We start from the raw sequence: 121,896 nt of genomic DNA, 5'->3' as shown, positions 1-121,896 counted from the left end.
GAATTCTTCAGACAATACAGTCCTTCCTTATCAGTCGGCCTGATCAAGGACTGTGATCATTATGAAGCAGTCATGACTTTCAGTGGGTATCAACAATCTCCTCCGTCTCTCCCACAGCACACAACAGAGAGCCGAAGAACACAAATGGCTTTGTTGGACCAGGGAGATTGTGAACTGGGAACAGTGAGAGGCAGCAGTTTGGAATCCAATGAAACTGGTTGATTGTTCTGACATGACCTTCAGAAGATTCTCAGTCAGTCACTGGTCCTAACCAGACAGTCACACCCACTCTGCTACTTAGATAGATCTGATAATCCACTGACATCGTGTGTCCTAACCTGGGGTGGCTGCCTGGTGGTGGTTTGAGCAGATCAACTGTTCTCATAGCAATTGCAATGTACTGCATGAAATACTGTATGTGGTTTTGGGTCTGAGTTAGGGTCATTTAGGGTTATTTACAATTTATTTTACAAACTATCCTACCTTCTTACTGCCTGACCAGGAAAAACTCCAGGCACTAGGCTCAGCAAAACCTACATTTGGGTTAGTGAGGACAAACCGTCTGGATGGATAGAACCATTAGGAGTAGGCCAGTGACCAATATTCAAAAAAGGGCTTCATTTATAGAGATACTCCTACCCGAGGTAGAACAAAAGACAAAACATATTTTACTTAAAAAATGGTTAGATTGATAGATACAATAGGCGGAAATATCAACTAAGAATTTGTATGATGAATGTAAGCTTTACTTTTTGGTATCTGATTAATAGACAACTTGCTCTCATTCAGTGCTGTATGGTTCTGCCTGATATAAATACATACTGTACAGTTACACTTTTATTTTTTGTGGCTATTGTAATCTAATCGGCTGTAAGGACAACAAGTGGGCTAAGACAGTAAAAACTGTCATTTATTTTCAGTCAAAGGTTCCTCTGTGGATTTTATATGTTCAGCCTGCAATTATGTTAGGGGCCTACCCTAGATTTGACTCCAAATCCATTATGGCTCCCAAAATCCGAAATGGCTGCCACAATACCATTAAATGGTGGTTCAATCACCTGTATATGTTTTAAATTAAACATCTTTCAGATTTGTGTGTTGTACTTATGACCTGTACTCAACTATGTTGGGAATCCAATATGCCTGCCATAATTACACTCAAAAACCATTGTCTGGATACAGAAAAGGCAGCAGACTGCTTGGCATGGCAACACCAAATATTCCAAGTCACGAGCCTCTGAGTCAAAAGAGGCTCCAACGAAATGGAAGCGAACCCTGGACATCCTCACCCTAACTCTACAACTTGCCCCCACTGTGGAATAACTTGTGCCTCCGGGATTTAGGTCTTAAATTACCTCATTATTTACAAGTAAGATTTGATGAATTGCTTGTCCAATACAGTTCCCTTGATCCAACATGACCTTCTGCTGGTTCCCTGCATTTGTGATGGACATTGAGATGTTCCGGGGCACTTTTATGATCTTCCGGTTGAGCTGGGACATTGTTCAAAAAAGCATGTCCAACAACCTGTCTGTCTGCCCTGGAGTTGCCATATATGTTGACCTGCTGAAATTATGGTGTATGGGGTGGATACAACCATACATGATGACAAGCGGATCAGGTAGATGTTGACTACAATAAAACAACACAACCTGACACTCATTGACCAAAAATGACATCAACTTAGTGGGCCTTCATACTGTATGTCATAGGAATTGTGCCTATCTAATGTCAATGCAATCCTGAATCTCCCAGTCTGACCTGGAGTTGCTGTACATGTTGACATGGTGACATTATGGTCTATGGGGAAGATGCAACCACACATGACAAGCTCACCACATTGAACCAACACACCTCTCCAATGTCAATGCCATCCTGAATCTCCCAGAACTGTTCTGGATAGGCCCACTCCACCATCGGTCTACCCTCTGGCTGTTAGTAAAGACAGAGACACCATGGAACTGGACTGTTACATATCAGGAGGTAATTCAACAGCCAAAATGTCACCTGGAAAGTATTGGGCTTATCAGTTTGGTGTGCAATAGTAAAGCACTTTACTCCGTTACTCTCTGTCTGCGTCTGATTCCTGCACACACACCTAGTCCCGCGTGACAGCCCTTATACAGTGCCTTGCGAAAGTATTCGGCCCCCTTGAACTTTGCGACCTTTTGGCACATTTCAGGCTTCAAACATAAAGATATAAAACTGTATTTTTTTGTGAAGAATCAACAACAAGTGGGACACAATCATGAAGTGGAACGACATTTATTGGATATTTCAAACTTTTTTAACAAATCAAAAACTGAAAAATTGGGCGTGCAAAATTATTCAGCCCCTTCAGTGAGGATCTCTGAATGATCCAATGTTGACCTAAATGACTAATGATGATAAATACTATCCACCTGTGTGTAATCAAGTCTCCGTATAAATGCACCTGCACTGTGATAGTCTCAGAGGTCCGTTAAAAGCGTAGAGAGCATCATGAAGAACAAGGAACACACCAGGCAGGTCCGAGATACTGTTGTGAAGAAGTTTAAAGCCGGATTTGGATACAAAAAGATTTCCCAAGCTTTAAACATCCCAAGGAGCACTGTGCAAGCGATAATATTGAAATGGAAGGAGTATCAGACCACTGCAAATCTACCAAGACCTGGCCGTCCCTCTAAACTTTCAGCTCATACAAGGAGAAGACTGATCAGAGATGCAGCCAAGAGGCCCATGATCACTCTGGATGAACTGCAGAGATCTACAGCTGAGGTGGGAGACTCTGTCCATAGGACAACAATCAGTCGTATATTGCACACATCTGGCCTTTATGGAAGAGTGGCAAGAAGAAAGCCATTTCTTAAAGATATCCATAAAAAGTGTCGTTTAAAGTTTGCCACAAGCCACCTGGGAGACACACCAAACATGTGGAAGAAGGTGCTCTGGTCAGATGAAACCAAAATTGAACTTTTTGGCAACAATGCAAAACGTTATGTTTGGCGTAAAAGCAACACAGCTCATCACACTGAACACACCATCCCCACTGTCAAACATGGTGGTGGCAGCATCATGGTTTGGGCCTGCTTTTCTTCAGCATGGACAGGGAATATGGTTAAAATTGATGGGAAGATGGATGGAGCCAAATACAGGACCATTCTGGAAGAAAACCTGATGGAGTCTGCAAAAGACCTGAGACTGGGACAGAGATTTGTCTTCCAACAAGACAATGATCCAAAACATAAAGCAAAATCTACAATGGAATGGTTCAAAAATAAACATATCCAGGTGTTAGAATGGCCAAGTCAAAGTCCAGACCTGAATCCAATCGAGAATCTGTGGAAAGAACTGAAAACCGCTGTTCACAAATGCTCTCCATCCAACCTCACTGAGCTCGAGCTGTTTTGCAAGGAGGATTGGGAAAAAATGTCAGTCTCTCGATGTGCAAAACTGATAGAGACATACCCCAAGCGACTTACAGCTGTAATCGCAGCAAAAGGTGGCGCTACAAAGTATTAACTTAAGGGGGCTGAATAATTTTGCACGCCCAATTTTTCAGTTTTTGATTTGTTAAAAAAGTTTGAAATATCCAATAAATGTCGTTCCACTTCATGATTGTGTCCCACTTGTTGTTGATTCTTCACAAAAAAATACAGTTTTATATCTTTATGTTTGAAGCCTGAAATGTGGCAAAAGGTCGCAAAGTTCAAGGGGGCCGAATACTTTCGCAAGGCACTGTATGTACCTATTTTGCTACCACCCATGGCTGGCCAGCACATGTGACACCTGAACTCAATAGCATGTGAAGAATGAGCTCTAATGCTGTGGTGACTCATGCATTGGAATGGGAAATTGTTCAGTTATCCCATCAGCCCTATAAGGACATAATGCCATCTATGGCAAACAAGAGGCACCTTAGAATGGTCAAACTTAAACAAAGATTCTGTATGTGATCGTATATGGTGGCTGGGGATTGGCTGTAAAATAGTGGTCTTTGTGCACCATGCTTGATCAGTTACACCACCTCTGCAACCCCTTTACTTTCCATTGAAGCCCAGGGATAATCTTCAAATGTACTGTATATGTGTGTAGAGTCATAACCAACGCTTCGCAGTCATAGTCTATGACCTACACTCTATGTAAACTGAGGTCACCCTCGCAGGTTCTGTCACTCTCCTCATCTCCTGGTGGGCCTGTCCCAGACCATAATCCACTACTGGACTATCCTCAGCATCAGTCAGGATGAGATAACGATTAAGTTAGTCAATGGGTCTCATTGGCATGCAAGCTGCATCTGCCTGCACCAAACTGTTGTAGAAATGGAAACGGATTACCACACAGCCCTGAATACCATGCCAGTCATATATGAAGGATACTGCCCTTGTTGCTGCAACTTGCCCAGAATGACCAGTTATCTGTGAAACCTCATAATACAAAATCCTAATTTAGCTGCCTGCCTAAACAAATATGTGTGTGTCTTGGAAAACACAAACACATTGACAAGCTAGTTGGATTCAGCTGTATTGATTTACACAAAAAACAGTATTTATGTGCATGAGTGCTGTACACAATTCTGAAAAGAGACCTCATCTACAAAATTCATATTTAGCCGACGCTCTTATCCAGAGCGATTTACAGGAGCAATTAGGATTAAGTGCCTTACTCAAAGGTACTGTACATCAACAGATTTTTCACCTAGTCTGTTTGGCGTATCGAACCAGCAACCTTTCAGTTACTGGCCCAACACTCTTCACCGCTAGGCTACCTGCCACCATTGAATTTAACACCGTCAAATGGTATTATAGCAGCCGCATTGGATTTTGGACGCCATATTAGATTCAAGGCAAAATCCAGGGTGGCCCCGAAGATAATCTGTGGTGCCTCGATGACTAAATTGCAAGACTAGGGGCTAAAGATACAAAATCATTTGTAAAAATGTTTATTTTGATGTCTGAGCCCACTTGTTTTCCTTAAAGCCGATTACAATAGCCACAACATCAAAATAAAAGTGTAAATGTATGTATTTATATCAGCCAGGACCATACAGCACTGAATGAGAGCAAGTTGTGTATTAATCAGCTACCAAAAACTAAAGCTTACATGAATAGTTGATATTAGAGCCTTTTGTATCTTTGTTTACAGGTCTATATTTCCAAGATGCATTAAAATATGCTAATCCTGTTTAATTGTGTATGCAGGGCAGAAAACTGACTACTTGTATTCCAAATTTGAGCAATTTCAGAGCTTGCAATTTTGGGTTACATGAGGTTATGTGGCCCATCCCCCCTTAAGCAGGCATTATTCTGCACTTTTTGAATTTAGGGTGTGTGTCACAATATCTATCAATTTAACCACTTTTGGAGTAAAATATTTTTACACAACCATCCATTTCATAAATGGGAGACAGAAATGTGAGAAAACATGGTTGCGTTTTGTTCTACCTCTGGTAAGGGTATCTTTAAAGATGTGGAGGACTTGCCACTAGCCTATAGGTAAAGAAGAGAAAATAGAAGGAAAGCAATGCTGCTCCATGCTGGACAGTTATAGCATAAACCATGTCATTACTGTACTATGATTTTTTGTTTCCACAAGCAATTGAGTATATAATATATCATACACATTAGTTATTCAATTAATTCATTTGACCATCACAAGTCAATGGTAAAGGCAGTTAGTTATACAATTATATTTTTCTCTTGTTCTCCTATCCCTCCCAAAACACATACATACTTCGCTTTGGAAGAATAATTTGTTTCTCCACCTACAAACTGCATTGTAGTATTTCACCCAGTAGATGGCAGGACACCCAAGTGGCCATGTCAAATATAAGAATGGTATGATGTATGTTACCATAAATCATGATCAACCTTAATATTGCAATTAATCTATTTCAATGTATAATAACAGAACAGAAAATGTCCATTATTATCAGCAATGTCACTTAAACCAAGTTACACTTGACTGACACCTCATTGGTTCCAGCAATGAAACAGTGCGTCATTTTAAGACACTGTCCAGGGCTGAGGACAACGATGAATGAGCAGTGTCAGTGTCTTTGTATTGTGTCTGTGTTTACTTTTCACCTGCCAGTAAATCAATGAGACAAACTGCACATATTTATCATTGTCATAATCTTTGTGCATTCAGTCCCTCTGATGATGATGGATGATGTCACTTCAGTGTCATAGTAAACAGTAAAGCTGAGTGGTTTATTAAGAGAGGCAGGCTGAATGACATTACATATGACCTGAAATTGGCAGCTCTATTTTAAGGTCATTATGTGCAGCGTTTATCGTGAATGCAGTCACTGCTGACACAGGACCATTTTCTTAAAATTTCAATCATGCTGTAACGCTGAGCTTACGCGATACAGATTGAATAGAGCCCTATATTTTGGGTTCTGGTGGGGTACAACAGTTGAACGAAGCTCATGAGGCATTTATAAGTTATATTCTTCAATAATCAATGAGTATATATCATGAATTTGTAAGTACAAAAATGTATGTAGCAATTAAGGTATAGCTGTGATCACTGGCCTTGAATTTCAATAGCCGCCAGTCTTTAGGAGGGTCAGGAAACTGACATTCCTGTCTCATTCCTCCCAACACAACTTAATGTAGTCATTACATGTCACAGTGAAAGAGCTAGAGAGCATCTCTCTCAGGCCTAACGACAGTATGGATGTCTGAATACAGATTCAAAGAAGGCCTAAAACATGGGAAGCCTCACTAGAGGAAGGATATCCCATTCCCATCTCAGCCCAGAGAGGCGTCTTTACCCATTACCATTCAGAAACCAATCTGAATCAATTCCAAGTATCCTGGCCAGTAGGCTCTCTAGCATACAGTGCCTACTGGCTAAACACATTTCAAATATGACAGAGAGGGCATAATATGAGGTGCCTGCTTATGAGTCACTGGTGAATCTGTCCATCTTTCCAAATGAAGCTTGATCATGTAATTTCATGTACAAGCTGCTTTTATGAGTGAGCTTTAATTTACAACACTGAGGGCTCGATTCAATCCTTAGCACTGAAGATCAGCACTATAGCAATGTTCGCACAGTGGCGGAGACCGCATTCACGGTAAACAAAGTATATGTTGGGTCGATCAGAAATTACCTTTACATTTCAGTTGCGCTAAATCGCTGATCTTCCTCGATACGGATTGAATCGAGCCCTGAGTCTTTGCCCTGGATTGGATAGTTGCTTGCCGTTCTAGATAAGACATGTTCTGGCCATGTATAGCACATCGTAGAAAAGTAAATGGCTGAGGGGCACACGTGAGATAGCCACAGGTATTCCATGGGTAAACTTTTATTACCATCAAAGTCATGAACTCAGTCAACGAGTACAGTACAGAGCTTACACATGAGAAACAGTCAGAACCTACAGGTGACCACTGGTCCTGATGAACATTACATCAAAAACAACAGGTACATCAGAAAGTGCATGGAGAAATGAACAGATGTGGAACACTACATACAGTGGCACTGAAACAAAGCATTGCTTTAGATTGTGTAACAGTATTTATTTGTGGTCTTAAGAGGATGAATGACACAAAATGGTATATTCACACAACTTATTTCAGATATTCCTGTTAAGCTTTTCGTGGGAAATCTAATGTTTTGACAAAATAAAGACATTGTGTAATGCTATATCTCAATAATGTTTCTGAATATGCATATCAATCAATCAATACCTTTTCGTAGATAGAGATGTGAATAAACCATAGTCTGGGGAGCAATAACTTATCTCTGTTCCTTCAGAAAAGGAGCAAATTTGATTTGACTTCCTGCATTCTATTGAAAATAATAATAATAATGTTCTTAAATACATATTCCATAAAACTTAGTCCCTTGAAAGTAACCTGCAGAGGGACTCATAAAACACATGAATATACTGTGTATATTATAGCTACTGTGTACTGTTAATAAAACCACTGTCTAGCTGTGACAAGGAAGGATGAAGGCTGTATGGAGGATGGCACTGTAAATACAGTACAGAAAGAGGGGGGACCAAGTCAAGCATGACTAATATGATCTAGGCTCGGCCTTGTTTGACACTGGCCATGTGTTATTGACTGGCCATCTGGATAGGGTATCGACGGTTCTTACGGACTACAGGCTTTCAACTTACAGGTATGTACTGTACATGCACTCTATGGGGAACTGTACTCTATATAGGACACCAAGAGAATAATCACAGTTTCGGCAGCAAGTTGAATATTGCAAAATGTATGGCGATTACAGAGAAGTCTTGCATACCTTATTATCGACCATACTGAAGGGAGCCAGGCTATAAACCGACACCTATTCTGTTTCATAATATTGTTATGAATATCTTGAGAATAAGTAAACCTATGAATAAATAGATAAATAAATACACATGTTTGTAAATATTAAAGATGTTTTAACACAATTGCTCTTAATTCTTCTGTTTCCTTTAAGCAACATAAAACGTGTCACAAAGCTGGTGGGGGGCAGAAATGCCTTTTACAGTGGTGCTTTTACACAGAAATATGTATGTAACAGTTTTCCTTGTAGACTAAATTATAAATTATATTTCTTTATAAATACATCCCACGTATTAAGGATGTATAAGAATGAATAAGTCAGGTGAAGTGGTGAATCAGAAACAGAATGTAAAACACATTTTAAAGACATAGAAAAAGTGAATCTAGTCACATAGGATGGATATGTTAGGACAGAGGCCAATTGTGAAACTCATAAAGAGCTACAAAATACCTTCATGTTTCCAGTTTAAAGGTCAGTAGCAGGATTCGTATGTATTTTGTTTTAACCAAGTGCTTACAAATGTGAAATTAACAGCGAAAGTTAAGAATACATGCTGTTTTTGTTACTTCTACAAAGGTTTCTATATACAGAATCTTTACACTGACAGCCATGTGGTTCTTTCCTAAGCAGATGGGTGGTAATGGCGTGGATACTGACCTTCACTAACACTGGGCCTGCTGCATCCCCCAGTAAACCTACCGTACTGCAGCACAAACATAACTACTGATCAGTGTATACAAAAAATAACAAAGAGATCAATGGTCACCCCCCCCCCCCAAAAAAAAAAAAATCTATCATTGTTTAGAGGGGGGTGTGAAGGAGGAGTTTTACAGATCATTATGTCAAATCAACACTACAAGAGCAAAGCCAAGCTGTTCATTACCTTATTGACTGCCATGATAATGGAGTGGAATAATATGAGAGTAGGACGGGGGGAAAAGTTCCCAAACATGTTTCATTAAGAGGAAATCAAAGCAGGTTTGGCATAATTACATTACACTTTCATTACAAAAGGCAAAAGTCCAGAGGAAAATATGTAGCTGTTAGCTATAACGTAAACCTCCTTTCCCCCCCAAAAAACAACATAATATGGCATAATCTGGGCTGCATTAGACATAAAAAGCCCCTGTAAGGCCAGAGGGCTGTTTTAAAAAGACAGAATACATATAAAAATGTAGCCAGATAAATTCAACACTCAGGAAAGATAGCATACAGGCTCTGTGAGATGTTACTAACGCTGCAAGTGAGAGATAAGCAGAGTCAGTGTCACCATGCTAGCAGCTAATGTACAGTGTGCAGGAAGGAGGATCTCTGGGAGTGAAGGTGGCATAGGAGGGCGGTGGCTGTCTAAACCTGCTCATCCCCAGCTTCAGCAGCTGGTTGGAGGGGAGTTGGGGCCTCTCCGTTACACCGCGACAAAAGATCAACCTCCTCCGGGGCAGGGGCCTCCACTGGGGCCTCCGCTGAGCTGGCCTCCTCCTTAGGTGGAGCTGTGACTTCTGCTGCAGCCTGGGGAGTGACATCACATGCCACGGCCTCCATTTCAGCAGGGGGCTCTGTGACAGCAGCAGGCTCCCCCTCAGGAGCTGCAGCAGCGGGGGCTGCAGAGGGGTCACTGGGAGCCTGGGGGTCTGTTGGAGCTGGGGCTGGTTCTCCTGCTGCAGGGCTGGTTGCTACTGCTGGGCCGGGAGTCCCCGAGTCAACACCTTTATCTGGCGCTCTCAGTCGCTTCATCATGGTAGTGACCCGCACTGCTTTCTGTGGGAGGCAGTCGCAGTACACACTCAACTCAAGAGGCTTAGTTACTATATATTTTATATATTTTACAGAATATGTTTCGAATTCAAAAGCCTTGTACATTCACCAATCACGTATCCCATTTCAAATTCTCAAGGCCCATAAAACTTCTATAAAAAATGTGTGATAGATAGTTTCCTTCAATCTCTCCTTCAGTGATGACAAAATAGAACTGATAAAGAGGCTTACCTTCCACTTAGCTTTGGCAAAGTTCTTCTCTATCTGTGCACAGACATTATCCTTAATATTCTTATTTGAGGCTGCATTTCCAGAAATCCTGAGAAGATGAAGAGGGAAAAGGTAACTTCACTATAGGTTTCCACCCAACCGTTTTATGTGGGTATAGTACGTCGGATAAAAAATATCACAACAAGCCTGATGGAAACATCAAATTTGTTTCCAAATGTCGACAAAACAAAATACGCTAGACAAGGTGGGATCTTTATGTGTTGATAAAATTAATTATGTGCAAAATGGCAGTAAAACCCATTATACCGAAGTAAACTTGGAGTCACGGGATGAAATGTTTTGTGGTCCTCCCACTACCACTCAGGAAAGCATGCAGATTAAATAAATTATGACGAACTTCACAGGGTGGTGAACGTGCACCGTGATGAGCTTGATGCTCCTTTCCAATAAGGGTCTTATTCTGGTGACAAATCTCATCTTGTAAATAGCATAGTACATTTTCTACTTAAAAATTGCACCGTTGGTTAGAGCCTGTAAGTAAGCATTTCACTGTAATGTCTACACCTGTTGTATTTGGCGCACGTGACAAATAAACTTTGATTTGATTTGATACCCACACTGTATCTGCGAGCTGTTGGCTAGAGCAATTGTGCCAAGACCAGTAACCAGAGTGGGCACATTAGCTTTATAACAACTTTCATTGTGACAAAACCATTATTAGAGTTGAAAATGTGATGGAAATCCATGCAACTTGTCTTTTTTATTCCGTATATAGGAATTTAACTGCAAAAATAATTGTTATGCGCATTATGTCCTCATGCATAGCCTTTTATTTGATTTGATGGAAACATCTCTGGTGGGAGAAGACAAATGATGCGGATTATTGAATATTCACATGCAAATCTGAGGGAAACCAAGCTAGTGACAGCTCAGCAGATGTAGATGAGTATGACTAATGAAACAACATCTATAACAACTATGAATCATCATGGCTCCAACCAACATAATGACATTGTCAAATTTGACTCCTGGTCATTTAAGAACACACCCTTATCATGAACACATCCTACTCTAAATTCCTCTGGTTGTTATTCACTGTGGTCATCCAGTATATCTCCATAGTACTGTGGTCCTCCGGTATATCTCCGTAGTACTGTGGTCATCCAATATATCTCCATAGTACTGTGGTCATCCAGTATATCTCCGTAGTACTGTGGTCATCCAGTATATCTCCATAGTACTGTGGTCATCCAGTATATCTCCATAGTACTGTGGTCCTCCGGTATATCTCTGTAGTACTGTGGCCATCCAGTATATCTCCATAGTACTGTGGTCATCCAGTATATCTCCATAGTACTGTGGTCATCCAGTATATCTCCATAGTACTGTGTCATCCAGTATATCTCCATAGTCCTGTGGCCATCAGTGTATCTCCATAGTACTGTGGTCATCCATTATATCTCCATAGTACTGTGGTCATCCATTATATCGCCGTAGTACTGTGGTCATCCAGTATATCTCCATAGTCCTGTGGTCATCTGTATATCTCCACAGTACTGTCACGGCCGTGGAAAGAAGTGGACCAAAGTGCAGTGTGGTGAGCGTACATTTTCCTTTCATTTAAAGTGTCGCCAACAAAACAACAAACGAAGAAACAACCATGAAGCTTACAGGGCTATAGTGCCACTAACAAAAGTCAACTACATACACTGAAAGGAGGGAAAAAGGGCTACCTAAGTATGATTCCCAATCAGAGACAATGATAGACAGCTGTCCCTGATTGAGAACCATACCCGGCCAATACATAGAAATAAAGAAACATAGAAAACAAAACATAGAATGCCCACCCCACATCACACCCTGACCTAACCAAATAGAGAAATAAAACGTCTCTAAGGTCAGCAGGGCGTGACAATATCCCCCCCCCCCCCCCCCCCCAAAGGTGCGGACTCCGGCCGCAAAACCTGAACCTATAGGGGAGGGTCTGGGTGGGCCTCTATCCGCGTTGGCGGCTCTGGTGCGGGACGTAGACCCCGCTCCACCTCTGGTTCACCCCACTTTGGTGGCACCTCTGGTGCGGGGACCCTCATCGCTGACCCCGGACTGGGGAGCCTCTCTGCGGAACCCGAACTGGAGATCCTCGTTGTGGGCCCCGGACTGGGCACCCTCGTTGCGGGCCCCGGACTGATCACCCTCGCTTCAGGCCCCGGACTGAGGACCCTCGCTGCTGGCCCCGGACTGGGGACCCTCTCTGCGGGCCCCGAACTGGGGACCCTCGTTGCGGGCACGTTGTGGGCACTGGGGACCCTCGCTGCGGGCCCCGGACTGGGCACCCTCGTTGCGGGCCCCGGACTGGGCACCTCGTTGCGGGCCCCGGTCTGGGCACCCTCGTTGCGGGCCCCTGACTGATCACCCTCGCTGCGGGCGCCCGACTGGGCACCCTCGTTGCGGGCCCCGGACTGGGAACCCTCGCTGGAGGCTCCGGACTGGAGGCCGTCGCTGGAGGCTCCGGACTGAAGGCCGTCGCTGGAGGTTCCAGACTGGAGGCCTTCGCTGGAGGCTCCGGACTGGAAACCGTCTCTGGAGGCTCCGGACTGGAGTCCGTTGCTGGAGGCTCCGGACTGGAGGCCGTCGCTGGAGGCTCCAGACTGGAGGCCTTCGCTGGAGGCTCCGGACTGGAGGACGTTGCTGGAGGCTCTGGACTGGAGGCCTTCGCTGGAGGCTCCGGACTGGAGGCCTTCGCTGGAGGCTCCGGACTGGAAACCGTTGTTGGAGGCTCCGGTCTGGAGGCCGTAGCTGGAGGCTCCGGTCTGGAGGCCGTCGTTGGAGGCTTCGTGCCATGACTCCTCACTGGAGGCTTCGTGCCATGGATCATCACTGGAGGCTTCGTGCCATGGATCATCACTGGAGGCTTCTTGCCATGGATCATCACTGGAGGCTTCGTGCCGTGGATCATCACTGGAGGCTTCGTGCCGTGGATCATCACTGGAGGCTTCTTGCCATGGATCATCACTGGAGGCTTCGTGCCATGGATCATCACTGGGCTGGAGAGATACACAGGAGGCCTGGTCTTCTGTTATATCTCTAATAGTAGGCTACTGTGTTAATAATGTGTATTTTCCATACCACTCATGGTTGATGGCCTCCTGAGCAGTCAGTCTCTGATCCTGGTCTACCTCCATCATACGGGTTACCAGGCCTTTTGCTGAAACAAAATAAAGCATAATCTCAACAAACAGCAGTTACTATTCCTGATGGAATCAGAGAACAAAAATTATCATTTTTTACATGAAAAAGTGAACAGATGATATCCTCCCTTTTGAATTGCTGTTTACCCAGTAAACTGTCATTCACCCAGTCTCCTGTCACTTCATCTTAAATGTACCTGACTCTGAGATGTCGTCCCAGTATGGAGAGTCAAACTCATAGTCCCCAGCCAAGATCTTCCTGAACAGGTTCTTGTCGTGGTTTTCATAGTCGTCATCATCAGTTTCATCATAGAAAGGAGGGTTGCCTGAAAGCCTGAGGGCCACAAGACAAAATAAGCTCGTTATGAGCTTGTATTGTCATACCATGTGTATAAATGTCATGTAAAGATATGATTTATTGCAATACCCTATAAATAAGATTCCCTGACTAGTTTTGTGCATAGCATGTGGATTACATTGATAGGCTCTTTCAGTAAAGTATTCCTGTTGCCCTTCTGTATTATTTATAATCCCCAGTCCTCTGAGCAGACTCACAGCCAACCCCTCTTGCAGTAGTACAGTATATGGGACCCTATGCCGATAATTAAACCACTCACAGGATGTACATGATGACACCCAGGGCCCAGCAGTCCACTGGCATGCCGTATCTCTGTCTCCCAACCACCTCTGGTGCTGCAGGGACACAAACACAGTTAAGGGTTATTTATTGATGTTTCTCTGACAAATGCTTTTCTGCACTCCCATAAACTACTCCCCAAAATCAAATCTCAAAGATACCCTGCTCCTTCCCCAGTCCTGACCCAGGTACTAATCCCTCCCCCTCTCCTCCCCCAGTCCTTACCCAGGTACTAATCCCTTCCCCGCTCCTTCCCCAGTCCTTACCCAGGTACTAATCCCTTCCCCTTCCTCAGTCCTTACCCAGGTACTAATCCCTTCCCCTCTCCTCCCCCAGTCCTTACCCATGTACGAATCCCTTCCCCTCTTCTTCCTCAGTCCTTACCCAGGTACTAATCCCTTCCCCTCTCCTTCCTCAGTCCTTACCCAGGCACTAATCCCTTCCCCTCTCCTTCCTCAGTCCTGACCCAGGTACTAATCCCTTCCCCTGTCCTCCCCCAGTCTTTACCCAGGTGCTAATCCCTCCCCCTCTCCTCCTCCAGTCCTTACCCAGGTACTAATCCCTTCCCCTCTCCTTCCCAGTCCTTAACCAGGTACTAATCCCTCCCCCTCTCCTCCCCCAGTCCTTACCCAGGTACTAATCCCTTCCCCTCTCCTCCCACAGTCCTTACCCAGGTACTAATCCCTTCCCCTCTCCTTCCTCAATCCTTACCCTGGTACTAATCCCTTCCCCTCTCCTCCCCCAGTCCTTACCCAGGTACTAATCCCTCCCCCTCTCCTCCCCCAGTCCTTACCCAGGTACTAATCCCTCCCCCTCTCCTCCCCCAGTCCTTACCCAGGTACTAATCCCTTCCCCTCTCCTTCCTCAGTTCTTAACCAGGTACTAATCCCTTCCCCTCTCCTTCCTCAGTCCTTACCCAGGTACTAATCCCTTCCCCTCTCCTTCCTCAGTCCTTACCCAGGCACGAATCCCTTCCCCTCTCCTTCCTCAGTCCTTAACCAGGTACTAATCCCTCCCCCTCTCCTTCCCCAGTCCTTAACCAGGTACCAATTCCCTCCCCTCTCCCCCCCAGTCCTTAACCAGGTACTAATCCCTCCCCCTCTCCTCCCCAGTCCTTACCCAGGTACTAATCCCTTCCCCTCTCCTTCCTCAGTCCTTACCCAGGCACGAATCCCTTCCCCTCTCCTTCCTCAGTCCTTAACCAGGTACTAATCCCTCCCCCTCTCCTTCCCCAGTCCTTAACCAGGTACCAATTCCCTCCCCTCTCCCCCCCAGTCCTTACCCAGGTACTAATCCCTCCCCCTCTCCTCCCCCAGTCCTTACCCAGGTACTAATCCCTTCCCCTCTCCTTCCTCAGTTCTTAACCGGGTACTAATCCCTTCCCCCCTCCTTCCTCAGTCCTTACCCAGGTACTAATCCCTTCCCCTCTCCTTCCTCAGTCCTTACCCAGGCACGAATCCCTTCCCCTCTCCTTCCTCAGTCCTTAACCAGGTACTAATCCCTCCCCCTCTCCTTCCCCAGTCCTTAACCAGGTACCAATTCCCTCCCCTCTCCCCCCCAGTCCTTACCCAGGTACTAATCCCTCCCCCTCTCCTCCCCAGTCCTTACCCAGGTACTAATCCCTTCCCCTCTCCTTCCTCAGTCCTTACCCAGGTACTAATCCCTTCCCCTCTCCTTCCTCAGTCCTTACCCAGGTACTAATCCCTTTCCCTCTCCTTCCTCAGTCCTTACCCAGGTACTAATCCCTTCCCCTCTCCTTCCTCAGTCCTTACCCAGGCACTAATCCCTTCCCCTCTCCTCCCCCAGTCCTTACCCAGGTACTAATCCCTTCCCCGCTCCTTTCTCAGTCCTTCCCCAGGTACTAATCCCTTCCCCGCTCCTTCCCCAGTCCTTCCCCAGGTACTAATCCCTCCCCCAATCCTTCCCCAGTACTTCCCCAAGTACTAATCCCTCTCTCAATCCTTCCCCAGTCCTTACCCAAGTACTAATCCCTTCCCCAGTCCTTACCCAGGTACTCTGGGGTTCCACAAGGGTCTTTGATGAGCCCGGTCTCCAGCTTGGCCAGGTGGAAGTCACTGATTACTATTTTGGAATGCTTCAGGCGGTTAAAGTACACCAAGTTCTCCAGCTGAGAAAAGGAACATGACAACAGCTAAAGTTTGCCAAAGTTTTACTAAAGTAATCTCATTCAAACATATAGACTTAGAGCAGACTTCATCACTGTTTAATGTAGATATTGAAGCAGTCAAACACTTCAGTGTCACACAAGTGCCTAAAAATGACAGTCCAATTTTTTTTGTTCAAACAAAGCAAGACCACTGAATCAATCTTATCAAGAATATTTTTGCATAATAAATGTGCCTTTCAAAATGTATTTAAAAAAATTTTTCACCCATCTACACACAATACCCCATAATGACAAAGTGAAAACATGTTTTTAGAAATGTTTACATAAGTATTTGCAACCCTGAGACAATAATGTTATAATCACCTTTGGCAGTGATTACAGCTGTTAGTCTTTCTGGGTATTTCTCTAAGAGCTTTGCACACCTGGATTGTACAATATTTGCCCATTAATCTTTTCAGAATTCTTCCACCTCTGTAAAATTGGTTATTGCTAGACAACCATTATTAAGTCTTACCATAGATTTTCAAGCAGATTTATTAAGTCAAAACTGTAAGTCAGCCACTCAGGAACATTCCCAGTCTTCTTGTTAAGCATCTCCAGTGTAGATTTGGCATTCTTATTTAGATTATTGTCTTGCTGAAATCTGAATTAATCTCCCAGTGTCTGTTGAAAAGCAGACTGAACCAAGTTTTCCTCTTGGATTTTGCATGTGCATAGCTCCATTCCGTTTATTTTTTATCGCAAAAAACTCCCCAGTCCTTAACGATTACAGGCATACCCATCACATGATATAGCCACCACTATGCTTGAAGATAGTGGTACACAGTAATATGTTGTAATGGATTTGCCCCAAACATAACACTTTTTGTTCAGGACAAAAGTTAATTGCTTTGCCACATTTTGTGCAGTATTACTTTAGTGCCCTGTTGCAAACAAGATGCATATTTTGGAATGTTTTTATTCTGTACAGGATTCCTTCTTCTCACTGTTTCAATAAGGTAAGTATTGTGGAGTAACTACAATGTTGTTGATCCATCCTCAGTTTTCTCTTATCACAGCCATTAAACTCTGTAACTGTTTTAAAGTCACCATTAGCCTCATGGTGAAATCCCTGACCAGTTTCCTTCCTCTCCGGCAACTGAGTTAGGAAGGACGCCTGTATCTTTGTAGTGACTGGGTGTATTGATACACCATCTAAAGTGTAAGTAGTAACTTCACCATGTTCAAAGGGATATTCAATGTCTTTTGTTTTACCCATCTACCAATAGGTGCCCTTTGTGAGGCAATGAAAAACTTCCATGTGCTTTGTGGTTGAATCTGTGTTTGAAGTGCTCTGCTCGACAGAGGGAGCTTACAAATAATTGTACATTTGGGGTACAGAGATGAGGTAGAAATTAAAAAATCATGTTCAACAATATTATTGCCATAGATTGAGTCCATGCAACTTTTTATGTGACTTGTTAAGCACATTCTTACTCCTGAACTTACTTAGGATTGCCATAACAAAGGGGTTGAATACTTATTGACTCAATTCATTTCAGTGTTTGAGTTTTAATTTGTTTGTAAAACTTTCTTAAAACATAATTCCACTTTGACATTATGGGGTATTGTGTGTAGGCCAAAGGGAAATAAAAGTTAGTTTAGTCCATGTTAAACACAACAAAATGTGGAAAATGTCAAGGGGTGTGCATACTTTCTGAAGGCCCTGTATATAGTATATACAGTGAGCCTCAAAAATATTGGGACAGTGCATTTCTGTATTTGTTGTTTTGGCTCTGTACTCCAGCACTTTCTATTTGAAATTACACAATGATTGTGAGGTTAAAGCGCAGACTGTCAGCTTTAATTTGAGGGTATTTTCATCTATATTGGGAGAATCGTTTAGAAATTACAGCACCAAAAGTATTGGGACAAATTAATTTATGTGTATTAAAAAAGTCATTTTGATTGTTTCAAATCATTTTGTGCACAGTAGAAATGAATGATAAATAATGCATTGTGTCATTTTGGAGTAACTTGTATTGTAAATAAGAATATTATATGTTTCTAAACACTTCTACATTAATGTGGATGCTACCATGATTACAAATTATCCTGAATGAATCATGTTTAATGATGAGTGAGAAAGTTAGATGCACAAATATCATTAACCCCCCCCTCCAACCTACAGTAATTCAAGACGTCAATTACTTTTAAAGAACCTGTGGCATTTAAAAGAAGGACAACATTCAGGCATTTACATTATATTGGGGTCCTCCCCTTGACCATCAGAGGCCCCAGGGCTCAGTACCTTGAGGTTCCTGTGGACAATATTCAGGGAGTGAAGGTAGGCGACGGCCTCCAACACCTGACGGACCACATTACTGGTGTCGCGCTCGGAATAGTAGCCCTGGTCCAGGATCCAATCAAATACCTCTCTGCCTGTAGCACTGTGGGAAGAACATGAGCGGGATGAAGTATGGTGCTGACCTACTGACCTAGATGCTTTGAGCCTGACAATGTCTCTGGATCAAAGCATTCACAGATACTTTTCAAAAATACAACTCACACAGACACTTTGAACGTGTGGTTGAAAAATTGCATTACTATGCAATTACCATAGAAATTACAGCCTCGCCAAGGGCGAAGACTTTAAGAGTCAACAAAATCATGGAATCCACCAAACTTGCTTAATGTGATGATTTCATTCATTTCAACACTGGATTCTCCTCTGATTTCTGATAGTTTACCTTATGAGCAGAATTACAGACCCACAAATCAATGCAATCCTGGAGGAGATGAGTATCATATATTTAATGTTTCTATGGTAATGCAATAAATCCCCAAGAACACAGACTGATGAGAATATGGAGCAACCAGAAATGAATAATATCTGAATACCAAATGAAGGCTGCAGAAGGGGAGTTCAGAGCTGTGCTCATATCTACATGGCCTCCGGCTACTACAGTTCATTCCCCATGAGTGCATAATCAACACATAGACGCCTGCTGCTGCAAAGACAGGAGCGCAATCTCAACCAATCAGACGACTCAACTCACAGTTCAAGGAAGAGGAAATACTCTTTTCGGGTCTCATAGACCTCCACCAGCTGGAGAATATTGGGGTGCTTCACCCTGGATAGAGCAGGCAACAGGGGGAGAGAGGAGAGTCAAAAGGATTGTGAGGGGTGGAGAGAGATGGGGGTGCCGTCATTGAAACACATACAGTACAGTATATCAGTACATTAACACCCATGAATAACACACTCCAACAGTCAGCCATGCCGAGAGGAACGGCAACCATGTGCAGGAAAAAATGCATCAGTAAACAATCAATTTAATTAAAAAAGGACTGTGAGATCTGCATGCTTAAACATCTTCTTAATGGAGGAAAAATGTATACCCATAAATAATGTACTGTGCTTTAAGTATGAGTTGAATGTCTGTTTATTAGGGCATTACAGTACAAGTCAAAAGTTTAGACAAACCTACTCATTCAAGGGTTTTTCTTTATTTGACTATTTTCTACATCGTAGAATAAAAGTGAAGACATAAAAGCTATGAAATAACACATATGGAATCATGTAGTAATCAAAAAAGTATTAAAAACATAAATATATACTCCAAATTTTTTGATTCCTCAAAGTAGCCCCCCTTTGCCTTGATGACAGCATTGCACACTCTTGGCATTCTCTCAACCAGCTTCACCTGGAATGCTTTCCCAATAATCTTGAAGGAGTTCCCACATATGCTAAGCACTTGTTGGCTGCTTTTCCTTCACTCTGCGGTGCAACTGATTGTGGAGGCCAGGTCATCTGATCACTCTCCTTCTTGGTCAAATAGCCCTTACACAGCCTGGAGGTGTGTTTTGGGTCATCGTCATGTTAAAAAAACGAATTATAATCCCACTTAGAGCAAACTGGAAGGGATGACGTATCGCTACAGAACGCTGTGGTAGCAATACTGGTTAAGTGTGCCTTGAATTCTAAATAAATGCGTCTCACAAAGACATGGAGGTTGGAACCAAAAATCTCAAATTTGGAGTCATCAGACCAAAGGACAGATTTCTACTGTTCTAATGTCCATTACTTGTGTTTTTGTTCCAAGCAAGTCTCTTATTATTATTGGTGTCCTTTAGTAGTGGTTTCGTTGCAGCAATTTGACCATGTCCTGATTCACGCAGTCTCCTCTGAACAGTTGATTTTGAGATGTGTCTGTTAGTTGATCTACGTAAGTTGCAATCTGAGGTGCAGTTAATTGCCGATTTCTGAGGCTGGTAACTCTAATGAACTTATCCTCTGCAGCAGAGGTAACTCTGATTTTCCTTTCCTCTGGTGATCCTCATGAGAGCCAGTTTCATCATAGCGCTTGAAGGTTTTTGCGACTGCACTTGAAGAAACTTTAAAAGTTATTGAAATTTTACTGCTTGACTGACCTTCATGTCTTAAAGTAATGATGGACTGTCATTTCTCTTTGCCTATTTGAGCTGTTCTTGACATAATATGGACTTGGTCTTGTACCAAATCGTTCTATCTTCTGTATACCACCCCTACCTTGTCACAACACAACTGATCAAACGCATTAAGAAGGAAAGAAATTACACAAATACATTTTGAACAAGGCACACCTGTTAATTGAAATGCATTTCAGGTGACTACCTCATGAAGCTAGTTGAGAGAATGCCAAGAGTTTGCAAAGCTGTCAACAAGGCAAAGGGTGAATACTTTGAAGAATCTCAAAAATAAAATCTATTTTGATTTGTTTCACACTTTTTTGGTTAATTCATGATTCCATATGTGTTATTTCATAGTTGTTATGTCTTAATTATTATTCTACAATGTAAAAATACTCGTAATTCCAGAAAAACACTGGAATGAGTAGGTGTGTCCAAACCTTTGACTTGTACTGTACGTGCAAGGACGACTATGTGGCAGAACAGTATAGAGTGCTTGACTATGACCATGATAACGACTGCACAAGCTAAGAAACTTCAAGGTGAGTTTTGTCAGTGAGGCGATGACCAATGCAGAGTGTAACACTTAAGATGTTAGACAACATGGAAACCATTGGCCGTATGTGGTAGGTGTGCTGTTGGCTTTCAACGGTGCTTCAGGGGATTGGACCGACAGACTGGTATATTTTCCAGTCACTGAAAGTAATGGTCACCAACCACAAGAAAATAAATCAAATTCTCCTGTTCGAGAATTTGAAGAAAACAATTGAAATTGCAAGCCCGATGAAGGTCATGCTTTTGTGTATTGGGAGAAAAGACTCCACGGTATTAGATAACCCTTCAAGAAATGACACTTTCATCTTCCATTATGTACATTGGCTTTTTCATCTGTGTTCTTTGAGTTCCCTGCTGCCTGTAACAAATTGTTTGATAAGGCTCAGGTTATGCTAATGTTGGTTTTACTGGATAGGAATGTGATGAAAGAGAGGCTGCCACAGAATGAATAATAAGGAGCCTAATGGGAGAAAAATAGTTGGAGATAAACACCGTTGGAGAAAATAATGCTACCCAGTGTGATCATTCAGTGGGATGAAGTTTGCTTTCCTTTTTCATAAAAAATGCTACAGACATTTCTCTGTTCTTCGCTCTAATGGATGTCCACTGTGCGCATTCTGTCTTTCAGAAGATAAAGTGTATAGAAACGAAACATCGTATTCCTCATAGAGATTACACATCCACATAGCCTACAGGAATAGTACACCATTTGTTACAAAACTAAATTTGTTTACAGAGAATAGTTTTGTGAATGCAGACACAAAATGACCGATGGCAGAGGTTAAAGTTGATAAAAGCAACTCACATCTTTAAAATGAGGATCTCATTTTTTGCAGCCTTCCGAACTTTCCTCCCATCCTTTTTCAAGAACTTTTTACAAGTAAACATTTTCAGTGTGTTTTTGTCCTTGGCCCTGAAGATCTCACAGAACTCCTCCCTGAAAAGGAAATGCACAAAATCACACATTTATAAACATCCAAAGTAAACGTAAATGGGTTTCTAAATGAGTAAAGCCTTGATTATGATTGTATCATTATGGCTATGGGAACAGCCTTCCTATACATTGTAGGTGGACTTGAATAACACATTCGTCCTTTGATTTTTGATAGATTTTTTACTTAGTACATTTTCAAATAATCTGGTGCCATATCATACAAAGGAAAAACCCAGACTAAAGGGTTGATGGTGGGGTTCCTGTATTTCCAGTTTTTCAGTCTGGTGGACCACTAGCAGCATACTTACGATTTAACAATCTGTCCCAGGTCATATTTATCAGTCACCTCTGAGGGATTGTTGTAATCCTTCTTTTCCCCGAGCGTTAAACAGCCAAATGGCATGGCCACTCTTGCCCTGAGAGAGAGAGAGACCTGGAATCATGTAATGAATGTCACACACTATTTACCATGACTGTACATTATTACACACCACATCAAACAGCATCCCTAAAACATGAAACATGGCACCAGTGGCGAGAAAGAGGGACTGATAAACAGCCAACGCCAGCAGACAGTATTTACGACTGTTGAGACGATTATTTCACTTGGCTCCTGTAACAAGCCTTTGATAATCTTCTATCAACAAAACCACATTTTGATGAACTGCAGAGCGTGATGCAAGGAGCTGCTAGGCGACTCAACTTTAAAAGCAGCAGGCAACTGACTGACAGGGGGGTCCAAATGCTAACGGAGGCTGAGCAGGAGAATAGAAACTCTAATGCATTGTGCTCCATCAGCGAGGCTGCCAGCCTGCCACGGCAACAAGTGAAGTATTTCCAATCAGGGAAGAGGAGCGACCGATTATGAGCAGAACACCAGAGGACACTGAGAAAAATGAAAGTGCTTTATGGTTCCGCATGACATTTATGGACCTAATCGCAGTGCTGCTTCTACTTCTCTAAGAGCACTGAGTGAAACTGGAGAACAACCTATCAAAATGTACAGTATCCTAGAGGAGTTTATGGACAGCTTAATTGGCATGTTATTTTGTTATTTTGAGGGGGTATCGTATCGTCTCTTAATGAAGACAGGGCCATAGAGTTGTTTTGGAAGTCTGTTTTGGCAGTCATGAAAAGAAAGGAGTGTATTGACAAATGTTTGATTTTGGAGAGAATCTATCTGGATAAGTGAATGAGTTAATATACCTACTCATTCAAGGGTTATTCTTAATTTTTTCCTATTTTCTACATGGTAGAATAATAGTGTAGACATCAAAACTATGAAATAACACATGGAATCATGAATTAACCAAAAAAGTATTAAACAAATCAAAATAGATTTTATATTTGAGATTCTTCAAAGTAGCCATGTGTCGTGTAGTGCAGGCGAGGACAGTGTGTTGTGTAGCGCAGGCGAGGAGAGAGTTTGTGCCGTGTAGTGCGGGCGAGACAAAGCATTCACCTTTCCCTGATCCCTCCCTCCAATAGACAATGCAGCTTGGGAAAGAAATAGACTCCTGCTAGAGCATCATTCAAATTAAAGCAGAGCTGGTCTGGCAAGCCTCGCCATTAACAAACGCATCAGGAAAAAAAATATTTTACTAATGCACATACAAGACAATAAAAATTGAATTGTCTTTCCCCAAGTGGCTATAACACACACAGACAGACAGACAGACAGACAGACAGACAGACAGACAGACAGACAGACAGACAGACAGACAGACAGACAGACAGACAGACAGACAGAGACAGACAGACAGACAGACAGACAGACAGACAGACAGACAGACAGACAGACAGACAGACAGACAGACAGACAGACAGACAGAGACAGACAGACAGACAGACAGACAGACAGACAGACAGACAGACAGAGATAAAAGCCTTGCTATGGTTCTCTTTTTTAAAGCCCTGATGAGTTATATCGGATGCAGCCAGGGTAAAATGAATGTCCACTAAAGTAACAGATCTAAGCAAACAAACATGTATCCTAAAAGTGGAAGTGATTACAGATTAGGGCGATTGCAAAATTACGGACTTTACATTTGCATGTAAAATCACAACTTTAATGTCTCACAGAATGGACAAACAAAATATAAATTAAACTTTTGATGTGTGTGTCTACAGTACTCATTAGGGGGAATGTATCCCCAACAAATCTGACTTGTTAGACTTGGAGAAATGTAGCAAATAAGAAGTGTTATGAGGCGGCAGGGGCGGCAGGGTGGCCTAGTGGTTAGAGCGTTAGACTAGTAACCGGAAGGTTGCAAGTTCAAACCCCCAAGCTGACAAGGTACAAATCTGTTGTTCTGCCCCTGAACAAGGCAGTTGTTCCTAGGCTGTCATTGTAAATAAGAATTTGTTCTTAACTGACTTGCCTAGTTAAATAAAGGTAAAATAAAAAATTATGTTACATGAACTGGACAAGCTTTTTGGGGGGACTGAACATATTAGCAAAAGTTTGAGTTTGTAAGTCTTAAGTCAAAATACGCATTTTCATTTCAAAGGAAAGGCTTAGCTGAACAGAAAAATGATAATTTTGAAAATATTGTCTTTTCCATTATTACTTTAGAGGGGAAACACATCCATTATGGATGTTACACAATCCATTATGGATGTTACACACTCCATTATGGATGTTACAGAGTCTGAAAAAGACATTCAAATCTGAAAGATGTCTTGATCAAATTCCTAACACATCTATTGTCTTTTAGAATGTTTTTAAAATGTCAGCAAAAGGCATAGTACCTTAGGATTAGATAATTACAGGTAGCCTGAATAGTATACAAGGCTAGGAACCACACCCTTTATATACACTGAGTGTGCAAAACATTATGAACACCTGCTCTTTCCATGACATAGGTGAATCCAGGTGAACGCTACGATCCCTTATTGATGTCACTTGTTCAATCCACTTCAATCAGTGTAGATGAAGGGGATGAGACAGGTTAATGAAGGATTTGTAAGCCTTGAGACAATTGAAACCTGGATTGTGCCATTCAGAGGGCGAATGGAAGAAGCGTTGTGTTATGAGTTCACCCCGCTATCATCCAGAAGGCGAGGTCAGTACAGGTGCATCAAAGCAGGGACCGAGAGACTGAAAAACAGCTTCCATCTCAAGGCCATCAGACCACCACTAACATTGAGTGGCAGCTGCCAACACACTGACTCAACTCCAGCCACTTTAATAATGGGAATTGATGGAAATTGATGTAAAATATATCACTAGCCACTTTAAACAATGCTACTTAATATAATGTTTACATACCCTACATTACTCATCTCATATGTATGTGTATATACTGTACTCTATATCATCTACTGCATCTTTATGTAATACATGTATCACTAGCCACTTTAAACTATGCCACTTTGCTTACATACCCTACATTACTCATCTCATATGTATATACTGTACTCGATACCATCTACTGCATCTTGCCTATGCCGTTCTGTACCATCACTCATTCATATATCTTTATGTACATATTCTTTATCCCTTTATACTTGTGTGTATAAGGTAGTAGTTTTGGAATTGTTAGGTTAGATTACTCGTTGGTTATTACTGCATTGTCAGAACTAGAAGTACAAGCATTTCGCTACACTCGCATTAACATCTGCTAACCATGTGTATGTGACAAATACATTTGATTTGATAAGACAAAATATTTAAGTGCCTTGAACCAGGTATTGTAGAAGGTTCCAGATGCACCGGTTTGTGTCAAGAACTGCTACGCTGCTGGGGTTTTCATGCTCAACAGTTTCCCGTGTGTATCAAGAATGGTCCACCACCCAAAGGACATGCAGCCAATATTGGTGAAACTCAATATTAGGAAGGTGTTCGTAATGTTTTGAAGACTTTGTGTATATAAAAATGTACCTTTACCAATTGAATTAAGACACAAATATAAAACTTTTTTTGCACAACAATTTTTCTGAAATATTGTGACAAGATATGCAAATGTGCGTATACTACATGTGCGTATACTAGCAAACAATTTTTCTGGACACTGGAAAAGGTCTGAATATTCCTGGGGGACTTTCAATTGAAAAATACACTATAGGACTATTCACAGATTATTGAAAAACACATCTCATCTTTCTATCCAGAAATCAGTCATGTATGAGAAATGCCTTTCGGCATGCACTGTATATTCCAAGAGAATCTTAGCTAAAATACATCATTTTCAAGATATCAACAATGAATTGCTTCAGTAAAAGTCTGAAGAATACATCCCAAAAAATCACACAAATGGTGGTGAATAAACAAGCTTCTGAAGCCAAGATATTATACATCAATATCCATCACATCCACAAGCGTTATGAATGTTACGGATATCATAATGCTGAAAAAGGACACTGACAATGAAAGTAACAAAACCAATCATATACCATATAAAACCTTGATGAAAGTGAATGTTTTATAACAACTTTTGCCCCCCAAAATACGTTATGGATGATACATTACCTGTCCCAGTCCCTATCTTTACAAGACTGTAGAACACGCAAACAAAACTCAAGACAATTCAATTTGGTCTGTATTGCTACCCTGTAATCTCATCTTCATAAGTAACACTGGGGGACAGTTGTGAGTGGAAAAAAAGCTCTGTGAGCCCTTTCTAAAAGCCATGAAATACAGTGCCTTGCGAAAGTATTCGGCCCCCTTGAACTGTGCGACCTTTTGCCACATTTCAGGCTTCAAACATAAAGATATAAAACTGTATTTTTTTGTGAAGAATCAACAACAAGTGGGGCACAATCATGAAGTGGAACGACATTTATTGGATATTTCAAACTTTTTTAACAAATCAAAAACTGAAAAATTGGGCGTGCAAAATTATTCAGCCCCTTTACTTTCAGTGCAGCAAACTATCTCCAGAAGTTCAGTGAGGATCTCTGAATGATCCAATGTTGACCTAAATGACTAATGATGATAAATACAATCCACCTGTGTGTAATCAAGTCTCCGTATAAATGCACCTGCACTGTGATAGTCTCAGAGGTCCGTTAAAAGCGCAGAGAGCATCATGAAGAACAAGGAACACACCAGGCAGGTCCGAGATACTGTTGTGAAGAAGTTTAAAGCCGGATTTGGATACAAAAAGATTTCCCACGCTTTAAACATCCCAAGGAGCACTGTGCAAGCGATAATATTGAAATGGAAGGAGTATCAGACCACTGCAAATCTACCAAGACCTGGCCGTCCCTCTAAACTTTCAGCTCATACAAGGAGAAGACTGATCAGAGATGCAGCCAAGAGGCCCATGATCACTCTGGATGAACTGCAGAGATCTACAGCTGAGGTGGGAGACTCTGTCCATAGGACAACAATCAGTCGTTATTGCACAAATCTGGCCTTTATGGAAGAGTGGCAAGAAGAAAGCCATTTCTTAAAGATATCCATAAAAAGTGTTGATTAAAGTTTGCCACAAGCCACCTGGGAGACACACCAAACATGTGGAATAAGGTGCTCTGGTCAGATGAAACCAAAATTGAACTTTTTGGCAACAATGCAAAACGTTATGTTTGGCGTAAAAGCAACACAGCTGAACACACCATCCCCACTGTCAAACATGGTGGTGGCAGCATCATGGTTTGGACCTGCTTTTCTTCAGCAGAGACAGGGAAGATGGTTAAAATTGATGGGAAGATGGATGGAGCCAAATACAGGACCATTCTGGAAGAAAACCTGATGGAGTCTGCAAAAGACCTGAGACTGGGACGGAGATTTGTCTTCCAACAAGACAATGATCCAAAACATAAAGCAAAATCTACAATGGAATGGTTCAAAAATAAACATATCCAGGTGTTAGAATGGCCAAGTCAAAGTCCAGACCTGAATCCAATCGAGAATCTGTGGAAAGAACTGAAAACTGCTGTTCACAAATGCTCTCCATCCAACCTCACTGAGCTCGAGCTGTTTTTGCAAGGAGGAATGGGAAAAAATGTCAGTCTCTCGATGTGCAAAACTGATAGAGACAAGCCTGAAATGTGGCAAAAGGTCGCAAAGTTCAAGGGGGCCGAATACTTTCGCAAGGCACTGTATGATTGACTGAAAACCCTTTTTTGAGACTTGGCCACCTACCCTTTATTGGTCAAAATTCCTGCAATTTCCTATTTAAACTTTTCATACAAAGCCTGACCTCCAACATAAAGACTTTAAGGATAATTATGAACATGGTTTCAGACTCACTTTACTTGTGCATGCTCAGGTTGACTTACACAGAACCGCCGATTAGCTTTCTACTCTGGATGTCCATCACTGGATGTCCATCACTCATTTTGTGTAATATGTTACGAATTACAATTCATACTCTATCTTATAAATATGAAAACGTACAATATTTTACTAATTCGCAAAATGTACTGTATGTTACGAATTCTAGCTAGGTGGTTAACATTACTTTTACTATGTAACGTTTAGTCTATGAGACCAGGCTTGCAGAGGAACCACAGCTCTCTGATGACGGGGTTGGTTAGACTAGAGGCCTATTAGAAGAAACGTCCTCTCACTGTCAAGTGCGTTTAATATCAGCAAACTTAACATGTGTAAATATTTGAATTGACATAACAAGGTTCAACAACTGAGACATAAACTGAACAAGTTCAACAGACATGTGACAAACAGAAATGGAATAATGTGTCCCTGAACAAGGGGGGGGGGTCAAAATCAAAAGTAACAGTCAGAATCTGGTGTGGCCACCAGCTGCATTAAGTACTGCAGTGCATCTCATCCTTTATGGAATGCACCAGATTTGCCATTTCTTGATGTGAGATGTTACCCCACTCTTACACCAAGGCACCTGCAAGTTCCCAGACATTTCTGGGGGGAATGGCCCTAGCCCTCACCCTCCGATCCAACAGGTCCCAGCCGTTCTCAATTGGATTGAGATCTGGGCTCTTCGCTGGCCATGGCAGAACACAGATTCCTGTCTTGCAGGACATCACGCACAGAATTAGCAGTGTGGCTGTTGGCATTGTCATGCTGGAGGGTCATGTCAGGAGGACCTGCCTTACAACAGGCCAGAAGCCCTCAGTCCAACCTCTCTCAGCCTATTGCGGACAGTCTGAGCACTGATGGAGGGATTGTGCGTTCCTGGTGTAACTCGGGCAGTTGTTGTTGCCATCCTGTACCTGTCCCGCAGGTGTGATGTTCGGATGTACCGATCCTGTGCAGGTGTTGTTACACGTGGTCTGCCACTGCGAGGATGATCAGCTGTCCGTCCTGTCTCCCTGTAGCGCTGTCTTAGGCATCTCACAGTACAGACATTGCAATTTATTGCCCTGGCCACATTTGCAGTCCTCATGCCTCCTTGCAGCATGCCTAAGGCACGTTCATGCAGATGAGCAGGGACCCTTTCTTTTGGTGTTTTTCAGAGTCAGTAGAAAGGCCTCTTTAGAGTCCTAAGTTTTCATAACTGTGACCTTAATTGCCTACCATCTGTAAGCTGTTAGTGTCTTAACGACCGTTCCACAGGTGCATGTTCATTAATAGTTTATGGTTCATTGAACATGCATGGGAAACCGTATTTAAACCCTTTACAAGGAAGATCTGTGAAGTTATTTGGATTTTTACAAATTGTATTTTAAGTCCTGAGGAAGGGATGTTTCTTTTTTTGCTGAGTTTAGTATTTATTCTTAGATTCTCTGAAAAAAAAGGCTAAGAATTAACTTCAAGTACACACTTTAAACTGCTTATCGCATATAATTGATTCATTCACTTAGAGACCAGAGGCACAAGGCAGTGATATCAAGTATGCAATGACACAGTGTAATCACCATCCGCATATGTCGAGCAGTATCATCCTGTGTTTCTACTGTAATCTTCCAATGGGGTGAAGAGATTGTGTGAAATGCTTTACAGCATTCGGCAGTGTGACCCTCACACAGCCAGTAACCCTGTCAGGGGCGGCCTTCTATATCACTGATGATTTTCTGCAGACACAGCAATGAATTATGAGAAGGAAAATGGATAAGGACAAAGAGCCAGGATTGTTAGAAGCAGCTTACTTTTCCCGATGAGGCAAGGTGATGAACAAATTAGATTTCTCTCATGTCCATTGAAATTGATGTGAAACTCCCTTACCTCTTGTGTTGGGATAAAACTGGGATTAAGTTAAACACACCGATTAAACACTGCAGTAAAGGGGATTATTTTACCTGACGGTATGACGAATGCAATGGAAAAATGAGTGGTATCTGTCTGGGTTGGTAAGCTTTACCTACAGAAGAGAACTGTCATCCTGCCTAATCCCACCATGAAATGTCTCTGCTGAGACTTTGTTGTTTACTTTTCTTTCTTTCTCACTCTTTTTCTCGATATCATTTCTCTATGTCTCTAACTCTATATCTCTCTCTAATGCAATGGAGGAAGTGTGTGCAATTGTTGCATTGCTGTCTGAATGCACTCGCTCTCTTTTTTCTCCCTCTATACCTCTTTCTTGCACCATTCCAAAATAAACATCCCTAACATTAAATGATTTCATCCGTCCTGACTTCTGGGGATTGCTGCAGAGGTAGGATGGCTATGAATGTGTCTCTCCCACCCTGCAGTTAAGTGACCATGATACAGTCAATATGAAGCGGCAGGACAACAACTGTATTGCCTGAGGAAAGACTGGTGTCAGAAGGATGCTGATGTTCTAATGTTTGTCTTTTACTTCTTGCACTCCGATGAGAGAGAGGATCACTGAAAATAAAGGCATGTTATTACACCATTTCACTCAACCTAACGAAGACTTCAAAATATATGCTGTGCTGTTGAGGGTGACTTTGAAGAGGGATTGTTTTAGTGAGCAAACCTGACTTGTTTGTTCCAGTACTAGCAACTTGAAACACAAAGAAGATGGCAGAAAACATGCAAACAGGCAATAAGTACAGAGGAGTCTAGAGAAAATTGAAGAGATGTTACTGTATTGGCTTTTGGATTAACGAGCAATGTGTGATAATTGCAGGAAAATTGCCACTGTGGAGACAGGCTGGAGAATTGTGTGTTGTTTTCTCAGTGAGAGGCTAGGCAGTATGGAGGAGAGGACCAGTCTAGGGGCTGTTTGGCTGGTTAAGTGTGGGCTGAATGTCAGTGCTGTCAGAGGCAAAGCAGACCCAGCCAAAGGTCGCCCCCGGGAAACACTTTGAAATTAAATGCTGCAACTAGCCATAAAGAAGTAAACAAAAAGGGCATAATATTTTAAGACTCACATTTAAGGCATATTCTGGATTGACTCTTTATACTCCCTGAGATGTTTTGTGTGTTTAGTCACATTCCTTGTGGCTTGAGCAAGGCAGTTAACCCACTGTTCTCCAGGCCCCGAGGGGTTGGGTTAAACGCAGAAGACACATTTCAGTTGAATGCATTCATTTGTACAACTGACGAGGAATCCATCTTTCCTTTTCCCTTTCTCTTGAATTGCTACTAGCAAGAGTATGGCGACAAAACAACCAATTACAGAACTGTACACAATGTGGACAACATCCATACAGTATACTCTTTCAATACAGTATTATACTATTTCCATAGCCTATTTCTCTAACCATGTGTAACATATGAGGTAGGGGCCTCACCCACCTTCCCTGCAACCTTACTGAGTTAGAGAAAATCCGAACTGCAGGGGTTTCTTAATTAAACACCTTTAAATTCCTATCAGATGAAATGAAAGTTGCCCTGACATATGTGATAACACCAATGAATATGTTAAATCTAATGTATGTTTACAAAAGGCAATAAAAAAGTGAATTATTGCATTTGCAGCCATTAGGCTGTGAAGAGTAAAGCCGCCTTGCATGCAGATATGCTAATGAACGTTTCCCAGCAAGGTTGTATAACAGTAAAAAGTCCCATTAACGTCAAGGCTGTCTCCGATTCAAAGTGAACCTTTATGGATGAAAGGAGGAGAACAGAGGGCCAAAATAATTAATTAGCACTCAGCTTGTGTACAGTACAGTAGATGAGATATTGTGATTTTATAAGGCCAGTGCCTGGCATCCACTTCCCCATCGACAGAGGTCATTAGTCCAAATCTATCATGTAATTGTTCGCTAAATATTTTTTCATGAAATTGAGTATAACTAGAAAGAACACAAGGAAAGTAGTAAACTTTGAAGCCTTTATATGGGTAAGGGAGGAAACAAGCCCTTATATAAAGTGGGGTCCAACATTTTTGACACCCCTGATAAAGTTGAGTAAAAACTGTATTAAGTAAATAATTAAAGTACTAATCTACAGTACATTATGCTCCCCCAAAAAACGGAAATTATTTTATACTAAAACAGAGAAATAGATTTAGTTTAACAAGTAATACTTTCTTTCTCAAAAGGTTAGGGGTCTAAACACCCTTGTTTTTCAATACCTTTCAATACCTCATCTTGCAAGAATAACGGCAATGAGCTTTTTTCTAAAATGTTTTATGAGTTGGAGAACATATTGGGGGGAATCCTTCCAGTTCCTTGATATTCTTTGTCTGTGCTTATGGGCTGTCCTCTTCAATTCAAACCACAGGTTTTAATGGGTTTCAAGTCTGGAGACTGAGATGCCCTTACGAAAAATATTGCAGTCAGAGTGCAGTATATCTGCAGTACACTGCAGTATAACTGTAGTGAGTACAGTATAAATACAGTATGCTGCAAATACTGCGTCCAAAATAACATTTTGCAGTGTAACCCTTGAAAACAGGGATGTTAATCAAGTGCAGTATACAGTGCATTCGGAAAGTATTCAGACCACTTCCCTTTTTCTACATTTTATTACGTTACCGCCTTATTCTAAAATGGATCAAATAAAAAAAGTATTCTAATCAATCTAGACACAATACCCCATAATGACAAAGCGAAAACAGGTTTTTAGAAATGTTTGCTAATTTATTAAATATAAAAAACATAAATACAATTTTTTACATAAGTACTCAGACTCTTTGCTATGAGACTCGAATTTGAGCTCAGGTATATCCTGTTTCCATTGATCATCCTTGAGATGTTTCTACAACTTGATTGGAGTCCACCTGTGGTAAATTCAATTTATTGGACAATATTTGGAAAGGCACACACCTGTCTATATAAGTTCCCACAGATGACAGTTAAATAACGTGCCATAGAATTCTGCGGCAGCCCACCAGGTGTGCTGCAGTACGAAGCAACTTTTACAGGAAGAACCACTGTATCATTCTACTTGAAAGCAAGTCTAAGAAGCGGTAGATCTGTTCTATTGCGCCATTTCTACTCTTCCCGTTCTTAAGTTTTGTTTTTGCGTCTTTCACATCAGGTTTTGTACACCAGCTTCAAACAGCGGAAACAATATTTTTGGTTATGGAAAATATATTTCACAGCAGTTTTGATGGTACAATGATTCTCTACACTAGCTTATTTTGTCACAAACTGAAATTAAGCTTACTATTTGAGTTTTAGCAGAAAGGAAATGGCGGAGCTATTTCTGCATCGTGCAACTTGTATCGCAAACAGACCTTAAAAAAAATCCATGCTATTTCCCCGTAGAGTATGATGTCATACTCCTGAGGATGAGCTGGCCAATCAGCAGTCTACTTGCGTTAATATTTTTTATTACCAGTATACGCCCACATCATTCTGTAGTTGGGGTTAATGGAAAAGCTGCTTTAACATATTTAAGGACCACTATTTCACTCATATTGTAAATAATTATAGATCATATTTCATTCAAATTTGGAAACACTGGACAGTTATTTTAAGGTGAAATGGCTCATTTGAAATTTTGAAGAAAAATGTTCCTGCACCATCACGCAAGCTTTTATACTAATTAAAGTTACTTTGCAGCATATTACAGCATATTAGAATTGCTATTTCAAACGTTTCAGGCCAGGAAGGAATGTTGAGCTGAGAGAGAGAGAGAGGATTATAATGAGTAGAGAGGAGCGGGAGAACAACATCGGATTGGGAATAAACAGGGTGAAGGAAATAGGCATCAATCATCAGCGTTCATAAAAGAAGGAGGATTAGAATAAAGAAAGTGAGAGATGGAGAGGGGGACACAATCATATTAATTATTCACGCATGGCGGTCTCGTCTCCCTGGGCCTGTGTTGGTTCATGTTTCTTGTATCTGAGAATCAGTGTGTCCCGCGGCATTTGCTCAACAGTCGGCTCAGAGCATGAGAAGGCAGGCAGTTCTCTCTGTGTCACAATTACCATCCCCCTCTCTCTTATCAACTCCTAGCTCAGATTGTGCATCTCTATGCCCCCTGTCTGTGTCTGTCTGTACCCGAAACAGGCGGCCTCTCTGATGAATACATTACATACTTCCTTTGCGCACCAGATAGTGCCTGCCAAGACTCATTGGTGACTGACGGTTTTTCAAAGCAGCCAAACATACTTTATTTCCTGGAGCTGATTCAAGATCCATGGACCCTATGATCAGAGCTTTCCATGTACAGCTGCTTTGTATCTGGTCAGACCAGCATGTCACAACTCCACCGTAGTCATGCATTTTCACATATATGTATTTTTCCTCTCAATGATTCATAGAGAGTTCTATATCTGTGTGAATCATCTTCTTTTCTGTGAATCTTCAATTGCAGTCTCATTACAATTACAAAAAACAAAAACAACAAAAAAATAATATATATTGACTTTTCATATAGCAATTCCTCCTATACAGATGTAAGATCTTAAGTTGATCACCCTGTTGCATTAGTGTTAATTTTGGCATTCTTTTAATAAAATGTCATCTTGTTTTAGTCATTTTTAATAAAATATAATTAATCTCAAATTGTCATTATTTTAATTTGTCTAGTTAATGTCAAACTGATGAAAACATCACATTTTTATTGCCTCATTAAACTATAATAAATATAAATCATTGATTTCCATGATCACCTGATCCAGTATCTCAGAAACGGGCTTTTCACGCATGACAGTTCATCCAGTCAGCGGCAGTATGTGGGCAAAAACAACTCGTCAGAAATGTAAGAAAAATGGCAAAAATCGTGCAAGCCAACAGGAGGGCAACAAACAGACAAATAATGGCGCAGTACAACAGTCGATCCTTGTCACGGATGGGCTAATGCAGCAGACGACCACACTTGGTTCCACTCCTATCTGCCAAAAAATGACAAAGCGGCTTAATTGACAATTGAGGAATGGAAAAGCATTGCCTGGCCCGACGAATCTCGATTCCTGCTGCATCATGCTAATGGCAGAGTCCATTTCTGACACCTTGTAGAATCCACGAAATGAAGAATTCAGGTTGCTCTGAAGGTAAAGGGGGGTCCGACCAGATAAAAGATGGGTGTACCTCAAAAACTGGCCAATGAGTGTACATGGCCTTGTCCTACCAACATATTTTTCTGCATAACATCTTATTCTATTCGTGGATCGTGGACTTCAGGAAACAGCAGAGGGAGCACCCGCCTATCCACATCGACAGGACAGTAGTGGAGAAGGTGGAAAGTTTTAAGTTCCTCGGCATACACATCACGGACAAACTAAAATGGACCACCCACACAGACAGCGTGGTGAAGAAGGCGCAGCAACGCCTCTTCAACCTCAGGAGGCTGAAGAAATTGGGCTTTTCAACAAAAACACTCACAAACCTTTACAGATGCACAATCGAGAGCATCCTGTCGGGCTGTATCACCGCCTGGTACGGCAACTGCTCCGCCCACAACCGTAAGGCTCGCATCACAACGCATCACCGGGTGCACACTACCTGCCTTCCAGGACACCTACACCACCCGATGTCACAGGAAGGCCAAAAAGATCATCAAGGACAACAACCATCCGAGCCACTGCCTGTTCACCCCGCTATCATCCAGAAGGCGAGGTCAGTACAGGTGCATCAAAGCGGGGACCGAGAGACTGAAAAACAGCTTCTATCTCAAGGCCATCAGACTGTTAAACAGCCATCACTAACCTTGTGTGGCTGCTGCCAACATACTGACTCAACTCTAGCCACTTTAATAATGGAAAAATGTATGTAATAAATGTATCCCTAGCCACTTTAAACAATGCCACTTTATCTAATGTTTACATACCCTACATTACTCATTTCATATGTACAGTGCCTTGCGAAAGTATTCGGCCCCCTTGAACTTTGCGACCTTTTGCCACATTTCAGGCTTCAAACATAAAGATATAAAACTGTATTTTTTTGTGAAGAATCAACAACAAGTGGGACACAATCATGAAGTGGAACGACATTTATTGGATATTTCAAACTTTTTTAACAAATCAAAAACTGAAAAATTGGGCGTGCAAAATTATTCAGCCCCCTTAAGTTAATACTTTGTAGCGCCACCTTTTGCTGCGATTACAACTGTAAGTCGCTTGGGGTATGTCTCTATCAGTTTTGCACATCGAGAGACTGACATTTTTTCCCATTCCTCCTTGCAAAACAGCTCGAGCTCAGTGAGGTTGGATGGAGAGCATTTGTGAACAGCAGTTTTCAGTTCTTTCCACAGATTCTCGATTGGATTCAGGTCTGGACTTTGACTTGGCCATTCTAACACCTGGATATGTTTATTTTTGAACCATTCCATTGTAGATTTTGCTTTATGTTTTGGATCATTGTCTTGTTGGAAGGCAAATTTCCATCCCAGTCTCAGGTCTTTTGCAGACTCCATCAGGTTTTCTTCCAGAATGGTCCTGTATTTGGCTCCATCCATCTTCCCATCAATTTTAACCATCTTCCCTGTCCCTGCTGAAGAAAAGCAGGCCCAACCCATGATGCTGCCAACACCATGTTTGACAGTGGGGATGGTGTGTTCAGCTGTGTTGCTTTTACGCCAAACATAACATTTTGCATTGTTGCCAAAAAGTTCAATTTTGGTTTCATCTGACCAGAGCACCTTTTTCCACATGTTTGGTGTGTCTCCCAGGTGGCTTGTGGCAAACTTTAAACGACACTTTTTATGGATATCTTTAAGAAATGGCTTTCTTCTTGCCACTCTTCCATAAAGGCCAGATTTGTGCAATAACGACTGATTGTTGTCCTATGGACAGAGTCTCCCACCTCAGCTGTAGATCTCTGCAGTTCATCCAGAGTGATCATGGGCCTCTTGGCTGCATCTCTGATCAGTCTTCTCCTTGTATGAGCTGAAAGTTTAGAGGGACGGCCAGGTCTTGGTAGATTTGCAGTGGTCTGATACTCCTTCCATTTCAATATTATCACTTGCACAGTGCTCCTTGGGATGTTTAAAGCTTGGGAAATCTTTTTGTATCCAAATCCGGCTTTAAACTTCTTCACAACAGTATCTCGGACCTGCCTGGTGTGTTCCTTGTTCTTCATGATGCTCTCTGCGCTTTTAACGGACCTCTGAGACTATCACAGTGCAGGTGCATTTATACGGAGACTTGATTCATATATTTTTATGTACATATTCTTATTCATTCCTTTACACTTGTGTGTATAAGGTAGTTGTTGTGAAAATGTTAGGTTAGATTACTTGTTAGATATTACTGCATGGTCGGAACTGGAAGCACAGGCATTTCGCTACACTCGCATTAACATCTGCTAACCATGTCTATGTGACAAATAACATTTTATTTGATTTTATTCCTAACAGCAGAAATATGAGAAACATACACTATATATACAAAAGTATGTTGACACCCCTTCAAATGAATGGATTTGGCTATTTCAGCCACACTGTAAGCAGACAGGTGTATAAAATCGAGCACACAGCCATGCAACCTCTATAGAATGGACTTACTGAAGAGCTCAGTCACTTTTAACATGGCACAGTCATAGGATGCCATGTTAAAGTCAGGCTTGTGTGACCAAGTCAGTTGGTCAAATTTTTGCCATGCTAGAGCTGGTCAACTGTAAGTGCTGTTTTGTGAAGGGGAAATGTCTAGAAGCAACAATGGCTCAGCCGTGAAGTGGTAGGCCACACAACTCACAGAACGGGACTGCCGAGTGCTCAAGCACGTTAAATTGTCTGTCCTCGATAGAGGTCGACAGATTATGATTTTTCAACGCCAATACCGATACCGATTATTGGAGGACAAAACAGGCCGATATCGATTAATCGGCCGATTAAAAAAAAAAAGTATTTTTATATATATATTACACACACACACACATTTTTGTAATAATTGCAACAATTGCAACAATACTGAATGAACAATGAACACTTTTATTTTAACTTAATATCATACATATTATGGGCTTTTGGATGGGTGTTCTTAAGGTAATTCCACAGGTTGGTGTTTTTTTTTTATTTAGCCGTTGCTGACACCATGCTTACATCTTTAACACAAATAAGACACCTTGCATTCCCTAGTGCCACTTCCATGTAATAGTCCCACACTGGTGCTCTGCTTTTGTCTGCCATCTGTAAAACACACACACACACACACAGCTCTGAAGTGACAATGATACTGAAGAGTCTGCTTAGGAGACAAATACTCTCAACTGTTTGGATAAAAATAGAGTTTAAGTTACCTGTGATGATACCTGTGAAAACAAAAACTGTCATTTCTATATGCAGGAAATCCGATTTTAATAATGGGCATGCTAAGAATTGACTACCAAAGTGCGATTCATAATTCCCATGACACCTTCTAGCAAAATCTGAAAAGCGGTTCCTTCACTGTTCACAAAGATGGCATAGCAGTCAGACGTCGTTTGTCCTTGTCGTGTCCCGTATATATATTTACAACTTTCTTCGCATACCTTTTTATATATTTTTTTGCTTTTCCATAAACTCATCTTCAAAACACTCTCCTGCAACCCGCCTCACCAATTTATATTTTAAAAAAAGAAAGTATTATTTACCTCAAATCTGTAATCCTCCATAGAAGCTAACCAGAAGCTAGCCAGAAGCTAACCAGAAGTTAGCCAGAAGCTAATCAGAAGCTAGCCAGAAGCTAGTTAGCTTCTTTACTGGCTAATCGTTAGTATTCAGCTAACCACGGCTCAGCTATCATTTAGCTCGAAAATCTATCGGCAGTTTTGTACGGCGCGGCTCGGAACGGAACATACCGGACCTATTTTTCTCTCCATGTCCCCGGATTTCAACCGCAAGTTCTGGACATTTATACCTGGATCTCGCAGCTAGCTAGCTGCTATCCGTGTGACTATCGGCTTACGTCGATTCCAGAGCAAACATCAATTATTCCGGAGCTAGACAGCTGAAGAGTTCGATCAGTCACTCCTGGGCTACAATCACCTATCCGGACCCGTTTTACAGACAACGCGGAGCCCCACCGGGCCTTCACAACTGGACTACCTACATTATCTGCCCGAGGGAGTTATCCAGCTGACTCCTCCGTCGCGACGTTACCTGAACCCCCATCTGCGGTCCGCTAATCGTTAGCTGTATCCAAACAATTTGAACTTCTACTTTTAAAAATCCACCTCTCTAAAAACAAGTCTCTCACCATTGCCGCCTGCTATAGACCACCCTCTGTCCCCAGCTGTGCTCTGGACACCATCTGTGAACTGATTGCCCCCCATCTATCTTCAGAGCTCGTGCTGCTAGGCGACCTAAACTGGAACATGCTTAACACCCCAGCCATCCTACAATCTAAGCTTGATGCCCTCAATCTCACACAAATTATCAATGAACCTACCAGGTACCTCCCCAAAGCCGTAAACACGGGCACCCTCATAGATATCATCCTAACCAACTTGCTCTTAAATACAGGTAAAACGAAATGCTCTTCAACCGATCGCTGCCTGCACCTGCCCGCCTGTCCAACATCACTAATCTGGACGGCTCTGACTTAGAATACGTGGACAACTACAAATACCTAGACTGTAAACTCTCCTTCCAGACCCACATCAAACATCTCTAATCCAAAGTTAAATCTAGAATTGGCATCCTATTTCGCAACAAAGCATCCTTCACTCATGCTGCCAAACATACCCTTGTAAAACTGACCATCCTACCAATCCTCGACTTCGGCGATGTAATTTACAAAATAGCCTCCAATACCCTACTCAACCAACTGGATTCAGTCTATCACAGTGCCATCCGTTTTGTCACCAAAGCCCCATATACTACCCACCATTGCGACCTGTACGCTCTCGTTGTCTGGCCCTCGCTTCATACTTGTCGCCAAACCCACCGGCTCCATGTCATCTACAAGACCCTGCTAGGTAAAGTCCCCCCTTATCTCAGCTCGCTGGTCACCATAGCATCACCCACCTGTAGCACGCGCTCCAGCAGATATCTCTCTGGTCACCCCCAAAACCAATTCTTTCTTTGGCCGCCTCTCTTTCCAGTTCTCTGCTGCCAATGACTGGAACGAACTACAAAAATCTCTGAAACTGGAAACACTTATCTCCCTCACTAGCTTTAAGCACCAGCTGTCAGAGCAGCTCACAGATTACTGCACCTGTACATAGCCCACCTATAATTTAGCCCAAACAACTACCTCTTTCCCTACTGTATTTATTTTATTTTATTTCTTTATTTTGCTCCTTTGCACCCCATTATTTGTATTTCTACTTTGCACATTCTTCCACTGCAAATCTACCATTCCAGTGTTTTACTTGCTATACTGTATTTACTTTGCCACCATGGCCTTTTTTTGCCTTTACCTCCCTTATCTCACCTCATTTGCTCACATCGTATATAGACTTATTTCTACTGTATTATTGACTGTATGTTTGTTTTACTCCATGTGTAACTCTGTGTTGTTGTATGTGTCGAACTGCTTTGCTTTATCTTGGCCAGGTCGCAATTGTAAATGAGAACTTGTTCTCAACTTGCCTACCTAGTTAAATAAAGGTGAAATAAATGTTTAAATAAATTTAAAAATCCGGAAACTATCACCTCGAAAACAAAACGTTTATTCCGTTCCGTATTTTATCTAACGGGTGGCATCAATGAGTCTAAATATTCCTGTTACATTGCACAACCTTCAATGTTATGTCATAATTACGTAAAATTCTGGCAAATTAGTTCGCAAAGAGCCAGGCGGCCCAAACTGTTGCATATACCCTGACTCTGCGTGTAATGAACGCAAGAGGTGACACAATTTCACCTGGTTAATATTGCCTGCTAACCTGGATTTCTTTTAGCTAAATATGCAGGTTTAAAAAATATATACTTGTGCATTGATTTTAAGAAAGGCATTGATGTTGATGGTTAAGTACACATTGGAGCAACGATAATCGTTGATTGATTGTTTTCATAAGATAAGTTTAATGCTAGCTAGCAACTTACCTTGACTTACTGCATTCGCGTAACAGGCAGGCTCTTCGTGGAGTGCAATGTAATCAGGTGGTTAGAGCGTTTGACTAGTTAACTGTAAGGTTGCAATATTGGATCCCCTAGGTTGACAAGGTAAAAATCTGTCCTTCTGCCTCGTTCGTCATTGAAAATAAGAATGTGTTCTTAATAACTGACTTGCCTAGTTAAATAAAGGTGTTAATAATAAAATAAAATAAAAATTGGTGCCCAAAATACCCGATTTCCAATTGTTATGAAAACTTGAAATCGTCCCTAATTAATCGGCCATTCCGATTAATCTGTCGACCTCTAGTTCTCGATTGCAACGTCAGCACAAGAACTGTTCGTCGGAAGCTTCATGAAATGGGTTTCCATGGCCGAGCAGCCGCACACAAGCCTATGATCACCATGCGCAATGCCAAGCGTCGGCTGGAGTAGCAGTCCGACGAACCAATCTGGGTTTGGCAGGAGCCAGGAGAATGCTACCTGCCCCAATGCATAGTGGCAACTGTAAAGTTTGGTGGTGGAGGAATAATGGTCTGGGGCTGTTTTTCATGGTTTGGGCTAGGCCCCTTAGTTTCACTGAAGGGAAATCTTAACACTACAGCATACAATGACATTCGAAACGATTCTGTGCTTCCAACTTTGTGGCAAAAGTTTGGGGAAGGCCCTTTCCTGTTTCAGCATGACAATGCACAAAGCGAAGTCCATACAGAAATGCTTTGTTGAGATCGGTGTAGAAAACGTGACTGGCCTGCATAGAGCCCTGACCTCAACCCCATTGAACAACTTTGGGATAAATTGGAACACCAACTGCGAGGCAGGCCTAAACGCTCAACATCAGTGCCCGACCTCACTAATACTTTTGTGGCTGAATGGAAGCAAGTCCATGCAGCAATGTTCCAAAATCTAGTGGAAAGCCTTCCCATAAGAGTGGAGATTGTTATAGCAGCAAAGGAGGGACCAACTCCATATTAACGCCCATGATTTTGGAATGAGATGTTTGACAAGCAAGTATCCACATACTTTTGATCATGTAGTGTATATAAGAATTATGGGTGTCTGGGATGATGGTGTTGATGTATGCCATGACCAGCATTTCAAAGCATTTCATGGCTATAGAAATGTGAGTGCTATGGGGGTTTTGTCATTTAGGCAGCTTAGCTTGACATTTTTGGTCACAGGGAACAAGTTGAAACAAGCCTTCCACGACTAATCATCTACACTGTCGGAATTGAAGACTTCGTCTACAGTGACACAGTGAAACAACGTGTTCATGCAAATTAAAATGTATCTTTCCTAGATCATGAAGAGAGGGCTTCTTCTTGTTTTGTTTTGTGTGGATACAGTATAGCTCTGTCCACTGTGCTAGTGTTACAATTCCTAACTGACAAGGAAGCCCATCATGAAGTACATTCTAAACTACCTCAAACCTGCTCAGGTCTGAGAGACTGCCCCCACTGCCACTGATGCTACTCTGTACTTTGTTGGGTCAAAGGGAAAACAGAGGCACAGAGAAAAATAATGAGAAGGTAAAATAAGAGTGCTTCTCTATCAATTATTCCCATCTCTCAGAGGCAGCTCTCTGACAGGTCCTCCGAGCATGTGTGCGTTATACAGCCTTTGGAAGTGCTGCCTCTCACAGTTTATCCGATGCAGCTTTGCCACAGTAGCATCGTCAGTCACTCCCTCTAAGCTGAGCTGCGCTGCTTTCTCAACCCTCCCCACCGTCTGTGACTAAGAAAATCCAAGATACAGGTGTTACTATATGTATCATTCACATTATTTATAATAACTATACATGGAATGATGTCAAAATGGTTCATCTTGATTACCTTCCACAGATGAACACATCCTAAAACCAAGTATATGGGAGAGGACAATAGCTACTGTACATAGTGTCAGCGTCACACAGAAAACTTTTTCAGACACCTCGAGGAAACAAGTCTTCTCATGACTTCTCCCGTGCCGTAGGGACACCTCTCTTTAGTGCCTGTAATCCTGTCAGAGCCAGAGGTATTATTCTGATTATTCCTGTTTCATACATGAGATGGTTGTATAACATAGATAACCAGAGACCTATGTATGCCAGCAGCTCCTCTGTGCATTCTGTAAGCTGCCAGGTTGAACAGAAGAAATGCATTTTTGCCACCCTCTCCTTTTTAACCATGGCAGAGCATGGGTAATTAAGTCACAGAGAGACAGTGGATGTGAGACACCATGGAAGTGTGCATCTAAGACAGAGGTTCTGTTTGTATTCAGTGTTGGTAGCTGATCCATAAATATGTTTTATGAAACAATATTTGAGAAAAATGCAATCCGATTGGCTGAAATTTGGTTCCAAGCCACTGACAATTCCCTGTTATCCACACTGTCTATGGAAGTAGTGACAGTTTTCAAAACATCAATACACCAACTCCGAGCCCTGAACAAAACAAAAAACATGGAGGCACAAACTTCAGTGAAGGTTATCTTAAAATTAAAAGAGTAATCTAACATTCCTGTATATATACTGAACAAAAATATAAACATGCAACAATTTCAAAGATTCATAGAAGGAAATCAGTCAATTGAAATAAATGAATTAGGCCCTATTCTCAAGATTTTACATGGCTGGGCAGGGGCACAGCCATGGGTGGGCCTGGGCCCACCCACTTTGGAGCCAGATCCACCCATTGGGGAGCCAGGCCCAGCCAATCAGATATTGTTTTTTTCCCCACAAAAGGGCTTTATTGCAGACAGAAATACTCCACAGGACCCACTTCCCCCTCCTCAGATGATCCCGCAGGTGAACAAGCCAGATGTGGAGGCTCTGGGCTGGCCTGGTTACACGTGGTTTGCAGTTGTGAGGCCAGTTGGATGTACTGCCAAATTTTCTAAAATGACATTGGAGGCTGCCTGTCATCCAGGACCTCTACACCAGGCGGTGGCAGAGGAAGGCCCTAAAAATTGTCAAAGACCCCAGCCACAGACTGTTCTCTCTACTACCGCATGGAAAGTGGTACCGGAGTGCCAAGTCTAGGATAAAAAGGCTTCTCAACAGTTTTTACCCCCAAGCCATAAGACTCCCGAACAGGTAATAAAATGGCTACCCAGACCATTTGCATTGTGTGCCCCCCCAACCCCCCAAAACCCTATTTTATGCTACTGCTACTCTCTGTTCATCATATATGCATAGTCAACCATATCTACATGTACATACTACCTCTATCAGCCTGACTAACCGGTGTCTGTACGTAGCCTCACTACTGTATATAACCTGTCATTTTACTGTTGTTCTATTTATTTACTAAACTATTGTTCACCTAATACCTTTTTTGCACTGTTGGTTAGAGCCTGTAAGTAAGCATTTCACTGTAAGGCTGCCTGTTGTATTCGGCGCACGTGACAAATAAACTTTGATTTGATTTGCTCACTTCCTCAAAACTTCCTTCCTCAAGACATCTGTGGCATTGTGTTGTTTGACAAAACTGCACATTTTAGAGTGTCCTTTTACATTCTGTTTAATAGCTTCTTGATATGCTACACCTGTCAGGTGGACAGATTATCTTGGCAAAAGAGAAATGCTAACTAACAGGGATGTAAACAAATCAGTGCACAACATTTGAGAGAGATAAGCTTTTTGTGCGTATGGAAAATCTTTAGGATCTTTTATTTCAGCTCATGAAAAATGGGACCAACGCTTTACATATTGATTTATATTTTTGTTCAGTAAATATGGTTAACAGTGATGATACTGCATCTGTTTGAAGCAATGTAGAAATGCACAGGAAATGATGGAATGATTTCCTGAAAAATTGCTAGAATCATATTAATATTGTATTAGTTGCTAGTACAGGTTGTAGGCTATACCTCAGGTTGTAGGCTATACCTCAGGTTGTAGGTTATACCTCAGGTTGTAGGTTATACCCCAGGTTGTAGGTTATACCAGGTTGTAGGCTATACCTTAGGTTGTAGGCTATACCTCAGGTTGTAGGTTATACCTCAGGTTATAGGCTATACTTCAAGTTGTAGGTTATACCTCAGGTTGTAGGTTATACCTCAGGTTATAGGCTATACCTCAAGTTGTAGGTTATACCTCAGGTTGTAGGTTATACCTCAGGTTGTAGGCTATACCTCAGGTTGTAGGCTATACCTCAGGTTGTAGTCTATACCTCAGGTTATAGGTTATACCTCAGGTTGTAGGTTATACCTCAGGTTGTAGGTTACACCTCAGGTTATAAGCTATACCTCAGATTGTAGGCTATACCTCAGGTTGTAGGGTATACTCATCCACAGTCACGCTGAGAACTGCTAGACAATATTACACAATAGACCTTGTTAGAGTAAAATGTAGACCTGTGTTGATGATAAGAAAGCTAGAGACAATAACTCCTAGGGGACATTGTGTGTGTGATTATGACTATGCACTGCACAGTATGCCTGAGTGAGTGAATGCATGCACATGTGCATTTAAGTGTGAACGCGTGCCCTGAACGTGTTTGTGTCTTTGTAGATCTGCACAAGAAACAAATACCTAAAATTCTCAACCTATGTGTCTGTTAGTGGTTATTTAGACGTACTGTATCGACTCTACAGAGCAGTGGAAGATAAGAGGGTGTGGGTTTGTGTAGATATCCATGTGAGGTGATTGTAGTGCATTTTGGACACCTAATTATTTTTTGAAAACACAGCTCTCTTCTGAAAGAGCTCAACATCACAGCAAATGATTCATGATAAAGGGCCCGGGGAGGCTGAGCCATTAACGAGCATGACTGGGTTAACTCAGGGCCCTACAATGATATCTGACTCTCCAGACCAAAAAAAAACAGAAATACTGCTCTCTTGTGGCTTTGCTTTTACTCTGCTTGACAACCCCGGAGGAAGAGTGTACACATGCTCACACACACACACACATGCTCACACACACACACACATGCTCACACACACACACATGCTCATACACATGCTCACACACACACACACATGCTCACACACACATGCTCACACACATGCTCTCACACACACACATGCTCACACACACATGCTCACACATGCTCACACATGCTCACACACACTCTCACACACACACACACACACACACACACACACACACGAGCCCAAAAGCTTTTTGCTTTCTTTAAGTAACTATTTTCTTCTTACTTTGAAGTTTACAATGATTAATCAGAAACATAATCAAATTAATTTACGCAGTACATGATGTTAACAGTATCATAGTGACTTCAGGGGAAATGAAATGAAATGGCTGCAATATATACAGTATGTTTCTAGTTTATGGGGGAAGATTGCATTCATTGGTTGGACCCCCTCCTCTCTCCCCCTCCTAACAGAGTCACGTGCACATCTAATCCCGTTAGGTTCCTCTTCCTCCATGCTGCTTCAGCCACACACACTTTAATTGCCTCACATAAAATTGACATTATATTAAATATTTTAGTCTCACGCCACAGATAAATAATAGCGGACTCAGTTTTAATGTGGGCTCCGCACTAATTGAAGGTCCTTTCAGAGCGCTGAATGCAGTGTTGAGAGTGCAAACTAGAGATAAATTGAGAGCAGCAAATTCAAGAAAGCCCATTTATGAAGCCGATGGAGGGAGTGCAAAGTAATAATATATGGAAAAAAGATGCCAAGCGATGATGGATGCTTCCCATTGAAGCAGTGCGGATGAACCACTTCCTATCGCTGAACTGATGGAAACAGATACTGCTGTACTGTTGTTGAGCATACTGGAATGCAAACTTAATGTGACACACTGCTAAACAATTTAACTTCATATTATTCAAAATATATAGATGAAGATTCTATTTTAGCATGAATCCAGTGTTCCATAATCAATGTAATATGTGGTTTCCCCTTGTTTCCCATTTCAATGTTTAACAGGATTTGCAAGTAAGGTAGTCTTCTTGAAGAATGATCTAGCCTTAATGGTCATGTACTCTTATAATCTCCATTCAGCACAACTATAAGAGGACTGGCTCTAGGTGTATTCCTACAGTTGGTGCCTGCCTTTCTAGGGAGTATTTCCTAGCCCCCGTGCTTCTACATCTGCATTGCTTGCTGTGTGGGGTTTTAGGCTGGTTTTCTGTATAGCACATTGTGACATCTGCTGATGTAAAAAGGGTTTTGTGAATTCATTTGATTCGATTTGATTCCTCCAGCACCTGTTTAGTTCTGGGAGCAGTGTTACATCATAGCACAGTTAGTCCCTTAAAGTGGGAACCAGACAACCAGTCCTTAGCTCTGCATCTCAAGCCAATTCTGGGGACAGATAACTCATAGCTGAGCCCTTAAGATGACTGTCATATCACACATTCCTGTCACTGCTACCTGTCTTACACCACAGGGAAAAGAGAAAGACACATTGAAAATCTCCCATGACATTAGATTAAATCATTTTGCAATACAATTACAATTATATTCTAGAATTCATAGCTATTTCAATGTGCTGGAAGATTTGTGTCAATGTTCGGCAAAACAATGACAAAAACTAAAGCAGACAGACTGGCACCTTCGCTAGCTCTTCTCTGCCCATCTAGTCGTTACAGGTTCTGTTCAGTTTCCATCTTGTATCTCAAGGTTCCACCACTCCATATATAACAGTATTGTTGCCTGGGGTACAAAAATATATGTGTACCTTCACATGGTACTGTTCTGTAACTTTTAGGGTACATGTGCAGATAATCTAGTATAAGGGTAATTTTTGTACCCAATACTTTGAATATAAAAAAGTACAATCCTTGGATGCCTGGCTTAGTGGGGTTGTGGCTTTCAGTTAGTTACTTTTGGCCACCCGTGAGAGGAAGTATTGTACAGTTTAAGTGGTCTATGTTTATCTATATTATAATACGCTAAGCATTCTAAGCTGCGCAAAGGTCTACTTAGATGGTACCACGGTACTGTTAACCTGTCTACGATACTGGTTCCCAATTGGGGATCAACCCTCCCACGTTCAGCTGAAACGGTGGCGCATGGAACGCAAAAATATTCTTAAAAATATTTAACCTCCACACATTAACAAGTCCAATAGCTCAAATGAAAGATAAACACCTTGTTCATCTAGCCAGCAAGTCAGATTTCTAAAATGTTTTACGGCGAAAACATAGCACATATATATGTAAAACCACCACCAGACACAGCTCATTTCAATAGCCAAAACATGCAATCAACAAACGCAGGATTAAAAAATAAATCGCTCACTAACCTTTTGAAAATCTTCATCAGATGACAGTAATATGACATATTACACAGTACATATTTTTTTTTTCAATAATATGACATTTATATCCATAAATGTCCATTTACAGTGAGTTCACCTTCAGAAATTACTCAAAAATGCCCGCAGGAAATCTAGGTAGCGCGGCAAGATAACGTAAATAGACATCATAAACTTTGACTAAATATACATATTCTACATATAGTTAGAAAGACACACTGCTTCTTTATGCAACCGCTGTGTTAGATTTATTTTTAACGTTACAGAAATCGCACACTATTCCATATGCTGAGACAGCGCTCAGTTCCAAGCTACATTTCCACGTAATGTTGGAGTCAACAGAAACACAGATTTAAGCATAAATATTCCCTTACCTTCGATGGTCTTCGTTCAGAATGTTCTGGAAGGCTTCATACTTACCCAATACATCGTTTGGTTTCAAGTCTTCCGTCTTTGTATTAGCTACTGCTAATAACATCAGCTGAAATGCACCCAAAACGTCCTCTGGTCCGGAAAAGTTGCGCATCAAAACTTCAAAATTACACATTATATGTCGACTAAACAGGTCAAACTAAGTGCAGAAGCAAGCTTTATGATGTTTTAGACACGCAAAACAAACTTCAATTCAATCGGCCATCGTCTGCCCTTCTCTTGAGTGCTGGAACAAAGGAATGGCTGGGACCAATTCGCGCCCATACGCACAGCCTATTCTCTCGTGGCACGCACTAATTTCACTCCCATAGGGTCAATTCTCGCGGGATTTGAACGATTCAAAGCTCTAATGAAAGAGGACATCTAGCGGAAGAGATAGAAAGTGTCCCCAGAATAATAACTGGTTGGGAAGGGTGGGGGCCATGACGTCAAAGTTGCTCCAACTTTCATGGCCACAAAAACTAGTTTGGAAGAATGCCTGCCTTGTGAGTTCTGCTATACTTACAGACATAATTCCAACGGTTTTAGAATCTTTAGAGTGTTTTCTATCCAATAATAATTTTTATTTGCATATATTAGCAATTTTTGACAGATTTTTTTTCCAGTTTACTAGGGGTACCCAATCTCTCCAAAGGGGGCGTATGTCTGCCATATCCTTAACAGGTTTTAACTTGATACTCCACAGTGTTTTATATTTTAGTTTTCATTTTCATTTTTTGAAATGGCACGGTTAGGCTACTACGGAAGATTTATCTGTCATAATACAAATTATGTACTATTGCGTCATTCCAATGCCATTATGAAGTCATTTCACTCCTAAAGCAAAGCCTATAAAGGTGCATCCTGTCGGGCTGCTTCACCGCCTGGTACGGCAACTGCACCGCCCACAACCGCCTGGCCTCCACAATTGGCATAGCGTCGCCTGGGTTAGGGAGGGCTTGGCCGGTAGGTATATCCTTGTCTCATCGCGCACCAGCGACTCCTGTGGCAGGCCATGCGCAGTGCACGCTAACCAAGGTTGCCAGGTGCACGGTGTTTCCTCCGACACATTGGTGTGGTTGACTTCCGGGTTGGATGCGCGCTGTGTTAAGAAGCAGTGCGGCTTGGGTGGGTTGTGTATCGGAGGACGCATGACTTTCAACCTTCGTCTCTCCCGAGCCCGTACGGGAGTTGTAGCGATGAGACAAGATAGTAGCTAATAACAGGGGGTAAAATTAAAATAACATTTAAACAATTTAAAAAAGGACAACAACCCCCCGAGCCACTGCCTGTCCACCCCGCTATCATCCAGAAGGCGAGGTCAGTACAGGTGCATTAAAGCTGGGCTGAGAGATTGAAAAACAGCTTCTATCTCAAGGCCATCAGACTATTAAATAGCGATCACTAGCACAGAGAGGCAGCTGCCTACATGCACACACTTGAAATCATTGGCGACTTTTATAAATGGAACACTAGTCGCTTTTTATAATGTCACTTTAATAATGTTTACATATCTTGCATTACTCATCTCATACAGTATATACTGTATTCTATACTATCTACTGTATCTTAGTCTATGCCTCATCTATATATTTATATCTTCTTAATTCCATTCCTTTACTTAGATTTGTGTGTATCAGGTATTTGTGGTGAAATTGTTAGATTTCCTCCTGGTTGGCCCGCTCAGTTTGCCCTTTCGACTGTGAATGGAACCCCGAGTAGAGACTCACCGTCGCCCCCAACAGGGAGCTGAAGGCTTTCCAAAATCGTGCGACGAACTGGGGCCCACGATCCAAGATGTCCTGGGCAAGTCCGTGTAGTCGAAAGACATGGGTCATCATGAGATCAGCAGTCTCCTTCGCTGAGGGCAACTTAGGTAAGGTAATGAAATGGGCTGCCTTGGAGAACCAATCAACAACCACCAGGATAGTGGTAAGCCCCTGGGATGGAGGTAACCTTGCGATAAAGTCTTTGGACAGGTGGGAACGGGGCCAGCTGGGGATGGGCAGAGGTTGGAGCAACCCAACCTGCAGCTGTCATAAGGACTTGCTTTGGGCATAGGTGGAACAGGCTGCAACAAAGGATCTCACATCCTCAATCATGTTGGGCCACCAGAATTTCCGCCTCAGGAACTCTAGTGTCCGGTTAACCCCTGGATGCCCACTTAATTAAGAGGAGCGTCCCCAAACTCGGGTCAAATAGCCCTTACACAGCCTGGAGGTATGTTTTGGGTCATTGTCCTGTTGAAAAACAAATTATAGTCCAAATAAGCACAAAACAGATGGGATGGCGTATCGCTGCAGAATGCTGTGGTAGCCATGCTAGTTAAGTGTGCCTTAAATTCTAAACAAATCACTGACAGTGTCACCAGTAAAGCACCATCACACCTCCTCCATGCTTCACGATGGGAACCACACATGCAGAGATCATCCGTTCACCTACTGTGCGTCTCATAGAGACATGGCGGTTTGAACTAAAAATCTCAAATTTGGACTCATCAAACCAAAGGACATATTTCCAACGGGTCTAATGTCCATTGCTCATGTTTCTTCACCCAAGCAAGTCTCTTTTTCTTATTGGTGTCCTTAAGTAGTGGTTTCTTTGATGCAATTTGACCATGAAGGCCTGATTCCACACAGTTTCCTCTGAACAGTTGATGTTGAGATGTGTCTGTTAATTGCACTCTGTGAAGCATTTATTTGGGATGCAATCTGAGGTGCAGTTAATTGCAGATTTAGGCTAGTAAGTCTAATGAACTTATCCTCTGCAGCAGAAGTGCACCAGAACTACTGGTCTTCCTTTCCTGTGGCAGTCCTCATGAGAGCCAGTTTCATCATAGTGTTTGATGGTTTTTGCAACTGCACTTGAAGAAACTTTAGAAGTTCTTGAACATTTCCTTGCTTGTTTGAGCAGTTCTTGCTATAATATGGACTTGGTATTTTACCAAATAGGGCTATCTTCTGTATACTACCCCTACCTTGTCACAACTGATTGGCTCAAACACATTAGTGACTCCCCATTCCGGGTCCGGGAGCGTAATCATCGCCTGACACTAATTAGCATAACGCAACGGACATAAATCTTCCTAGAAAATCTTCCTATTTATGAAAATCACAAGTGAATATATTGGAACACAGCTTAGCCTTTTGTTAATCACCCTGTCGTCTCAGATTTTCAAAATATGCTTTACAGCCAAAGCTAGACAAGCATTTGTGTAAGTTTATCATAGACTAGCATAGCATTATGCCTTGCTAGCAGCAGGCAACCTTGTCACAAAAATCTGAAAAACAATCTAATTAAATAGTTTACCTTTGATGAACTTCGGATGTTTTCACTCACAAGACTCCCAGGTAGATCGCCAAAGTTCGTTTTTCCCAAAATATTATTTTTGTAGGCGAAATAGCTCCGTTTGTTCTTCACGTTTGGCTGAGAAATCGCCCGGAAATTGCAGTCACGAAAACGGCTAAAAATATTCCAAATTAGCTCCATAATATCGACAGAAACATGGCAAACGTTGTTCATAATCAACCCTCAAAGTGTTTTTCAAATATCTATTCGATAATATATCCGTCAGGACAATTCGTTTTTCAGTAGGACCGATTGGAGTAATGGCTACCTCTGTATTTTACGCGAGAGTCACCCTGGGAGCCATCAGGTGACCACTTACGCAATGTAGCCACCTACGGCTATTCTTCAACATAAATGCGTAAAACTACGTCACAATTCTGTAGACACCTTGGGGAATACGTAGAAAGCGTAAGCTGGTTGATAGCACATTCACAGCTCAATAGGGACTCATTGGAACGCAGCACTTTCAAAATATGGGGCACTTCCGGATTGGATTTTTCTCAGGCTTTCGCCTGCAACATCAGTTCTGTTATACTCACATACAATATCTTTACAGTTTTGGAAATGTTAGAGTGTTTTCTATCCAAAGCTGTCAATTATATGCATATTCTAGGATCTTGTTCTGACAAAATATCCCGTTTAAAACGGGAATGTTTTTTAAACAAAAATGAAAATACTGCCCCTAGAGTCGCAAAAGGTTTTAAGAAGGAAAGAAATTCCCTTAGAAATGGATATTTCACCAAGAAGGAGAGTGATGGAGTGTCACATCAGATGATCTGGCCTCCACAATCCCCCGACCTCAACCCAATTGAGATGGTTTGGGATGAGTTGGACCACGGAGTGAAAGAAAAGCAGCATATGTGGGAACTAAGACTGTTGGAAAAGCATTTCAGGTGACTACCTCATGGAAATGGTTGAGAGAATGCCAAGAGTGTGCAAAGCTGTCATCAAGGCAAACAGTGGCTACTTTGAAGAATCTAAATTATAAAAAATATTTAGATTTGGTTAACACTTTTTAGGTTACTGTATGATTCCATATGTGTTATTTCATAGTTTTGACGTCTTCACTATTATTCTACAATGTAGAAAAAAGTAAAAATAAAGAAAAACCCTTGAATGAGTAGGTGTGTCCAAACTTTTGACTATATACATATATATGTATGTATGTGCAGGAGGGGGAAATTGCAATCAATCAAATTATTTGTTTCCAATTATTTTCCTCCCGTAGGGAGTGTACAACTACAGTCGTGGACAAAAGTTTTGAGAATGACACAAATATTAATTTCCATAAAGTCTGCTGCCTCAGTTTGTATGATGGCAATTTGCATATACTCCAGAATGGTATGAAGAGTGATCAGATGATTTGCAATTAATTACAAAGTCCTTCTTTGCCATGCAAATGAACTGAATTCCCCAAAAACATTTCCACTGCATTTCAGCCCTGCCACAAAAGGACCAGCTGACATCATGTCAGTGATTCTCTCGTTATCACAGGTGTGAGTGTTGATGAGGACAAGGCTGGAGATCACTCTGTCATGCTTATTGAGTTCGAATATCAGACTGGCCTTCAAAAGGATGGTGGTGCTTGGAATCATTGTTCTTCTGTCAATCATGGTTACCTGCAAGGAAACACGTGCTGTCATCTTTGCTTTGCACAAAGAGGGCTTCACAGGCAAGGATATTGCTGCCAGTAAGGTTGCACCTAAATCAACCATTTATCGGATCATCAAGAACTTCAAGGAGAGCGGTTCAATAGGTGGTGAAGAAGGCTTCAGGGCGCCCAAGAAAGTCCAGCAAGCGCCAGGACCGTCTCCTAAACTTGATTCAGCTGCGGGATCGGGGCACCACCAGTACAGAGCTTGCTCAGGAATGGCAGCAGGCAGGTGTGAGCGCATCTGCACGCAGAGTGAGGCGAAGATATTTGGGGGATGGCTTGGTGTCAAGAAGGGCAGCAAAGAAGCCATTTCTCTCCTGGAAAAACATCAGGGATAGACTGATATTCTGCAAAAGGTACAGGAATTGGACTGCAGAGCACTGGGGTGAAGTCATTTTCTCTGATGAATACCCTGTCCAATTGTTTGGGGCATCCGGAAAAAAGCTTGTCCGGAGAAGACAAGGTGAGCGCTACAATCAGTCCTGTGTCATGCCAACAGTAAAGCATCCTGAGACCATTCATGTGTGGGGTTGCTTCTCAGCCAAGGGAGTGGGTTCACTCACAATTTTGCCTAAGAATACAGCCATGAATAAAGAATGGTACCAACACATCCTCCAATAGCAACATCTCCCAACCACCCAGGAACAGTTTGGTGACAAACAATGCCTTTTTCAGCATGATGGAGCACCTCGCCATAAGGCAAAAGTGATAACTAAGTGGCTCGGGGAAACAAAACATTGATGTTTTGGGTCCATGGCCAGGAAACTCCCCATACCTTAATCACATTGAGAACTCGTGTTAAAAAAAAAACACACAAATTCTGACAAACTCCAAGCATTGATTATGCAAAAAAATGGGCTGCCATCAGTCAGGATGTGGCCCAGAAGTTAATTGACAACGTGCCAAGGCGGATTGCAGAGTTCTTGAAAAAGAAAGTTCAACACTGCAAATATTGACTCTTTGCATCAACTTCATGGAATTGTCAATAAAAGCCTTTGACACTTATGAAATGCTTGTAATTATACTTCAGTATTCCATAGTAACATCTGACAAAAATATCTAAAGACAATGAGGCAGCATACTTTGTGAAAATTAATATTTGTGTCATTCTCAAAACTTTTGGCCACAACTATACATGTAGATATGGCTAAAGTGACTATGCATATATATGATAAACAGAGAGTAGCAGTAGCATAACATAAATTAAAATTCTAGCCAATGAGCTTCATCCCTTCGCCATTTACGTGATAGCTAGCAAGATGCACACACAGCAGAGCGAGAGAGAGAGCAACGACGTAGTATGCACTTTTTGGGGACCACTTTGGCTCATGAGCCCTAGTTTCAGAACTATTGGCTAAAAAGTATACAAAAGTACCATAGAATCTCTTTAAATAGTCACGCTGTGTGTAAATGATACATTTTTGAACTGGTGGAGACTTGTTAGTTGGATTTGGAACAGCTTCTTGGCTCATTGCCAAATGCTAAGAAAGCCAAAAGGCATTCATATCCATCCGGGGCTTTTAAAAATGTTCTTCCCCTGATGATTTCAGGTGGCGTGTGTTGTGCCGGCAGCCAAAAGGTTAATATGGCCTTTATGACACATTCCAATAACACTAATCTTTGTCCCTCTTAATCTGTATTGGCTGACAAAGGCACATAAAGCATTGAACATAGGCAGGGACAATCCAAAGGGTTTATAAAACCAGATACAATCATTAAAACATTAGGCAATGTTATTGTACTGTAGAACTATAGTGTGGGCTAATGGTAAACTCTTTTAAAAAAAGAGCTATCTATAACCTGAAAGGGTTCTTCAGCTGTCCCATGGGAGAATGCGTTGAAGAATTATTTTTGGTTCCAGGCAGAACGATTTTGGGTTCCATGTAAGGGTTCTCCTATGGGGACAGATGGAGAACCTTTTTGGAGCCCTTTTTTCTAAGAATGTACTTACATCATGGCCTGAACCATATTAATCACTTTACAGTATGGTTCATTGTACGAGCACATCACTTAGTGTGTATAACTGAAAAACACATGAGTTTTAGCAAGGGATGGTGGATGGCATATATGTCAGTGGCGGTCGATGCCATTTAAGATTAGGGAGGCCAACATTTTTTTCAGGAGCATGGCCTTATTTCTGTAACAGTACTGTATATTGGATGACTGTCATTCATATTCCATTCACCCACTTCAATGTAACATTGATGGGTTTAGGCTACTACATGATACTCGAATGTGCCCTATACCCATCATGAGGTTGCTACAACCTAGACTGCAAATGAACATTTCTAACGTAGGTCGAGAGACAAAATTGCAGTAATCACGGTGAAAGAAAGTGACACATTCAATACTGCCTTGCACACTCTTGCCTGCATCTAGCTGATCTGGGGTGTAATCATTAGTCAAGAGTTTCTGTTGGACAAATTCCGGTAGGTCGATCTCCGTTTAAGAAATGTTTTGCAACAGAATCGTTGGAATGCATACACCCCTAATCACATAGTTCAATTTCATAGCAGCCACATACAGCATCATCACTTTACTCATTGTATAATTCCTTCTCACATCTAAGTTCTCTCCTCCTCTCACCTTTTCCCTTCGCTTGTGGACTTCAGTGCACAACACTACAGCTGTCTATAACCAAGCAAAAAAAACTATCCAAGCCAAACCTTCAAACCATAAGCGCTAAACAGCCTACATCGTTGTCACCATATTAGCTCAAGTCATAGTCAACTACCTAGAACTAACGCAAACCCACAATCCAATCCATATGTACAATCACGCAGTACAGTGTACAACAAGCAGTTTAGCAGTGAAAGGTAAACTAAGAAGAAAAAAATACAACAAAATACAGCTCTCTCTATCTCTCTTTCCTGCTTCTCCTTTTTACTTTTGAGTAAAGGAATTTGTTTGAAACTGTTCAACTAATCTCTTTCTCTCTTTGAGTCAACTACTCACCACACTTCATGCACTGCAGTGCTAGTGAGCTGTAGCGTATGCTTTCAGTACTAGATTCAGTATCTGATCTTTTGATTGAATGGACAACATGTCACTTCATGCTGTAAGAGCTCTGATAGGTTGGAGGACATCCTCCGGAAGTTGTCATAATTATTATATAAGTCTATGGATGGGGGTGAGAACCATGAGCCTCCTAGGTTTTGTATTGAAGTCAAGGTACTGTAGTGTCTTTGGCTATGCCGGATAAAGTGATATGACATGCTATTCTATAAAATCATTTCTCTGTAATTAATATTACCTGATTAAGCTAATCTTAACGAGAAAGTCGGGGCACCACAAAATAATGTTATAGAGCTGTTATCTTCCGAATAAACTCTGAAATAGAAACCAAACATAAAATGACACCGGAAAAAATGGCAGCAGTTTTACTGGCGCCCAACCAATGGTGATATTATGTGGGGTTGTTTCGCGTTATTTGTAACTTATTTTGTACATAATGTTTCTGCAACCATATCTTAAGGCAAAAAAAAACTTCTGGATATCAGCACAGCGATCACTCACGTCTGTAGCCATGAAGTGCTTTGAAAGGTTGGTAATGGCTCACATCAACGCCATTATCCCAGAAACCCTAGACCCACTTCAATTTGCATACCGCCCAAACAGATCGACAGATGATGCAATCTCTATTGCACTCCACACTGCCCTTTTCCACCTGGACAAAAGGAACACTTATGTGAGAATGCTATACATTGACTATAGCTCAGCATTCAACACCATAGTACCCTCAAAGCTCATCACTAAGCTAAGGATCCTGGGAATAAACACCTCCCTCTGCAACTAGATCCTGGACTTCCTCACGGGCCGCCCCCAGCTGGGGAGGGTAGGTAGCAACACATCTGCCACGCTGATCCTCAACACTGAAGCTCCACAGGGGTGTGTGCTCAGTCCCCTCCTGTCCTCCCTGTTCACCCACGACTGGGTACTTATTTTCCACCATATGGAAAGTGTGGAAAAAATGTGGAAAAAATGCTACTTAAATATGATCCCCAATTAGAGGCAACAATAGCCAGCTGCCTCTAATTGGAAATCATACCAAACACCAACATAGAAAAACTAAACTAGAACCCCACATAGAAAATAATAACTCGAAGAAACCCCAGTCACGCCCTGACCTACTATACTATTGAATAACCAAGGCTCTTTATGGTCAGGGCGTGACAAATACAACATTTGGTTTAATTATTTATTTACTAAATACCTAAATAATCACACAGAATTACATCTACACAGAATGGGTCATACATTGATTACAAATTATGTCATAAAGGAAAACGTCCCTGGCGGACAGAACAGATACGACGGCTGGTTACACAAAGAAAGGGGGTTGGGTTTGAGTGAAAGAGCGGGAAGACTGAGGGGCAAAAAAGGTTTTGTGTCTCTATCGGGCCGTAGTCAGCTATGCTATGATAAATACAGTATCTTATGCATTCTAAATAACCTCCCATTTGAAAAAGGAAAATGCAAAGCTGCGCTTCGGTAGAATGGTCATAGAGAGAAGGCGGAGCGGTCCAGCATGGATCTCTGGTCCTCTGAAGAATGTCTAGTGGTAAACTGGAGCGTGGTAGAATGGATACTCTGTCCATCCTCTCCTAGCCCATGTTTAGCGGGCGGAGAGGGTATCTCTTCTTTAGTGAATAAGAGTTCAAAGTTCATACCAAGTTGCCATACTTTTAAGCTCATGCTATATTCTGGCTGGTATAGTCGAAATTCATCCTTTCGGCGTGTTGACCGTCATCTTCCCATTGAAATTCGATGCTAATTTGGTTATGTTCTTGTCGTTCAACCAGAGATCACGCTGAGGTTGGCTTAGTTCTGCAGGTGATCTTTGTCCATTCAACGCGGGGACCGCAAGTCCGCACGTCCTTGGAACAGGAAGTTGAATTTTCGTCAACAAGTTTATATAGTGGTGAAAGAAGGGCGTGTTTCATAGTTTACAACCAGTGTCTGTTCACTAGGGTGGGGCCTCTGAGAGAGCAGAGTTTCTCTATGACAAACTGTTCTCTCATTTAAGAAGCTAAAATTACATTTAATCTTTTCACAAATAGTTTCATATTTAAACATTTAAATTGCACAACAATTCCATGTGAATCTGATAGCTAGAATGTGTCGACTTTCCAAGATACAGCTTATGTTATCCTGTCATTAGTAATAATGTCTCAGACGCCAACTGATCTGACATCATATTCATTAAGTACCAGCGCATATTTTAAACTGGTTGGATTTTCAATAGTCACATCGGTAGAGTAGAGAGGAAAAAGGGGAAAGGTATTTATGGGGGTCGTAAACCTCCCCCAACAGGCCAATGTGATGACAGTACCGATGGAAATAGCTGTCTCCGGCTACACTATGGTCTTACCCTAGAGAGTGCTGTTGAGGCTACAGTGTTATTTAAATCAGTTATAGGTGACGTGAACATTTTTAGTACTGTTTTATCTAAAAAGGATACGTTTTTTAATGTTTCACTTTTTTTATTTTTATGAAATTCACTGAGAAGAATGGTCCTTCCCTTTCTCCTCTAAGGAGCCACTGGTATATGTTGAAATCAGTGCCAGGGGAAAGACACAAAGAGGGGTTGAGAGTGGCTCTGCATATGGCCCAGCGTCCTAGAGGATGGTCCTCCCCTTGCTCCTCTGAGGAGCCTCCACTGGTGTATGTTAAACCCAGTGCCAGGGGAAAGACACAAAGAGGGGTTGAGAGTGGCTCTGCATATGGCCCAGCATCCTAGAGGATGGTCCTCCCCTTGCTCCTCTGAGGAGCCTCCACTGGTGTATGTTAAACCCAGTGCCAGGGGAAAGACACAAAGAGGGGTTGAGAACGGCTCTGCATATGGCCCAGCGTCCTAGAGGGATCATGTTACCACCTGCCCCCTGCCCACCTGCTCCCATTCAGAGCCAACCAAACCCTGCCCCCATGCTGGGAGCACTTCCTGACTAATACACTTAGTGACACACACACACACACACAGTACGTCATTGTGTTTGGCACACAAACCAACATTTAAATCATTATGGGCACTGATGCGCGTCTCACACACACAGTGTGATCACATTTGTTCTGTCCCAAGAGATATGCATCAGGGTCCAACCTCCCTGCTGCCTTTTTTCTCCCCCTCAGACCAAGGCAGTTATTGTGCACTCAACACTAGGATGGTTGCTGAAGTGAGTCTTCATCCCCGCATCAAAAGCTCCAACTTTAATGTTTTACTTGAAAGTTGTGGATAGCCCGTCCTCCTGTCCTCCCCTGGGTGACAGTAGTTTAGAGCAGTGAAGACTAAATTACTCTTTATAGGCCATGTCAGAGGGCATCATCCTGTCATAGTGATGCAAATCCACACTGCAGACAAAAACCCACTATTTCACAAACATTCAGTATGTTCATACTGTAACTTGAAGTAGACTCCAACTGGCAAGTTAGGGGAAATAGGTTTTTAAAAAATGAGAGTCAGGCTCATTTCAAATTACAGCAGAAAAGTGAGCCCTTTACAAATGTGAGCTGAGAGTATTGGGGCCAGAGAACTGAAAGCCCATGGGTCAGTGTTCTGAGGCAACATACTTGCCCTTTACAGTGTATGTTAACGGAGCTGGGAGAGCAGCCTCACTGTCACTGCACTGCAGAACCTACTGTCCACCACAAAGCTGAAACGATGCTTCCTTACTCCCACGTGGATGACAAAGCTCACCTCCGAGGCCCTTCTTCAGTCTATTGTAGCAGTCTGAATCTAAAAATATTTCCTTTGTTTTCCTTACAGTCGATAGGCACGGATACAATGAATCATCTCTGGGTACTGTAGCTGCTGCTCAGTGCAGAGCAGCAAGAGGCTCAAGTAACACACAGGGAACAGGCAGTTGAGGCAGAGGGAGGTGGCTCCCTGTGACAGTGTGCGTTCTCTAATTCTCTCCTTCTCTCTTTCTTTCTCTCTCTCGGAGGACCTGAGCCCTAGGACCATGCCCCAGGACTACCTGACATGATGACTCCTTGCTGTCCCCAGTCCACCTGGCCGTGCTGCTGCTCCAGTTTCAACTGTTCTGCCTTATTATTCGACCATGCTGGTCATTTATGAACATTTGAACATCTTGGCCATGTTCTGTTATAATCTCCACCCGGCACAGCCAGAAGAGGACTGGCCATCCCACATATGCTCTCTCTAATTCTCTCTTTCTTTCTCTCTCTCGGAGGACCTGAGCCCTAGGACCATGGCCCAGGAATACCTGACATGATGACTCCTTGCTGTCCCCAGTCCACCTGACCGTGCTGCTGCTCCAGTTTAAACTGTTCTGCCTTATTATTATTCGACCATGCTGGTCATTTATGAACATTTGAACATCTTGGCCATGTTCTGTTATAATCTCCACCCGGCACAGCCAGAAGAGGACTGGCCACCCCACATAGCCTGGTTCCTCTCTAGGTTTCTTCCTAGGTTTTGGCCTTTCTAGGGAGTTTTTCCTAGCCACCGTGCTTCTACACCTGCATTGCTTGCTGTTTGGGGTTTTAGGCTGGGTTTCTGTACAGCACTTTGAGATATCAGCTGATGTACGAAGGGCTATATAAATAAATTTGATTTGATTTGATTTGACTGAGACAAGGAGCGGAGGCCACTTAATATTTTGTCCCCCTGGACACCCCTGGATGCTCTGTGCTGATCTGTTTGAGCAGTGGGTTATAAAAGACGGCCCATTCACTGCCTCACCTCTCACCTAGGAGCTTCTGAAAACCTGGAGACCCACAGACACAGGAGAGACGTGTCAGTACACACTGCACTGGAGAGGTGGGCAGACTTTTAAAGTACACTGGCTCCACTGCACTTAGAAAGACACCTGGGGAGAGCAAACATCGGACGGATGCCACAGTGGTGAGTGATGGGTCTAACGTTGAGCAGAGAGCAGAAAGTAGGGTTGAAAAAAGGATAGGTGGCTAGAAGGGATCAACAACCTATTTATTCAATGTATGTGATGCTATTGCAATTCAACTGAATCAGATATCTGTAATAAGTGCGAAATATATTGCATTTCAGACAACAACAGGTGGAGGCTCTCGAAATTAAAGTACAGATGGTAAAGTAGCTTGCTATTCTAACTATTATTCATCATCTGCAACTATTCTTACTCCACTCACACAAAGCATGTACATTATTTATTTCTACTGACTGCACTAAGAAAAACAAACCACTCAGTTTTCCCGTTTACCCCCCCCCCCCCCCCCCCCTCAATTCCGAAGATATACATGAGAGCAGGGAGCTCCTAAATTTAGCCCCATACAGCAATCAAATACATTCTCATTTTCCTCTAACCCAGTGAAGCTGCTCACTGCATTCATCTGGAACTCTACACAGTACTATGATGCCATTGAAGGACTTTGTAACCAAGGCAACAAACAACAGGCACATAGAACGGTCAGATTAACTGGTGAAGTGTGAAGAGGAAGCATTTTTTATTTTCATTTAAGCCGGTATGGCTTATTGGTTTTAACTGTGACTATTCACTCCTGAGTAGACACAGTTCTTACTGCCTGCAGCGCTCATTTTGTCAGCATGGTATCAACATGTTAAAGTCTAAAAGCACTGTGTACAGTGCATTTTCTTTCAGCTGCATGTTTTTGCATCAGTGCAAATGGAGGGAAAGAAGTAAGAAGAGGATTTCTCCTCAGACTATTGAGATGAACCCCAGGTGTCGAAAATGTCCCAATACATCATCATAAGGCTAACACGAGAGGAACATTAACCCCTCGCACTGGGGTCTGCTCGCGGCACGTCACTGCCTCCTTTCAGAGAAGTGACAAACATCCTGAGCAGAGCAGATCTCTCCCTCTCTCCATCGATTGGTCCAATGTTAACATGTAAATGTAGCGTGTCTGCAGGGCCTGTCATGCTACTTTAATGAAAATTGATTTTTGCAATCTTTTACCTGGAAGACTTGCAGTCGGAGCATAAAGAAATGCCTCTACATTGGTTGGATGGAGTCAAAATTAAATGGCTCCATTTGTTGACAGGTTTTTCCTCGAAAAACCTGATGAAGAGTGACAACATGCAAAGATATTCATTTGATATCTCCTGGACAATCAGAGGATGTTCCTCTCAGATAAGAAGCAAACGTTCCACATGCCATAAAAATTACATCAATGCTCTACTGTGGTGGATTGGGAAATAATTTTATTTTCGAAAAATGGAATTTCAAATGACATCAAGATTAATCGGAATCTATGGCAGAAGACCGAACCATACTGAGGCTCAGGATTGATTTGCCTATTATCATGGAAAAATGTCACTCCTCTCGACTGCAGGAAGCCAACAAACATCACCAGTAGGTTTCTCAGAATCAATAATAATTCCATCCATTCATCATCCTGTTTATCTTTCCAGCCCCATCAATTCACACTACTGCTTTGAATGAGAACATTACATTCACAAGCTGAGCAGCAATAACTTTAAAATGGCAGCAGTACTGTCCACACGGGGCCCATTATTTCTGATGCACAGTGGAGAGGAGAGGATGCAGCAGATCAAGAAGGCAGTAACGTCACTGCTCCTCTTTGCATAAGCAACTCAGTGGAAGATGAACATGTCTACAGTGGCAGCATGAATCAATTCTGAGGTGAAATATTTATACATTTCCATTTAGAATTCCCCTTTAAATTAGCTATTTGTGAATGCTAGCTGGGGTGACTTTTTGAAGCCACATTGCGCCATAAGTAACTCTTTCAGTAAAAAGGAGCTCTGAGGGAAGAAAAAGTCTGGTACTGCATCTTCCAATTCACTCATCTGCTCTCTTCATCTGTCCTCTATCCAATTGATGGGAATCAATCTCTCTATAAAACAGAGGGATACCACCCCACTCCCTCTCACAAGGAGAATAAGTATTGGAGCTGAGAAAACTGATTGCCACATCGTGACAGCGGTGATGTATCATCCTAGCTTTTCACCACATCTGTCTGAATCCATCCACAGCTTCTCTCCACCTGATAATACACATGGTGAACTGTGACCAAGGAGAACTGTGACTGTGTGCCTCAGCCTAGATCTGTTTGGCCTTGTGTTGATTGATGCACTAACGCTGACAGACTTCAGTATCAGATAGCAGGATGTAGAGACAGAAAGAAAGGAAGGACGTTGCTGTTACATGCACCAGTGGAAAAGAGCATAGAAAAGGCATCAATGATGCAACACAGTAGCAGTGTTCAGCCAACACTGCTCTAAACAACCCAAAAAATGAAATGGGAGTTCCATTGGTACTGAGCCCCAAAAGCTGTACACTACTAGTAGTACTAAAGTAATAGTATATTAAAATATATTTTATCAATGTAAACGAAGTCATTAAACACTCCTGGTATTGAAATAGTAATGACATAATAAAGCCCAAATTTCAGCTTTCCATACAGTCTCCATACAGCTTGGATGACAGCATACATTGTGATGCTGTATGTGCTGTATGTGACCACTTACAGCCAGTGACATTCACTGATTAACTGGCAGTCCGAGATTATATTTGTCATTAAGTTCACTTAAGGCACTTCAAACCTAAAGCTCGCCACATGATCATCTAGGGCAGATTTCATCAGGGGCGGACTGGGACCAGAAATCAGCCCTGGCATTTCTAACACACCTTTTTTTCCCATGTGGCCCGAACACCGGACCATTTTTTTCTTCAAGGCCCCCACACCGGCCCATGTTTGTCCTCGAAGCCCCCACACCGGACATCCATCATCTCCAACTTTCTTATTGGGGGTTAAGGGTTAAGAAGGAACAAAGGCAAATATGTTGCTGCTCCCAACAGCCTATTGATTCAAATCAATGGAAGATAGAGGGAGGAGAAAGTAGCACCAATGATGAGAGTAATGGAATGTGACCCATCTCTAGGAGGCAGTTACACATTCAACAGTGGAAAGATTATATTTATTGTCAGGGCAAATGAGGACAGCTGATACATTTAAGATGTGTTTTGCAATATTGCAATATTGCACTTGTGATTTCATGAATATGAATATTTTTTTGTAATATTATTTGACTGCGCTATGCTATTCAACGGTTGCTGACAAAATGATCCCATGACAGGGATGGGTAGCGTCAAGAAGTCCAAGTTAACGGTGAAGACCGCTAGCAGTGGCTAACTGACTACTAGCTAGTAGCTAGTTAGCTGGCTAGCTTCTGTTGGGGGTTCCGGTTCTAAAGTATAAACATAGCAGATTAGCTTTGGTCAGTCAATAAGAGAAATGAAATGCAATGCATTATAATGGGGGCCATTAACAAATACTATTATACATCAACTTAGACATGGAGAGATGGATAACATTAAAGGGGAGAACAGAGTAAGAGACTATTTTCCATCTTCTATTACTATGGCAGAGGAAAAACAGTGCCGTTGTTATGCTTAGCTGTCACATTCAGGAAAAAAATATAAGACACGTTTGCTATAATATAATAGAAAATATGTATAAAATGAGATTGAGGCTAATGACTTATGCAAAGTCAATATAACATTGTCAGACTGGAGAAGTTTAATATCTTTGATTCTACACATCAAAGGAATAAACTATTCTCTCAATTCAAATATTGTTAGTGTGAATGAACTACAGTTTTATCTTATTACTCAAGTAGATCTAATACTTTCAAACTCTTGGGATGTTATCACTGCCTTCAATCATTAAACGCTCTCGTCTGTGGAAATATGAACCTTTCACTCCACCCAAAAGCCTGCCATTCTCATTCTCACAACAGTCCCATCACTGACACTTCAATCTCATGAAAGACCACAGTGAAAAGTGTCACTGTACTCTAATGCTATTGTCCTTGCCTCGCCACACTGACTAAGCCAGAGCTCTCCAACCCTGTTCCTGGAGAGCTACCGTCCTGTAGGTTTTAACTCCAACCCTAATCTAGCACACCTGATTCTAATAATTAGCTGGTTGATAAACTGAATCAGGTTAGTTACCACAGGGGTTGGAGGAGAACCCTACAGGAGGGTAGCTCTCCAGGAACAGGGTTGGAGAGCCCTGGTCTAAGCTGTGTGTCAGGACAAGAGGTCGACCGATTAATCGGAATGGACGATTAATTAGGGCCAATTTCAAGTTTTCATAACAATCAGAAATCGGTATTTTTGGGCGCCGATTTCCTTTATAAAAAAATGGTATACTTTTATTTACCTAGGCATGTCAGTTAAGAACACTTCCTTATTTTCAATGGTGGCCTAGGAACGGTGGGTTAACTGCCTTGTTCAGGGGCGGAACGACCGATTTTCACCTTGTCAGCTCAGGGGATCCAATCTTGTAACCGTACAGTTAACTAGTCCAACGTTCTAACCATTGCACTCCACGAAGAGCCTGCCTGTTACGTGAATGTAGTAGAAGCCAAGGTAAATTGCTAGCTAGCATTAAACTTAACTTATAAAAATCAATCAATCATAATCACTAGTTATAACTACTAATCCAGTTTAGCAGGCAATATTAACCAGGTGAAATTGTGCCATTTCTCTTGCGTTCATTACACGCAGAGTCAGGGTATATGCAACAGTTTGGGCTGCCTGGCTCATTACGAACTAATTTTCCAGAATTTTACGTAATTATGACATAACATTGAAGGTTGTGCAACGTAAATAAAAATAAAAAAAAACAAGTAACAAGTAACAAGAATATTTAGACTTAGGGATGCCACCCGTTAGATAAAATACCGAACGGTTCCGTATTTTACTGAAATAATAAACGTTTTGTTTTCAAAATGATAGTTTCCGGATTCAACCATATTAATGACCAAAGGCTCGTATTTCTGTGTGTTATTATGTTATAATTAAGTCTGATTTGATAGAGCAGTCTGACTGAGCAGCAGCAGGCCCGTAATCATTCATTCAAACAGCACTTTAGTGCGTTTTGCCAGCAATTCTTCGCAAGCACAGCGCTGTTTATGACTTCAAGCCTATCAGCCTAATGGCTGGTGTAACCAATGTGAAATGGCTAGCTAGTTAGCTGGGTGTGCGCTAATACCGTTTCAAACGTCACTCGCTTTTAGATTTGGAGTAGTTATTCCCCTTGCGCTGCAAGGGCAGCGGCTTTTGTGGAGCGATGGGTAACGCTGCTTCGAGTGTGGCTGTTGTCGATGTGTTCCTGGTTCGAGCCCAGGTAGGGGCGAGGAGAGGGACTCAAGCTATACTGTTACACTGGCAATACTATAGAACATCCAATAGTCAAAGGTACAGTATATGAAATACAAATGGTATAGAGAGAAATAGTCCTATAAATACTATATTAACTACAACCTAAAACCTCTTACCTTGGAATATTGAAGTCTCATGTTAAAAGGAACCACCAACGTTCATATGTTCTCATGTTCTGAGCAAGGAACTTAAACATTAGCTTTTCTACATGGGACACATTTTTACAAGGCACATATTGCATATTGGCACATATTACTTTCTTCTCCAACACTTTGTTTTTGCATTATTTAAACCAAATTGAACATGTTTCATTATTTATTTGAGGCTAAATTGATTTTATTGATGTACTATATTAAGTTAAAATAAGTGTTCATTCAGTATTGTTGTAATTGTCATTATTACAAAAGCACCATTGCTTGTAAGTGCCCAGCCATACTTTGGTGTCTCGTTGCTGCCTTGGTTAGACAACTCAAGTTTGCAAAGCCAGTGTGGCTCCAAACACCAAATCGATCACTTGCAAATAATAGGCATTCCCAGCAGTACAGTTTGCAGTGCGTCTCGGAGCCTGTGAGCCATTGATAGCGCTCGTAGTTGGAACTTTGAAAGTGGCGAACGAACCCCTTTCCCGCCTGTTGCAGGCTTTGTAGTGTCGGGCGACCTCTCCTGACAATGTCTAACTTTTCCTGAAAAAGTTTGTCTTGAGAATGGCGTTATAATTATATCCTCGACCAAATCGATATCTTCTCCTCCTTCCGCCATTGTGGGTTGAAAAAACAGCTTAGTAGTACGCAAATCAATTCGTTTATCAAATTCAGTTTCCTAGTTCTGGGGTTCTGCATAGACCTGCCCATATAGGACCTGCCTCTCAATATTGGTGATCCAATCAAAAGACGTGCACGCACTACGCCTGCTAGCTGGCTCCTGTGTAACAGTGGAGCCAGCCAGCAGGCGTACAATAGCCAACTCTAAAGCTGATTGGTTGACACTAAATTTTCATTCCCATTCACTTTAAGCTACAAGCGCCCGCACTGTTGATTCTGAAGGCCTGAGGACAGATTTTAGACCCCTGGCAACACATGAAGGCTGAATATGATTGGATAAAAGATCTAACATAAAGACCAGCCCTCCAAATCTCAACCTGGGTCTGGAAGCAGTGCAACCAAGAGGAAAGCTATGAAATGAAGAGTATAACTCTTACTCTGGGCAATAATTTAGTACATACTGTATTTGTGGGAAAATATATATTTTTTTTATTATATTCTGATGATGTTTAGGCCAGCAGAGAAGGCCTTGCTGGCCCTGACGGCCCACCACTGCTCATTTCAAAATAGGCCATTACTGTCAATCGTGAATTATTATTCTTCACGTTTTACCTGTGAAACGTCCAGACTGCATCTCCATGCCAATCAGCTTGATCTCAATCAGTTTCGTGAGAATATGTATTTAGATCTTCTTGAATTACTGTTTTGTGAGTGAATTAGAGCAGATGATGTTAACAAACTATTAGCCTTTATTGTTTTTTGTTTCAATCAAAGCATATATCCTGCCTAGTGGCTCTGTTGAGTTTTGCACATGATAAAAACAATCCTAACCATCCTAAAATCTCATTAGAAATGTTGTTTTTGGTGTAACAGTAACATTATAGGCCTACAATGCTATGTTATTATATTAGGTTCTGTAAAATGCAAATTAATCACTATGTTATCTTGCAAGACATTGATTCAGCTTTGATCTAACTTTATTAAACAAGCACCATTGTGAGAAGTAATAATATTATTTTTATGTCAAAAAAATGTTTTACCCCTTTTTCTCCCCAATTTCATGGTATCCAATTGGTAGTTACAGTCTTGTCCCATCGCTGCAACTTCCGTATGGACTCGGGAGAGGCGAAGGTCGAGAGCCATGTGTCCTCAAACACGACCCAGCCAAGCCACACTACTTCTTGACACAATGCCCACTTAACCTGGAAGCCAGCCGCACCAATATGTCGGAGGAAACACCGTACACCTGGCAATCGTGTCAGCGTGCATCCGCCCGGACCGCTACAGGAGTCGCTAGAGCGTGATGGGACAAGGACATCCCTGCAGGCTAAACCCTCAACTAACCCGGACAACGCTGGTCCAATTGTGCGCCGCCCCATGGGTCTCCCGGTCATGGCCAGCTGTGACAGAGCCTGGACTCAAACCAGGATCTCTAGTGGCACAGCGAGCACTGTGATGTAGTGCCTTAGACCACTGCGCCACTCGGGAGGCTAAGTAATAATCTTCTATTTGTAATAATAATAATAATAAGTGATGAGTAAGACTATTAGACGTAGGCAACAGATCTTGATGATATGTCATTTTAAGCATTTGGAGCGCCCTTTGTGTGACTGAAAGGACAGCTCCAGGATCGCGCAATGATGTCAAATAAGTTTTGTAGTGTTGAAGGATAGCTGTCATTCAACCAGTTCAGGAACAAACAATCATTTGCAGTTGGCTTATAGCCTAATAGTCTTACGACTACGTGGTATAGCTATTTGTAGGCTATAGCTTAATGTCAATATAAAATACATATAGCATAATATCATTGCACTGTTTGCGAGAACAGTTTTATTGTGATTAGGCATTTCATTGTATTTTGTAGCTTATTTTGTAGCTTGTATCATAAATAACTTTGATTTGATTCGCTTCAACACATTGTTACAATTGTGTTTTGTGTAGGCTTACCCTGGTGTGACGTTTTGATAGCCATGTAAATGTCTCTCAGACAAGGTGACTTTTATCAATATATTCTGCTCTATTTACTCTCAGATTCGAAAATGCTAATTAGCATCAAAGTAGACATCATGCAAGAAAACAAATCCCTGCAAGCTCCTGCACGTCATCTCTAGCTGGCACCTTTGCTAACAGGTACATTTAAAGAAATGTTGCCGATTTATTCATTCTGATTCAGAGAGGTTGGGTTAAATGCGGAAGACACATTTCAGTGTGTAAAGTACTTAAGAAAAAATACTTTAAAGACCTACTACTTTAAAATCCTACTTAAGTCATTTTTTGGGGTATATGTACTTTGCTTTACTATTTCTATTGTTGACAACGTTTACTTTTACTTCACTACATTCCTAAAGAATATAATGTACTTTTTACTCCATACATTTTCCCTGACACCCAAAAGTACTCACAATTCACACACTTATCAAGAGAACATCCCTGGTCATCCCTACTGTCTCTGATCTGGTAGACTCACGAAACACACATGCTTCGTTTGTAAATAATGTGTTGTAGCGTGCCCATATCTATTCGTATATTTAAAAACCATGAAAATTATGCCATCTGGTTTGCTTAATATGAGCAATTTGAAATAATTTATACTTTTACGTTAAATAGTTAAGTATATTTTTGCAATTACATTTACTTTTGATACTTAAGTGTATTTAAAACCAAATACTTTCAAACTTTCACTAATTACTGGGTGACTTTCACTTTTACTTGAGTCATTTTCTACTAGGGTATCAATACTTTTACTCAAGTATGAAAATGTGGTACTTTTCCCACCACAGTTCAGTTGAATGTATTCAGTTGTTCAACTGACTAGGTATCCCCCTTTCCCTTACCCTTACTACATTTACAGTAGCTAACATTAGATAGTTGACCCAGAGATTCTTACGTTTGCCTCGATTCGGCAGTCTGGTCCAGATCATCATGGCATTTGTAGTTCTTTATGATTAGCCACATTAGCAGCTAATTAGAGTTTCATTTGTTGGAGGTAAATACAGGTTGTTTTATTGATAATAGTCACCTTGTCAGAGAAGGATTTACAAAAACAGAGGTGAGCTATCACTTTTTTTAAATATATTTTTGTACGAAATAAACATACACAGACATAAGAGACTCACACAAACAAACATCAACACCATCACACATGCCCAGACTCCATCTTCTGCACCTGCAATACTCTATTCCACATGACCTCACATGACTCTGCCATTGTGCTGTGGATTTTTAAAATGTTGTCTCTTGTATAATATATTCTGTACATTAGTTTATACTGCAGTAAGCATACATTTGAACTGTAATTTTGTTAGTTATGTTCACCCCCTCCATCTTGTGCCGATATCAGTTATTTTTAGGTCTTAGTGCCGATTGAAAAATATATAAACTAGGAGATTGTCAGTTGGATAGTCTTTCGGCAAGTTTTTTGTAAGATTACTCTGATGTCCAAATTATTTCAAATCAACATTTCCTGTCATCAACAGACATTATGGATAAATGTACATCTTGTTTTTATCGTATTGTATTATACTGAAATATGTTCTTGTATTTGTCAGTGTCTATTTTTAATAACCACTGTTTGAAAAATGTGTATCAACACTGGTAAGACTTTTGTCATTCTCTTGCTCTTGCTTATGAGTTTTGATATTTTATTGTTGCAATTTATAAAATGTACGGGTCTATAATCTGCGGAGGACTCCAGATTTTCCTGGTTTTAATATAAGTGGAATAACAGTTTGACGCATGGAACTCGGAAGCACTGACTTGAGTGACGTGTGTTGTCATTTGAGTAAATAGGGTTGCTACTTGGTTACAGAATGTAATAAAAAAGTACATGGGAAAGCCGTCCATTCCTGGTGATTTTCTCTACGCGAATGTTTTTAACGGTGTCTAGTATTTATTTTTGGGTGATTTCTATTTTTAGTGATTCTTTGTCTGCAAATAGTTGCTTCAGGGTTATCAAGTCTAAGAAGGCTGTAGGATCAGTCCAACTATATTTTAATTCTGATTTATATAGATTTTCATAGTTTTTAAAATAGTTATTAATAGCGTTGTTTGTAATTCAAGCATTTGTATCCTTATTTATTTATTTTTTTAAATATAACTGGTTCGGGGCCTCCCGAGTGACGCAGTGGTCTAAGGCACTGCATCACAGTGCTTGAGGCGTCAGGGTAGCCTAGTGGTTAGAGCGTTGGACTAGTAACCGGAAGGTTGTGAGTTCAAACCCCCGAGCTGACAAGGTACAAATCTGTCGTTCTGCCCCTGAACAGGCAGTTAACCCACTGTTCCCAGGCCGTCATTGAAAATAAGAATTTGTTCTTAACTGACTTGCCTGGTTAAATAAAGGTAAAATAAATAAATAAATAAAACTACAGACCCGGGTTTCATCAGAGGCTGTGTCACAACCGGCTGTGACCAGGTGTCCCATAGGGTAGCGCACAATTGGCTCAGTGTCGTTCGGGTTAGGGGAGGGTTTGCAAAAAAACACAACAACCATAGAAAGCGTTTCTTTGTACTTTGAGGTGTTATTCCTTCCTGTCATACACAACAAACATAAGACGATAAAAAACTAAAGAATAACTCAAATTGAATAACTAAAAAGCACCCTAAGGAAAAGCTAAATGGAAGAGTCATAGTATGAATACATAGTTATTGTATAAATTAAATATTTAGAACATCTCGGCTGAGCAAACATTTAACAGAGAACACAACAAACATAGAAAGCGCTTCTTTGTACTTTGAGGTATTATTCCTTTTTAGGGCTTTTAAGCTCCAAGTCCTATCCTGATGTACCAAAAGTTCAATCGTTGTAAATACCTTGGAGAAAGACTGCCACTGTTATAATGTGGTCAGTTTGTAATACCTTGTGAATTAAATTCAAGTATAGTCGCTGGTGGGACTATACTTGGGGAGAGTGGGTTCACCGGAAGTCCTCTCAGACACATTTACACCCATCCATACATCGACTTACTCGTCCATTCACATACAACATATACCCTATGCATCCGCACACCCATTCTCTCCCACCCTCCTACACATATTCATATGCATCCTCTCTCACACATCCATTCATATACAGTGCATTCGGAAAGTATTCAGACCCCTTTTCCACAATTTGTTATGTTACAGCCTTATTCTAAAATGTATTAAAATAGTTTTTCCCCACATCAATCTACACATAATACACCATGATGACAAAGCAAAAACAGGTTTTTAGATATTTTTGCAAATGTATATATATATATATATATATATATAGGATAGAGGTAGAAAAGGAGTATGGTATGGACTTGTACACATCAATATCATAGGGATGTTACTAGATGACATCACATGCATAGATGAATATTAACAATTTACCTTACTGAAATTCCTTTACAGTATATATATAAAAAAAACTGAAATATCACATTTACATAAGTATTCAGACCCTTTAATCAGTACTTTGTTGAAGCACCTTTGGCAGCAATTACAGCCTTGAGTCTTCTTCGGTATGACGCTACAAGCTTGGCACACCTGCATTTGGGGAGTTTCTCCCATTCTTCTCTCAAGCTCTGACAGGTTGGAAGTGGAGTGTCGCTGCACAGCTATTTTCAGGCCTCTCCAGATATGTTCGATTGGGTTCAGGACATTCAGAGACTTGTCCAAAAGCCACTCCTGGGTTGTCTTGGCTGTGTGCTTAGGGACGCCCCAGTCTGAGGTCCTGAGCGCTCTGGGGAAGGTTTACATCAAGGATCTCTCTGTACTTCTTCCATTTAAGAATGACGGAGGCCACTGTGTTCTTGGGAACCTTCATTGGTGCAGAATTATTTTGCTACCGTTCCCCAGAACTGTGCCTTGACACAATCCTGTCTCGGAGCTCTATGGACAATTCCTTCAACCTCATGGCTTGGTTTTTGCTCTGACATGCACTGTCAACTGTGGGACCTTATATAGACAGGTGTGTGCCTTTCCAAATCATATCCAATCAATTGTATTTACCACATGTGGATTCCAATCAGTTGTAGAGACATCTCAAGGATGATCAATGGAAACAGGATGCACCGGAGCTCAATTTCGTGGTCTCATATCAAAGGATCTAAAAACTTGTGTAAATAAGGTAGTTCTGTTTTTTTGTGGGTTTTTTTAGCAAGAAAACCTTGTGCAAGTACAAGCTGTGTTGCTGCAGATGCTGGTTCAATACCCGTGCAGTCCTCAACTGGGAGACCCATGAGATGACTGTAAGTTTTTGCTTTCTCTCCCTCAAAAAACAAGAAATAAATCATTCAAAATAACAAACTGGCTTTATTTACAAATTGGTAACAATGTCTCACCCCATGTTCAAGAATAGCCTTTTTCAAATAAAATAAAATCTAATTGTATTGGTCACATACACATGGTTAGCAGATGTTAATGCGAGTGTAGCGAAATGCTTGTGCTTCTAGTTCCAAATATGCAGTAAAATATAACAAGTAACCTAACAAATTCACAACAACTACCTTATACACACAAATACACACAAATTTAAGGGATGAATAACAATATGTACATATAAATGGATACAATACAATATGTACATGGATGAGCGATGGCGTACGGCATAGGCAAGATGCAGTAGATTGTGTAGAATACAGTATATACATATGAGATGAGTAATGTAGGATATGTAAACATTATTAAAGTGACATTTTTTAAAGTGATACCGTTATTAAGTCTGTTTATTTAAGTGGCCAGAGATTTGAGTCTCTATATTGGCAGCAGCGTCTCTATGTTAGTAATGGCTGTTTAACAGTCTGATGGCCTTGAGGTAGAAGCTGTTTTTCAGCTGTCTCTCGGTCCCATGTACCTGTACTGACCTTGCCTTCTGTATGATAGCAAGGTGAAATGGGAGTGGCTCTGCTGGTTGTTGTCCTTAATGATATTTTTGGCAAGTAGTGAGGGCAGGTAGTGTGTTGTGCACTTCAAAATACTAAACTCGGCAAAAAAATAAATGTCCCTTTTTCAGGACCCTGTATTTCAAAGATAATCCGTAAAAATCCAAATAACTTCACAGATTTTCATTGTAAGGGGTTTAAACACTGTTTCCCATGCTTGTTCATTGAACCATAAACAATTAATGAACATGCACCTGTGGAACGGTCATTAAGACACTAACAGTTTACAGACAGTAGGCAATTAAGGTCACAGTTATGAAAATGTAGGACACTAAAGAGGCCTTTCTACTGACTCTGAAAAACACCAAAAGAAAGATGCCCAGGGTCACTGCTCATCTGCGTGAACGTGCCTTAGGCATGCTGCAAGGAGGCGTGAGGACTGCAGATGTGGCCAGGGAAATAAATTGCAATGTCCGTACTGTGAGATGCCTAAGACAGCGCTACAGGGAGACAGGATGGACAGCTGACCGTCCTCACAGTGGCAGACCACGTGTAACATCACCTGCACTGGATCGATACATCTGAACATCACACCTGCGGGACAGGTACAAGATGGCAACAACAACAAATGCCACGAGTTAAACCAGGAACGCACAATCCCTCCATCAGTGCTCAGACTGTCCGCAATAGGCTGAGAGAGGCTGGACTGAGGGCTTGTAGGCCTGTTGTAAGGCAGGTCCTCACCAGACATCGCATGCAACAATGTTGCCTATGGGCACAAACCCACTGTCGCTGGACCAGACAGGACTGGCAAAAAGTGCTCTTCATTGACGAGGGGTGGTTTTGTCTCACCGGGGGTGATGGTCGGATTTATCGTCGAGGGAATGAGCGTTACACCGAGGCCTGTACTCTGGAGCGGGATCAATTTGGAGGTGGAGGGTCCGTCATGGTCTGGGATGGTGTGTCACAGCATCATTTGGACTGAGCTTGTTGTCATTGCAGGCAATCTCAACACTGTGCGTTACAGGGAAGACATCCTCCTCCCTCATGTGGTAATCATTCGTTACATCTCACTTTAAGAACGGGCAGATCTGGTGCAGTCCATGAGGAGAAGATGCACTGCAGTACTTAATGTAGCTAGCTGGTGGCCACACCAGATACTGACTTACTTTTGACTCCCCCCCCCCCTTTTGTTCAGGGACACTTTAGTCCATTTCTGTTAGTCACATGTCTGTGGAACTTGTTCAGTTTATGTCTCAGTTGTTGAATCTTGTTATGTTCATACAAATATTTACACATGTCAAGTTTGCTGAAAATAAACACAGTTGACAGTGAGAGGTCGTTTCTTTTTTTGCTGAGTTCATGTATGAGTAATAAAATAAAATAAAATGTTATTGGTCACATACACATGGTTAACAGTTACGACAGTTACGACAGTGCAGTAATATCTAGCAAGTAATCTAACAATTTCACAACAACTACCTTATAGACACATGTGTGAAGGGATGAATAAGAATATGTACATATAAATATATGGATGAGCGATGGCCGTGCGGCATAAGCAAGATGCAGTAGATGGTATAGAGTACAGTATATACATATGAGATGAGTAATGTAGGGTATGTAAACATTATATAAAGTGGAGATGTTTAAAGTGACTAGTGATACATTTATTACATCCAATTATTCATTATTAAATGATTCTCACTAGTTTTACATTTGAAAACAAAATAATCTCCAAAATATAGTTATTTTTTAAACAAAGCGATTATTATTATATAAAAGCCCCTTGGATATTCTCACAGATATAATATGAACCCTGTTATTAGCAGGACAATATATATTGGTCATATTGGTTGGCTGCCGAGTGTCGCACAAGGGGATTGCCTTGCAATTCTCCAGCTGTATCCACTGAAATAGCAGTAGGCATCGCGAGGTTCAAAGCATGAGGGCAGGGGGCACAGAAGACAGACCTAGCCCATGGGGAAGGGGGAGGAAGGGGGACCCCCACCCTGCCCCACTGTGTAGCACAGAGCAACACTTTAAGGGCATTGCACTAATAATGGCGATGACTAGGAAAACATTCCCGCTGTTCTTAATACCAGTCTGCATGTTCAAACTAAAACAATGTAACCAATAATGGCGTGAAAAATGCCCCTTAGATATGAATTAGGTGGGCAGATACTTCTAAATATTAAAGCTTTAGACCTCTCACTAAAGGCGTCAGTCAAAAGTTATACGTAAATCCGAACTGGATTTAACGAAAAATGACATGAAATGCACACATTTGTAGATCCCAAACTCCAAAAGTAATTGGAATGGTATATATAAATTATTTGTGACATTGTGGTTACAATAAAGAATGTAAACAAGATGTAAACACACATGCTGTGTTTTTATTTACAGTAGTGATGGACAGCTGGTGGCATTTTGTAAACAGATTTTCAAACACTTGTAGCACGATTAGCATGATAATAGTCTATTTATAGCCTGGCTACTGTAGGTGTGAGTATCCCCCTACTTGCAATGTTTTTGATGCTTATGTACTCTAAAGTGTTACATTTCTAACTCAAAAAAGCAGTACAGTATTTCTTCATCAACATCTTTATGCTTTTGTGAATAAAATAACTAGAAATATGGTTATTTAAACTACATTTTAGTTACACTTCCACCCAGCTCCACAACCACGGGTAAAACCTTGAGATGATCAATTTATTGGTTGCATTGTAGTATCGTCAATTTCTCTAGCCAAAACGTCTTGATGGTCTTGACCAGTTCACCTTTGCTTGTAGGCTTGGCGGAGTTACGGATGAATGTTTTCAGTTGATGACAAATAAGTTTGATTGGGTTTAAATCAGGAGACCTACATGTAGATTAAAAAAATGTTTATAGATATACTGTAGGCCCACTTTAGGTGTTGTAGGTATTTTATTTATTTTTATTTAACCTTTATTTTACAACATAAAGGTCTACTTACTCTGCTGGCGTCTGTACCCAGTTTTAGTTTTGGGTCATTGTCTGCATTTGGAGAATGCTGAAAGCAGTAGCGTAGCTTAATCATGACGGGCTTATAAGTCGATCAGCACCACAGAAAGCACAAAGCAGTCAAAAAACACCCCATTTTATATGCAAATAATAGGCAATAGCCTATATTATAAAACATAAATATATAGATCAATCTCTTGACAGAAACACCGAAACACAGCTAATGACCAAGTACATGCTCGCTGAAGTTACGCACGGCGGCAAAACTGACATACCGGTATTTCAAATGATCAGCATCCCGCAGAGGCCTATAGCAAAAACACCAGCAAATCAATCAAGTTGAGCATTCAAACAGATTGCTTAAATGGCAGCATGCCTTTTAACAGAAATGGCTCAACGGCCATGCACCAGAAAATGGTTTACAAAGGCTCGGCACTGGCTACCGTTACAGGCAGAGTCATAAAAAGGAGCATCGCTGTAACTACTTCTCCAAATGTAGCAGAGACTGAATTGTAATCCACAATGAGCATCTTGGCCAGGTCTCTCATTGTAGTGTGCTTTGCTATTTCTTTCTTAAAACAGGCCCTGAGAGAGAGTAATTGGCCACAGAAGCTTGATGATATATCTTTGCTGTAATGTTCAGCCAGCCGGCTGGCGGTCTCGTAGAGCGCATCATCAACTGCGTTGGCCAGGGTAGTGGGATGGATGGAGTCAAACAGACTCTATGATGCCCGCAGACTTTTAAATCTGTTTGACAGATGGTGGATAATGATGTCAAGGATTGCATTAAAGACATTGACTCTACAACTACTCTCCCCATCAGACAGTCGCTCATCCTCGCATAGCTCATCAAAATGATGTCTTGCTTTCCTTCTCCGAGTGTCTTCAAGTGCGTTCTGAGCTCCCCATTTGTCGACAAGGGTCTTTGCAGTGACTTTGGCCGTCTCAAAATCCTGTCTGAATCCGGACAGGACCTCTATCATGTCCTTGTCACTTACAAGTACAATCTTGGTGAGGGCCTTTATGTCCTTCTTGTCACAAGTACAATCTTGGTGAGGGCCTTCATTACGTCCACATATCTGTATCTCAGAGCGGCAAGGGACTCATATCTGGATGACCAGCGGGTAGGACACAGTTGTTTTAGAGTTACATTTTATTTTTCTGATGCAAAATCAAATATACAGTTGAAGTCGGAAGTTTACATACACTTAGGTTTGAGTCATTCAAAATCGATTTTGCAGCCACTCCACAAGTAATTTTTCCAACAATCATTTACAGACAGATTATTTAACTTATAATTCACTGTATCACAATTCCAGGTAGAAGTTTAAATACACTAAGTTGACTGTGCCTTTAAACAGCTTAGAAAATTCCAGAAATTATGTCATGGCTTTAGAAGCTAATTGACATAATTTGAGTCAATTGGAGGTGTATCTGTGGATGTATTTCAAGGCCTGCATCTTTGCTTGACATCATGGGAAAATCAGAAGAAATCAGCCAAGTTGTAGACCTCCACAAGTCTGGTTCATCCTTGGGAGCAATTTCCAAACACCTGAAGGTAACACGTTCATCTGTACAAACAATAGTACGCAAGTATAAACACCATGGGACCACACAGCCCTCATACCGCTCAGGAAGGAGATGCATTCTGTCTCCTACATTTTTATTTAACCTTTATTTAACTAGGCAAGTCAGTTAAGAACAAATTCTTATTTTCAATGACAGCCTAGGAACAGCAAACTGAACTGCCTGTTCAGGGGCAGAACAACAGATTTGTACCTTGTCAGCTCAGGGGTTTGAACTTGCAACATTCTGGTTACTAGTCCAACGCTCTAACCACTAGGCTACCCTGCCGCCCCGAAGATTGTGAAGATGCTGGAGGAAACAGATACGAAGGTATCTATATCCACAGTAAAACAGCGCCCAGCGGACAAAAGCATCAAAAACATTTTCCAACCAGGCATTTTCCGAAGGTCAGAAATAGCGATAAAATAAATCACTTACCTTTGAAGATCTTCTTCTGTTGGCACTCCAAAAGGTCCCAGGTACATCACAAATGGTCGTTTTGTTCGAAAAAGTCCTTCTTTATATCCCCAAAATCTCAGTTTAGCTGGCGCGCTTCATTCAATAATCCACTTATTTCCCTCCTTCAAAATGCATACAAAATGAATCCTCCTCGGTCAAAGTTTCTTCTTCTGGCACGATGGAACAGCTTGGCCTTTGCTCACTTGACCCACTAAAAGCTGCTGCTGGCGATGATAAACCTACATCCTCTTCTGGTCCCGCTACATTGCTTGTGCTAGCAATGGCTGCACTTGAACTGCATTTGAAAAAGGAATCTAATTTAACTAACTTTGATACCTCTTCTGCTTTCTCATTTTTGGGCTTACTCTTTTGGGCTCCACTTTTGTGTTGACACATTGATGATTTTTAAATCCGTAATTTTCTATTCTCGAGATTCTCTCTCTCTCTTTTTTCAGCCGTTGCCTCTTGATAGCTAACTCAACTGTTGCTTAAAACTATGACAGAAACAGCAACGCTTTGGAGAGTATTTGCACAATGAATCCCAGAATGCATTTCATTATTTTAACATGGTATTGAAACTATTGAATAATATGATTTATTTAGCTAATTAAATTTGATTTATTGTCATCAATACAGTAAAATATCATGCTGACTTATGTAGTGGCAAAAAAAACATTTTGTTGGAGAAACCGTCAGTGGGATCATTTATCATATAGGCTAGGTTAACTTCATTGGGATAGGGGGTGGAATTTTCACTTTTGGATGAAAAGGGTGCCCAGGGTAAACTGCCTGCTACTCAGTCCCAGATGCTAATATATGCATAGTATTAGTAGTATTGGATAGAAAACACTCTGATGTTTCTAAAACTGTTTGGATGATGTCTGTGAGTATAATAGAACTCATATGGCAGGCAAAAACCTGAGAAAAAATCCAACCAGGAAGTGGGAAATCTGAGGTTGGTCGTTTTTCAACAAAGTTATCTAATGAAGGTAAACAAATAGTTGCTTACTGGAAAATACTCTTACCTGATACCTTGGGGATTTGATCTTGCAACCTTTACAGTTACTAGTTCAACACTCTAACCACTAGGCCACACTGCCACCCCGACCTACACAACAAGCAGACAACAGAGACAAAAACACTACTTTGACCAAGGCACATGTAAGCTTTCGGTCATGAAGGAAGGAGAACCAGTCAGGCAGGATCAGACAAGATAACAAATGGCAACCAGCAACTGTACTTGGAATACATGACCAGCCAAGTTCATACATAGTACAAACACCAAACGAGAGAATCTACAGAAGGAACCCGAGACACCAGATAAAAACACATGAAATAACACACACAGAGAAAAACTATAATGGATGTACCTTATGCAGTGGAAAGAGAACCTGAAACAAGTGTCAGCCAGAAAACTACTCACCTGTGTATTCTCCAACACCAACAACACCAAAACAAACAATAGAAACCAACAATGTAAACACTGACACAACAGTGAATTCAACTTGATATAGAAGACCTATCAGAATGCCAAAACATCACCAGTACTGAAAGACTATACTGAAAATGATGTCAGTGTTTATAGTTCAAACAAACTATTGAGAAAAAAAGTTTCAAAAAACCATTAATAATAACATGACAATTGGGATATCTATGTTATGAAGAAAAAAGCTATGTTTATTGTTTGCACTGTGAAACACTGAGTTGAAAGAAAACATTGTTTTGAAAAAAATATATCTAAAGGGAGATGTCATGTACTGTGTGTACATGTACTTACCTGGAGTACCTGAAGGTGGCGCTGTAAATACCTACTCCATGTGATCATCTGTACTTGCACTTGACCCATGACATCACATGAACATTGTTCTTTTACCCATATCCCTGCCTCAGTGTGCTAATATATTACAAGGACAATCGCATCATAACTTTTTAGAGCCAACATTGCTTTAGTAACTGTTTATGTTCACATCTCTCAAACATGCACATACACTTTGGACAAAAGCGCACACACAAACAAGTCATACAGAGGCGTGGGGAGACCCAATCTTAATAACTGAGAGCCGGGCAATTCCATGTAAATTGTTCAAAGTAGTCATTGTGCATCACAGGAGGCTGCTGAGGGGAGGACAGCTCATAATAATGGCTGGAAAGGTGTAAATGGAATGGCATCAAACACTGGAAACCATATGTTTGATTTATTTTGATATCATTCCACGAATTCCGCTCCAGTCATTACCACAAGCCCGTCCTCCCCAATTAAGGTGCCAGCAACCTCCTGTGTTGTGCATAGAGTTGTATGGTTAGTTAAACTTTTAGATCAATGTTTTTTGTTTGGCATACATTTTAAAGTGAAAAATCTGAGTCTCAGCGTAATTCCGTTACTGCCAAATTACCCAGCCATGTTCCCTGGAGATCTAATTGTGTACAAACTGTGAAGTAATGCGCTAGTCTGTTCCTGTTCCTGTTTACAGCAGCGGCTGCTGCTGCTGTTCAGAGGCCACCTGGGGTCTAGAGCTGGACCCCTTCTGGTTACTCATGAGGCACGTATCCCATGCTGCTAAACACTATCTAGGCTACATGCCGATGCTCCATCTTAAAAGCCCCCACAGTCTACTCCTTAGAGACTCAGCATATGGAGGAATGACCGTATAGTGTAGAAATGTATTCACAGTGCATTCTATTTCATGTGTAAAACTCCAGACAAAACAAAAATCGGTATATAGGCAACCGAGATAATTTTAACCAGGGGATTTCAGAGTTGTCCTTCCAGTTACTGGCAGCCGCAGCCCTTGTGCCCAGCGTCATTTCATTTCAATGAGCATGGTCTTAATGTGTAACGTCATTGTGCTTCACCAGCTGCAATAAAAAATAGCTAGTTTCTGATCTCACATCCCTGTTAGCTACCTCACAGGGTTGTAGCAATAGATTTGGAGCCTAATTGTCATGGGTTGATTATTGAATTTGACATACATATTAACTTGTGTCAAAGAATATGATAATGCAGAACGTCATAGTGGTTATGGGAATCTCTCCAAATAAATAAATGAAAAAGAAAATGTGTTAATGTATGACAGTCCATAACTATATTGATTTTGGATTAGAGACTAGATCTCTAATTAGAGACTATGTCTCTAAATTCCCAAATTCTGGGACTTGATTTACCTGTTTAAAATATTTGTTGTGGTAGTTGAACCACTTGATTGGTAGAAGTTATTTATATTCTTATTTCCGATTTGAGACGCAGAGAAGAAGAGGAAGACTTCATAAAACCTTAGAAGATATTTCTGATCCGATTTCAGATTGTAATAGCAGAAAAATAGACTAAGATTTCAAACACTAACTTGTCGTTGGGAAAGTGAATAGCAGAGTAGAAGAAGATTTTATACGCGCTAACTTTTTGTCTAACTTCTTGGGAAAGTGGACAGAATTTCAGTTTTTTTTATTTTAGTGGAGATGTTTATTTTATGCTGTTACTAAAACAGCTATATCGTCAGAATGGAAATATATATTTTGATTCTGATTTCATATTTGAATTGCAGAGAAGTAGCGTAAGATTTCATATGCAATAACAGTTTGTCTAACTTGTTTGGAAAGTGGTCAAAGTAGCTGGTTTGTGTCAAAAGTTGCATTGTTCATAGTGAATGGAATGTTGGAAGTCATGTGACTTTTTAATAATGTGGAGCAGTAGAATGTTTTAAAAAGTCACATTAAAGTGAATGAAGATGGACAAAAAAGCACAAAAAGCTTAATAGTTTAAAAAGTATAAAACATATCAAAAAGTTGTGTAAGCACACTATTCCAGACAGGTCTGTACATTTTAAAGTGTGATTTTTTTTTTTTGCTTAAATGGTGTAAAAGGAGCAGGCTGTTAAATAATAACAAGTCAGAAATATGACCAAGATTTAGAATGGGACATTTGCTATTGCAAGTCTCATTAATTACATGAAAAATAAAAAGTTGCATGACTGATATAGTACTATATCAACTGGAATGTGTGGCCAGAAATAGTCAAGCATTACACAATACAAGTATTGAAAATGAATAGCATGACTGATTGTAGGAGTCATTCTAAAACTAATCTGCCACGGCATAAATGGAAGTGTCAGTCATTGGGATGACTGCTTGATGACCACCTGAGTGTCAAACTTCTCATCCTTTATCAGCTTCCCAGTTGTTCTTATCATGGAGACAGAAAGTGTTCACTTTCCTAAATAAATAAAAAATATATACACTGTTTAAATATGCTATATATTGTCAATGGCTTAACAAACGTAAAGTTTTTTATGCAACTGTTTCACGGGTGTTGAAGCTGTGCTATATGGCTGCCCTTCTTAACACCTGCCTGCTTAACCCAGAAGCGACCAATGTGCCAGAGGAAACACTGTTCAACTGACGATGGAGGTCAGCCTGCAGGCCCACCACAAGGAGTCGCTAGAGTGCTATGAGCAAAGTAAAGCCCCCCCGGCCAAACCCTCCACTAACCAGGACGACGCATGGCCAATTGTGCACCGCCCTATGGGACTCGCCATCACAGCCGGTTGTGATACAGCCCAGGATCAAATCTGGGTCTGTAGTGACACCTCTAGTGTCTTAGACCGCTGCACCATTCGGGAGGCCCATAAGTGCTGTATTTTGATAAGCATGCAGCATCGCTGCACAGTTCGCAGCATCAGCACCATGAGGAGGTTGATTGGGAAATAGCCCTGTCTCACAGCCTAAGCAGCGTCGTCCGGGTTTGGCCGGGGTAGGCCATCATTGTAAATAAGAATTTGTTCTTAACTGACTTGCCTAGTTAAATAAAGGTCTCCAGGCCCATCCCCAGCCACGGCTTTTGTGGCGCGATGGGTAACGACGCTTCGAGGGTGGCCGTTGTCGATGTGTGCAGATGGTCCCTGGTTTGAGCCCAGGTTGGGGCGAGGAGAGGGATGGAAGTTATACTGTTACATTGATGCTGTTGACCCGGATCACCGGTTGCTGCGGAAAAGGAGGAGGTCAGAAGGGTGGTGAGTGTAACCGATGCGAAATGGTTAGCGGGGTGCTCGCTAATAGCGTTTCAATCGGTGACGTCACTCGCTCTGAGACCTTCAAGTAGTTGTTCCCCTTGCTCTGCAAGGGCTGTGGCTTTTGTGGAGCGATGGGTAACGATGTATCGAGGGTGGCTGTTGTCGATGTGTGCAGAGGGTCTCTGGTTCGAGCCCAGGTAGGGGCGAGGAGAGGGAAGGAAGCTATACTGTTACAGTTACATAATACAGAAGGTTACTTAAGGCAAAAACAAAAGTAGGGTGGTAGGGTTGGCGTGTAACGCGAAGGTCTAGCAACCCAAAGGTTGCATGTTCAAATTTCATCACGAACAACTTTAGCATTTTAGCAACTTTGCACCTACTTACTACTTTTTATCTACTTTGCAACTACTTAACATGTTAGCTAAGTCTTCCCCTAACTTTAACCTAACTCCTAACCTTAACCCTAACCCCTGGCTTAAGTAACGTTAGCTACCTAGCTAACAGCCACAACAAATGTGTAACATACAGTGGGGCAAAAAGGTATTTAGTCAGCCACCAATTGTGCAAGTTCTCCCATTTAAAAAGATGAGAGAGGCCTGTAATTTTCATCATAGGTACACTTCAACTATGGCAGACAAAATTAGAAAAATAAATCCAGAAAATCACATTGTAGGACTTTTAATGAATTTATTTGCAAATTATGGTGGAAAATAAGCATTTGGTCAATAACAAAAGATTATCTCAATACTTTGTTATATACCCTTTGTTGGCAATGACAGAGGTCAAACGTTTTCTGTAAGTCTTCACAAGGTTTTCACACACTGTTGCTGGTATTTTGGCCAATTCCTCCATGCCGATCTCCTCTAGAGCAGTGATGTTTTGGGGCTGTTGCTGGGCAACACGGACTTTCAACTCCCTCCAAAGATTTTCTATGGGGTTGAGATCTGGAGACTGGCTAGGCCACTCCAGGACCTTGAAATGCTTCTTCCGAAGCCACTCCTTCGTTGCCCGGGCGGTGTGTTTGGGATCATTGTCATGCTGAAAGACCCAGCCACGTTTCATCTTCAATGCCTTTTCTGATGGAAGGAGGTTTTCACTCAAAATCTCACAATACATGGCCCCATTAATTTTTTCCTTTACACGGATCAGCCGTCCTGGTCCCTTTGCAGAAAAACAGCCCCAAAGCATGATGTTTCCACCCCCATGCTTCACAGTAGGTATGGTGTTCTTTGGATGCAACTCAGCATTCTTTGTCCTCCAAACACGACGAGTTGAGTTTTTACCAAAAAGTTATATTTTGGTTTCATCTGACCATATGACATTCTCCCAATCTTCTTCTGGATCATCCAAATGCTCTCTAGCAAACTTCAGACGGGCCTGGACATGTACTGGCTTAAGCAGGGGGACACGTCTGGCACTGCAGGATTTGAGTCCCTGGCGGCGTAGTGTGTTACTGATGGTAGGCTTTGTTACTTTGGTCCCAGCTCTCTGCAGGTCTTTCACTAGGTCCCTCCGTGTGGTTCTGGGATTTTTGCTCACCGTTTTTGTGATCCTTTTGACCCCACGGGGTAAGATCTTGCATGGATCTCCAGATCGAGGGAGATTATCAGCGGTCTTGTATGTCTTCCATTTCCTAATAATTGCTCCCACAGTTGATTTCTTCAAACCAAGCTGCTTACCTATTGCAGATTCAGTCTTCCCAGCCTGGTGCAGGTCTACAATTTTGTTTCTGGTGTCCTTTGACAGCTCTTTGGTCTTGGCCATAGTGGAGTTTGGAGTGTGACTGTTTGAGGTTGTGGACAGGTGTCTTTTATACTGATAACAAGTTCAAACAGGTGCCATTAATACAGGTAACGAGTGGAGGACAGAGGAGCCTCTTAAAGAAGAAGTTACAGGTCTGTGAGAGCCAGAAATCTTGCTTGTTTGTAGGTGACCAAATACTTATTTTCCACCATAATTTGCAAATAAATTCATTTAAAATCCTAAAATGTGATTTTCTGGATTTTTTTTTTCTCATTTTGTCTGTCATAGTTGAAGTGTACCTATGATGAAAATTACAGAACTCTTTCATCTTTTTAAGTGGGAGAACTTGCACAATTGGTGGCTGACTAAATACTTTTTTGCCCCACTGTATATGGTTTGCAAATTCGTAACATTGTAAGAAATTGCAATTCGAAACATATCATACAAACTGATGAGGGACGTCCAAACCGTAATAAAAACAATACGAAACATAACATTTCATGCCGGTTTTTACATCTAACAGGTTTCCTGAATAAAATGAGATGCTTGTTGAGTGAGAATTTAGATCTTATAGCATTTAAGAGATTGCGTTTGATTTGGTAGAGTGAGTTGTGATGTTGTTGGACGGTGTGCCAAAAAGTTGATAGCCTACATCTGAACATGCCACTGGTTATTCTGCATTCATATGACATTTTTCTCATCTGCCTGCATTTGGTTATTAAATATAAAACGGAGTGAAGTAAAGAGCCTAGAGACAGAACATCTCAACCTTGACTCAGGGGTAAGGTGCGATGCTGTTTATTAGGCTATATAACTTTTTGCAACAGAGAAATTGACGAAATTGTAGCACTCAGATTTACAAAAGTATAGGCTACTTCACGATGTGCTTCCCTAGGCTGTTCAAACACAGTGCCGTGCACGTCGTTTACAATAGGCGAGCATGGTAAATATCAATTTGACAGCAAACAGTTTCGAGCAGTCTAGTCTATCATAATGCGTAAATTCTGGTGCATCGTTCTCCTTCACTTTATCAGCAAAAATCGGAAGTATTAGGCTATAAACATGAAATAACAGCACTATTAACCTAGTTAAATTTCATAGGCCATTCAATATAATTAACATGTGTTTGAAAAAAAGTGATTTTCGGATAAAGAATAGGCTACGATTCCCAAATAAACACAGTATGCATCCAAAAGTAGTTATCAGCTTTACAAAATATTTCAGTGGGGAACAGAGAAAATTCATTAGTGAGCTCAACTCCCTGATAGACAACTCAAAATGGGTGAACTTACCTTATCAGCAAATTTCTCAAACGTAGAATCCCGTGACTTTTTCCACTCGACTGTTCACATTAGGGTGTAACTGCAAATATGACGCTATTTCTACTTAGTACTTTTTTCTAGGGAAATTCCAGCGCTCCTGTGTACCATCGGTAGTGCCTCGCGCTTCGAGTTTAGCTCGGGAGGGAATGAGAGGTGGAATTAAAGTATGCACAAGAGGATGGAACACGCGTGAGTGGGGGGCATAGTGGAGCGAATTAGAACGAGTTCATCTGATTTACATCTAATGGGAGTCGTACATTCAGGGTTGGGTAGCTTGCTTTCTAAATATAACCCTTTACAGTTACTAGTTACCTGTCCAAAATTGTAATCGGTAACGTCACTTTTGTATTACCCATTCAGTTACTTTTAGATTACTATCTCCGTATGAGCCATTAGAAGAATAAAAAAATGTGTGTTACCAGTTCGACGAAATCTATTGCAGTATAAATCAATGTTAAAGTTTACATAGCTGGCTATATATGGATGTTAAATGTTACTTTATGAGTTGTTAGGTAGGCTTATTCTAACCCATCACTTTCTACTACATGTAATAATAAAAATCTATCAGAATTACAATCATTCCAATAAATGTTATACCCCTTGATCTTCAAGAAAAGGATTTAGAAATAGGGAAGTATAGATTAGCCAAATTGTTTTACCTGAGCATAACCCAAAAACGAAGGATTTATTAGCCAGGCCTACTCTGTAGTTTATGATTTTGTTGTCATGGAGGACTGATTGAGCTCATTGATTCGAGTTGAAACATAAATGCTGAGCTCATGGAATGGCATGCTTTGAGCACTACTAAAAAGTGTTATATACATGTGAAAAATGTATGCCATATGCTGCATTTGTTCTTGGCCTATTGTTTACCTTTTTGTTGGTGACACTTTGATATCTTGATAATATGCAGATGTTTAAAGGACAAATTCACAGATGAAACAAAAACAAAACGGGCCCCGCCTCTGTTTTGGTAAAATGCTGAGGGATGGACCTGGAGAAATGCAACCACTCTCAGATTTTTTATTTAACCTTGCATCCATAGCTCTGTCTGTTAATGCTCCCGAGTGGCGCAGTGGTCTAAGGCACTGCATCTCAGTGCAAGAGGTGTCACTACAGTCCCTGGTTTGAATCCAGGCTGAATCACATCCGGCCATGATTGGGAGCCCCATAGGGCGGCACAGAATTGACCCAGCATTGTGGGCCATCATTGTAAATAAGAATTTGTTAAATATTTCTCCAGGCCCATCAGCATTTCACCAAAACAGAGGCGGGGCCCGTTTTGTTATTGTTTCATCTGTGAATTTGTCCTTTAAACAGCTGCATATTATCAAGATATCAAAGTATTGCCCCTTTAAGTCTACCAAAAGTGTGCGAGTTTGAGCATGTGTCCATTAGGCCTATGGATTTTTTCAATTTTTGTTAGCATGAATTAGATTGAGCAATAAAAGTTCCACTTTTATTCCATAGGCTGGGATCCGCACTATGCAGCTGTTGCGAGAGCACATTTTTCACTGGCTATCCACTGATGATTTATAGGCAGCTTAAACTTCTTGAATTCAATCATTATTGGGTTAAAATAGACATTTAGATTTGTGAACGGCCATCCACAACAAGCACAATCCGTAAAGCGCAAATAGCTAAATGAGAGAGCAGCAGTGTGATTCACATCAATGCGCTATGTAGATATCAATAATAAGTGATATCCGTATAGCCGTAGACTACACCACTACTGTCATCCTTTGTGTAAAGGACCCCTCTGTTAGTTTAGTTTTAAAATAGCATTAATCTGAAAAACATAGAAGGTTGCTGCAGTTTGACAGGCTTTTAATGTTTTCATCCTCCCAAGGGCCAGAAGTTAAGGATCTTTTTTTATAGCTCATATAAAATGTTTTGCAGCTGATTTACTACTATGTCCCCCCCATCCCCCGACCATGGCACCTCTGAAATCACCACAAATGAAGACACATAGATTCTATAAAAAAATGTTGACCTGGTATAGGATGTCCACCCACTCTACCCAGAGTTGTTGAAAATGTGCTTTGGTGATGAAATTTCACTTATGTTATAAAATACATTTTACCAAGACAAATATGATTATTCATATTATGAATAGATCACTGGGGTTTTTTCTAACATAGTTACAATATATCCAAAAAGTTGGATTTTGTAACCTAATAAATCCGATAATAAGCACAGAACTCTGTTGACATAGCAGTGTAGGTTTCTCATAACAACTTTTGAGATTTTAACATTGTGGGCGTTGTCCTCAAAGTTGTTTCCACAGGTCGCAAAGAGCTAAATTAGCATGACAAGCTGAATTAAATGTAAAAGGATTGGAAAATAAAAAGCTTGATATACACTCACCGTTCCGTTGACATTTCACAGAGATATGCTTGTTTTTGTGAGAAATCTTGGAAAAATAATAGGAATTTCTAATTCATATGAAAAGTGTATACGAAAATACTACATCATGTCTCAAAATCGATATCCATTTTACCTCTATATTGTTTCATGTCCTGTGGATTTTATGTCCCGCTGAACATCATGGAGCCGCCACACAAGGCCACGTTGGCCATCAAGGCCTCCTGTCACTCTTGGACGCACTTCTGCAGGCTTTTCATGACCAGGATGTGAACTCCGGGCTGCAACATCCCTGCGTCGGATGGACAGAAGAGGATCTCAGGGCTACGGAAGCACTCGTTGCCCAGGGTAATGTGGTGGCATCAGGGAGTTGATAGTGTAGAGGTATGCCTCGGACCTCGGCTCCTCCTGAAAGTCCTCGGAGATGTAGCAGCTCTGCCTCTTCATCTCCTGCACAGAGGTCTTCTGATGGAGATCACTGCCATGTCCAACTTTGTCCAGTAGTTTGCACTGGTAGGTGCACACTTTCCAGCCAGGTCCATCTGAAAGGGGGCATGTGGAAAGCAGTAGCCTTTGCACCCTGGAGAGACAGAGGTGGAGCCAGCCCCAGAGTCCACCACTAGACCAGTAACCAGTCCATAAGAATACATAGACAACATCACCAGGGGCCCAAATCCATTCAAACGAGTGTTCAGCTGTCTTCTCTCAGGTGGAGGTGGGAGAGAAGGCTGGGTCAGTCATCAGGGTGCCATGCTCTTCAGGGCAGACCAGTAGCTCCTCATAGAGCACATGGCTCCACAACTTCTACAGGAAATCTCAGTCACTTATCATTCCACTGGTGATGGACCTCTTGAGAATTAGATCGCCCTTGCAGGGAATGTTGTTTACAAAAAAATTCTGATCCTTTGTGGACAGTCCAGCCACTGACCTCAGCACTGTATGGGGCTTATCATCTCCATAGAAGCCAGCTTTGATTGAGCCTTAGCCTGGGTCGATTACAATAGCCACATTGTGCTTGAAGTTCTTACAACTATCCACTGCAGTCATTCTTGGACAAAGTCTGTATTTCTTTGAACAATGAAAAGCATAAGTTCTTTTTCTAGTCGTCCCCAAGCATGTTCTGGAACAACAAACTCTTATGAATTGAGACTAATGGTCAGAAGAACTGCTTTATTACTTGAAAAACATGTTTGTCACAAAACCTGTGAAATCACAATGGCATCAATGGCCTTGTAGCATCACCACCGTGCTCCAGTCTGGGTTACTATGGCAACGGATGATCACAGGGTTATTTCTCAGTATTTGAGAATATTAGATGACAAGGAGAACTTGTGTCTCTCACACACACACAATTTTGGCTCCCTGTCAGACATACTGTGCCCACAAAAGGTTGCACTCCAAGAAACCATGAACGGTGTGTCAGAGATATCTCTCAGAGTCATTCAATCCTCATCTTTGAAAATCTATTTTTATAGAATCCTTTATCTCTCTTTGGTGCAGGCCTGGTAAATATTTGTTTTCTCTGAGTGTCTTTTCCAGGGGGAGATACAGCCACATGAAATTGTATGATTCCGTGAGTTGAGCCATCATTACCTAAGCCTCTCCAACATCTATAACGGGAGAGAGGATGAATGTTCCCATCCAAACTCATCATAGCACTTAGAGGATATTTGATGACCAGTAGTATCAATGAACTGCTGTTAACCTAGAGGTGAAATGTTTCTGCGTCCAGTCATAGCTGCGGGAAGATGTTTGGGAGTGGGGGCGCGTCATTTTTTGTGTGCCTGCACTACAGACAGCTATATCGTCCGCTAACACAGGACTAGTTAACGTTTTTATTTTTTTATAATAATTTTTTTAGCCGCAACCCTACTTCCCATGACTATGCATCCAGTACACATCATCCCTCACTATGTGATTAAGATAAGGACAAATAATAGAGGCAGCATTGCGTGTATGGACCAGTTTGAACTGGATTCATCACATGCGATAAACAAGGCAAGAGAGTGGTTCCAGGTGTAAACATTATTCTGTATTACAGTACAGTAACACGGAAAGTAGGAAACATACCGACCAAGAGTTGTTACTGAAGGCACATTTAACCCCCGACAGCACCCATTACACTGCAAATCTGCATTGGGTTAACACACTAAAGCTGGAGCAGGCTTCAGTCACTCTGGTCTAATCACACACGTACTGTACACACACCTATGCATCCGAATCTTCCTATGATGGAGTTGACCTACAAATGTCACCCCTGAGAGTTCAGCTCTCCGTGCCTACTGCAGAGGAATAGTGTAATTAAAAGCAGTTTGTTTCCATCCCTCGGACAACAGGAATTTTGGCTGAAAGGGTCAACAGTTCAGATGTAAGGCTGCGTTTACATCTGAACTGATATTTTCTTTACCAATCACATCAGATCTTTTCCATCAGATCTTTTTTAGAGTTGATCCGATTGGTACAAAGACCAATTAGTAAGAAAAATAACAGAATTAGGCTGCCTGTGTAATGGCTGACTGGTTGCATCACTTCCCATTGGGGACCATTTGAAATGTACATGACCCTCTCCTTGTACTGTAAAACATTTTTGAACACCCTCCCCCCTCATAGAACTAACTCAAAATAGTGTTTATGACCACAGGTAACAATAACTGTAGTGACCCTGTGTTAACGATGCTGGTCCAAATGTGCGCCACCGAATCACAGTCGGTTGTGAAACAGCCTGGAATCTAACCCAGGTCTGTGGTGACACCGCTAGCACTGTGATGCAGTGCTTTAGACCACTGCGCCACTCGGGAGCTTGTAACAGATGTCTCTTTCCATTCATCAAATGTCCACTGCACAGTTTGGATTAATTTATTTTATTTTTCAGTAAACAACTAAAATATTAAACATACACACACAAGGTACAAAGAGAATTTTTGGGCTCTTTTTCTCCCCAATTTCGATCTGTCTCATTGCTGCAACTCGCCAATGGCCATGTGAGGCAAAGGTCGAGTCATGCGTCCTCCGAAACATGACCTGACAAACTGCGCTTCGTTAACACCCACCCGCTTAACCCAGCAGCCACAATAATGTGTTGGAGGAGACACCAACTAACGACCAGGTCAGCCTGCAGGCACCCAGCCCGCCACAAGGAATCACTAGAGTGCGATGAGCCAACAAAATTCCCCCCCCCCGGCAAAACCCTCCCCTACCCCTGGCGACGCTGGGTCAATTGTGTGCCACCCTATGGGACTTCCGAACACGGCCGGTTGTGTAACAACCTGGTATCGAACCCGGGTCTGTAGTGATGCCTCTAGCACTGCTTTAGATCACTGCACCACTCGGCAGGCCCAGTACAAAGTTTGTTAAATGTAACCGGAATTGCACAATAAAGTCGGGGACATTTTTCCATTGTGGTCCCTATTTTTTACATAAATACATATACAATTACATATATACATTACAGAAATACAGACACATTGCATAGATACAGACACATTACAGAGATACAGACAAAAAAAAGGTTATACTGTTCACACATTAGCCAGCTTTTGACATTCATTTTCAAAGTGATTATGGGTGGTATGGCTTTGACTTGCTGTGGTAGTTTGCTCCACTCGACAGTGGCGGTATATAAACATGTGTTCTTACCAGATAGACTCATTTAAAACAGTGAATATTAGATTAGCTGGATCTGGTATTTGCTGGTGGACATCTGTAACAAATAAAAAATTGTTAGATAGGTACCTGGAGACAGAGTCCGTGATAATTCTGTGAACCAAACCAAGTTGCATTAATACCACTCTTCTTGAAAAGACTTGGCATAGGCCCCCAGATCCTCAAAAGGTTCTTTCTACAGCTGCACCTTCGAGAGCATCCTGACCGGTTGCATCACCGTCTGGTATGGCACCTGCTCAGCATCTGACCGTAAGGCGCTACAGAGGGTAGTGCGAACGTCCCAGTACATCACTGGGGCCAAGCTTCCTGCCATCCAGGACCTATATAATAGGCGGTGTCAGAGGAAAGCCCATCAAATTGTCAGAAACTCCAGTCACCCAAGTTATAGACTATTTTATATGCTGCCGCACGGCAAGCGGTGCCGGAGCACCAAGTCTATGACCAAAAGGCTTCTCAACAGCTTCTACCCCGAGCCATTAGACTGCTGAACAATTCATAAAAATCGCCACCAGAAATGTTTCACATTGACACCCCCAACTTCTAAAGTTCGCATAACACAGTACCCAAACCAGCCACGCGCATGCGGCATCGTGCGCAAATTGATTTTGTTCCCCCACACCAAACGCGATCACAACACGCAGATTGAAATATCAAAACAAACTCTGAACCAATTATATGAATATGGGGTTGGTCGAAAAGCATTAAACATTTATGGCAGTTTAGCTAGCTAGCTTGCAGTTGCTAGCTAATTTGTCCAATTTAGCTAGCTTGCTGTTGCTACCTAATTTGTCCTAGGATATAAATGTTGAGTTGTTATTTTACCTAAAATGCACAAGGTCCTCTACTCCGACAATTAATCCACACATAAAACGGTCAACCAAATTGTTTCTAGTCATTTCTCCTCCTTCCAGGCTTTTTCTTCTTTGTAATGTATATGGCATTTGGCATCTCCCTTTCATAGTTACCACGACGACCGACCGAACTCAGTTCATCTTTCAATCACCCACGTGGGTATAACCAATGAGGAGATGGCTTGTGGGTATCTGCTTCTATAAACCAATGTGGAGATGGGAGAGGCACCGCGTTCAGTTTCACAAATAGAATTGACTTTGTTGGTGCGTGCGAGCAGTGTGGGTGCAATAATTGAATAACAAGTATGTTCGCATTTTCCCATCCGAGTTGTTTCCATCAAATTGACTTGTTGCGGATAAAAGTCTTTGCGTGTGTAAATACATAGTGTACATAAAAATTACTTTTTGTGGACGGTTAAATCCCCATGTAAAAAAGTACAAGTTAACTGGGTTTCTATTGCATTTTCTAGGCCTACTTATGGTTTTGTCACAAGAAAATGTATGTAGGTATAGCAAATGTGCCCACTCTGGTATTGGAATGTGCGCTCTAGCCAATAGCTTGCAGATACAGTGTGCGTATAGCCTACATGATGAGGTTATTATGGACAAAAGTGCAAGATTATTTTTATTTGTCAAATGCCAATTATCGATCATCTTATCACCAGAATAAGACCCTTGCTATTTATTGCAAGTAGCATCAAGCTCATCGCCTTGCACTTTCACCACCCTGTGAAGTTCATTATAACTTATTTCACCCTCTGTAGCCTAACAAACTGCAAGCTTCCCAGAGTCGATGTGGGAGGACCACACAACATATCATTGCAAGACTCCATCGATATGATGGTTAATATGTCAATATCTGCGCATAAGCGCTTCCACCGCCATTTCTCTCATGATTTATTTTACAGACACAGATAAATCCCACCGTATCTAGCGTATTTTGTTTTGTCAACATTTTGAAAGTTTAACAACAAATTTGCTGTATCCATCAGGCTTTCGTGACATTTGTTTAATGCGACAAATAAATACTTTTCTCACATAAGAAGTTTGGATGAAAACCTGGTTAATGTCAGACCATTTTGAGGATGCTGGAATTATACACATATGCCATATAACTCTCCTTCTGTGGCATACAACTGCTCTTAAATGCAAGTGAAACTACAGTAAATGCTTGCTCTTCATGCTCTTCCGCGATGCATATAAGGCCTTCCCCCGCCCTCCTTTCAGAAAAGCTGACCACGACTCCATTTTGTTGCTCCCAGCCTATAGACAGAGACTCAAAAAGGAAGCACCCGCGCTTAAGTCTGTTCAACGCTGGTCCGACCAATCAGAGTCCACGCTTCAAGATTGCTTCGATCACGTGGACTAGGTACACGCTGTGGGTACAACATCACCGATGCACTTGCTAATAAACTCGCTCACCGAATCAGCGTATTCATCAATGTTGTTGTTCAACGTTATGCGGAACATATCCCAGTCCACGTGATCGAAGCAATCTTGAAGCGTGGAATCCGATTGGTCGGACCAGCGTTGAACAGACTTAAGCGCGGGTGCTTCCTTTTTGAGTCTATTAAAACATTTCCCAACCAGAAACCGTGGATTGATGGCAGCATTTGCGCAAGACTGAAAGCCAAACCACTGCTTTTAATCAGGGCAAGGTGACTGGAAAGCTATTCACTCTGCAAGGCAGTCAAAAATGCTAAGCATCAGTATAGAGAAAGTGGAGTCGCAATTCAATGGCTCACAGGTGGTGAGGGTAGGTAACAACATCTCCACCCCGCTGATTCTCGACACTGGGTCCCCACAAGGGTGCATTCTCAGCCCTCTCCTGTACTCCCTGTTCACCCACGACGGCGTGGCCATGCACGCCTCCAACTCAATCATCAAGTTTGCAGACAACACTATAGTGGTAGGCTTGATTACCAACAACGACGAGACGGCCTACAGGGAGGAGGTGAGGGCCCTTGGAGTGTGGTCTCAGGGAAATAACCTCACACTCAATGTCAACAAAACAAAGGAGATGATCGTGGACTTCAGCTCCCTATCTACATTGACGAGACAGTAGTGGAGAGAGTGGAAAGTTTTAAGTTCCTCAGCGTACACATCCCGGACAAGCTGAAATGGTCCACCCACACAGACAGCATGGTGAAGAAGGTGCAGCAGCGCCTCTTCAACCTCAGGAGGCTGAAGAAATTGGCCTTGTCACCAAAGACACTCCCAAACTTTTACAGATGCAGAATCGAGAGCATCCTGTCGGACTGAATCACCGCCTGGTACGGCAGCTACTCCACCCATAACCATAAGGCTCTCCGGAGGGTAGTGAGGTCTGCACAACGCATCACCGGGTGCAAACTACCTGCCCTCCAGGACACCTACGGCACCCGATGTCACAGGAAGGCCAAAAAGATCACCAAGGACAACAACCACCCGAGCCACTGCATGTTCACCCCGCTATCATCCAGAAGGCGAGGTCAGTACAGATGCATCTAAGCTGGGACCGAGAGACTGAAAAACAGCTTCCATCTCAAGGCCATCAGACTGTTAAACAGCCATCACTAACATTGTTGCCAACATACTGACTCAACTCTAGCCACTTCAATAATGGAAAAATGTATGTAATAAATGTATCACTAGCCACTTTAAATAATGCCACTTAAAATAATGTTTACATACCCTACATTACTCATCTCATATGTATATACTGTACTCTATACCATCTACTGCATCTTGCTCATTCATGTATTTTTATGTACACATTCGTATTCATTCCTTTACACTTGTGTGTGTATAAGGTAGTTGTTGTGAAATTGTTAGGTTAGATTACTTGTTAGATATTACTGCATGTTTGGAACTAGAAGCACAAGCATTTCGCTACACTCGCATTAACATCTGCTAACCATGTGTGACAAATAAAATGTGATTTGATTTGATTTTCAACCGGTCACTGCCGGCACCTGCCCGCCCGTCCAGCATCACTACTCTGGACGGCTCTGACTTAGAATATGTGGATAACTACAAACACCTAGGTGTCTGGTTAGACTGTAAACTCTCCTTCCAGACTCACATTAAGCATCTCTAATCCAAAATTAAATCTAGAATTGGCTTAATATTTCGCAACAAAGCATCCTTCTCTCATGCTGCCAAACATACCCTCGTAAAACTGACCACCCTACCGATCCTCAACTTCGGCGATATAATTTATAAAATAGCCTCCAACACTCTACTCAACAAATTGGATGCAGTCTATCACAGTGCCATCCGTTTTGTCACCAAAATCCCATATACTACCCATCACTGCGACCTGTACGCTCTCGTTGGCTGGCCCTTGCTTCATACTCATCGCCAAATCCACTGGCTCCAGGTCATCTACAAGTCTCTGCTAGGTAAATCCCTGCCTTATCTCAGCTCACTGGTCCCCATAGCAGCACCCACTCGTAGCACGCGCTCCAGCAGGTATATCTCACTGGTCACCTGCAAAGCTAATTCCTACTTTGGCCGTCTTTCCTTCCAGTTTTCTGCTGCCAATGACTGGAACGAACTGCAAAAATCACTGAAGCTGGAGACTCATATCTCCCTCACTAGATTTAAACACCAGCTGTCAGAGCAGCTCACAGATCACTGTAAACAGCCCATCCAACTACCTCATCCCATTCTGTATTTATTTATTTATCTTGCTCCTTTCCACCCCAGTATCTCTACTTGCATTTTCATCTTCTGCACATCTACCATTCCAGTGTTTAATTGCTATATTGTAATTACATCGCCACCATGGCCAATTTATTGCCTTAACTCCCTTATTTTACCTCATTTGCACTCACTGTATATAGACTTTTTGTTTTCTTTTTTTCTACTGTATAATTGACTGTATGTTTTGTTTATTACTTGTCTAGCTCTGTGTTGCTGTATGTGTTGAACTGCTATGCTTTATCTTGGCCAGGTCACAGTTGCAAATGAGAACTTGTTCTCAACTAGCCTACCTGGTTAACTAAAGGTGAAATCAAATAAAATATAAAAAATAAATACTTTGGACAAACATGAGCATACCTACAGGATACCTTTAAAGTAGCCGAATCATATTAAAACATTGTGACTGGTTGTGTTTATGCCACATTAAAATAGATTAAATTGAGATTTTTTGTCACAACACACAGACAGTGCATTGCGCAAACAAAACAACCCTCACAATATCACCTGGTATTACATGGGTCTATTATTTTACTTTTTGTTGAAAAAAAATATTTGAATTTATTTTACCTAGGCAAGTCAGTTAAGAACAAATTCTTATTTTCAATGACGGCCTAGGAACAGTGGGTTAACTGCCTGTTCAAGGGCAGAATGACAGATTTGTACCTTGTCAGCTCAGGGGGTTTGAACTTGCAACCTTTCGGTTACTAGTCCAACGCTCTAACCACTAGGCTACCCTGCCGCCCCGGGGATGACACTGTCACTGGGATGACACTGGGATGACACTGTCACTGGCGAACATGGTTACATACCCAACACAATTATATAGTACCCCCTCATGAAGAAAAGCACATTAGCCAATTATAATACACAGAGTAAGCAAAACAATGAAATCATTCCAACATTGCCTACTTTGATGAATAAGATACCAACGCGATAGACCTACAGTGGGGAGAACAAGTATTTGATATACTGCCGATTTTGCAGGTTTTCCTACTTACAAAGCATTTCAGAGGTCTGTAATTTTTATCATGGGTACACTTCAACTGTGAGAGACGGAATCTAAAACAAAAATCCAGAAAATCACATTGTATGATTTTTAAGTAATTCATGCTCCTGTGTCGAGTTTGAAGCTGGGAGACTTTTCTCCATCCACGGCTGTGTATCTTGCGTGGACACTTCACCTAGGAAAGCATAGTCTTGTGGTGGGCTGTGACTGTGTAAAGCTTGATAAAATAAGACTGCTGCATAATGTTCCTCTTTGTAAAACTTTCTGCACTCAGCCTCCTTGGCTGGACAGTCCTTCCATCCATGTTGTCGTCCTCCACATCTTTTCCATCCCTTTTCACTTGGATTGTCATCTGTTTTGTTTTTCCATTTGTATGTTGTCTGTGCACTTTGTTGGAATTTGTTCCTTTTATTCCATTTTGTTTTGATGGCGTTCACATTTGTAGTGGTTTCTCCTCCTACTGCATTGCTGTGCAATAATGTTTGTTGTTCCTTTACAGTTTTACATTGTCTGACTCGTTGAATAGCTTTTGCCAGTGTCAACTGAAGCTGTTCTGACAGCTTCCTGTCTTTTATTAGAACCACAATTCTCTCTTATCAGTTCTTCTTTGAGCACTCCAATATTACAATGCTCAGCCAGCTTGTGTACAGCTGTGATGAATGACGAATGCACGATCTCCCTCATCTTGACGTCCCATGTTGAATTGAGCTCTCTCAAAAATAACACTGTTTTCCTAAAAAAGTGATGCTCAAATGCTCATGTTACAGCATCATGCTCCTTTTTTTCTGGATCATTCAATGACAATACTCCCAAAATATCCTCAGCGGCATCTGCATTAGCATATATAAGAGTTACTCTGATATTCCTCTGGTTTTGTATTCAGCCCTAACGCCATACGAAACCTCTCGAATCTCCTGATCCATTTTGGCCAATCTGCCGCGTTTGAGAAATCAAAGGGCTCTAGATGAGTTATATGTACAGCTTTATATATATATATATATTTATTTATTATTATTGCTTGCAGAGAAAGTTTTCCTCCTAGCATCATTTTTTCCTCTCTGTCCCTCTGTGCTGCTCCATGAGGGCCTGGCGTTGCCTAGCAACTAACACTGCACACCATGCTCCACACACACACAGTAGGCTCGTGGACAGACGCCGCTGGGCTTCCTCCTGACTTTAGCTAGCAAGCATCACAACTTATTTCATTTGCACAATGTCTTTGGTTCATTTTCATTGTAAATGTTCACACTCACTGAGAATGAGATTCAGTAGCTAGTTTCAGCAGAGTGGCGATCAACGTAAGATTTTCCTAACTTCTGACACCATGTATGAATATAGAACTGGGACACCATAGTGTTAGCTTTAGAAAACTGATTTGACAGTAGATTGTCAATGTGATTCATGACGATGACTGCTTGTCTAGCTTGCTAGCTAAGATTGTGACAGTATGATGTGAAATAATTAGTCCAATCAAAGCTACAGAAGATATAATGTGATTTGACATAATTGTATCTGTGGCCAATGACCTTGAGCCTTCTTGGACGGACACTTCTAATGTACATCTATAGCAGCACCCAAGGGCGCTTGAACTGCCTAGCTCTCTGTGTAGATTAGGCTGTGACGTAGTGTCCCCATGAGTGACAGAACCCTGAGCCAATCACAGTACAACTAGAGAAGATTACCAATGCCTACGCTCTGTATTTTTGCTGGCTGCCCCTCCACCACAAAGCACTGAGCTAGGCTGAAACACCAGCATTTTGTTGCTGCCTTACTCAAGAAAGAGACCATGTTTCTACCCTAACCCCCTTGTATTAATTGTTGCATGTTGCGTTTATATTTTTGTTCAGTATAGGTGCTCCATCTGCCCCATTGATTCAATAACAACAATGCAGTACTCCATATCATATAAATGTCATTGTACAGGTATACATCACAAATCAATTCAACATTGATCAGGCCCAATGGCAGCCAAGTCTGTCCATGGTCTTTCATAAAGGTATTGGCTTCAGAGGAGCTCTTTTTTTTTATAGCCGACTTATGCATTGGATGAATGTTAAATTCAAGAAGTGGAACCAAAGTGGACAGTTCTCACTCTCCGCTCAGTAAAGCTGATTATGTTCAACCAGATAAGCGTGTTTGTATTGAACATCAAAATGGAGCTCACAGGCCTGCACAATGACAGGCATGCAGCCTAGTGGCAGAGCTCACACTATTAATTTACTGTGTCTCCCACAGTCTGTTTACACATGGCAGGTATATTGGTACATGCCAGGATCCTCTGGGGCTATTTTTGGCTCCGCAGATACGTATACTGCAGTAAGGTCATTTTTGTCTGCAGCGTTGATGTTTTTATACAGTATATGGTGATGAATTTCCATGGTCAGTGTGTTCAACCAAGAGACACTGAATGCAGTATAACGATGAAAAGAATGATGACTTGGATAATGATGAAAAATACAAATATGCCAACACTAACCACGTTTCCATCCAGTTTTTATGAGAGTAAAGTCATACTGTATAAAACACATTCGGGACAACTGTGATGGAAACAGGAAGTTTCGGTACAATTTCATAGATGCCGACATAATTTGTTCGTTGACATGGTGGGATATTTTTGTCTAAAATGAATTCTCAGAAATGGCAGTGGAAACACCTTTATCCACAAATATTGATATAATAACCATCATTTCGAAGTCAACTTGGAGTCACATGATGACATGGTGTGTGTAGTCCTCCCACAACGACTATGGAAACCATGCAGTTTAAATTAGGCTACATGATAAATCAATTATGATGAACATCACATGGTGGTGAAAGTGCATGGTATGAGCTTGATGCTCCTTTCCAATAAATGTGTAGGGTCTTATTCTGGTGACATGGTGATCAATGCTTGACTGCAGTTTTGACAAATAAAAACACTTGCTCTTATCCATGATCTCATTATGTAGACTATCCTACCAGCAGACCCTACCTGCACTGTATCTGTGAGCTGTTGGCTAGAATGCATGTGCCAGGATTAAAGTAGACACATTTTCTATTTACAAAACTATTGGTAGAGTTGAAAATGCAATGGCAACACATTGAATGTTTAGATTTTTATTCGGTACACGAAAACGTAAGCAAAAAATATTTTGTGTGCACTGTCATCAAGCACTGATATTTATCTGCAACAAGTCAGTTTGGTGGAAACTCAACTACTGTCAAACTAATTGTGACATTTATATGGTTCATGTCAAGGACATTTAGCAAAGCTTTCACATATTGTTTTTAAGGATTATTGACCAAGGTAATAACTGGCCAATTTGACTCCCAAGGCCACAAACAGAACTTTAAAAAGGTCAGAGTGAAGGGCCTCTAATTACAGTATATGAAATAAAGAGATCCTTGCTGTGCATAAAACAATGTCTAATTTCTCACTAGCTGAACTCATATTGCAAGAGTTTTGCAGATAACTCCTGTGAGGATTCTGGTCTTGGGTCAAAAATAGAAAGAAAAAAAAAGATGTCAGAAACTTCAAAACAATTGCAATCTGAAAAGTGGGCTGGTATTTTTCTGTCACTTAGCCGACGATAATCAAGCATAAGAAAGCTATTGGATTAGACATGCACCTGCTGGATGCCCTGTCATCAAACACAGCTTTATGCATGGATTCAGTGCACTTCAACGCTGTGCATCAGCTATGCTAATAGCTTGCCTCCCGTGGAGGGGGTAAATACCCCAGCTGTGGCCAGCTTGGTTGGCATCAACAGAGACACTCAGTGTTTAACATTCACCTGTGCCATGCCTCCATGCAGCCCCCTCTGGGTAATGTTCAACAGTCGTCACCGTGCTGGCTACTGAAAGCCTGCATCAAGGGCACAGAAAACATGTCCACCTTCAGCAGCTTGACTGGGGATGCGTAGTGCTGCCAGGAGGAGGGACGGAACAGAGAGTCAGTGATAGATTGAAATGTAAATGAAAAGATTGTCATTGTTGTATCCAAACGCAGCCAAACTGAATAGCTACATCCCTTTATATACTTGACAGTGAACTAAAACTATGGTTTAAAAAAATAATCTCATTACTGATTAAATTTGTTCAACTGAAACAAGAATATGAAGATGCATGGATTTGAATGGTATGTGTTAATTTATCTTTCCCCAAATTGTGCGAATAAGGCTATAAAAAATGCATTAGTCGAGCAGTGAACCACTAAAGGAGAGGTGAAGTTGTGTTCGTGCCTCCCCCAGTGGGGTCCACCTCCACAGTACAGTCATGTAAGGTTAACAGAGGCCAAAACAATGGAAATGCCATGGAAATGCATGGGGGAAAGGTCCTGTGGATGGAACAATCCCATTGCCCTCCAGCAAAATTAGCCAACATTTAGGCTATTGTTTGTACTTTGGGTGACAAGGTAGCCTAGCGTTTAGAGCGTTGGGCCAGTCACCAAGTCACCTGATTCAAATACCCAAAATCTGTCAATGTGACCTTGAGCAAGGCACTTACAGTGCATTTGAAAAGTATTCAGACCCCTTGAATTTTTCCACATTTTGTTACGTTACAGCCTTATTCTAAAATGTATTAAATAAAACGTTTTCCTCATCAATCCACAGAAAAAAAAGATAAGGGCCAAGCGAAAACAGGTTTTTAGAAATGTTGGCAAATTTATTGAAAATATAAATGGAAATACCTTATTTACGTAACTTTTCAGACTTGTTGCTATGAGACTCGACATTGAACTCATGTGCATCCTGTTTCCATTGATCATCCTTGAGATGTTTCAACCACTTGATTGGAGTCCAGCTGTGGTAAATTCTATTGATTGGACATGATTTGGAAAGGCACAGTTGACAGTGCATGTCAGAGCAAAAACCAAGCCATGAGGACGAAGAAATTGCTCTCCCAGATAGGATAGTGTCGAGGCACAGATCTGGCATAAGGGTACCAAACATATCTGCAGCATTGAAAGTTGCCAAGAACACAGTGATCTCCATCATTCTTAAAGGAAGAAGTTTAGAACCACAAATACTCTTCTTAGAGCTGGCCACCCAGCCAAACTGAGCAATTGGGAGAGAAGGGCCTTGGTCAGGGAGTTCCTATGTGGAGATGGGAGAACCTGCCAGAAGGACCACTATCCCTGCAGCACTCCACCAATCCAGCCTTTATGGTACAGTGGCCAGACGGAGTTTGCCAAAAGGCACCGAAAGACTCTCAGACAATGAGAAACAAGATTTTCGAGCTAAATCATTTCTATGCTCGCTTCCAGGCAAGCTACATTGAGGCATGCATGAGAGCATTAGCTGTTCCGGACGACTGTCTGATCACGCTCTCCGTAGCCGACGTGAGTAAGACCTTAAAACAGGTCAACATTCACTGCGGGGCCAGATGGATTACCAGGACATGTGCTCTGGGTACGTGCTGACCAACTGGCCGGTGTCTTCACTGACATTTTCAACATGTCCCTGATTGAGTCTGTAATACCAACATGTTTCAAGCAGATCACCATAGTCCCTGTGCACAAGAACACAAAGGCAACCTGCCTAAATGACTACAGACCCATAGCACTCACGTCCGTAGCCATGAAGTGCTTTGAAAGGCTGGTAATGGCTCAAATCAACACCATTATCCCAGAAACCCTAGACCCACTCCAATTTGCATACAGCCCAATCAGATCCACAGATGATGCAATCTCTATTGCACTCCACACTGCCCTTTCCCACCTGGACAAAAGGAACACCTACGTGAGAATGCTATTCATTGACTACAGCTCAGCGTTCAACTACAGCTCAGCGTTCGGCTATTCTGATTTTTTGCTTATTGGGTTGAATTGAAATGATACCAGATTACTTTAGAAAAAAATGGCATTTACTGATCAGATCAAATGATGACTTAAAGAGCCATTGTGTTGAACACTGTGCGATGTCAGTCAGAATCGCAGAATGGTGAACTTACTAAATGACTAGAGATGACTGTGTGATATTAGGTTGCTTCTTGTGTAAATATTTTCTGTCTGGATTTTAATGATTTGATCACCGACAACAACGAGACAGCCTATAGCCTATAGTGCCAGAATAACAACCTATCCCTCAATGTAACCAAGACTAAGTTGATGATTGTGGACTACAGGAAAAGGAGGACTGAGCACACCCCCATTCTCATAGATGGGGCTGTAGTGGAGCAGGTTAAGAGCTTCAAGTTCCTTGGTGTCCACATCACCAACAATCTAGAATGGTCCAAACACACCAAGACAGTCATGAAGAGGATACAACAAAGCCTATTCCTCCTCAGGAAACTAAAAAGATTTGGCATGGGTCCTGAGATCCTCAAAAGGTTCTACAGCTGCAACATCGAGAGCATCCTGACTGGTTGCATCACTGCCTGGTACGGCAATTTTTCGGCCTCTGACCGCAAGGCACTACAGAGGGTAGTGCGTACGGCCCAGTACATCACTGGGGCTAAGCTGACTGCCATCCAGGGCCTCTACACCAGGCGGTGTCAAAGGAAGGCCCTAAAAATTGTCAAAGACCCCAGCCACCCCGGTCATAGACTGTTCTCTCTACTACCGCATGGCAAGCGGTACCGGAGTGCCAAGTCTAGGACAAAAAGGCCCCTCAACAGTTTTTACCCCCAAGCCATAAGACTCCTGAACAGGTAATCAAATGGCTACCCGGACTACTTGCATTGTGTGCCCACCCCCCAACCCCACTTTTACACTGCTGCTACTCTCTGTTTGTGATATATGCATAGTCACTTTTACCATACATTCATGCACATGCTAACTCAATTAGCCCGACCAACCAGTGCCCCCGCACATTGGCTACCCGGGCTGTCAGCATTGTGTCCCGCCACCCACCACCCGCCAACCCCTCTTTTACACTACTGCTACTCTCTGTTTATCATAAACTCAGCAAAAAAAGAGACGTCCTCTCACTATCAACTGCGTTTATTTTCAGCAAACTTAACATTTGTAAATATTTGAATGAACGTAATAAGATTCAACAACTGAGACATAAACTGAACAAGTTCCACAGACATGTGACTAACAGAAATGGAATAATATGTTCCTGAACAAAGGGGGGTCAAAATCAAAAGTAACAGTCAGTATCTGGTGTGGCCACCAACTGCATTAAGTACTGCAGTGCATCTCCTCCTCATGGACTGCACCAGATATGCTAATTCTTGCTGTGAGATGTTACCCCACTCTTCCACCAAGTTCCCGGACATATCTGGGAGGAAGGGCCCTAGCCCTCACCCTCCGATCCAACAGGTCTCAGACATGCTCAGTGGGATTGAGATCCGGGCTCTTCGCTGGCCATGCAGAACACTGACATTCCTGTCTTGTAGGAAATCGCGCACAGAACGAGCAGTATGGCTGGTGGCATTGTCATGCTGGAGGGTCATGTCAGGATGAGCTTTCAGGAAGGTACCACATGTGGGAGGAGCATGTCTTCCCAACAAGCTCAGTCTGATGATGCTGTGACACACCGCCCCAGACCATGACGAACCCTCCACCTCCAAATCAATCCCGCTCCAGAGTACAGGCCTCGGTGTAACGCTCATTCCTTTGATGATAAACGCGAATCTGACCATCAACCCTGGTGAGACAAAATCACGATTCTTCAATGAAGAGCACTTTTAGCCAGTCCTGTCTGGTCCAGCGACAGTGGGTTTGTGCCCAAAGGCGACGTTGTTGCCGGTGTGGTCTGATGAGGACTTGCCTTACAACAGGCCTACAAGCCCTCAGTCCAGCCTCTCTCAGCCTATTATGGACAGTCTGAGCACTGATGGAGGGATTGTGCGTTCCTGGTGTAACTCGAGCAGTTCTTGTTGCCATCCTGTACCTGTCCCGCAGGTGTGATGTTTGGATGTACCGATCCTGTGCAGGTGTTGTTACACGTGGTCTGCCACTGCGAGAACGATCAGATTTGATGATGATCATGATTTGATGAAACCAAAATTGAACTCTTTGGCCTGAATGCCAACCCTTACATCTGGAGGAAACCTGGCACCATCCCTACGGTGATGCATGGTTGTGGCAGCATCATGCTGTGTGAATTTTTTTCAGCGGCAGTTACTGTGTGACTAGTCAGGATCGAGGGAAAAATGAACGGATCAATGTACAGAGAGATCTTTCATGAAAACCTGCTCCAGAGCACACAGCTTTCATGAAACCCTAAGCACACAGCTAAGACAATACAGGAGTGGCTTCAGGAAATGTCTCTGAATGTCCTTGAGTGGCCCAGCCAAAGCCCGGACTGAACCCAATCGAACATCTCTGGAGAGACCTTAACATAGCTGTTCAGCAACGCTCCCCATCCAACCTGACAGAGCTTGAGAGGATCTGCAGAGAATAATGGGAGAAACTCCCCAAATACAGGTGTACAAAGCTTGTAGCATCATACCCAAGACAGGAGGCTGTAATCGAGGCTGTAATCGCTGCCAAAGATGCTTCAACAAAGTACTGAGTAAAAGGTTATTAAAAGGTTATTGTTATTTTTCATACACATGCAAACATTTCAAAAACATTTTGGGGGGTTTGTTGTTATGGGGGTATTATGTGTAGATTGATGAGGGGGGAAAAACAAGAATTTAATCAATTATAGAATAAGGCTGTAAGGTAACAGAATGTGGAAAAAAACAAGGGGTCTGAATACTTTCCAAATGCACTGTAACCCTAATTTGCTCCTGGTGTGCTGTAACTACATGTCTGATCCTGTAAAACAACGTGTTTAACTGCACCTATCTGGTGTAAGTGACAATACGTTTTTTTTGGGGGGGGGGGTGTAATGCTTCTATGGATGTCAACCCCAATACATGTTCATGTCATCATCACAAATCTTCTCCATTACAGTTAAAAAAGACTGACTACCACCGATTTCTGTATGCTAGCTACGCTACCAGCTTATTCGAACGGGAGATAGTATTTAGCAGTCAACCCCTAAATCTGAAAGTACAACTTCTAAATGTTATGCAGCAGAAATACAGTGCGGAGAACAAATATTTGATACACTGCCGATTTTGCAGGTTTTACTACTTTCAAAGCATGTAGAGGTCTGTCATTTTTTATCATAGGTACACTTCAACTGTGAGAGACGGAATCTAAAACAAAAATCCAGAAAATCACATTGTATGATTTTTAAGTAATTAATTAGCATTTTATTGCATGACATAAGTATTTGATACATCAGAAAAGCAGAACTTAATATTTGGTACAGAAACCTTTGTTTGCAATTACAGACATTTTCTGTAGTTCTTGACCAGGTTTGCACACACTGCAGCAGGGATTTTGGCACACTCCTCCATTCAGACCTTCTCCAGATCCTTCAGGTTTCATGGCTGTCGTTGGGCAATACGGACTTTCAGCTCCCTCCAAAGATTTTCTATTGGGTTCAGGTCTGGAGACTGGCTAGGCCACTCCAGGACCTTGAGATGCTTCTTACGGAGCCACTCCTTAGTTGCCCTGGCTGTGGGTTTCGGGTTGTTGTCATGCTGGAAGACCCAGCCAAGACCCATCTTCAATGCTCCAACCTCCATGCTTCACGGTTTGGATGGTGTTCTTGGGGTTGTACTCATCCTTCTTCTTCCTCCAAACACGGCGAGTGGAGTTTAGACCAAAAAGCTATATTTTTTGTCTCATCAGACCACATGACCTTCTTCCATTCCTCCTCTGGATCATCCAGATGGTCATTGGCAAACTTCAGACGGGCCTGGACATGCGCTGGCTAATGGTTTTCTTTGAGACTGTGGTCCCAGCTCTCTTCAGGTCATTGACCAGGTCCTGCCGTGTAGTTCTGGGCTGATCCCTCACCTTCCTCATGATCATTGATGCCCAACGAGGTGAGATCTTGCATGGAGCCCCAAATCGAGGGTGATTGACCGTCATCTTGAACTTCTTCCATTTTCTAATAATTGCGCCATCAGTTGCTTGCCTATTGTCCTGTAGCCCATCCCAGCCTTGTGCAGGTCTACAATTTTACCCCTGATGTCCTTACACAGCTCTCTGGAGGTTGGAGTCTGTTTGATTGAGTGTGTGGACAGGTGTCTTTTATACAGGTAACGAGTTCAAACAGGTGCAGTTAATACAGGTAATGAGTGGAGAACAGGCGGGCTTCTTAAAGAAAAACTAACAGGTCTGTGAGAGCCGGAATTCTTACTGGTTGGTGATCAAATACTTATGTCATGCAATAAAATGCTAATTAATTACTTGAAAATCATATAATGTGATTTTCTGGATTTTCGTTTTAGATTCTGTCTCTCACAGTTGACGTGTACCTATGATAAAAATTACAGACCTCTACATGCTTTGTAAGTAGGAAAACCTGCAAAATCTGCAGTGTATAAAATACTCGTTCTCCCCACTGTATATCAAAATCAGACTTTAATAACCACACGTGGGCCTGTTACGATACATGAAAGATTTGAATATCCACTTAGTTAGATCAGATTTGTTGATTGTGAGCCAAACCGGCGTCCTTCTAACCCACATGGTCTGTGTTCCATGGAGCTCTTTACCGCATCTATGGGCCGAACCATCCCATCACCAGGGTCCAGAAGACGGAACAAATGTGCCTGACAGTCAGGAATAGTAACCTGGTGTCACTCTGAGTGAGCTAGGCTATGAATGGGTGCATGATGCTCGGTGGCGACCACCTGGTGCGAGGGGCAGGTCAGCTGTGTGGTAATGAGTGCACCGCCGCCCGCCTAGCTCAGGACACGAACACGTGAGAATGGCAATCATGAAATGGCACCACAGACTAGGCTTTTTTGTTTACTGCAAAGTGGATTAGGGGTGTAAATTTATTTTACATCAGGTTGATACACTATACGGTAATTTTTTTTATAAATTGTCTTATATTGTGTGATAAAGATCAGAAACTGGGTAGACAAGTGTCATCACAACAGTTCCTATACGTATGATGGAGCATCTTCAAGACTGATGGTTTCCTTGACAACATATTTAACAAGTCCTCTTAAAGCATTGCCTTAAAGGATTGAAATAATACAGTGTTAAATAAGTTATGGGCTGGTGAGAGCAACCCCATCACATAACTGAACAATATCTGAGTCAATTTCACACAATGACAGAGTTTCATTCAGAGTGAGAATAATTGTCATTTTGAATCAAAATATGATTGCTCATCGTACAGAGTGTTCGCCAACACTGGTGCACTGATGTAGTCTACTGACTGCTACCCTGATTAACAGAGTATTTGAGCAGTGTCTGATAGAATTTTAATCAGCCACAAAGGTGTGAGAACTTGTAGTAATAATAGTAGTATGTTTATTTGTGATGTGCTTTGCAATGACCCCTCATCACTGTCAAATCTAAAACACTTCAGCGAGCAGGCCTTTCTAATCGACCTGGCCTGGGTATCCTGGAAGGATATTGACCTCACCCCGTCAGTAGAGGATGCCTGGTTATTCTTTAAAAGTGCCGTCCTCACCATCTTAAATAAGCATGCCCCATTCAAAAAATGTAAAACCAGGAACAGATATAGCCCTTGGTTCACTCCAGACCTGACTGCCCTTGACCAGCACAAAAACATCCTGTGGTGTACTGCATTATCATCGAATAGCCCCCATGATATGCAACTTTTCAGGGAAGTTAGGAATCAATATACACAGGCTATTAGGAAAGCTAAGACTAGCTTTTTCAAGCAGAAATTTGCATCCTGTAGCACAAACTCAAAAAAGTTCTGGGACACTGTAAAGTCCATGGAGAATAAGAGCACCTCCTCCCAGCTGCCCACTGCACTGAGGCTAGGAAACAATGTCACTACTGTCGTGTCTTTACTATCATTAACTGAAGACTAAAAGTTTTTATCAAAGATTCACTGTGATTAGCATTTCGTGATTAACTAATCAGGCAAATGTAATTAACTAGGAAGTCGGGGCACCAAGGAAAATATTCAGATTACAGTTATAATTTTCCTAATATAACTTTTCAGATATTTTAATATCTGATCAATTTGTCTTCTGATTAATGACTTATTCTTTATTTTACCTCACGTTAGTCTCATTCCAAACGTCGTAAATTGTTATTTATCTGCACAAACCCAGTCATCCATACATCTATTGTCATAAATCATTTATTTACTAACTAAGTAATTCACAGAAATGCATAAACAAACAGTAGATAGTTACAAGGAAATGATAACGGAGTTTCCCTAGTGGGATAAACCGGTATCACGGCTTGGTGGACACAAAGGGAAGTGGGGGTCAACTGAGATGAGACACTACAAAGTCGATAATTATAACAATTGAAATGCTAATCCTTTGCACATGAACGCTCACTCATTCGGGAACAATTGCAATCAATATACAGTATATATACGCTCAGTGTGTCGTCGGGATCTCTGTTGAAAAGTTTTTTTCTGTTGGAGAGTCTGTCCGCCCTCTCTCTCTCTCTCTCTCTCTCTGTCGTGGTTAGAATGGATAGTTCAGAGTGACATTCATTCATGTCGTTAAAGAATAGCTGTTTAGGCGGTTGTCGGTCTTCGCGTTCAATGATACCAAATTCCTAGCTGCAGACTAGTAATTAATATCAAAGACTTGTTCTTATTCTGTCAGTATTGATAGTCTAAGAGTTTAACCACGTGGGATGGTTAAAAGATTCAGCAGTCTGGTCTCAAACCTTGGCCCTCTCGTTATCGAGGTAAGCTGGTTTGCAACCTTTGTCCTCTCGTAATTGAGAGAACATGGTCTGTTGAGAAATTCTCAAGGTGGGTGTTTTATTCAGAAGAGCAGAAAGGGGCCTGTCCCAGGACATCAGACCATAACTGTACTCATAGGCGGGCCTCTGATTTAGTTAAACTCCAAAGGGAATTCATATCTGAGGCTATTGTATAAACAGCATTATGGTAATGTATTGTCTCCCATGAGTTTCACAAAATTGTACCAAACGGACCAGTTCATAGCTGGATTCTTCACCGATCTTTTATACCTTCTCCAGAACATAAATGTTGTTCGGACCTTAAGTTCTGTGAGGTGGAAGAAATTCCTTTGTTCTCTCTATGAAAACTCACTCTCTCTATACTGTGGCCATGAGGAGATAATATCCTCCAGGAATTTACGACCTGAAGTCGCAGCAGCCTGAGTGTAGGAGACAGAGAGAGGGGGATGGTGCTCGCTGTACCCAAAGAGGGCAACGTCATGACACCACCTGCAAATCCACTAATAATTGACAATTTCAATAAGCATTTTTCGACGGCTGGCCATGCTTTCCACCTGGCTAACCCTACCCCAGTCAACAGCCCTGCAGCCCCACAGCAACTCAACCAAGCCTCCCCCATTTCTCCTTCACCCAAATTCAGATAGCTGATGTTCTGAAAGAGCTGCAAAATCTGGACCCCTTCAAATCAGCCGGGCTAAACAATTTGGACCCTTTCTTTCTAAAATGATCTGCCAAAATTGTTGCAACCCGGATCAACCTCCCTTTTGTATCGTCTGAGATTCCCAAAGATTGGAAAGCTGCTGCGGTCATCCCCCTCTTAAAAGGGGGAGACACATATCTCCCTCACTAACTTTAAGCACCAGCTGTCAGAGCAGTTCACAGATCACTGCACCTGTACATAGCCCATCTGTAAATAGCCCATCCAACTACCTCATCCCCATACTGTATTTATTTATTTATCTTGCTCCTTTACACCCCAGTATCTCTACTTGCACATTCATCTTCTGCACATCTACCATTCTAGTGATTAATTGCTATATTGTAATTACTTCACCACCATGGCCTATTTATTGCTTTACCTCCCTTATCTTACCTCATTTACACACACTGTATATATACTTTTTCTACTGTATTATTGACTGTATCTTTGTTTATTCCATGTGTAGCTCTGTGTATGTGTCAAACTGTTTTGCTTTATCTTGGCCAGGTCGCCGTTGTAAATGAGAACTTGTTCTCAACTAGCCTACCTGGTTAAATAAAGGTGAAATAAATAAATAAAAATCAAGTGCAGACCACAGTTGTTCACATTATTTGAAGGGAGAGTTGCACTGAATGTTTCATGTGCTTTTCTAAAAGGTATACAGTGAGGCCATTATTAGCTTCAGTAATCTACTTAAATTGACACAACAAACTCCTTTCCTATACTGTATAAGTTAAGACATGGACAAACAGAAAATAACAAACTTGGATGCACTCACATTGCTATTAGAGGAAACGTTGTGTCAGTTGGAATCCTTTTGAATGCCAAGGAGTTTCTGTAATTTCAGGTTAACTTATCCATTTTGGGGTAAGCTGAATAAAGATCCATATGGTACTGCATTGCATAACATTTTGTATAGTTTATTTGTATTTTTTTTTTTTTTTTTTTTTACCCCTTTTTCTCCCCAATTTCGTGGCATCCAATTGTTGTAGGCCCACATTTTGCATAGTTGACATGTTTGTCTCAGTGGTGAAATTCTCTCTCTCCCTCTCCCTCCATGTGCTACATAGCTGATGAATGTTAGCTTATTGTGGTCAAAATGAGAGAAAACTCTTAGCAATGAAATAGAATTCAAAAGGGGATTTTAAAGGTAAAAGATCCCATACTACTCAATTACATTTTCACACCCCAAAGGCATCAATGTGAATATTTCCACACAGTCTGTATCTACTGGGTACTGCTCACACAGCAAAACCATGACTCCTCTGTCAAACAGTCCCTGTACAATTTCTGAAACTAACTATTGTATGTTTCCATAGGGAGAGATAAAATACACTTTAAACTTCTGTAACTTGCTTCCAGCTGTCCCCCCAGGGGGCCAGAGTTACATTAACACTATTCTGGTCAATGGTATTCCGATACTGCTTTGAAATGTCACATCTGAGCTCTATCACACTCATAAACTGATCTCTCCACATCTAGAAGCCAGCATATTGGAAAAGGGATGGAAGCGCAGAGTGCTGCATAGCGAGAGGGAGAGAAGTTGAGAGAGCGAGTATGCAGTAGAGAATGGAGGAAAAGAGGGAAGGACAGAGAATGTATGTCTTGCCTGTTTGCACATGATCGTTCCTTCACCCTTCTGGAATCAGATGATCGTTCTATTCTTTATTAGAAGCACTCAATCAGCAGCAATGGAGCCTGCTTTTATTACTGGACACACTGTAGAGCAAAGTAATACTGCATTCCATATTGTAGCAAATTCAGGCGGTAGCCCTGGCCTGGACTCGAACCCAGGTCCAGCGACTGTCAAGCCAACACCTTAACCTTTACGCCAAGAGGTCCAAAACCTTTGACGGTGTTGCTGAGTGTTGGGTTAAGGCCGGCACATTACCCCCTTCCTTTGGGAGAGCGTGTCCGCACGCTTCTCTATACCAAGTCCCTCATGTGTACACGCTTCTCCGATGGCCTCAAGGGCGCCATCCCACTTCTGACACCAATTTAGCGATTTCCGGGGATAGCGACCACCTAGCGTACTCCAACCACTACGCCTCCAGTGCAGTGGCTCTATCTCCATCCTCTATCTCTCACAACATCCCTATCTCTTTGTCACCAGCTCTTTTAATGAAGCTGTGTGGAAAACTAGACATTTCAGCTTTTCTAAATTCAAGACAAGGCATGAATATTTCAGCATGGAGAGGTGATTACTGGCAGGGTAGGTTTCTCAGGAGCCCGGCTGTCCCAGCATACATGTGACAGGATCTGTAGAGACGAGAAGCTGGATCAACACTTCATCCTCATCACATCCATGTGTGTTACGGCACCCAACCCCACCTCTCGGAGTCCTCACTGTCAGCACACTCAGCGGTGGGAGGGAAAGGGATGGATTTTCTCGATACACACATGCTGGCATTGATAGGCACAATCGTACAGCTGTAATTATGACACAGGTTTGCATTGACCGCTGATCTCCCCTCAGCACCTGAAAAACCCTTGGTACGATGTAACATCTGTGTACTGGAAAACATGCTAAATCAGAATATTATTACATCAAAAATGTCAACACATCCACATTCATGAATAAACCTATATTGTTTTCAACTGTGGTAAGGAGCAGATACTACCTCCCCCCCTCGCTTCTCCTTCCTCCAAATCCAGGCAGCTGATGTTCTGAAAGAGCTGCAAAATCTGGATTCTTACAAATCAGCTGGGTTAGACAATCTGGGCCCTCTCTTCCGTCGCCATTGTTGCAACCCCTATTACGAATCCCACCGTACCTTCTCCACAATGTAATTTGGTTTCTGAGCTGGTCATGGTTGCAGCCGTCATACCGCTCAGGAAGGAGACTCCTTCTGTCTCCTAGAAATGAATGTACTTTTGTGCGAAAAGTGCAAATCAATCCCAGAACAACAGCAAAGGACCTTGTGAAGATGCTGGAGGAAACAGGTACAAAAGTATCTATATCCACAGTAAAATGAGTCCTATATCGACACAACCTGAAAGGCCGCTTAGCAAGGAAGAAGCCACTGCTCCAAAACCGCATAAAAAAGCCAGACTACGGTTTGCAACTGCACAAGGGGACAAAGATTGTACTTTTTGGAGAAATGTCATCTGGTCTGATGAAACAAAAATTGAACTGTTTGGCCATCATGACCATCGTTATGTTTGGAGGAAAAAGGGGAGGCCTGCAAGCCAAAGAACCACATCCCAACCGTGAAGCACAGGGGTGGCAGCATCGTGTATTGGGGGTGCTTTGCTGCAGGAGGGACATGTGCACTTTCACAAAATAGATGGAATCATGAGGGTGGAAAATGATGTGGTCCCTCCTATTATATCAATAAACCAACATCTCATGGAGGTAGGATGCTACCGTAGGTGAAAGAGATTACATCCCACGGGTCACCCAGGCTAGGGTGGCAGAGAGGCTTCAAACAGACTTATGGACCACTCCCAGACAGTTACACCCATCTGAACCACAGCACACAGTCCCAGAGGGAGTTACTGTATATTGTTGTGGTGGAAAGGAGAGGATATTAGAGGGATATTTGTGCGTTTCCACCCATCGGTATGCATCTAGGCAGAATTAGAATCAGAATTACTTTTGGTATCAACTAGCCACTAATTCAGGACAGGCCTTCCAGACTGCCTGCTGCCTTGCACAGCTCCACATCCATCACATTACTCTATCCATCACTTCCTCAGCTGCTTTACAGGAGTGGTGGAGATACTGATTGATTGAGCCACAGATACACAGTGCACGACCCTTGACCCTTCATTGAGATACACCTTCAAAGCCCCCTTTACCCATCAGTGTATATTCAAATGCTGTCCAAAGTTATTTGGGGCCTGTAGAAACTGCCACCAGCCAGTAAATCTGCTCCGAGCACTTTTCCAGCAAGCTCAGTGTGTGGAGACTACAGCTCTGCTAGGGTTTGTGAGGGTATGTAGTAGATTGCAATAAACATTAAAATCTGTGGGGTTTGGAAGTGCTTTAGGCCTTCGTGAGAAAGGTGACAAGAAAAGGAATTAACTACAGCAACACACCTCGCTCAGAGAACTTCAGCATATATTTAAATCATGTACGATGGGGGGGTGAACTATATTGAAAAAGACCCAGCCTGTAGTCATGGAAAATGTCATGAATATTGCTCCAGACTGCAATCTTGTTCTAACATAAAGCTGCCAGCGTGATTTGATGACCCATGATTACATAAGATCCAATCTCATATATGATGTGTTCATTGTTCCTAAATGAATGGAAGATAAATCATAGGTAGACTACTGTATACTTTAAAAGCATCTGTCTTTTCTTTGCATTGATTATGCAGGAGCTGATCCCGTTTAGTCGGTCAGCTCAGGCATTGTCCCTCTATGTGCACACACACTATGCCTCTTGCCATGCAACTATCACTATTGATTTGAACAAAAAAGAACAGCGAGCAGTCACAAAGCCTGTTTGACTGAGGAGCAGGAAGCCCAGTGGTCATGGCAAGCACAGCCCTGGGGGAGGAGTGACAGTCGGTAGCACCCTACAGGGACCTGCTGGAACCCGACACACTCCCAACTGGCAGGCAGCATTAGACAACCAGGCCTTCTGGCTATAACACACTCACGCTCTCCTCTCTTCCTCTCTGGTTAAGAGGATGCAGAGAAGAAAACAGGACAAAGTGTGTCGAGTGCTGCGTCTGAAACGGTTTTAAGCTGGTGACTCAATAGGTGAGATGTTCTTAGATCGAGATTTACATTTGGATTTGGATTTACATTTGGAGAGGCACAAAATAATAATCCCAGTTCATTTCTGATTCATAGGTGCACCTGCATAAAGTATCTGAGATTCCAAATGAATCAATAGAAAGTATGGGAAGTATTTATCCTCACACTTATTAAAAAGGTTAAAGATGCGTTACAAAAGGTTTTGTGTAATTTCAGCCAGTAGTTTTGAAAGTAGCACTCACGAGCCAAAACAGGTGAAATTAGTATGATATGCTTAAAGTGATTTTTTAAAATTGTATTTGTCACGTGCCGAATACAACAGGTGTAGACTTTACTTTGAAATGCTTACTTACAAGCCCTTTCCAAACAATGTAGATTTAAAAAGTAAGAAAAGATTAAAACCCCAAAAAAGACAGGAAACTTTGTAGACTTTACTTTGAAATGCTTACGTACAAGCCCTTTCCCAACAATGTAGATTTAAAAAGTAAGAAAAGATTAAAACCCCCAAAAAGACAGGAAACATTAACACAATAAAACAGCAATAATGATGCTATACTAAGAGTCCCAGTACCGAGTCAATGTGCAGGGGTACGAGGTAGTTGAAGTAATTGAGGTAATGCAGTGAATACATGAGGTTAGGGGTAAAAGTGACTAGGCAATCAGGATATATAATAAACAGAGTAGCAGCAGCATATGTAAAGAGTGTGAAAGTGTGTCTATGTGTGAGTGTGGCGTCAATATGCATGTGTTGTGTTTTGTGTGTGTAATCGTATGTATTGTGTGTGTGTTTTGTGTTTGTGTTGGAGTGTCAGTGTCAGTGTAGTATGTGTGAATGTGTTGGTAGAGTCCAGTGAGTGTGCATAGAGCCAGTGCAAGAATGTCCGTTTTTAAAAAAGGTGGTCAATGCAAATAGTTTGGGCCATTTGATTATCTGTTCAACATATGTCTTGGGGGTAGAAGCTGTAGAAGCTGTTCAGGAGCCCTTTTGGTCCCAGACCTGGAGCTCCATTACCACCATGCGGTAGCAGAGAGAACAGTCTATGACTTGGGTGGCTGGAGTCTGACCATTTTTAGGACCTTCCTCTGACACCGCCTGGTATAGATCAAATTAAATCCTGTATGGCAGGGAGCTCAGCCCCAGTGATGTACTGGGCCATACACACTATCCTCTGTAGCACCTTGCGGTCGAATCAGTGCCATGCCAAGCAGTGAGGCAGTCAGTTAACATGCTCTTAATGGTGCCACTGCAGAACTTTTTGAGGATCTGAGGGCCCATGCCAAATCTTTTTATCCTCCTGAGGGGGAAGAGGTGTTGTAGTGCCCTCATCATGACTGGTGGTGTATTTGGACCATGATAGGTCCTTAGTGATATAGACAAGAGGAACTTGAAGCTCTCCACCTGCTCAACTACAGTCCTGTCAATGTGAATGGGGGTGTACTCGGTGTGTTTGGACCATGATAGGTCCTTAATGATGTGGATATTGAGGAACTTCAAGCTCTCAAACTGCTCCACCACAGCCCTGTCAATGTGAAAGGAGGTGAGCTCAGCCCTCCGTTTCCTGTCTTCCACAATCAGCTCTCTTGTCTGCACCACACTGCCAGGTCTCTGACCTCCTTCCTGTAGGCGGTCTTATCATCGTCGGTGATCAGGCCTACCATCGTCGTGTCGTCAGCAAACTTAATGATGGTGTTGGAGTAGTGCATTGCCACACAGTCGTGGGTGAACAAGAAGTAAAAGAGGGGACTAAGCACACACTCCTTCAGACTTTGTTGTTATGGCTATTGTGTGTTGATTCTTGAGAGAAAAGACAAAATAATCTGGCTGTAGGTGATCCATTGGGGCGGTAAGCAAATTGGAGTTGGTCGAGGGTGTCTGGAATGATGGTGTCATGTGAGCCATGACCAGCTTTCAAAGCATTTCATGGCTACAGATGTGACTGCTATGAGGCAATAGTCGTTTAGACAGGTTACTTTGGCGTTCTTAGGCACAGGGACTATGGTGATCTGCTTGAAACATGTAGGTATTACAGACTGGGTCAGGGAATATGCCTCTTGGTAATCCGTCTAGCCATGCGGCCTTGTGAACTTTAACCTGTTTAAAGGTCTTACTCACATCGGTACGGAGAGTGTTATCACACAGACATCCGGAACATGTATGTTTCAGTGTTGCTCATCTGGTAGACTTGCGTCACTGAACAGCTCATAGCTGGGTTTCCCTTTGTAATCCGAGATCATTTGCAAGCCCTGCCACATCCGACGTGCATCAGAGCCGGTGAATTAGGATTCGATCTTGGTTCTGTACTGACGCTTTGCCTATTTGATGGTTTGTCTGAGGGCGTAGTGGGATTTCTTATAACCGTCCGGATTAGTGTCCCACTCCTTGAAAGCGGCAGCTCTATCGGATGTTGCCTGTAATCCACTGCTTCTTTTTGGGTTATGTAGAGTATGTACAGTCCCTGTGGGGACGATGTCGTCGATGCAGTTATTAATGAAGCCGGTGACTGATGTGGTAAATTACTCAATGCCATCGGATGAATCCTGGAACATTTTCCAGTCAAATCAAATCAAATCAAATTGTATTTGTCACTTACACATGGTTAGCAGATGCGAGTGTTGCGAAATGCTTGTGCTTCTAGTTCCAACCATGCAGGAATATCTAACAAGTAATCTAACAATTTCACAACAACTACCTTATACACACAAGTGTAAAGGAATGAATAAGAATATGTACATAAAAATATATATGGATGAGCAATGGCTAAACGGCATAGGCAAAATGCAGTAGATGGTATAGAGTACAGTATATACATATGAGATGAGTAGTGTAGGGTATGTAAACATTATATAAAGTGGCATTGTTTAAAGTGACTAATGATACATTTATGACATACATTTTTTATTATTAAAGTGGCTAGAAATTTAGTCAGTATGTTGGCAGCAGCCACTCAATGTTAGTGATGGCTGTTTAACAGTCTGATGGCCTTGAGATAGAAGCTGTTTTTCATTCTCTCGGTCCAAGCTTTTACGCACCTGTACTGACCTCGTCTTCTGGATGACAGCGGGGTGAACAGGCTGTGGGTTGTTGTTGTCCTTGATGATCTTGTTGGCCTTCCTGTGACATTGGGTGCTGTAGGTGTCCTGGAGGGCAGGTAGTTTATCCCCGTTGATGTGTTGGTCAGACCGTACCACTCTCTGGAGAGCCCTCTGGTTGCGGGCAGTGTAGTTGCCTTACCAGGTGGTGATACAGCCCAACAGGATGCTTTCAATTGTGCATCTGTAAAAGTTTGTGAGGGTTTTAGGTGCCAAGACAAAACATTTCAGGCTCCTTCTTCACCACACTGTCTGGACCATTACAGTTTGCCAGTGATGTGTATGCACAGGAACTTGAAGCTTTCCACCTTCTCCACTGCGGTCCCGTTGACATGGATAGGGGAGTGCTCCCTCTACTGTTTCCTGAAGTCCACGATCAGCTCCTTTGTTTTGTTCTTGTTTCTTGTTCTTGTTTTGTTATTTTCCTGGCACCACACTCCCCTCACCTCCTCCCTGTAGGCTGTCTCGTCAATGTTGGTAATCAGGCCTACTACTGTTGTGTCAAATCAAATTTATTTATAAAAGTTTAATTTATATAGCCCTTCTTACATCAGCTGATATCTCAAAGTGCTGTACAGAAACACAGCCTAGAAAGGCCAAAATGTAGGAAGAAACTTAGAGAGGAACCAGGCTATGAGGGGTGGCCTGTCCTCTTCTGGCTGTGCCGGGTGGAGATTATAACAGAACATGGCCAAGATGTTCAAATGTTCATAAATGACCAGCATGGTCAAACAATAATAATCACAGTAGTTGTCGAAGGTGCAGCAAGTCAGCACCTCAGGAGTAAATGTCAGTTGGCTTTTCATAGCCGATCATTGAGAGTATGTCTACCGCTCCTGCTGTCTCTAGAGAGTTGAAAACAGCAGGTCTGGGACAGGTAGCACGTCCGGTGAACAGGTCAAGGTTCCATAGCCGCAGGCAGAACAGTTGAATCTGGAGCAGCAGCATGGCCAGGTGGACTGGGGACAGCAAGGAGTCATCATGCCAGGTAGACCTGAGGCATGGTCCTAGGGCTCAGGTCTTCCGAGAGAGAGAATGACACCGGATAAGACAGGAGATTTACTCCAGATATAACAAACTGACCCTAGCCCCCCGACACATAAACTACTGCAGCATAAATACTGGAGGCTGAGACAGGAGGGGTCAGGAGACACTGTGGCCCCATCCAATGATACCCCCGGACAGGGCCAAACAGGAAGGATATAACCACACCCACTTTGCCAAAGCACAGCCCCCACACCACTAGAGGGATATCTTCAACCACCAACTTACCATGCTGAGACAAGGCTGAGTATAGCCCACAAAGATCTCCGCCACGGCACAACCCAAGGGGGGGCGCCAACCCAGACAGGAAGATCACGTCAGTGACTCAACCAACTAAAGTGACACACCCCTCCTAGGGACGGCATGAAAGAGCACCAGTAAG

At 41.9% G+C, this 121,896-nt stretch overlaps 1 protein-coding gene and 1 pseudogene across 1 annotated transcript; both read right to left on the bottom strand.

Moving 5' to 3' along the window:
- Positions 1 to 7,264: 7,264 nt before the first annotated feature.
- Positions 7,265 to 87,990, bottom strand: LOC110494580 (caM kinase-like vesicle-associated protein). The gene is made up of 11 exons (XM_036950676.2): positions 87,718 to 87,990; positions 22,445 to 22,552; positions 22,008 to 22,139; positions 19,255 to 19,329; positions 18,507 to 18,645; positions 16,096 to 16,216; positions 14,069 to 14,144; positions 13,649 to 13,785; positions 13,390 to 13,468; positions 10,264 to 10,351; positions 7,265 to 10,035 (listed from the first exon to the last, which is right to left on the bottom strand). Exons 2-11 carry the CDS (start codon positions 22,537 to 22,539, stop codon positions 9,625 to 9,627), a joined length of 1,353 nt encoding a protein of 450 aa, XP_036806571.2. The 5' UTR covers positions 22,540 to 22,552; positions 87,718 to 87,990; the 3' UTR covers positions 7,265 to 9,624.
- Positions 87,991 to 90,275: 2,285 nt separating this feature from the next.
- Positions 90,276 to 91,158, bottom strand: LOC149976097 (actin-5-like; annotated as a pseudogene).
- Positions 91,159 to 121,896: the final 30,738 nt, after the last annotated feature.

Source organism: Oncorhynchus mykiss, chromosome 17, assembly GCF_057628025.1.
Source record: "Oncorhynchus mykiss isolate SJ-2025 chromosome 17, ASM5762802v1, whole genome shotgun sequence".
Taxonomy (NCBI): Eukaryota; Metazoa; Chordata; class Actinopteri; order Salmoniformes; family Salmonidae; genus Oncorhynchus; species Oncorhynchus mykiss.
The sequence above is the reverse complement of the archived record's forward strand: the minus strand, read 5'-3'. Positions and strand labels throughout refer to the sequence as shown.

Excerpts from the sequence above, each read along its gene's own strand:
- LOC110494580 (XM_036950676.2), bottom strand. The coding sequence starts at position 22,539 with ATGCCATTTGGCTGTTTAACGCTCGGGGAAAAGAAGGATTACAACAAT. Across the intron at positions 19,330-22,007 it reads GAGATCCTCATTTTAAAGAT|GGTGAAGCACCCCAATATTC; the intron begins GTGAGTTGCTTT and ends TGCTCTATCCAG. Across the intron at positions 14,145-16,095 it reads TGGAACCCCAGAGTACCTGG|CACCAGAGGTGGTTGGGAGA; the intron begins GTAAGGACTGGG and ends GTGTCCCTGCAG.